The sequence below is a fragment of the Elaeis guineensis genome, chromosome 6 (genome assembly GCF_000442705.2).
Source record: "Elaeis guineensis isolate ETL-2024a chromosome 6, EG11, whole genome shotgun sequence".
Classification (NCBI taxonomy): domain Eukaryota; kingdom Viridiplantae; phylum Streptophyta; class Magnoliopsida; order Arecales; family Arecaceae; genus Elaeis; species Elaeis guineensis.
This window is the reverse complement of record NC_025998.2, coordinates 110,653,092-110,796,366: the sequence shown is the minus strand read 5'-3', so window position 1 is coordinate 110,796,366 and position 143,275 is coordinate 110,653,092. Positions and strand designations below refer to the sequence as shown.

General features: G+C 38.1%; 1 protein-coding gene, 1 long non-coding RNA gene and 3 other non-coding genes across 5 annotated transcripts; 4 read left to right on the top strand and 1 right to left on the bottom strand.

Annotated features, from left to right (window-relative positions):
* Positions 1-47,921: 47,921 nt before the first annotated feature.
* LOC109505968 (uncharacterized) lies at positions 47,922-60,129 on the top strand. Its single transcript, XR_002164906.3, has 3 exons — positions 47,922-48,055; positions 57,985-58,169; positions 59,524-60,129. It is a non-coding gene; the product is annotated as an uncharacterized lncRNA (long non-coding RNA).
* Positions 48,785-48,925, top strand: LOC114914355 (small nucleolar RNA snoR138). Its single transcript, XR_003801247.1, has one exon. It is a non-coding gene; the product is annotated as a small nucleolar RNA snoR138 (small nucleolar RNA).
* Positions 53,716-53,831, top strand: LOC114914352 (small nucleolar RNA U19). The gene has a single exon (XR_003801244.1). It is a non-coding gene; the product is annotated as a small nucleolar RNA U19 (small nucleolar RNA).
* Positions 53,990-54,130, top strand: LOC114914356 (small nucleolar RNA snoR138). The gene has a single exon (XR_003801248.1). It is a non-coding gene; the product is annotated as a small nucleolar RNA snoR138 (small nucleolar RNA).
* On the bottom strand, positions 59,275-128,983 carry LOC105046801 (probable cyclic nucleotide-gated ion channel 5). The gene is given in 11 exon segments (XM_029265061.2): positions 59,275-60,172; positions 60,295-60,531; positions 60,638-60,749; positions 79,513-79,625; positions 79,627-79,818; positions 83,851-84,063; positions 87,358-87,931; positions 103,599-103,821; positions 103,941-104,069; positions 128,589-128,618; positions 128,811-128,983. Coding segments are annotated over 8 exon segments (2,181 nt in total). The 5' UTR covers positions 103,661-103,821; positions 103,941-104,069; positions 128,589-128,618; positions 128,811-128,983; the 3' UTR covers positions 59,275-59,494.
* Between the last annotated feature and the right edge of the window lie 14,292 nt (positions 128,984-143,275).

Below are 143,275 nucleotides of genomic sequence, written 5' to 3'. Positions count from 1 at the left end.
TTCTTGTAAAAATAATTCTCAAAGAATTTTTTGAGAAAATATTTTCCATCAAAACTTTTTTCCTAAGAACTCATTTATGAGGAACAAATTCTTCGAAAAAACCCTCGCAAAAATAATTTTTGAAAGATTTTTTTGAGAGAATATTTTTTATCAAATTTTTTTAAATAAGAACTCATTTATGAAAAAAAAATTCTTCAAAAATTTTTTTACAAAAATAATTTTTGAAAATTTTTTGAGAAAATATTTTTCACCAAAATTTTTTTCCTAAGAACTCATTTATGAGGGAATAATCTCTCAAAAAAATAATTTCTAAGGGATTTTTTGAGGAAATATTTTTGCCCAAAATTTTTTGACTAAGACTTAGTTATGAGGAAAAAATTCCTCAAAAAATTCCTTATAAAAATAATTTTTAAGAAATTTTTTAGAAAAATATTTTTCATCAAAATTATTTCCTTAAGAACTCATTTATGATGGACAAATCCCTCAAAAAATCCCTTGCAAAAATAATTTTTGAGAGATTTTTTGAGGAAATATTTTTTATCAAAATTTTTAAATAAGAACTCAATTTATGAGAAAAAAAATCTCTAAAAAATTTTTTCATGAAAATAAGTTTTGAGGGATTTTTTTAAGAAATATTTTTCATCAAATTTTTTTTAAGAACTCATTTATGAGGGAATAATGCCTCAAAAAATTCTTCACAAAAATAATTTTTAAGAGATTTTTTGAAAAATATTTTTGATCAAAAATTTTGACTAAGACATATTTATGAGGAAAAAAATCTCTCAGAAAATCCCTTACAAAAATAATTTCTAAGGAATTTTTTGAGAGAATATTTTTCATCAAATTTTTTTTTTGAAAAACTTATTTATGAGGGATAAATCCCTTGAAGGATCCTTCATAAAAATAATTTTTGAAGAATTTTTTGAGAGAATATTTTTCATCAAAATTTTTTAAATAAGAACTCATTTATGAGGAAATTTTTTTTTGAAAATTTTCTCATAAAAATAATTTTTAAAATTTTTTTTGAGAAAATATTTTTCATCAAAATTTTTTTCTTAAGAACTCATTTATGAGGGAATAATCTTTAAAAAAATCCCTCAAAAAAATAAATTTTGAGAGATTTTTTGAAAAAATATTTTCGATCAAAATTTTTTGATTAAGACTTATTTATGAGGGACAAATCCCTTGAAAAATTCCTCACAAAAATAATTTCTAAGAAATTTTCTGAGGGAATATTTTTCATCAAAATTTTTCTTCTAAGAACTCATTTGTGAGAGACAAATCCCTCAAAAAATTCCTCGCAAAATACTTTTGCAAGGGATTTTTTGAGAAAAAAATTTTCCTTCAAAAATTTGGGTAGTTCATATTTTTTGTTGGAAAATCTGTAGGAATTATGAGGGATTTTTTTTCCTCGATAAACCACCTTTTTCTAGTAGTGTCCCTTATTGCCCCTATTTATGGAAGGAGACCAATAGTTTTTTCTATAGCTGGTGGTGGTTGGTGGTGGTTATACCTGTAGAAATGTGATACCCCAATCGAGCATCACAAATCTTAAAGCAAGGCTAAAAAAATAAAGAGAAGACTTCCATTGGGAGTCTTCTTCTCTTATTGGACTTTCGATCAAAGTCAAGGATCGTCGTCGAAGAGGAGACCAACTCCTATCCCCTTTACCTCTATTTAAAGGGATGAAATTCCCTCGAAAATCTATGTCCCTCGGCCTTTGATCGTCACCAAGAAGAACTGTCTTCCTCTTCTTAAGTTCATCAAAAATTATAGTCAAGCGCTGCTAGGAAGCCAGGTATGATGCTGAGAACTTTTGGTAGACCTTTTTCCTATCTATCTCAGCCCTTAAGAGTCTTGATTATGGCTGGCAATCACTAAATTTAACTTAAGAAGTCCCTATCTTGGTTTTCCTTATTCCACCCCTCTTTTTTTTTAAAATTTTTTTGGTGTTGGCAATCATCACCAACCATCCATTCGAGATTCATTGGCTACACTGTCACAGCCCTAGTCGCCATCGGTCAGAGCCATGCTAGCAGTGCTCTCCTATTCCAAGAAAAAAAGGAAGAAGCAATCCCCTATTCATCATGGAACCAAAAGAAAGAGAGAAAGAAAAGAAAAAAAGAAAAAGAAAAGAAGAAAAAGAGAAGAGAAGGAAAAAAAGAACAAAAAGAGGGATTCTCTCTCTTTTCCTTCTCTCTCTTCACGTGCTTCAACTATTTTCTCTCTTTAATTTATCTCTCTATAATATTTTCTCTTTAAAATTATTTCTCTCTTTATGAAATTTTTTTCTCTAAGATTAGTCCATCGAAAAGCTTTCTTTCGATGATTTTGATTGAATTTACTGAAGGATCCTGAACAGCAATCGCTGGACAGCATGCCAATATCTATGTTGGCCAGATCTAGATATCATTAAATTTGATTACCTATGATTGTTATTAAACCATTTGTATACTAGTTTAATCATAATTTAATTAAATCATCTTGATCAGATCGATCAAAATGTCGGATAGTATTGCCTGATTAGTCATGTTCCATTTTGTTAATTTATCTCTCCTCTAATATTCTCTCTCTATATGATTTGTGAGCCCAGTGAACCCACCCCATCGCTTTAAATCTAAGTTCTCATGGACAGACTTCAAACCACTCTATTAATCAGGTAGCATGTCTTTACACCACCTAAGTCTTTGTTAAACATTGCAAAATCTTGCCTTTATTCATGTTTATCAAATCCTTATATATTAAGTGATCCTTATTGGATAAAGTTGTTTGATTGAATTGACCTATGATTGCTTAGTGATGTAATGATCTATATATTGACTCTTGTCGGGCACTACTGATTTGAATACCTTTGATCTCTTTTGAACAACCTGTATCATAGTCTAGTCATGATCAAATAAAATTATCTTGGTTGGATCAATTAGGACGTTGAATGCTATCTCTTCTGTCAGCCTTGTAAAGTTGTCAGAACTTAGGTTTTTATTAGTTATGGCTTAAAATTGATAGAAGTATATATTTGGAATAATAGATTCTGAAGGATCTTTTTTGGATTATTTGAATCTATCTGTTGGTATTCTATAGAGGTAAGTAATATACTATCTTTTTAAGAATTTTATAATTTATTTTAAAAGTAAAAATTAGTCTTTGATTTATGCATGATTTATGAAACTATATTATGAATAAAAAATAATTTATAAATTTAAACTTTCTAAAATATTATAGTTTATTAATTTATTATGGAATATGCATATTAATGACTGAAATTATGATGTACAAGTTACCTTGCAAAAGTATTTTTCATATACTTCAGATTTGAACTCTCAACCAATTATGTTTTTTGGACCCTGCTAATGGGGGTTGTGCATTATTTCTCCAGACCTTATCAATGGAGGTTATATATTGATTCTCTAAACTCGACCAATGGGGGCTGTGAATTGATTTTCTAAATCCTATCAATGGAAGTTGTGTATTGATTCTTTGAACCTTGCCAATGGAGATTGTGTATTGATTTTTTGGACTCTACCAATTCGAGCTATATGTTGGCATTTTGATTAAGCTCGCTATTTTCATTCTAGCCCTGCCACAGGATATAATTATGGTCATAGTTAAGATTGCTAAGTTATATGTTGTTTGACTCAAATTAAATTTATAATTATGTATGCATATGTGTTGCCTAGAGAGACAACCAAAGAGGAGGATGAATTAGATTTTTTTTCAAAAAAATAAACTTACTATACATAAATTTCAAACTATATGAAGTATGGTGAAATAATACTAAATGATGAATGCGGAAACAAATAAGCAATTAAGGATGAACATAAAAAAATAAAATACCATACACAAATACTAAGAATTTATATAGTTCGGTGCCAAACCCAGCACCTATATCTACTTCCTAAGCTATCCTTGGAAATTCTATGATAATCTCTACATAGATTACAACAAGATTGCTTTTTGGACTCACAATCTAAATTCAATTGATTTTTTAATGAAAATCAGTCAAAACTATACTCTGAAGCAATCCTAGGCTTTCACAATAAATCCAATCTAATTCTAAGCTTGGATAGGCTTTTCTTCAAGTTTCAATCTCAATTGAAACTTGCTTACAATAATGAATAATGAATATAATTATAAACTCAATAAAAGCTCCTAAAAGAGCAAATAAAAGTCAATGAAGCTTTTTGAAGAATGAGTTGGAGAAGCTTTGCAGTCATTGCTCTGAAAGACTTGAATGCTTCAAGATTTTTGAGTAGTTGGATGCTTTGCAATCAATGCACAATAAGTGTTCTTGGACTTTAATTTTGTTTGAAAGCCTTTAAATGCTCTAAAAGAGCCAAACTAGCAATTTCTAGCCATTGGTGACCAAAAGCTAGCTATTGGAATTCATTTGAAAAAATCTGAAATTTCTGTAAAACTAACCACTATAGCTGTCACCGCAGTCAAGTCGACTTGAAACCAAATAGAAGTCAACTTGAGTAAACTAAAAGTCAACTCAAAAAAGATAGGAGTTGGCTTGAAGACTTATTCATAAAAATACTTCTCTATCTTTTTTGAGGAAGTCAACTCGAGGTCTAGCACTAAACTTCAACTTTCTATCTGATTGAGAGAGCGACTCATAGTCAAGTAGAGATCGACTCTTAGTCTATGCCATTTCAAAAATGCATGCCAGAGTCAACTTTTTTGAATCTAGAGGCTGACTCTTAGTCTCTTCTTTTTGATTTTTTGTGAGGTAGCTTTGTCCAATCATCTTCTTTTATTTTCAAAACTTATCAATTAATACATGCTTCCCAAGAATAATTTTAGCTTCCTAAAATTATCTACACAAGAACTTCAACAACTAATTAGTATCAAAATAAGTACTTAAATATTTTATATTTATATCAATAATCTACTCCTTTTTTATGATGACAAAATTTTGAGTACAAATAAATAATACAATCAATGTATTTGTATCAAAATAATTTTATTTATTTGATTTAAGAGATTCAAGGCCTCATGCAAGGCAATGTATCAAGGCAAGTATGAATTGAGCATAACTAAATGCAATAGGATCAATAATGTATCAAACCAAAAGAAAATCAAGAAAGATGTATCAAGGCTCAATGATATGCCAAGTTTTAGTGATATATTTATTTTAGTGATAAAGTATCAGAACTAAAGATTTTGAAAAATTATAATAAGGCATAATGTATCAGGGCTAAAGTGAGTTGAAAGATAAAAGTTGTATCAGAATCAATGTATCAGAGCTAGAATTAAGTATCAGAACAAATATATCGGAATGTATCAGAGTAAACAAATGCATCACAGTGAATCAGAGCAAAAAATTTGAGCAAGAATTAATAATGCATCATTATGCCTGGTTTATTGATTCTTCAATAATTCAATAATTGTAGTCTTCAATAATTATGCTTTAAGTTATTTATTGATTCAATAATTTTGCTTTAAGTTATTCATTGTCTTCTTGGTTATTCATTATTTGCTTGACTGCTATTGATTCTTCAACAATTCAATAATTATAGTCTTCAATAATCATGTCTTAGTTATTCATTAATTCAATAATTTTGCTTTAAATTATCAATTATCTTCTTGGTTATTCAAGATTTCATGATATCATATCTCTTTGCCTTTTTGTCATCAGTCAAAAGGATAAAATATGAAAAAAATTATAAGCGATATATGAAAGAAAGACTCCATTTTATTGCATAAATATGTATTTTTGCAAACAAAATGAGTGTACTATGTGCAAAAAGAGTTCCAATATAGTACACCAACAATACATCATCAATATATGGAGTGAAATATAACAGCGATGTATAACACATAACATAAAAGATATAAAGTGAATCACCTAGTGTATACCTAGAAAAACCTAAACCTAGTTCTCATTAGAGGGAATGTCTATAGGTGAGGGAGAATGGGCCGTAAAGGATAAGGCACCACTCTTTTTGCTCCTAGTCCTACTGGAGGGACCAGTAGGATGTATTGGAAAGCCTATGTCTAACCTAGTGTATATCCTAAATGGTGGCCTAGGAGTAGGTTGGGATGGTTGGGAGGTCTTAGATAGCTGAGCATGTTAGGTTGACTGGCACTAAGAAGAAGATATATCTGGTGAAGCCTATTGACCTCATCCTCTAGCCACAGCTACTATGATTGCTCCTGATGTGATACTTTCCATTTGTGCCGCACCAATCTGCCCATCGTGGTCCGAAGAGAAAGGATCCTGATGCGCTAAGAGACTTCAAGCTCCCTGATCTCTGATTGTATCTTACCTACACCTGTCTTAATCCTCCCTCTGAGGTGAGCAGCCTCCTAAGCTAATGAAGAAATGTTACCGTGATCCTTCGATCTGGCTTGCTGCTCAAGAGCTCCAATCTGATCAGACAAATTGGTCATCTCGCTCCTCAAACTCTAAAGCTCTGACTATATAAGTAAAACGATCTGGTATGCTTGATGTATCATGGTCTGCTGTCTCTATCCACAGTCCATCCAAAACCAACTCTACAATCCTCTTCACCTGATCATCATCTAGCCAAATGGAGGAAGGCTGAATAGGCTTCAAGGCTCCAATAGGTGTCACAGGTGGAGTAGATACAGGAGGTGCTACTAATGTAGAAGTTTGAGGCTCTACTGCTGTTGGAGGAGGTGACTCTGGCTCGAACTCAGGCTGTGCTCTGCTCAGCCTAGTCTCCTCTCTCTTTCTCTCTTGCCTTAAGTTCCTCTTGACCCATCTCCTCTACAACTTGTGATAGTCTATAAGATGTAGCAATCGATCGTTGTAGATGTTAGAGTGCATTAAAACTTGTCCAATCTCCCTCTCGAGAGGTACCCCCGAACTATCTAAAAACTAGAGTTAGTGCCATATTATAGGGTAGGCAGGCCTTCGCCCTACTCACTGCCTCTCTTATATCGGTGAACATCAATGCCAGCAGGTTAAGTAGAATGCTCTGAAGGACATGCACTATGACAATTAGATCCCTCTCTAATACAAATCAAATCGACCCATCTTCAGAAACAAAATCCTCAATATGGTGTAATTGCATCTTCATGGATAATTGGTTCATGAAGAGCTCCTCCATAACATCTACCTCTTGGGTCTGCAAAACCAACTTTAGTGTCTTAGCTCTATCAGATAACCTCACAGGTGTCATCCCTTGATGTGGCAATCACAAAATTCTTGCAAATTATTGCTGGGTGAGGATGATCCAAATCCCTTTCACAATAGCTTCTACACCTCTTGAACCACATGTGAGGCTCCTGTAGAATTCTCGAACTAGGCTCCGGTAAGGGGGTAGGTCCAATGAACATAAGAATTTCCAACCTTGCTCCTTGATCTTTTGTCTAATTGAAAAACCCTCCCTTTCAAAATACCTAAAATCTATCTTCCTTCCCATGATCACCACTCTATCAGCTAGGGATGCTCCAGATGAGAGTGAAGGTGGGAGAGGGAGGACTCATCGGAGTGTGAGGGTAAGCTTGGTTATTTCTTGCCTTTGACCTTTGTTCAACCTATTTTTCACCTCTTGATCGCTTCAACCGATAAGCTGACTACTTTCTCGAACCCCACACTCAATCCAAGGAAAATCAAGTGAAAATCAGAAAAAGAGACAAGATATGAGGCCCAAAAATGATTTGGAGAACTATTTGGAGGCTTCTAGTGAAGGAAAGGAAATGAAACAGAAAGGACGGCTCATCTTTTAAATGAATTGTCCCAATCTGGAGTCAACTCGAGCCTATTCAACTCAAGCTGAATCAACTCGAACCTAACTATGAGTTGACTCAAGCTAAGTCTCAGATAGAAAAATATTAATTTTTTTAAAAAAAATCAACACACTAAAGTAAGAGATGATTCAAGAGAATTCAAATAGAAGAAAAATAAATAAAAAAATCAATCAATCAAGATTTAAGAGATGATCAAATTTGTGAGTTTTAAGGAGAGAGAAAGGGGATAGATTTAGTCAAAAGGGTTATACACTCTTAACTCTCTTCTAATCAAATTAAATATTTGCTAACTTAAGAGTTTGGAAAAGATATCTACTAGTTGTCTATCGGTGCTCCCAAAATCAAGCATTGCATCACTATTTTGAACATAATCCCTTAATATGTTTAGTCCTTAAGTACTGAATTGGATTTTTAATTTAGTTTATAATACTAGTATTGTCACATCTTATCGAAATCTTATTTAATTTAATGCCACAATCCTCTAGTAGTTATTTAATTTATAAGATTTGAGCACAACAATTTTTAGCTACAATATATTTAACTTTCATTATAAATAATGCTATCATATTTTATTTCTTGCTAAACCAGAAGATTAAGTTAACTCCTAAAAATTGATAGGTTGCATTAGTACTTTTTCTATCAAGTTTATAACCTACAAAATTAGTATTAGAATATCCAATTAAATCAATAGAAAAATATGTAGAATGTCATAAACCAATGTCAAGTGTTTCAATTAAATATCTACACATTCTTTTAATAACAAATAGATGAGATTCTTTAGGATTGGATTGGTATCTTATATACATACATACACTAAATGTTATATATCAGGTCTATTTGTCATAAGATAGAGTAAAAATTCAATTATATCTCGATAAAATTTAGTATCAATACTCTTACTATTTTTATCTTTATCAAGCTTACATAAGGGACTCATAGGTGTTCTAATAGACTTACAGTTCTCTATCCCAAATTTTTTGAATATTTTCTTTATATAGTTGGTTTGGTTGACGAAGATTCTTTCTTTAGTTTACTTAATTTGGAGTTTAAGGCAGAAGCTTAGTTCTCTAATCATATTCATTTCAATTTTTTTCTACATTAACTTAGCAAACTCTTGACAAAGAGATTAATTAGCAGCATCGAATATAATATTATCTACATGGATTTGTACTGTTAATAAGTCATCATTTCTTTTCTTCAAAATAATATAGCATCTATATTTTCTCTTATAAAATATTTTTCAGTAGAAATTTACTCAATCTTTCATATCATGCATTAGGTACTTGTTTCAATCTACACATTGCTTTGTTTAGTTGAAAAATGTAATTTGAAAAAGCACGACTTTCAAAATAAGATGGTTGTTCAACATACACCTCCTCAGCAATATATTTATTTAAAAATATACTTTTAACATTTATTTGATAAACTTTGAGATCTATGCAGCAAGCAAATGTAAGTAGCAACCTAATAGCTTCTAATCTAACAATAGAAGCAAAAATTTCATCAAAATTAATTTTTTCTTTTCGATTATAATCTTTGATCACTAATCTAGCTTTATTTCTTATAACTACTCCATTTTCATCTAGTTTATTTCTGTATATCTATTTGGTTCTAATTATAAGATGATTTAAAGTTCTACTAAATAAGGTCTAAGTTTTATTTCTTTCGAATTGATTTAATTTCTCTTGCATTGCATTAATTCAATTTAGATTATTTTTAGCTTCTTCAATAGGTTTAGATTCTATTAGATAAATCAAGTTAAATGATTATTAATATTTCTTAAGGATGATTGAGTTCTTATCCCTTATGATGGATCACCAATGATAAGGTCTTTTGGATGTCTATAGGCATATCTCTATTCTTTGGATAGATTTTCATGATGTCCTTAAGCTTCCTCAAGTTTTTTTCATCAGCCTCTTTATCACCTTCTTCATTATTTTGTGCTGAAACTTCTTTTAAAGTAAGATCTTCCATTCTTTTGCTTAGAGTTTTTGTATCATTATCAGCAATCTCTTTCTTTCTCGAAGGAAGGTCATTAGTTTCATCAAATACAATATGAATAGATTCTTCAACAACCAAAGTTCTCTTATTAAAAACTCTATATACCTTGCTAAATAAAAAATATCCTAAAAAAATTCCTTCATTTGTCTTAGCATCAAATTTGCTAATTTTATTTTTTTAATTTTATTCTTTCTTTCTATCAGGCCATTTTATGGAGATGTCCTAGATGTAGAAAAATTATGAACAATTCATATTTCTTTACAAAAGCTTTCAAATTGCAGGTTTTTACATTTGATTCCATGATTACTTTTTATGCAAACTGTTGGGTATAAAATACCCTCAGCCGAAGTTCTCAACGGGATTAACCCTCGTGAGTCTTCTCCGACTCCGGCTGCAGACAGACCTTGTCCGGACTCCTAAGGGAGCCGGACTCCACCCACAACTCCGACCGCAAGCAGACTCCGCCCGGACTCCTACGGGAGCCAAGCTCCGTCCACAACTCCAACTGCTGGTAAGCGCCGCCCGGACTCCTACGGGAGCCAGGCTCCGTCTCCAACTTCAACTGCAAGGAAGACTCCGCCCGGACTCCTACGGGAGCCGGGCTCCGTCCCCAACTTCAACTGCAAGGAAGACTCCGCCCGGACTCCTACGGGAGCCGGGCTCCGTCCCCAACTTCAACTGCAAGGAAGACTCCGCCCGGACTCCTACGGGAGCCGGGCTCCGTCACCAACTTCAACTGCTGGTAAGCTCCACCCGGACTCCTACGGGAGCCAGGCTCCGTCTCCAACTTCAACTGCAAGGAAGACTCCGCCCGGACTCCTACGAGAGCCGGGCTCCGTCCCCAACTTCAACTGCAAGGAAGACTCCGCCCGGACTCCTACGGGAGCCGGGCTCCGTCACCAACTTCAACTGCAAGGAAGACTCCGTCCGGACTCCTACGGAAGCTGGGCTCCGTCCCCAACTTCAACTGCAAGGAAGACTCCGCCCGGACTCCTACGGGAGTCGGGCTCCGTCACCAACTTCAACTGCTGGTAAGCGCCGCCCGGACTCCTATGGGAGCCGGGCTCCGTCCCCAACTTCAACTGCAAGGAAGACTCCGTCCGGACTCCTACGGGAGCCGGGCTCCGTCACCAACTTCAACTGCTGGTAAGCACCGCCCGGTCTCCTACGGGAGCCGGGCTCTGTCCCCAACTTCAACTGCAAGGAAGACTCCGTCCGGACTCCTACGGGAGCCGGGCTCCGTCACCAACTTCAGCTACTGGTAAGCTCCGTCCGGACTCCTACGAGAGCCAGACTTCGTCTCTGACTTTAATTGCAGGTAGACTTTGACCGGACTCCTACGAGAGCCAGACTTCGCCTCTGACTTTAATTGCAGGTAGACTTTGATCGGACTCCTACGGGAGCCTGATCTCGCCAGCTATAGGGAGACTTCGTCCGAACTCCTATGGGAGCCGAACTTCGTTCCCAACCTCAGCTGCTGAAAGGCTCCACCCGGACTCCTACGGGAGCCAAGCTCCGCCCACGACTTCAGGTAAATTTCGTCCGGACTCCGCCTCCGACTTCGCTTGCAGGTAAATTCCATCCAGACTCCTACGGGAGCCGAACTCCGCCCCCGACTTCGCTTGCAAGTGAACTTCGTCCGAGATCCTACGAGAGCCGAATCTCGCCTCTGACTTTAATTGCAGGTAGACCTCGTCCGAACTCCCACGAGAGCCGGACTCCGCCTTCTACCCCGACTGTGGGAAGGCCTCGTCCGAGCTCCTACAGGTGCCGGACCTCGCTTCCGACTCCGATCGAACTTCGACCGACAAGTCTGGACCCCCTGACAGGCCACAGTAACAGACAACACTGCTCCACTCCCTGCGGCGGACCCTACGCAGCTCCATTACTCCCTGACAGGCCGTACTAACGGCCACGATTCTGCTTCACCCCCTGCAGCGGATCCAGTGAGATTCCCCCACTCCCTGACGAGTCACGACAACGGACGCTGCTCCACTCCCCGCAACTGATTCCACGTGGCGAGCTATGGTGATAGCCACGATTCCACTCCACTACCCTTCGCAATAAATTTCTCCTGACTATGGGCGGCCCACTACCAGACGGTTACGAACGTCGCTATCAGTCTGTTGCGCCCTCTGCCTATAAAAAGGGGGACCCCAGATACGTTATTCTCTAAGCTCTCATTTTTACCTAGAAACTCCGCTAAAATTTTCGTTCGAGCACTCCATTCTTGTTGAGGCAGAGAACTGACTTGAGCGTCGGAGGATCTTGCCGGAGCAACCCCACCTCCGGTTTAGACTTCTTTTGTAGGTCCCGGCGGCGACCGCGACTCCAGCTTCTCCGACGTAAGTGGATTTTTGCACCAACACAAACTTTAATTAAGTTCTATTCATTTGCAATCTTTCGATAAAATTTTGAAAATATAAAAAAAATCTCATCTTTTTTAGCTAAAAATAAAATTCATGTAAATCGAGATAAATCGTCAACAATCACAAGTCCATATCTTTTTCTTTCTAGGCTTATGGTCCTAGTGGATCCAAATAAATCTATGTAAATCAATTCTAAAGATTTAGAAGTTGAAATAATATTTTTCGATTTGAAAGAGTTCCTAGTTTACTTTTCAAGTTGACATGCATCACAAATCTTGTTCTTTTCAAAATTTATTTTGGATAATCCTTTGACAATATCTTTTTTGATAAATTTTGAAATCAAATCCATGCTTGCATGACTTAATCTAGGATAGTATAACCAACTAGTCTCATTAACTTTATCATCTATGGTAACTAGACATTGACCATTCTTTATGGAAAGATCATCTAGATTAACTATGTAGACATTGCCATGTATATATCTAATAAACACAATACCTTTATCATTGGAACTAGAAATATCAAGGATTTAAATATAATTTTAAAATCTCTATCACATAATTAACTAATATTTAGTAAATTATATTTCAATCCATCTACAAATAAAATATTCTTAATATAAGTAGGAGTGATACAAATATTATCAATTCCAATGATATATCCTTTGTCATTATCACCAAAAGTCATGACTCTTCCTTTTTTTGCTTCAAAGATGACAAATTATGCCTTATCCCCTATCATGTACCCTAAATATCCACTATCAAGGTACTGTTTTCTTTTTTTTCCATTGGTGGTAAGACACATCTATAAGAAAAGACCAAGTTGTAATTTTGAATATCCAAACTTTTATGGATCATTTGGAGTTAGTTATAATGGTTCCTTTTAGAACTCAAATCTTTTTAACTTTGTTGTTATTTAACTTCCTAAAGTTAGAAGAATATATATATATTTTATGTCCTAGTTTGCCATAACAATAACAAGTAATAATGGAAGATGCATTTGATGAAGATTTCATAAAAAAAAATTTCAAAAAAACTTTTGCTTCTTATGGGGTTTAAAATCAAGTTCAGCTTTATTAAAAATAACTCTTTGACTACTCAAAATCATTTATAATTTTTCAAAACTACAAGTAAATCTATCAACAATAAGTTTTATTTTTTAAATCTTGATTTTCTTTGAGTGAAAAATTCTTTTCTTTTTAGAAAGTCCTATTTTTCTTTGGTCAAAGCATGATTTTATTTTTTAAAGTTCCTTATTTTTCAATCTAAGTTTCTTGAATTTCATCTAAAAGATCACAAAATACATCATGTAACTCATCAAAAATAAATTCAAACTTTATTTTAGCGGTTACCTCCTTTTCTTATACCATGAGACATAGGTTAGCCATATCTTGGGTTGTCTCATTAGAGCTTGAATTATCACTATCACTCTCAGTGGCCATCATAGCTTTCTTTTTAGCCTTCTTTACAGGTTTCTTGAAGAAAGAGCAATCAATTTTGATGTGTCTCAATTTTTTGCATTCGCAACATATGGGCTGCTTCTTTTCCTTTTCTTTCTTCTTGCTTGGCTCATCCTTTGAGAAAGATTTTCTTTTAAAATTTTATCTCTTTGTTCTCATTGGCCTTTTGATTTTCTAGATGATGTGAGCCATATCTGCATCCATTTCTCCCTCTTTGGATTCTTCGCTATCTTCCTCATTTTGAGCACTAGATTTGAGGAATATGATTTTTCTTTTCCATGCTGCCTTTTCATTGTTGGGTTTTATGGTCAACTCATGAGTTACGAGAGAATCAAGAAGTTCTTCCAAGGATAGAGCATTGAGGTCCTTGATTTCTTGAATGGCTGTCATTTTTACCTCCTGCTCTAGGAAGTCATCTGAAAATTTTTTGAACAAGTTCACTGTTATAATAAAATTTTTTTAAACTTTTAAGATCATTAATAATATTAATAAATCTAGTAAATATATTGATAATTGATTTATTTTATTCTATCTTAAATAATTCATATTTATGTACAAATATATTGATTTTAAATTTATTTACTTGATTAGCATCTCATGAGTAACCTCTAATCTATTTAATATTTTTTTAACTGAAATATAAGTAAAAATTCTATTAAATTTAATAGTATCTAGAGCATAATAAAAAATATTTATAGCTTTAGCATTTAATTGAACCATTCTTTTATCTAAGTCATCACAAACTTTCTTCGATTTGGATGTGATAATGCCATCTATCATGATTGTGGGTGTGTGTAGGATATTGATTATAATACTTCAAAGATCATAATCTAGTGCTTGAATGAAGATATGCATGCGTGCTTTCTAATATGTATAATTTTGTACCATTAAACAAGGATGATCTATTAGTTGATTACCTTTCGATAAGAGATGCATCAATTTGGGCTACTATTTGATCCTTAACTCTCGATCTTTAGATTAAATTAGCTAAGCACCAGGCTCTGATATTACTTATTACCTAAAGAGACAATCCAGGGGGGTGAATTGGGCTTTTCAAAAAAAATAAACTTTTTATGCATAAATTTCAGACTATATGAAGTATGGTGAAAGAATACCAAATGATGAATGATGATACAAATAAGCAATTTAAGAGTAATGTAAAGAAATAAAATACCACATATAAATATCAAGAATTTATAGTAGTTCAGTACCAAATCCAATATCTACATCCATTTCCCAAGCCACCTTTGAAATTTTTATTATAATCTCTATATAGATTACAACAAGATTATTTTTTGGGCTCATAATCTAAATCTAGTTGATTTTTTCAGTGAAAATCAACTAAAACTATACCCTCAAGCCAATCCTAGACTTATATAATAAATCTCATCCATTTCTAGGCTTGGACATGCCTTTTTCTAAATTTCAATTCCAATTGAAACTTGTTTACAATAATGAATAAAAAATATAATTGTAAACTCAATAAAAGCTTCTAAAAGAGCAAATAAAAATCAATGAAGCTTTTTGAAGAATGAGTTGGGAAAGCTTTGCAATTAATACTCTAAAGGACTCTTTGAATGCTTTAAGATTTTTGAGTAGTCGAATGCTTTCAGCTCTTTTGAATGCTCAATAAGTGTTCTTGGACTTTCACTTTATTTTTCTCTTTTTTTTTTTTTTCTTAATTTTTAATTTTATTTGAAATCCTTTAAATCTCCTAAAAATAGCCAAACTAGCCATTTCTAGCTATTAGAGATCAAAAACTAGCCATTGAAAATTATTTGAAAAAATCTAAAATTTTTATAGAACTAGCTCTTAAAGCCATCAATCGTAGTTGAGTCAACTCAAGATCAAGTAGTATTTCCTAGAGGAGGCAACCCAAGAGGGGAGTATTGGAATTTCATATACGGACATGCATGTGTGTTTTAAATTTTTTTTTTCTAAACAATACAACGGAATAGAAAATTAAAATATCTTTTAATATAAATCATATATGCATAAAATATAACACACAAAGTTCTACTTCATATACTGAAATTGAACACATACTGAATTTTATGCTGAAATTAAATATGTGATCGAATTATAGACCTGTTTCATAATTTTTTTCTTTGAATCTGGATCTGAAAGAGTAGATTCTTTCTTAGTTGTGCAGTGTCCGACCTCTATGGGTATCCACTAAGGATTAGTCTGGAATAGTCCTCTATGGTGTTGATCTTTTTTCTTCAAGAACGATCACCCTGTGAATCTGAACGAAGCATAGATCATGATCAACTCTTTGATCTTTTTCTGAATCTTTTTCTTCTCTTCTTTTCTTGCTCTCCTTTCTTTGATTATGAAGCAACCAAAGTCTGAAAATCATCCATCAAAGAGGATGTCCAAACTCCTTTTGGGCATGAAGATGGAGGACGCCCAAGCTCCTTGGGTGTTAGAACTAGAAGGGAGAAGAGAGGGAGGTGTGGGGAGACCTTAGGAGGCATGGGAGCTGCTGAAAATCTGATCATGAGAGCTTTAGAGAAGGTCCCTTTAAATAGGCAAAAGATTTGAATCCTACTCAAAATCAAATAGCCTTTTAATATTAGTCCTACTTACATTAAGAATCTTTGTAGCCTTAGATATTTAACCTCCTTTAGGAGATATATAAGATGTCAACTATTGGAGGCTTTTCACCTACTTTTTCACATACCACATGGGGCTTAGAAGATGCCCCACGCTGGTCCTTCACACCCTCTTTTATGTGGGCATGCTCAACTTGATCAAATCAAGTGGCGCCATAATACAAAAAATTAAAAAAATTGATTAAGGGTATGAACCTTTAATGCATATGATCCAAAACTCTAGGGATCCAATAATTGGAGCCCAATGAATCTAATTCATTTAGGTTATTAGCAGATAATTAACTTGATGAATCTTATCAAATAAAAAATTTAAATATAAAAAAAAAATTGGGTTCAACCATGTGCTAACAAAGTTATCCTGAATCTAATAAGATTTCTTTAAATCTAATTGAGACTTCATAAACCCAATTACTTATTCCAGATCTAATCTCTTTGATATGTGGCTCCATAGATTTAATTATATCTGATAGTGAGATATACCATGATCTCTATCATAGTATCATTGAAATTTTTTCAATGGGTCGGAATGATTCTACTCTAACTCATCAAGAATTATTGATTCTGAGCAATCTTCTTGAGCTCTTACAATCCACAAGTGACACCTACCAGTATATAATGGCAACCCAGTTGAACCGAAAAAAAATCTCAAGATGTAGTTCATATGTGATTCAGTCCCTCTATCATGAGTCCCGACTAGATGGTAGGTCATGGATAAATCGTCAAACTTCATCATCAGTCATATGATAGATTCGATTAGCTCAAGTCCAATTGTGATCCTCATGAAAATTCTTTTCCATCAATCACACTGCTGTGGCCACATACTCTCCGACTAAGCCTCTCAACTCCCATAGGATTACTCTTCTTTATTAAGATCGATAGATTTCATCTAGATGTGCATCTTACTCCTACAGTGGACCAACTGTTGCCAACATCCACTACAAAGTTTCAATAAAATCATGTTTATGTGTCAGTCAAATTCCAGCAGCCTCACTGCAAGTAATCATGTCATTGCAGGTCAAAGAACCAATCACATAACTACAGCATCGAGACGATCACTGACGATCGAGTAGAAATCCAAGTGATCTCTCATATGATCATGCTTAGTACTAGTTATTCTCTAACAACTATCCATACACATCGCTCAGTATTTTTACACTGTAGATCAGAGACTCATCTATCTCAAAGAAAGCAATCTTTGCATCATCTATTCGGATCGATCACCATCTTCATGATGATACTATGATCGGGAGTATTTAAAAATTATATACATACCTCTAATTCTCAACACTTTGAGAATATGTATCAAAATATTAATTTTATGGATGATTGAAGGACACATCACACTTAAATAAAAATTAAACTTATCTTTTTATTGATCAAATTAATATTTTAAGTATAAAATTATATTTTAAATTTATTATAATGTATCAGCTATATTGACTTCTAGGACATACATCTAACAATCTCTCACTTGGACTAAAACCAAGTGGCCACTAACCTAAGTCTCATCTACTCAAGGTGGATTTTCATCTTTAGCTGGCTTAATTACTTTATCAGCGAGTTTGCTATATTATCTGTAGAGTCTATTTTTCATATCTCGACATATTTTTTTTTGAGGTAGTCACATATAATATGGAACCATCACTTGATGTGCTTTGATTTTTGATGAGACCTCGACTCCTTAGTAAGTGCTATGACTCCATTGTTGTCGTAATAAAGTGATATGATATCCAATGTCATTACTCCAAGCTCCACGATGAACTTTTTGAATCAGAAGCCTTCTTTTGCAGTATTCGAAGTAGGACATATTTAGCTTCTATGGTCGAATCCGTTATGATGGATTGCTTGAAACTTTTTCAGCTAACTGTAATACCATTGCGTGCGAATATATATCCTGACGTAGACTTTCTATCGTCAGGATTAGACATGAAGTTTGAATCAGTATGATAATTTCATAAACTACCCATATGTGTCGAGAAGGATTACAGGATCAAATCTACTAATAATTTTTTGTGCATGGTTATATCGAGCTTCTTAAGCTCCTCAATATTCTTGATTATTATCAAACAGTGATCATGGATAAATTGCCCATCGTGCATCTCATACGCTGTGTGACTCTGATTACCTCATAATTATTACAGATGGGTCAACATATCGTTGGTAGTTTACATTTCTTATATACACATTGGAGTTCATCAAGCATAGACTCCAGTTTATAGCACTTAACCTAATTATCATTGTCCAGCTATTTGTCAAGTACAGCTCGTTGACTATAGATTGGACAAGCTGATGATATTAGGATAATCTGATCAAGAATATGGCTTAATTTTTTAAAAACTAAGAATGATTCTTAAGTTTCTAAGCTAGAATATGTAATTGATTTCGGCTAAGTGGTTGATATCTAAGATTGAAGCTAGAAGATTGGAAGCTGAGATAATAAACTGCAAAGAGTAAAGATTTAATTAGATGATTATACTTGTAAAAATTTATTTTAGGAACTTTAAAAATAAATAAAAGCTCTTACTAATTTTTTGAGTCTCTCACATTTTTCAGATGGAGAAACGAAAATCTATACGCGACAATTAGACTTTTAGTGGATGTTGCGGTCCCACCGATGTCTGATACCTCATCTAACAATTATTGATGACACATACACCAATAGATGGATAACTCCTTGTCCAGATGCTTCTCTAAGCATATGACAGCGATTTGATCTCTAAGTCATATTGGCTCACCTAATAGTTATTGACCATACTCTTTAGTTAAGTCCGACCCACCGTTCACTAGTGGGTGCAAAGCCATCATTGAGTCATCACCTAACAGTTATTGAGTCCAACCCCATCTTTATCTCTGGGCATCTAATACCAATAGAGTAGTTGTGCCTTCCCGATGCATCCAAACCACTGTGATCAGTTGAGAATGATCAATGTCAGAAAAAGTACTCGCATCTCTACAATGGTGGAAGACAGCTAGACTAAATATTTAGTGAGAAGATTTAGACTTAGGTCTCTTCTAATAGTCACATACATCTGATAGAGATGACTGCTCTGGTTTAGATCAGCACATCTCATGTCTGACCAACCTAATCGACATGGGTGAATATGAATGACCAAACAACCTTATTCAATATCTAATCGACTAAATTGGCTAGATAAGTAAGATCGATGGGAGGATATGCCAATGCTTGCCTTGGATACTATCAAAATGGTTAGATAAGTATGCTCCCAATTAAAAACCATCGGTTGAGCTATCAAACTTATCTTAGATCCTAATTAGTCTATTAGAATCAAACAGATTAGCCTAGTTACTCAGGCTAGGACCACTGAGTCAAATTCAGTCTTGATTTAATCAATTCACATCATATGTGAATCAATTTGACCAACTACAACAAAACTCAATTTTGAACCCATTTAACCTAATCTCAACTAACTTTTGATTAGGTTCGATTAACCGCTCAAAATCAGAAAGAGTTCTAACCTGATCTAATCAATAACCCTAGTTGTAGTTTAGTCTCTAGACTTAATTTGTTCGACCCATACCCGAAATCTATATTTTATGTATTGAAATTTAGATCTTAAATTCATAATTTTAGATCTTTTAGTTTTGAATCTTAATTCTCAATTAAGTATATTATGTATATAGATTTTAGTTTAGATGTTGAAATAATTTCTGATCTAAACTATTTTATATTGTATCTCATATAATTTTTTATCTGCAAAATCAAGTTGACTCATTCTAGTACTCGAGTTGACTCGTCACAGTGAGTTAGCTCAATTCTGAGACTAAGTCGACTCACCTATGACGAACATAAACCTGTAAGCCTAGCATACACAATTTAGTCAGTTTATCTGCAAATGAGCTATCTCGTCAGGGTCTCGAGTCGACTCCAACAAAAATGAGTTGACTCGTCAATGACTCAAGTCAACTCGAACAAGAACTGAGTCGACTCCACAGGCGTGCCAACCACATTTTCAGTGTTTCATGCAAATGGATCCTAGGATTTTAGATCTAGGATTTTGTAGAAATTAAGTTTCAGATCATGTGTCAAAAATTATATATCAGATATATCATTTTTTGATCTAAAACACAAAAAATATGTGCATAATCGATCCAAAACATGTATCACATATAATTTTTTGTTCACGATTCTTTTTTATGAGAAACAATACAATCGACATCCTTAAAGTCATAAGAGAACCCATCGAATGGGTAAGAGAGGGACTTTAATTCCTGCTTCCTCTTATGATCGAATGATCATGGTGATTATTCCAATCTGATTACTAGGCTACTAAGATATTAATCTAACATATCACATATGTAATCAATTAAAATTTAGATCTAATTATCTTTCACATGTCATACATATGAACAATAATTCAAATCATGCATGCAATCATATATCACATATATAAAATAATTTCAGCAACCACACTAGATCTAAATTAAATCTTAATTAACGTATTCAGATTTAAAATTAATTTCAGATATGAATCATCTATGATTTATTTTAGATCAAAAATAATTTCAGATCTGAAATAATCCTGTAATCACATTGTAATGTACAGAGATTTTCAGATCTACCATTAATTAATATTCTACATCATTCTCAATCAAAGATTTGTTAGAACGATGTTAATCATTAACTAATCTTTAGATCTGATTTCTGCAAATCAGATTTCAAATCTGAATGGTTTCATGTTCGTATCAGAACTCGTGGCTCTAATACCACTATTAGAATGTACGATGATTTCGTACGTATAGTTTTAAAATTTTTCAAAACATAGCAGTTCAGATTTATGCAGCAAAAATAAAATAAATTAAAATTTTTTAATTTAAATTATGCATCAAATCGGATCTGAAAACCATGAGTTGGATCTCCATATGAACATAACATGAAAATCTGAATTCTAAAAATAAGAAGCAAAAATGAGTAAACAGGTGAACAAGAGATCTGATCTCCATATCTGATTGCTTCAGATCCTGTGGATGTCTAGAGTTCGCATCTAAACCGTGCAAGTGTCTGACCTCTGCTGGTATCCATACAGAGATGTTCGATCAAAGCACTAAAGCCATCGATGTACTAGCACTTTGCAGGCCTCGCTCATTACTTGGATCTGAATCCTCTTCTTCTAGATCTCGAAGAAGACGAAGGCTGCGCAAATCCTTTCGTGCAGATTTGACGGGTTTTGAATCGGACCATCAAGAAGAGAAGAAGAATCTTTTTTTTTCTCTTTCTTTCTCTACAAACTCTCTCTTTTAGTTCTGATCTAATCAGACCATGAGGCATGGAGATGAAGAAAGGAGGCATTGAGTTGGGAGGTGGCAACAAAGAAGAAAACCCCAAGGAATAATTCACGCACGCACACAATGCACACCTTTTATTTTATCGCAAAAAAACACCAAAAATCCCATGCCATAACTAGATAAGAATCTAATTCAAATCAAATTTAAATCAGATCTTATCCATATGTGAAACAAGTAGCGTCAAGAGGAGAAAGGAAATGAGGCGTGCGGCAAGGAAGAAAAACCTCATGGAAGAAACCTCTCGCACGCCCTCCTTTTCTTATTATTTTTGTCACACAAAAATAACATCCTACACCTTATATCTGATAAGATTTGATCTTAATTTGAATCAAATTTAAATAGAAAATAAATCAAGAAGAGAGAGAATCCTAAATAAGGTAGTTGGCGCCCCCTTTCCTTCATGTGCGCAAAGAGCAAGGGGCGCACGTATCCATGCATGACATCCCTCTTTCTTGCATGAGATTAGGAGAGAGAAGCCCAATAAAATTGGGCTTAGGTGGTCAGATTCAATTGAATTCAATTTGGATTCAAATTGAATCCAATTTGAGCCCAATTCGAATCCAATTCAAAAAGCTGTCAACCCTGATCCAATCAGGATTGAAATCTAAGTCTGACTTGGATAATTAAATCTAATTAGCCTTAAATTAAATTAAATTAAATTAAATCTGATTTAAATTAGTTAAGACTTGCTTTCTAATATAATCATGCCCAATTAAATTACAACACTTGCAATTAAGTCCTTCTGCTAATAATTAGCAATTGTTACATCTGTAATACTTATAAATTAGTAGTTTTCAAATTCAAACCATTAATCATATTGATAATTTAAATATGATCTAAGCCATTGATCAGGATATGCTTCTTTTATGTGTGACCCCTCAGATTCTATTCTATTTGATAGTAAGACATTCCGTGATCTCCATCATAGAATCATCAAAACTATTTTCGACGGACTGGAACGATTTCAACTCACCTCAACAAGGATTGTTGATCCAAAAATGATCCTAGTAAGTTTTCATGATCCACTAGTAATGCCTAGCAGTATATAGTGGCAATCCAACAGAATAGAAAAATAAATTTCTAAGAGCAGTTATCTTGTGATACAGTCTTTTTATCGTGAGTTTCGACTAGATGGAGGTTATAAAAAATTTGTCAAACTCCATCATTAGTCATATGCTAGATTGACTCGATTCGAGTTCATTTATAAATTTCATGAAAACTCTTTTTTAGTATTCACACTTGCTCTAGTCAAAGACTTCTTGAACTTAGTCTCGTGAATCGCATAGGACTACTCCTTTTCTATCAAGGTCGATAGATTTCATCTAGGTGCATCTTACTCAAATAGCGAACCTGAATCTACGATAGCCAACATACATAATAAGGATCCGAATGGTTAGGGATCAAAAAAATATACGATCAAATTAAGTAGCCTTGCTGCAAATAGCCAACATACCGTAGGTCAAAGGATTAGTCACACTACTGCAGCATCAAGAAAAATACTGATGAGTGAGTTGACATCTAAGTGATTTCTTATGTTGGTCACACTCAGTGCAAGTTATTCTCTAACAACCATCGGCACTCTCACCCCAGTGTCTTCACACTGCAGACTCGAGACTCATCTATCTGGAAGGGAGGTGATCCATGCACTGATCTAACCAGATCGATTACTATCCTCCGTGATAATCCTCTGATCAAGAATATTTAAAAATTAACCATTAATGATATATGTCTTAAATTCTTAACACCTTAAAAATATACAAAATAATCTTTATTAATTTCTAAGATAAATCATAGATACATACAACATGATTGGTAATAAAAATTATCCAACAAGTACAAAACATGTCCTAAAATTATGGTATGCATCAGCTAAAATTAGCTTCTATGGTATACATCTAATAGAACTAATACTCTATAATGCATGTCCTAGCATCCTAACAGAAGATGGTCTAGAAGCTCTATGAAGATGTAATTTTTTTGAATAATATAGCCTTAAAAATACTTCTTCCTTTTCTGATAATAAAGTAGATTATTCAAAAATATATTACAAGAATTTATCTCAAACGATGTAATAGCAAGAATATAGCCATAAAAATTCAAATTTGAGACATAGTATACCTTTCTTTTGCTAAAAGATAAAGCAATGAAATTTAAAATAAGAATAAACTATTTGATACCAATCAAAGATTTAAAAAGAATATTTGTTAAATTTATTTCTCTACAATAATCAAATTCACTTGTTAGAGTTAAAATCTTTCAAGTTCAGCTTGATACCAATTATTTTAGTTTTAAATTGATAAAGATGAATTGATTCAAATCAAACAGTTTTGAGGATTTAGAAAGATAAATCAATCAAATACAGGGCAAATACTAAGCTATTTGATACCAATTGATTAAAACTGAAGTCCTTTTTAAATGTTTAACATTAAAAATAAATGATAGCTTTTTTGAAATATTTTGCTTGATATCAACTTCAAAAGATTTAAGAAGAGCACTTTTCAAATTCAATTTTCAAAGTCAATCAATCGGAATAAAGTATGAATGTTCATTAATGAATTCTCTTTTAAGAAAAAAAAAATCAAATCAATGATCAAGATGGATATTCATATTGATTTGGGGGATCAAGAATTAATCAATTGAGGGTATGATAATCAAACAAATCAAGTATGATCAAATCAAGGAAAAACTAGGTAAAAGTTTTATAGGATTTGGCTCAACTAGAAAATTTCAAATTCTTAGGGGTAAACCTAAGATGCAATGCATATCAATGAAGCACTTAATTTTTATGATTGAATGTCTTATCTTTAAGTACTTAGGTCATACAATTTTTAAAAAAAAATTAATAATTAAGCATCTTATAAGAGAATATCAAAACTAGTTTTACTTATCATTTTTTGTAATCAAATAGATTCATAGACAATGAGCATTATAAGTAGAAATGAGTCATCAAAATCAATCAAATATGCTTAATAATTATTGTAATTAATAATGGTATAATGAGAGAAATATATATTTTTTTATCAAACATCATCATCTATTTCCTCAAGTCTAAGCCATCCATCCATAAGAATTATCTCGTTTTGCTTCATTAGATGCTTGGCCTATCTGTAAAAATTATTTTTTTACTTTTGGCACCCAAGCAATCTTGGATCCATTAAGGTTAGAGTACATGATTTCTTTTGTGACCCAAATTTGTTGGCCAATTTTTTTATTATTATATTCTAAAATTTTTTGACCAACTTTATTACATTTAAAACAAACTATAGAATGATTTTCAGAATAAGCTTTTATAAATATATTCTTAACAAGTTTCTATTTTCTTAAGGAGTTGTATGCAATTCTAGCTCTATCGAAAACAACCTTTTGATTATTCAAAATTGATTGAAGCTTTTGTGATCCAAGTGTAAACTTTTTAATCATAGACTTCAATATTTCATGAGGCATAAGTTAGGATGAGCTTCTTTATCTTCTTAAGAGCTTGATGTTTCTCTTTGATTTGCTCCCTCGAAAGTAGCTTTCAATTACTCCCATATTTGTTTTGCTGAAATACATAAAGAAATTGTATTAAACTCATTAATGTCTAAAGAGCAATAAAGCATATTCATGGTTTTAGCATTTAGTTGGACCATCTTTTTATCATGCTCAATCAATGCATTTGAGGTGTGTGAACAATCAATTATAATTTTTCATAAGTTATAACCGTGTACTTGTATGAAGATGAGCATGCGTACTTTCCAATAATTATAATTTGATCTATTAAGCATTAGAAATTGATCGATAGAATAATCTTTATTAAGCAAAGATTCTATTTGGATTATCATGATTTTTTACTCTTAGACTGCTAGGTCAACAATCAAATATTACTTACTCTGATATCAATTGTTGTCCAGAAAAGTAGCAACCCAAAAAGGGGGGTGAATTGGGTACTTTAAAAAATTTTAGTCAAATTAAACTATAAACAATTATCTACTTCAATTTGAGCTGTCTTAAGTGATCGTGGGATGTATACAATAGTGTTGCAGTGGAATTGAGATAACAAACATAAAGTAAGAATGTAAAGCAAGAATTAAAAATAAGTACACAAAGCATAATACAAAAATAAGAATTTTATAGTGATTCGAAAGGCTATCAAATTTGATAGAATCAAATTTGAAAGGCTATCAAATTTGAGTCCGAATAGAATCAAATTCGAAAGGCTATCAAATTTGATTCAATTAGGCTTAAAATCTAAATCTGATTTGGATAATTGAACCCAATCAGTATTAAATTAAATCAAGCCTAATTAAACTAAATCTGATTTAAATAAATTAGAACTTAATCCATAATTTAATCAATCCTAATTAAATCATAATATTTGTAATTAAGTCCTAGTGCTAATAATTAGCAGTTACTGAATCTGTAACACTTATAAATTAGCAGTTTCTAAATTCAAACCATCAATCAAATTGATAATTTAAATTTGATTCAAGCCATTAATCGGGTCAAACTCCTTTTGTGTGTGATCCATCAGTTTTTATTCTGTCTGATAGTGAGACATACTATAATCTCCATCATAGTACCATCAAAACTCTTTTCAATGGACCAAAATAATTCTAGCTCACCCCAATAAGGATCGTTGATCCAAAAATAATCTTAGTGAGTTCTTACAATCCATCAGTGATGCCTAGTAGCATATAATGACAATCCAATAGAATAAAAAAATATGAACCTCTAGGTATAGTTACTGTGTGATTCAGTCCCTCTATCCTGAGTCCCAACTTGACGGAGGTATGGAGAGCTCGTCAAACCCCATCATCAGTCATATACTAGATTGGCTCGATTCGACTTCACTTGTGAATCTCATAAAAATTCTTTTCTAGTATTCATACTTGTTTCAGCCGAAGACTTTCTAAACTCAATTTTACTAATCGTATAGGACTTCTTCTTTTCTACTAAAGTCGATAGATTCTATCTAGATGCATCCTACTCTAACAGCGAATCTGAACCTACTGTAGCCAACATACACAGAAAGAATCCGAATGGTTAGGGACCAAGAGAATGTACAGTCAAACTCAGTAGCTTCGCTGTGAATAGCCAACACACCGTAGGTCAAAAGATCACTCACATTACTGCAGCATCGAAAAGACCACTAACAAGTGAGTAGATATCCAAGTGGTTTCTCGTATTGATCACACTCACACTCAGTGCAAGTTATTCTCTAACAACCACCTGCACTCTCATCTCAGTGTCACTACATCTTAGACTCGAGACTCATCTGCCCATAAGAGAGATGATCCATGCATCGATTTTAAATGGATTGATCATCATCCTCCGTGATGATTCTATGATCGAGAGCATCTAGAAACTAACCATTAATAATGTATGTCTCAAATTTTTAATACTTTGAGATACAATATCATCTTTGTTAATTTTTAGGATAAATCATAGACATATAAATATGATTAAAAAATAAAAAATATTTTTTTATTAATGATAAAGTTTTACAAGTATAAGAAAAGATCTTGAAAATATAAATATGTCAGTCAATAATTGACTTCTAGGATACACATCTAACAAACTTCCACTTAACCTAAAGCCAATTGGCCATATACCTAAGACCCATCTTTTTAAGGTGAGCTTCGATCTTCTGCTAGCTAAGAGGCTTCGTCAGTTGGTTTGCCATATTCTATGTAGAGTCGACTCTCTGCACCTTAACGAACTTCTTCTCGAGGTAGTCGTGTATGATATAGAATCATCACTCTATATGCTTGGATTTCTGGTGAGATCTGGACTCCTTAGCAAGTATTATGGCACCGTTGTTGTCGCAGTACAGTGTAATGGCATTCGATGGCATCACACCTAGCTCTACAATGAATTTTTTGAACCAATACACTTCCTTAACAGGTTCAAAGGTGATGATGTATTCGACTTCCATGATCAAATTAATAATGACTGGCTGTTTAGAACTCTTCTAACTAACCGATCTACTATTACAAAAAAAATACATCCTTATATAGACTTTCTATCATCGACATCAAATATAAAATCTAAATCAGTGTATCTTTCTACTTTCAGTTTTGAACCTCTATCAAAGATCAAGAACAAATCTTTAGTCCTTCTCAAGTATTTAAGGATGTTCTTAACTGCAATCCAGTACTCCTCATCTGTATTCGATCGATATCTGCTCGTGACACTCATGGCAAATACTATATTAGGTTGAATACATAGCATGGCATACATGAGGCTCCCAATAGCTAAAGCATAAAGGATCTTGCTCATGTATTGGATCTCCTCAGGTATGTCAGGATACATCTTCTTAGAGAGGTAGATGCCATGTCTAAGGAGCAAAAGATCCCTCTTGAAATTTCTCCTACCGAACCTCTTTAGCACCTCCTCTATGTATATTTTTTTAAAAAGTTCTATCATTCTCTTAGATCTATTCCTATAGATCTTTATACCAAAAATATAGGAAGCTTCTCCTAAGTCTTTCATAGAGAATTTTTTTGACAACCATACCTTGATTGAAGTCAGCATGGGAATATCATTCTTAATTAAGAAGATGTCGTCCATGTACAATACAAAGAACGTGACAGCGCTCCCACTGATCTTTTTATACACATAAGGCTCCTCGTCATTTCTGATGAAATCAAATGATTTGATCATATTATTAAAGTAGGTGTTCCAACTCCAAGATGCTTGTTTAAGTCCATAAATAGACTTTTGCAGCTTGTAGATTTTGTGATCACTATAACTGGATGTGAAACCCATAAGCTACTCCATATAGATATCTTCCTCAATATATCTATTTAGGAAGGCAATTTTTTTGTCCATCTATTAGATTTCATAAATTTAGTAAGCTGTAACAGTAAACAGAGTCTGGATGAATTTCAGTATGGCTACTAACGAAAAAAATTCTTGATAGTCAATGCCTTTACATTGATTATAATCTTTCGCTACCAGTCTTGTCTTATAGGTCTCTACCTGACCATTCGACCCGGTTTTCTTTTTATAGATCCATTTATAACCAATGGGTACAATATCCTTAGGTAGATCTACTAAAGTCCAAATCTGATTGGAATACATTGAGTCAATTTGTGACTTCATCACTTCCATTCATTTCTCGGAGTCTATATCTAACATCACTTCATCATAAATCTTGGAATTATTCCTAATGTCCCTATCTTCCACAAAAAATATTTCTTTAAGATCCTTTGTAAGAATATCTAAGTACCTTTCAAGAAGATGGAAGACTCTACTAGATCTACGAGGTGGAGGAGGTACCACATCAACTGGCTTACTGATAGGTTCAGGCTCTTGGACTCGATACTTTTTAAAATTTTTTTCTTCGAGCTCAATCTTCCTCCCACTGCCTCTGTCTTGGATAAACTCTTTTTTCAAAAAGACAGTATGACGGCTCACAATCACATTGTAATCCTCTGAAAAATAGAAGTGGTACTCCATAGATTTCTTAGGATACCCTATAAAAAGAGTCCTAAGTGATCTAGTCTCTAATTTATCCATCTGCTATTGCTTGACATGAGCCGGACATCCCCAAATCTTGAGGTAATCAAGACTTGACTTCTTACCATGCCATAACACATATGGTGTGGTAGGAATGGATTTAGAGGGAACCTCATTTAATAGATGAATTACAGATAGTAACGCATATCTCTAGAGAAAAATTGAAAGATCTGTGAAGCTCATCATAGACCGGACCATATCCAATAAGGTTCGATTTCTTCTTTTAGATACCCCATTGAGTTGAGGCATCCTTGGAGGTGTCTACTGTGAGACAATACCGTTATCCTTAAGATAGGCTCAGAATTTTCTACTAAGATATTCGCTTCCTTGATCTGATCGAAGAACTTGTATAGATTTTTTGGTTTATTTTTCTACTTCGTGTCTGAACTCTTTGAACTTTTCAAAAGCCTCAGACTTATGGTGCACCAAATACGCAAACCTATATCTTGAGTAATCATCAGTAAAGGTTATGAAGTAAATATAGCCACTCCTGATTTGTACATCAAATGGACTACATACGTCAGTGTACACCAGAGCTAATATTATTGGAAATAGTATCCCAAAGCCAATCGTCAGCCTGTTGACGGTTGTGCTCTTTTTTGTATTAGTATATGAATTATAAATTAATAAAAATTATTTTGATATTTTTCATCATACATTGTTTCATCTTCTAATGAACTCCTGTATTATGGTGAAGTCCTTAGGACTATTTAGATTCGACAAAGGAGGATTTATCGTTTAGTCCTTAAACCTGTTCGCGACCAAATGATACGTTGTTACCAAGGACAACAATATTTATCAAGTATAGATTATTGTGTGCCATATGGGTTGGTTGTCCTCTTAACCAAAGAGTGTCGAGACACTGGTATGGCATACAGGTGAGATGTAAGGGTACATCTGCACTGAACGTGACCGACTCCGAAGCTTTTTCTACTGTCAAGATTTGCTCCGATGGGATATGGGTATAACTGTCCCTCCGATCTGAGACTGTCACAGTGACTTGCAAGCAACTCACTGCACTTAGGCACTGAACTACCTGAATTTCTAATTCAATGACGGAAGGCTGTTGGGTATAGTTAAGTACTTGACTTGTCGGTGCGTGTGTCAAGATGGGATTGACCACTCCAATTTAGAAGCTGTGTACAGTCATGTTTCAATTTAGCAAAATCTTGATCAGGATAGTCCAAGTGAGGAGTCACAGGACTGTTTGAGTTGAGCATGATTCAGATGATCTGATCAGAGTTGACAGTTTAACCCTGAGTCGTCCTATACACAGGGATCAAAAGGGATGAATTATACAGTAACCATATTCACATAGGTTCTGAATGTTGCGATTGCGACTATTCGACCTATCCGGATGTCAGGTACCATTGCTAGATGGTCACTTCGATTAGTACAAAAATTGGTTCCTGTGCTACCGGCTTAGGTTCGAACCTATGGGGTCACACACATTAGAAGTTCCTATCTGATCTGATGGCTGGTGAAGAGTCCCACTGGATTGAGACTCTTCGACCAAGAGTCCTAATGCTCGAAGAATCTGAGTCCTACATGTCTGAAACTCTGTGATCGAGAATCAGGATTCTCTGATCATGAGTTCCACACATTTTGGATATCGGGATCAAAAGTCCCACTGGTTTGAGACTCTTCGATCAAGGTTTCATATCGATGGACTTTGATGCCCGATTGTCCATCGGATTTGGACTCAATATTTATGAGAGATTTAATTAGTGATTTGATCACTAATTAACTCAATTTGATTGACTAATTATTTTTGGATCAAGTCCAATTGAATTGGATTCAGTTGGGTTTGACTCGATTAGGTTAAGAGTTGACCTAATCACCAAGGTAGTTTGATGGTTGGACTTAGTCAATTCCTGATTTGATTAGAATTTTATTGAGCCTAATTAAGTCTAATTGTGTTGGATTTAACTTAGTCTAATTGTGCCTAACCTATTTTGATAAAGTTGGTTCAATTAGATTGGTTTAAAATTTCAAACCACTTTGACTTATCTCCCTGCGCCACCTCACCCACCAACGCCTATTTGAATTCATGAGAAACAAGTTCTCATGAATTTTCTCCCATGCAGAAGCCTTCCCACACCCCTCCCTTGTGTGCCATTTGAGTGGATAAAGATTGATTAGTTGGCCATTCAAATTCAAATGATGTTTGAATTTGAATGAGCAACTAATCCCATGCGCCACCTTATCCACTTGTGTGCCACTTGCTCTACACGAGAAAAAATTTCTCGTGTAAACTCTCCATGCACAAAAAACCCACTCCCCTTCTCTTCTCATGCCAAGAGTGGATAAAGATTGGTTGGTTGGCATTTGAATTCAAATTCGATTTGAATTCAAGTGAGCAACCACCTAGCTTTATCCTCTCACGCAGTGAAAATGCTGTAAAAATGCGGTCTTGCACCGTTTTAAAAGGAAAGAGAAGGTAGGGCGTGCAAATATCTGATTTGAGAGAGAAAGGGTGGCATGAGAAAGGCCTTCTGCATGACAAAAGAAAAGAAAAGAAAAGAAAAGAAAAGAAAAGAAAAGAAGAGAGAAAGGGCGCAGGATCTTTTGTGAGTACCTTAAGGTTTCTACCTAGGATTCGGGAAGTGAGAAGGTGAGCTACGAGTGTTGTGAGCCCATCAAACTTCAGAAAGAGCTTCATCAATCTCTTAAGTTCTTTTGCTGATGATCCAGAGCATCCGAGGAGTCGGCAGACACCGATCGAAGGAGTTCGATAAGTATCGGCCATTGAAAGGGTTTTGCAACGAACTAGCATTCGTGAGGAGCCGATCAGACTGAGAGCTTCGTGTGGACGATCCACAGAGGCCAGACATACTGTGTGACTATATTACGATGATCAGATCTTTTCGACGATGATCAAACTGTAGCGATCGATTATCTGCACGAAGGTAATGTGTTCTGAACACATAACAATAAAATATTTACTATAGAATTCAAAATTTCAAATTTAAATGCATACCATATATATCATATTTAGATCCTTGTGTAGGACTAATACATGTTAATTAATTAGATTAATTAATAATTTCTGCTGTAAAATTATAATTTTGAAAAAGTTTTAAAATTACCATTTTACCCCTGTACTGAAATTCCCACAAATGGTATCAGAGTGGGTTCTAAAATATGATATACATTTGCATGCGTAGATTAAGTAGTAATCTAAAAGTTTAAATTTGAAATTTGAAATTTATTTAAAATTTCAAATTTAAAATTCAAAATTTAAAATTTAAAATTTAAAATTCAAAATTTTGAAATTTAAAATTTGTTTGAAATTTGAAATTCAAAATTTAAAATTTAAAATTTGAAATTTAAAATTTAAATTTTAAAATTGGTATATTTAGATATACTTGATCCAAGTAGCAAGTAGTCTAATTGGGTTGGTTGCCATGGTCGTCCGGTCATAGGAGAAAAGTAGGATTTAAAGGCTCTCTCCTTCCATTCGATGGGGTTCTCCTATGGCGGTAGGGGTGCCGAGCGATTATATCCCATGCAGACGAAGCAGTGAAAGGACTTAATTGTAAAGGTTCAATTATAAAATTTATCATGAATGTATTAGATTAGATCTAAAGGAATATTCATGATTTATTTTGATTGAGTTATTTTCTGTTATGTAATTAGCAATAGGATTGCTGTCTATGAAATGTGCTGATCCGTTTGCGAAATGAGTCAACACATTTGGTGAACAAAAAATAAAACCTTTCAAATTTGAAAATTATTTTCAAAATACCAAATCCTGATCCATCAGCCCAAATACTTAATTAAAAGAATTAAGTGTTGTCTAGTTGGTCTAGAATTGTGAATTAAGACCTAAGACAATTGCATAAACTTGTGAGTCAATGAGCTAGATGGATTAGGTCCATAATTGAGTTAGACCTAACGTTAGCTTAAAGAAATAGACTAAATTAGAGTAATTGGTCAAATCTAATCAAAAGTTGAATTAGATTAGATCAAGGGCACTCTAGACTCAACTCCAATAGTTGTAGTTGAATGGGTCCATGTCTTTAACTAGACCAAGATGGACTTAATTCATGGCTACGTGGTGGAACTCTATTTACTAAGTTGATCAAATTAAAACTAATGAACCGGTTGGTGTCTAAGATAAGTTCGACAGTCTGACCAGTGATTTTTAACTGGGAGCTACTCGCATTGATTCGATCTCTGACGAGTTAATGGCATATTCCTTTTACTGATCTCACTTACCTGGCCAACCTGATGAGTTAGGTTTCGATTAGATCACTTGGTGATTAGGGCTCACCTATGTCATTAGGTAAATCAGTGTGACTGATTTAGGTACTCCTAATGCTGACTTTAATTAAATCCTTTTTAATCTGACTTGGTGAAGTCAGTGGGAGGATTGAAATTGGCTGGTTAATTTCTTCTCTTCTATCCTTTAATAAAATCCTCAAAAATTATTAGGTCCCTAAAAATAATTAAGTTATAGTGATAACTAAGTCATAGCCTCTCATTAAGTGAATGATAATGAGTCAATTAGTTTAATAATCACTGGAGGTCCAAAGGCCTGGTGCTTATTGACTAATGGAATTATCATTCATAATATGATAATTTGGTTGAGTCTTTCTGATGGTGGTCAGGTTGGTCGGCCAAAGTCAGGCCTGATCATTTATTGGTCATATTCATCAAATCAAATCATGTTAATGGTTGGACCTAACCAGATCTTTTTAGTAGAGGCCAAAGCCTACTGATTAGATTCTGGAGCAAAATCAATTACTAGAAGTTGTTTAGAGAAACAACTGGTTATGAACCTACCCATAAATGCACATGGGTTGACCAGCTAAAGTTGGGCTCGTGTATAGTCTGTGTGGATTCTAGTACCCACTAAGGAATTAAAGTAATTCCTCGAATTGGAGGTTGAGGCTACCAGTTCGTAAAAATACCGGGAGAAACTTTGGACTAAAGTCCAAGTCTTTAGTATTAATAATTTATGTACTAATAAAGGTCTGATTTTTCTTTATGCAGCTATGGCCACTATCTTGTCGCTCCGGTCATTATTAGATAATGACAAGCTCATGGGACCTAATTTCGATAGCTGGTATTGAAAATTAAAAAATCGTCCTTGAGCATGAACGGATCATTTATGTAGTAACGGATCCTTTATGTAGTAACGGATCTGGCACCTGAGCCAGCTCCGAACGCTAGAAGGACGGTCTGAGATACTTATCAGAAGTGGCTTAACGACCGCACCACCGTTCAGTACATAATGCTGGCAGCAATGAATGATGAGTTCAGCCGCAGGTTCGAGAACGCCCAGCCGCAGGAGATGCTTCAAATGTTGAGCGACTCCTTTGGCATGCCTGACGACATTGAAAGGCACAAAACGAGTTGTGCCATTTTCAATACTCGGATGAGGGATGGGGCCTCAGTTACCGATCATGTACTGTATATGATCGAAATGATTGAGCGCCTAAGTAAACTGGACTTTTCCTTGCACGAGCAGTTCGGTAAGGATGCGATCCTTAATTCTTTGCCCAAGTCCTTCCTCCCCTTCCTTACTCATTTTCGGATAAAAAAATCTACAGTGAACTACAACAGCTTGTTGGGGTTGCTGCAGAACTTTGAGAAGGACCACCAGCTCCATAAGGAGTCGGTGAATATTGTGGGAGGATCTTCTTCTGGTCGTCGACCCTTTAAGAAAGGGAAGAAAAATAAGAAGAAGAAGAATAAGGTGCAGCCGCATGCTGGGACGTCTGCACAGGGTCAGACCAAGAAGCGCAAGCCCGATCAGAGCCAGGTGGAGTGCTTCTTTTGCAAGAAACAGGGGCACTGAAAGAGGAACTGTCCTCTATACATTGCCTCCCTAGACCCGAACAGGTTGAAGAAGAAGCAAGGTAATTATATGACAACACCTTGCAACTTTTTCATTTATGATACTACTGCCTGGGTATTGGATACCGGAAGCCCTTATCATATCTGTAATTCGATGCAGGGTCTGCAGGTCAGTAGGAGATTTGATGAAGGCGAGAGGTTCCTAAATGTTGGAGATGGAAGCAAAGTTCCAGTTCTAGCTTTAAGAATCATGAACCTTGTAATCAACTCTCATAATGTAATTCTGAGTGAATGTCACTATTGTCCAAGTTTTTTATTAAATATTATTTCTGTTGGCCTTTTGGCTATGTACAGTTATAAATTTTTAATAAAAAGAAACATTTACAATATCATTTTGAATGGTGTTACAATGTTTGTTGGACAACTAAATAATGAAATTTACTTACTATCACAGCCTGTTAATATGGTTCAAACCTTCGATAAATGCCCTATAATGGATAATATGTCATTAGTCTATCTTTGGCACTGTAGGCTAGGTCATATCAATAAGAACAGGATAAACAGGTTGGCTCAAGAAGAAATTTTTGAAGTTGATGATTGTGAATCACTTCCAACCTGTGAGTCCTGTCTTCTTGGGAAGATGACCAAATCACCTTTTACTGAAAAAGGTGAGCGAGCCAGTGAACTCTTGGGTCTGATACATTCTGATGTATCTGGACCCATGAGCTCAAGTGCAAGAGGTGGATATTTTTACTTCATAACCTTCACAGACAACCTATCAAGGTATGTGTATGTCTACTTAATGAAGCATAAGTCGGAGTCATTTGAAATGTTCAAACTATTTCGAAATAAGGTAGAAAAATAAACTGAAAAATATATTAAAACTCTTCGATCTGATCGAAGAGGTGAATACCTTTCCAATGAGTTTCTGACATATCTTGGAGAGAATGGGATTCTCTCTCAGTGGACTCTTCCTGAAACACCATAGCATAATGGTGTATCTGAAAGGAGAAATCGGACCTTGTTGGACATAGTTCGATCCATGATGGGATTTGCTGGTCTGCCGATCTCCCTCTGGGGATATGCGCTCGAATCGGCTTGTTACCTTCTAAATAGGGTTCCGAATAAGTCTGTAACCAAAATGTCATATGAGATATAGATAGGACGTAAGCCAGTACTCTTGCACCTTAAGATTTGGGGGTGTCCGGCTTATGTTAAACGTTTAATTACAGACAAGCTTGGACTTAGGTCTGACAAGTGTTATTTCATAGGATACCCAAAAAAGATCAAAGGGTATTATTTCTACCTAGCTGATGAGCAAAAGGTGTTTGTCAGCCTTAAGACAATCTTTTTGAAAAAGGAGTTCCTTGGTGAAGGGACTGTTGCCTCTAAGATCGAACTTGAGAAAGTTCGACAGGTGAAAAAACTGACATAAGTTGCTGAACCTGAATCGAATTTGGTTAGATCAGATCCGGAGCCCATTGTTCCTTCATCTTTAAGGCGGTCTAGTAGAGTACCACATCAACCGAACAGATACTATGGTTTCTTGGTCAGAGACGGCGATCCTGTCGAACTTAATGAAAACGATGAGGATCCGATCACCTACATGGATGCAATGCAGAGACTTGACTCTGAGAAATGGCTAGAGGCCATGAAATCTGAAATGGAGTACATGAAGGTCAACGATGTGTGGACATTGGTTGACCCACCTGAAAGAGTAAAACCCATAGGGTGTAAGTGGGTCTTCAAGAGGAAGAGGGGCGCAGACGAAAAGGTGGAGACCTATAAAGCCCGTCTGGTTGCTAAGGGATATCGTCAACGTTATGGTATAGGCTATGACGAGATATTTTCTCTTGTGGTAATGCTCAAATCCATTCGGATTATACTTGCGATAGTTGTCCATTTGGACTATGAAATCTGGCAGATGGATGTGAAGACAGCTTTCCTAAATGGAGAACTAGACGAAGAGGTGTATATGATACAACCTGAAGGTTTCACATCCATAGATGAGTCTAAGGTGTGCAGGCTATAGAGGTCCATTTATGGACTTAAGCAGGCATCCCAGAGTTGGAACATACGCTTTGATAGGACGATCAAAATGTATGACTTCGTTAAGAACGGAGAAGAGCCCTGCATTTATAAGTGGGCTAATGGTCCAGCAGTGGTATTTCTTGTATTGTATGTGGATGATATTCTCTTAATCGAAAATAATATCCCTACATTAAGGGAATAAAGATTTAGCTGTCGTCACAGTTCTCCATGAAGGATCTGAGAGAAGCTTCCTACATCCTAGGGATGAGGACCTATAGGGATAGATCTAAAAAGTTGCTTGGCTTATCCCAGTCCACGTACATTGATACTATGCTGAAGAGGTTCAGCATAGAGAATTTTAAAAAAGGCTATCTACCGATAGACCATGGAATTTTTTTCTCGAAGAGGGATTGTCCGACAACACCTCAAGAGAGAGAGCGTATGGGTAGAATTCCATATGCTTTGGCAGTGGGATCTATCATGTATGCCATGATATGTACACGATCAGATGTGGCAAACGCACTAGGAGTAGTGAGTAGATACCAATCTGATCCAAGGGAGAATCACTGAAAGGTTGTTAAAACCATCCTGAAGTATTTAAGAAATACTAAGGATCAGTGGCTTGTTTATAGTGAATCAGACTTGAGATTTATAGGGTTTACAGACTTCAATTTTCAGTCTGATCACGATGACAGCAAGAGTGTGTCGGAATTTATTTTTATCCTTAATGGTGGGATTGTCTGCTGGAACAGTTTCAAGCAGCACACTGTGGCTGATTCAGTTTGCGAGGCAGAGTATGTCGCTGCATCAGATGCTGCCAAAGAAGCGATGTGGCTGAGAAAATTCATCATCGAACTAGGAGTAGCATCCTCCCTTGTTGGTCCAGTTCTGCTCTATTGTGACAGCTCTGGAGCCATTACTCAGGCGAAGGAACCGAAGGCACACCAGCGGATGAAACATATTCTGCACCGTTACCATCTTATCCGAGAAATCATGGATAGAGGTGAGTCGACCTTCAAAAGATCGATGGAAAGGAGAACAGGGCCGACCCATTCACTAAAGCCATTGCGGTGAAGGAGTTCGACGACTTCAAGTCGAAGATGGGTATTAGATACTGCACTGATTGGCTTTAGGCCAAGTGGAAGATTGTTGGGAATAGTGTCCCAAAGTCAATCGTCAGTCTGTTGACAGTTGTGCTCTTTCTTGTATTAGTATATGAATTATAAATTAATAAAAATTATTTTGATATGTTTCATCACAAATTATTTTATCTTCTAATGAACTCCTGTGTTGTGGTGAAGTCCTTAGGACTATTTAGACTCGACAAAGGAGGATTTATCGTTTAGTCCTTAAACCTGTTCACGATCAAATGATACGTTGTTACCAAGGACAACAATGTTTATCAAGCATAGGTCATTGTATGCCATATGGATTGGTTGTCCTCTTAATCAAGGAGTGTGAAGACACTGGTATGGCATACAGGTGAGATGTAAGGGTACATCTGCACTGAATGTGACCGACTCCAGAATTTTTTCTGCTGTCAAGATTTGCTCCAATGGGATATGGGTATAACTGCCCCTCCAACCTGAGACTGCCACAGTGACTTGCAAGCAACTCACTGCACTTAGGCACTGGACTACCTGAATTTCTAATTCAGTGACGGAAGGCTACTGGGTGTAGTCAAGTACTTGACTTGTTGGTGCATGTGTCAAGATGGGATTGACCACTCCAGTTCAGGAGCTGTGTACAGTCGTGTTTCAATTTAGCAAAATCTTGGCCAGGGTAGTCCTAGTGAGGAATCACAGGACTGTTTGAGTTGAGCACGATTCGGATGATCTGATCAGGGTTGACAGTTTAACCCTGAGTCGTTCTATACACAGGGGTCAAAAGGGATGAATTATACAGTAACCATATTCGCGTAGGTTCTGAATGTTGTGATTGCGACTATTCGACCTATCCGGATGTCAGGTATCATTGCTAGATAGTCACTTTGATTAGTACAGAAATTAGTTTCTGTGCTACCGACTTAGGTTCGAACCTGCGGGGTCATACACATTAGAGGTTCCTATCTGATCTGATGGCTGGTGAAGAGTCCCATTGGATTGGGACTCTTCGACCAAGAGTCCTAATGCTCGGAGACTCTGAGTCCTATGTGTCTGAAACTCTGTGATCGAGAATTAGGATTCTCTGATCATGAGTTCCACACATTTTGGGTATCGGGGTCAAGAGTCCCACTGGTTTGGGACTCTTCGATCAAGGTTTCATATCGATGGACTTTGATGCCCGATTGTCCATCGAATTTGGACTCAATATTTATGAGAGGTTTAATTAGTGATTTGATCACTAATTAACTCAATTTGATTGAGTAATTATTTTTGGATTAAGTCCAATTGAATTGGATTCATTTAGGTTTGATCCGATTAGGTTAACAGTTGACCTAATTGTCGAGATGGTTTGGTCTCTGATCTGATCAGGGCTTGGACTTAGTCAATTCTTAATTTGATTAAGATTTTATTGAGCCTAATTAAGCCTAATTGTGTTGGGTTTAACTTAGTCTAATTATGCCTAACCTATTTTGATAAAGTTGGTTCAATTAAATTGGTTTAAAATTTCAAACCACTTTGACTTATCTTCCTGTGCCACCTCACCCACCTGCACCTATTTGAATTCATGAGAAATAAGTTCTCGTAAATTTTCTCCCATGCAGAAGCCTTCCCACACCCCTCCCTTATGCGCCATTTGAGTGGATAAAGATTGATTAGTTGGCCATTCAAATTCAAATGATGTTTGAATTTGAATGAGCAACTAATCTCATGCGCCACCTTATCCACTTGTGCGCCACTTGCTCTACACGAGAAAAAGTTTCTCGTGTAAACTCTCCACGCACAAAGAACCCACGCCCCTTCTCTTCTCACGCCAAGAGTGGATAAAGATTGGTTGGTTGGCATTTGAATTCAAATTCGATTTGAATTCAAGTGAGCAACCACCTAGCTTTATCCTCTCACGCGGTGAAAACACTGTAAAGATGCGGTCTTGCACCATTTTAAAAGGAAAGAAAAGGTGGGGCGTGCGAATATCTGATCCAAGAGAGAAAGGGTGGCGTGAGAAAGGCCTTCTACATGAGAAAAGAAAAGAAAAGAAAAGAAAAAAAAAGAAGAGAGAAAGGGCGTAGGGTCTTTTGTGAGTACCCTAGGGTTTCTGCCTAGGGTTCAAGAAGTGAGAAGGTGAGCTATGAGTGTCGTGACCCCACCAAACTTCAGAAAGAGCTTCATCAATCTCTCAAGTTCCTTTGCTGACGATCCAGAGCATTCGAGGAGTCGGCAGATACCGATCGAAGGAGTTCGATCAGTATCGACCATCGAAAGGATTCTGCAATGAACTAGCATTCATGAGGAGCCGATCAGATCGGAAGCTTCGTGTGGACGATCCACAGAGACCAGACATACTGTGTGGCTGCATTGCGATAATCAGACCTTTCCGACGGTGATCAGACTGCAGTGATCGACTACCTGCACGAAGGTAATATGTTCTGAACACATAACAGTAAAATATTTACTATAGAATTCAAAATTTTAAATTTAAATGTATGCTATATATATCATATTTAGATCCTTATATAGGGTTAATATATGTTAATTAATTAGATTAATTAATAATTTTTATTATAAAATTATAATTTTGAAAAAGTTTTAAAATTATTGTTTTACCCCTGCATTGAAATTCCCACAAATATATCACTGGCCCTTTGCCCTTGTCCTATAAAGGATAGCTTAGCCTTCTTTTTTTAAAGATAGAACTCACAAACTAGATAAGACTTGAAAGTCAATGGCCCCAGAAGGCCATCTTTCTCCAATATGTTAAGTTTGTCCCCTCCAATATGATCTAGCCTAAGGTGCCATAGATACTTTTGGCTAATCCTATCTCTAAGTCTTTTAGACCCTACAGCACTTATAATTTGCTCGTTAAGGTTAACACTTGCATCAACATACAAATGATAAAAATCATCTATGAAATAGGCATGTGCGACATATTTATTTTCAAAATAAATCATGCACAAATCTTTATTGAAATAAAAATTAAAATTATCCTGTGCTAGCACAGAAATAAAAATTAAATTTCTATTGACTACAGGTATAAAATAATAATTTTTTAAAAGCAAACTAAATCCTAATGGTAGCTTCAAAGAGTAGGTCCCAATGGCTATAGTAGCAACTTTTATCCCATTGTCGACTCGCAGAGTGACTCACCTTCTCTCAATCCTCTAGACCCTACATAGAAGTGTACAAATGAGCACTCAAACTAGAATTTAAAATCCAACTAGAAGAAGAAGATATTATTGGATTAGTTTCAATAACGAGCAATTCAGATATACCTTTAGATGGTGTGTCCTTCTTCTTATTCTTCACTGTGGCCAAGTATGCAGGATAATTCCTTCTCCAATGGCCTTTGATATTGCAGTGGAAATATTTTTCTTTGTCGCTGGCTTTCTTTGGAGCTTTCTTCTTCTTTCCGCTCTCGATCTTTTGCTTGTTCACAGATTTTTTATTCTTTTTCTTTCTAGTAGACTTTCTCTTGAAAGAAGCCTGCTCCACAGTAAGAATCGTTCCCCTTAAACTTTTTAAGATGCCCTTAGCTGTCACCGATATATTCAACAACTCGGACAAAATGCTATCAATCTTATTTATATGATAGTTCATGATAAACTATCCATATGAATTAGGAAGAGACTGCATGTTCAAATCTACCTGCAGTTCTCTGTCCATATTCATTTTGAGCTTCTGAAACTCTTCAATGTCTTTGATCATTGTCAGACAATGATCATGCACGGATTGCCCATCACGTATTTTCACTCTGAAAAATTCCTAAGAGACTTCAAAGTGAGCCTTGCGACTCTGCTCACCATAAAAATATAATAATAATCTTCATACTGAAGCTGAAGATTATTGAACATGGACATAAGAATATAGCACCTAGCCCTGTTGTCTTCGCCCATCCACTTGTCAAGTGTAGCTCGTTGATCAGAGAATGGGCGAGCTGACAATATAGGCATCTCCTGATCTAGGACATGGGTCCATTTTTCAGAACTGAGAATGATTCTCAAATTTCAGAGTCAGTCTTTGTAGTTCAATCCGGTCAACCTATTACTGTCAAAGATTCAGGCTAGAGGGTTTGAACTCAATATGGTTAATTAATTACAAAGAGAAATAATTTTCAATTAGATATTTGTACTTGTAACTATTTGTTATAGAAACTTTAATAAACAAACAAGGCTCTCACTATTTTTATGAATTTTTCACACTCTTCGGGTGGAGAAATGAAAACCTATACGCGATTAGTTTCTAGTGGGTACTGTGCTCCCACTGATCTATATGCACCTTACCTAACAGTTATTGGTGATGCATGAACCAATGAGTGGACAATACTTTATCCATTACTTCACTAAGCAAGATGTAACAGGTTCGGTCTCTAAATCCTGTCGCATCACCTAACAGTTATTGACATATTTTTTAGTTAAATCAGATCCACCGTACACCAATAGATGCAAAGTCGTTATTGAGTCCCTCACCTAATAGTTATTGGGCTCAACCTCATCTCTATCCTGGGGCATCCAATATCGTAGAGTAGTTGTGCCCTCTCGATGCAACTGAATCACTGTGACTAGTCGAGAATGATCAACGTCAGAAAGACATCCATATCTCTACAATGATGGAAGACCGCTAGACTTAATATTTGATTGAAGAGATTTAGGTTTAGGTCTCTTCCTTAATTAGTCATAATGGTTATGACTAACCTAGTGGTATGAACTAACTCAAATCAATAAGTAACCTAATACAAAACATAATCTTCCAAAATGATCAGGTAAGTTAAGATGTGTGGGGGTCCCCTGTTGCTTTCCTTAGACATCAATAAATTGGTCAGGTCAGACAAGAAACCAATTAAATAACCACTATCTATGTACTTACCTTAAACATCAAATTGGTTGATTAGAATTGATCAGGTTAGCCTATTGACCCGGACTCGATCCATTGAGCCTAATTAGATCTTAAGTTGATCGATAACATATGGTTGTTAATCGATCCGACCAAACTACAACTAATTGAATTGGTCATGAGAATATTTGATCTAATCCTAATCAATATTTGATTCGATTTGATCAATCACTTAAACTAGACCTAATTGAGCTATCCATACCCTTATTCCTATATTTTATATAATTAAAATTTAGATCTTAAATTCATAATTTTAGATCTTTTAATTTCAAATCTTAATTCTTAATTAAGTGCATTATGAACATGCTTTAGTTTAGATGTCAAATCAATTTTTAATCTAAACTAATTTGGATTGCATCACATACAATTTTGCTATCAACAGACTCGAGACGACTCGCCCTGAAACTCGGATTGACTCGTCTGTGACGAACAGAAACTATAAGCCCACTCCTGCAAGATTGAGTTGACTTATATGCAAATAAGCCGACTAACCAAGGTCTCGAATCAACTCCAACAAGGATGAGTCAACTCGTCAAGAACTCGAGTCGAGTCGAACTGAATCTGAATCAACTCAACAGGCAAGACAGCCACAATTTCAGAGTTTCATGCAAAATAAATCTTAAGGTTTCAGATCTAAGATTTTACAATAATTAAATTTCAGATCATGTGAGAATAAATTATATATCACATATATAATTTTACAATCTAAAATTAATTAAAAATATATATCTAATATACATGCAAACAAAAACTAGATCTAAAACTTATATCACATACATCTAAGATCTTCAGGCTATTAGAAATTTCATCTAACATATCAAAACATGTAATCTATTAAATTTTAGATTAGATTATTTTTTATATATCAGATATATGAATAATAAATCAGATCATATATTTATGAAAATTAGGTTCTGAACACAGAAATTTTTAGATCTACTAAACTACAACATTCTACATCATTCTAGGATAACCTTTGAGCATAACAAAGTTATGCCAGAGCAATCTTATTTCAGAATGATGTCAAACTCATAAAAATAATATAAATCTGATTTTCATAAATCAAATTTTAGATCTAAAATTTATTTAAACTATGCTAGAATGACGTGGCTCTGATATCACTATTAGAAAATAGGTTGATTCGCATGTATAGATCGATATGATTATGCTAACCAGAGCGGAAGCACATTTTAAAAATTTTAATCTAATCTAAGTATGTTGATTCTAAATCATAATCAAGCTTAGGATCATCTAACATATATAAATAAATTTATGAATACAGATCTGAAATTATAAATAGCAAGAAGAAGGTATACCTGATCGCTTTTTCCTCCTCCTTTGTCGGATCGGATCTTGCGGATGTCTGGGGTTGCTGTCATAGCCGTGCAAGCATCCGACGTCTATTGGTATCCACAGAAAGATGTTCCGATCAGAAATTTAAAATCTTTGGGGTGCTAGCTCTCTTGCAGGCTCCGTTCTTCTAGTTGGATTAGGGCCCTTTACTTGAATCTACTTGATACAGCCCTGTATAGGATCTTGAGGATTGATCCTAACTATCAAGAAAAATTAAAAAAAAAATTTTTGATTTTCTTTTTCTCTCTCAAAAGATCTCTCTTAGATCTCTATCTGATGTGGAATAAGGATGTGAAAGAGAAGGGATAAGAGGTGATTGGCATGGAGAAGAAGGGGACAAGGTGGTTAGCGCACAAAATATAAAGAATTAATTTCTCACATTAAAACATCCCTTCTTATAGTTTTTGTCGCACAAAAAGCCTTCTTTACTATGTCTAAACCTGATAGGAATCAGTTTAAATTAGTTAGGCTTTATCTCTTATCCAAATAAGAGTCCTAACTAATTAAAAAAGCACATAACAAACTCTCCACACCTCTTCACATGCGCACGAAGAAAAGCAATGCAAATAATATCGCTCCATCCTTCTTTCTAGTTAGTCAAGTGGAAAGAGAAGCCCAGAGAACCTAGGCTCTAAGGGTTAGGATTAATTTGGTTCAAGTTGGATTCCAATCGGATTCAAATTGAATCCGAATCGAATAAAATGTGAAAGGCTGTCAAACCTGATCCAATCATACTTGAAATCTCAATCTAATTTGGATAATTGAACCCAATTAGTATTAAATTAAATCAAGTCCAATTAAATTAAATATGATTTAAATTAATTAGAACTTGATCCATAATTTAATCAGTCTTAATTAAATTATAATATTTATAATTAAATCTCTATGCTAATAATTAACAGTTATTGAATCTGTAACACTTACAAATTAGTAGTTTCTAAATTTAAACCATCAATCAAATTGATAATTCAAATTTGATCTAAACCATTGATCAGGTCAAACTCTTTTTGTGTGTGACTCCTCAGATTTTAGTTCATCTGATAGTGAGATATACTGTGATCTCCATCACAGTATCATCGAAACTCTTTTCGATGGATGAGAACAATTCTAGCTCATTCCTATAAAAATCATTGATCCGAAAATAATCCTAGTGAGTTCTCACAATCCACCAATAATGCCTAGCAGCATGTAGTGACAACCCAGCAGAACAAAAAAATATGAATCCCTAGATACAATTACCATACGATTCAGTCCCTCTATCGTGAGTTCCAACTTGATGAAGGTCATGAAAAACTCATCAAACTCCTCCGTCAGTCATATGCCAGATTGGCTTGACTCAAGTTTACTTATGAATCTCGTGAAAACTCTTTTTCAATATTCACACTTGCTTCAGCCGAAAACTTCTTGAACTTAGTCTTGCTAATCATACAGGACTTCTCCTTTTCTACCAAGATCGATAGATTTCATCTAAGTACATCCTACTCTAACAGCGAACTTGAACCTACTGTAGCGAACATACACAGCAAAGATCTGAATGGCTAGAGATCAAGAAAATATACAGTCAAACTCAGTAGTCTTACTGCAAATAGCCAACACACCGCAGGTCAAAGAACCACTCAAACCACTGCAGTATCGAGAAGACTATTGATGGACGAGTAAACATCTAAGTGGTTTCTTGTGTTGGTCACGCTGAGTGTAAATTATTCTCTAACAACCATCTGCATTCTCATCCCAATGTCACCACATCATAGACTTGAGACTCGTCTGTCTATAAGAGCGGTGATCCATGTATCAATCTTGGATTGTTCATCGTCTTTTGTGATGGTCCTATGATCAGAAGCATTTAGAAACTAACCACTAATAATGTATGTCTCAAATTCTTAACACCTTGAGAATATACAATATCCTCTTTGTTAATTTCTAAGATAAATTATAAACACATAAATATGATTGAAAATAAAAAATATTTTTTTATTAATAATAAAATTTTATAAGTATAAAAAAAAGTTAAAAAAATATAAATATGTCAGTCAATAATTGACTTTTAGGGCATACATCTAGCAAGACGTCTATTCCTTGCATGCAACTCGTGCTAAACTAGTAGTATATATGGCGTTGGACCCTTGTAACCACCTAGGGATAACAGTCGGGTTGGTTATTCTAGATATCTGATTCATCTTAGCAATACCATATAGGATTTGGGAGGGACTGAAGATTTACTTTATATTTGGTTGGAGTCATGAGAGGATGGATGAATGAGATTGGAAGGATGGATGATCTCTATCCACCATTTGATTTAAAAAGTTACAGAGAGGATGGAGGAAAAAAAAAAGAGTATTCATCCACTCTGATCCATCAATTTATATTTTTTCAAATTGAAAAAATGTAAGGAACGATGAACGAGCATTGATAGTTGAATTTTTGCATTGACAAAATTATCCTTCGTTCATTTTTTTGACAAAACTATAATATTTCTTTACTTTTTCTCATTCATATTATTTATATACTTTTTATATACTATTAATCATCTGTTATTAAATTTTATTATTAATTATTTTAATTTAAAGATATAATTTTGATAATTATAATTAAATAATTAAAATTATCTTCTATTTTTTATTTTTATTTACTATTTTTAATTCAATATTTGTATAATATTAATTAACTATTTAGATTAAATCATTAATTAATTAATTATATAATTAATATATAATTAATTAATATTTAATTTATAAAATTATTTATTAAATTAAATTAAAAATAAATTTTTATATAAATTTTTATATAATTATAAATTATAATGATTATAAATTTATGTATTATTTACTTTTTGACATAAATAAGTATTATAAATTGATAATAATAATATTTTTATCAAATGATAGTCTAGTAAAAATATTACATAAATATCGTCCATCCTCTCTCATTCTTTCTACGGAGAACTGGGGATAAATCTCTAATTCTATTTTCGAATTAAAAGCAGATTTCTACTTGAGTTTTATGTAAAAACAGCTCTCCATTTTCAATATAAATTAAAAATAATTCTTTATTTTTGGCTGAAATGACTCTTATATCTTTATACCCTTATACAATTGACAGTATTTTTTTACAATAAAGCAGTACTATTTTATAATAACATAGTATTATTTTATAATATTATTATATTATAATAAGACAATACTATTTTATAATATTTTTATATTATAATAAAATAATATTATTTTATAATAAAATAATATTATTTTATAATATTTTTATATTACAATAAGATAGTATTTCTTTGCAATAAGGCAGTATTACATTATAATAAAGTAGTACTATTTTATAATATTACAATATTGTTTTAGTATTACTGTATAACTGCAGGAGTAATTTGATCATTGCATATTATTTGAGAAATTATTTTTAAATTATATTTTAAATAAAAAATATTTTTTATTTCAAATTTAAATAAAAAATTATTTTTAAATTTAAATTCAAATAAAAAAAATTTATTAATTTATCCTATCTTCTTTATCGAATAAAAGAGAAAATCATATTCATCCGTCTTAGAAAAGGATGGATAAATATCCCATCTATCTTCTTCCTCGTCAACCTTTTCCGCCACCTATCTTTTATACTAAATAGAGGATAGAATTAAAATCCGAACAGATTTAGGATGGATTAGCAATTTACCCTACGGATACCCACTCCCAGAACCCGTTATATATTAATACCAACACAAAACCCTAGCCATCAACACAAAACCCTAGCCATCATTTAACCTTGCCTGTTTGGCCGTTGCTCAAGCCTCCCACCCGATTGGGACTCCTGAGGAGAGGAAAGTCGGGGAAGACAACCTCCCACACGATTGAGACTCCTGGGGACGGAAAAACAGAATAAATACCGGGGAAAACATAGGAAAAGTAGGTAAGACATTTTCCAACATCGATTTTTTTTTCTTTTTTTTGTCTTTTCGCTTCTTTTCCTTTTCATTTTATTCTCTTTTCTGGAGATCTGTGGGAAGGAGAGTACCTGAGGGAGATTGGAGGGATTTCTTAGGTTCAAGCTGGGTTTTTTTTCTCAACATTTGGGTTTTTGTGCGAGTTGTGGCGGTCTAGTTAGTTCCTTGAGGTTTTAAAGCTTAATCTTGGCAGAGGAATGATATTTTGTGGGATTTGGGGATTTTTGATCGAGACGATTCTTCTTTGGCCGCAAAATTTTGGAGTTTGTTCTCGTGATATTATGTTGGGCGGGTTTGGGCGAATAACTCGGCTGGGACAAAGAATAATGGGCTGGTTCGGGTACCCGGCGGATATCTCTGTTTTAAATGGGATGAGATGATAAGTTTGTAATCGGGTTTGAGACGGGAAGCTTTGAACGGATTCGGATACGGGTAAAACAAATTTTGCAGGTACTGCCTCTTTGAATGGCCGTATGGTGATCTTTGGGAATTGTTTGACATCTCAAGAAATCATACCATCTGACTTAGTTAAGAGGCGCAGTGATAGGATTACTATCAACCATCTCAGACCCTTTCGAAGGGACTCCATCTCTATTTCCATATGGCATTCTCGAAGCAGCCTTAGACATCATCTTTTAGTTTTTTTTTTTTTTTTTTTTTTCAGGATCTGTCTGTTTTAGTTCTCATTTCTACCAAGAGCCTCGAGAATAACTGGATGTTGGAAAATAATGGACCGCATCCGGCTCAGACAGGGGCTCATAGCGACATGAGTCCTTTTGAGAGAAAGGAATCCATCTTGTCCTTGCTGTTCCTTTCTTAGATGGCTTCGGATATCTTTGACATGTCTTTTTAAGCTTTTTGTTTGGTTTTCATATGCTAGCTTGATTGCGGATTGCAATGTTTTATCCTCATATGCTTTCCCGGCTATGCTTGTTTTTGTCACCTTAATTTTCTTTTTTTCCCTTCTAATGTAAATACTAGGTCCATACGGGAGCACTATGCTGATGGCTTGATATTGCATAGAGTGATGCCTCATTATAAATTGATATTTCGGAAGGAAAAAAAAAAAAAAAAAAGGAAAACTTTGATACAATGGCAGGCCATATGTAGATGATGAGACTTGTGTCTTAAAAGCTTAAGTTATAATTTAGATGCTAAAACAACGTCTATAACCTAAGTTAATTCATGAGGTTTATTAAATCTATCTAGGGAGATACCCATGAAATATATCTGAGATCATTATTGAAACCATTATACTTAACATCATTATTGTTAACTAACCAATTAATCCCAAAAGCCTCAGCTGATAGAGAATAGGTCAACAATGTATGTTATGTTTAACATCAAGTTAGTTTAAGGATGAAAATGATATGGATCTTATTCGTTAGGATCTATTTTTGTATCCGAATCAATCCGGATATGGATGAAAATTGGAGAATCCGACTAATATTCGTATCCATATCCATATTCATAAAAAAAAAATGGATATGGATAGACTGCTATTCGATCCGTATTCACATATTCGAATCTATATATAATCCTATATAATTTAATATAGTACTTATTAATTTTTAAGAAAAATATACAACTATATAAATTTGTTATTAACTTGATTTATCATCTATTTAGTAATATCTTTGATTTTGTAGTCATAAAATTTAATTATCTAAGTAATATCTATAATTATACCCATACTTTTAGTATCTGAATTGTATTTGTATCCATTTAAAATAAATATGAATATGAATTTTTACATCCGAATAATATCCATATTCATATTTGTATTCAGCAAATAAAATAAATAAAGATATGAATATGATGGTATCCGATCCGATTTCAACCCTAAGTTAATTCCTTGCACCTCTAGCTTTGTTGAGATGGCCATAGTTATGACCCCATGAGGTCACTGGATGATAAAATGGGGTCAAAATTGTTAGTTGGCTGATAACAATGCTACAATGGTTTAATCCAATTGTATGGTCCAAAACCAACATTAGATCAAATATCACATGATAGACAGGAGTGAGCACTAGAATCTCAAAAATCAGAAGGAAGATAATTACAAATAGACCCATATGCCTGTGTACATAAGATCCTTCAACTATCCTTGACAAATAAACTGCTTCACTATCTTGTATGCTGATTTGAGTCTAAATCTGAGACAATATCAAAATTGGGAGTGATTTCAAGTTCCAATCTAATGATGCTTTCTTGAGCCAAGCGAACTAGTTGCCAAAATGATAACTGCTCGGGGAAGTGATTGCAGGGGAGTTGAATTCATTTAGTATATGATATCTAAATTATATTAAGAGCAAAAAGGGAAGTGATAATGAGGCCCATTAGCATGGGTTCCTTATCATATATAAGTAGACCTTTTATGTTGAAAATGCTTCCTTACGCAATGACTGGCATGAAGATGGTTGAAGAGCCTTAAAAAATTTGATAGTATAACATACGGAGTCCAAAGAGAGTATCACTTCTTGATATTTAACATTTCTCAAGATGCAATGGGGCCGACTCAAGGTCCTTTGGAGTTAACTCAAATTTTTATTTTTTAAAATATAGCTCTCTGTCTGGCATTCCAAGTTCTCAATCAGGTCGACTCTTGAAATATTTGGATTGATTTAAGTTTATGATTGACTCGAGGGGATATTAAGATCAGCTGGATATGAAGTAGCATCAATTCGTCAATATTTTGGGATCGGCTTTAGTTTAGGGTCGACTTTAAAAAATATTGGAGTCAGCTCGAGTACTGCAAATCTCTGCTATATTGTCCATGTCAAAGTGTATCAGAAATGATTCTCTTCTTTATCAAAGTTGACTTTTGAGTGACCTTACTTGATGAATAATATTTTTAGGTTAGACTTGCTTTATCAAATTGAACAACCTGTTAGCTTAGAAAGTCTTCATCTACATATGATTTCAAGCATTCATTAGTATTAAAAATACTTAAATATTTTGGCATTATCAAAATCAATTGGGTCAACACCTGATATCTACCTAGGCTTTTAATTAAGACAAATCATTTCCTTATTATCCTTTTAGATTGAATTAATGGCATAGAATTGATATAGATTTAGAGGAACCTTAAGGCTTGAGTTGACCTTGAAAGCCAATATTTAAGGTTAAGAATCTACAATGATGTGTAGAAATGGTTAATTAGATTAGTTTTGATAAAGCAGTGGCTATCTTGCATCAATTTTTGATTGATTGGTTTTATGCCTTATTTTTATCAAAATATTTATTTTTTTATGATTTTACTAAATGTTATGGGTAGGAAATTCTTTCCTCGAATAGAACCGATGCGCAAGAATGTTAGGCCCGGTCCAACCTTGATATAGCCGACATCTGCTGATATTTCAAAAAAATATTGTACCCGATTTATGCCAGCTTGAAAAAATTTCAGAATCCATGCGACAACCTATCGTGAGCAGATAAAGAATAGTAAGAATATCTCATTCAATGAAGCAGGGCTAACCATCAATTCTCCTTCATTCCTAATGAGGTAGGAGATAATAAATATATTTCCAGATAAAGTAGAAGACAATGGACATATCTTGTCCGATAAGTCAAGACTAACTGCTTGATTCTCTATCCTTCTTACAGCTCTTCAGCCTCTGCCTATAAAAACTCATAGGAGATCTCCAAGGTATGAAATCACTTCTTTCCCAACATGCTCACTCCTTTTCATTTATTTCAGAATTCTGACTAGAGCGTCGAATGATTCCCATCGGAGCCAACTTCGGTTGGAAACTTATCTTGTAGATCCTGTCATTACCATCCTACGATCATCGATCTGTATTCGTCGATCAGCTCTAACCAATCTAATCCAAGATAGATTTCTGCAGCAACAGATTAGCGTTAGAGAAAGGGTCCAGGCCCATTTATGGAAAAGAGTGAGCATTTTATCAAAGGAACTTTGTCAAGTTTCTAAAGATCAGATCGGTCAGACATCGATCAAGTCCAAGCTGAGCATCTCTAGATTGGCCAGACATCGATCAAGTCAAGCCGACCATCTCTAGATCGGCTAGACGTCAATCAGATCTAGACCAACCATCTCCAAATTGACTATATGGCGATCAAATCTAAGCTAGCTATTTTTAGATCGGTTAATGCCCTCCAAGCTATTCTAATCGGGCTTGAAACTGTGGGGCATATGATAGGGATCCAAACAAGAAAAGAGATCATGACAGATTAAAATCCAAATAAGGAAGGAGATCGTGATAGATTAAAGTGCAAATAAGGATGAAAATTATAGAAATCCCTCGAATTTTATATCTTAAATTGTGATAGATCCATATTTCCTTATCTATCTGAATAGAATCAAGAATATTCCAAGAGAACATACTCTACGAGGAAGAAACTCTCACAAAACTCTCATGGTAAAAGGCTTTTAAGCCCTTATTGATCGTTCTATTTTTTTTTCTTCTTGTAGGACCATAGGTTTTTGAGCCCCCGAGCTTAGGCAAAGATCAAATTCGAACCGAGGCAAGAACAAGACTAAGTCGAGGCAAGATCAGGACTGAGCTGAGGCAAAGAATATATTCAAATTAAGGCAAAGAATAAGATCAAGCTAAGATAAAGATCAAGGTCGAGCCGAGGCAAAAATCAAGTTCGAGCTGAGGCAAAGAATAAGACCAAGCCGAGGCAAGATCCAAGCCGCATTGAGGCAAAGATCAGGACTGAGCCGAGGCAAAGATCAAGTCTGAATCGAGGCAAAGAACAAGATTGAGTTGAGACAAGATCAAGACTGAGTCAAGGTAAAGATCTAGGCCAAATTCAGACAAAAATTAAGACTGAATTGAGGCAAAGATCAAATCAAAGCCGAGCTATCATGCCCAAGATAGAACCAAGGCAAAGATTAAAGCCAAATCGAGATAAAGATCAAGTCCGAATTGAGACAAAGAACAAGACCAAGCTAAGGCAAGATCAAGATCGAGTCGAGGCAAAGATCAAAGTCGAACTGAAGCAAAGATCAAGATCGAATCGAAGATCAAATCCGAACTAAGGTAAAGAACAAGATCGAGCCAGGGCAAGATTAAGATCGAGCCGAGGCAAAGATCAAGATCAAACCAGGGCAAAGATCAAAATTGAGTCGAGGCAAAGATCAAAATTGAATCGAGGCAAAGATCAAATCGAAGTTAAGCTATCAAGCCCAAGACCAAGTTGTGACAAAAATTAAGGCCGAGCTGAGACAAAGATCAAGGCCAAACTGAGACAAAGATCAAAGCTATGTCAAGATAAAGATCAAGTCCAAATTGAGGCAAAAAACAAGATTGAACCAAGGCAAAAGCAAGGCTGAGCCTAGGCAAAGATCAAGACCGAATTGAGGCAAAGGTCAAGACCAAGCCAAGACAAAGATTAAACCAAAGTTGAGCTATCAAGCCCAAGATCGGATCGAGGCAAAGATTAGGATGAGTCAAGGCAAAGATCGAGGCCCAAGATCGGAGGATATCTCTGTTTTAAATGGGACAGATTTGGGATTTTTGGATAAGTTTGTAATTGGGTTTAGGATGGGTTAAGGTAGGAAGATTTTGAACAGATTCGGATACGGGTAGGGCAAATTTTGCCTGCACTACCTCTTTGAGTGGCCGTATGGTGGGTGATCTTCTCAAGAGATCATTCCACCTGGCTTAGTTAAGGGACACACAATGATAAGATTTCCATCAACCATCTCAGGCCCTTTTGATAGGAATCCATCTCTATTTCTATATGGCATCCTCCAAGTAGCCTTAGACATCGTCTTTTAGTTTTTATTTTTTATTTTTTATTTTTGCCTCAAACGATTTCTTTCTCTTTTTCAATTTCATTTTTATGTGGATGTAAATCTTCTTCTTCTTCTTCTTCTTCCTCCTTTTTTTTTTGTCGGGGTCTGTTTGTTTGAGTTTTGATTTCTACCAAGAGCCTCGCCAATAACTGGATGTTGGAAAACAATGGACTGCATCCAGCTCAGGCAAGGGCTCATAGCAACACGAGTCCTCTTGAGGGAAAGGAATCCATCTTGTCCTCGCTGTTCCTTTCTTAGATGGCTTCGGATATCCTTGACATGTCTTTTTAAGCTTTTTGTTTGGTTTTCATATGCTAGTTTAATTGTAGATTGCAATGTTTTATCTGCATATACTTTTCAGGCTATGCTTGTTTTTGTCACCTTAATTTCCATTTTTTTCCCTCTAGTGTAAATATTAGGTCCATACATCATGGGGAATAAATGACGCAGAGGAGCACTATGCTGATATGCAGTCAGTATTGCTGAAATAACATCTATAACCTAAGTTAATTCATGAGGTTTATTAAATCTATCTAGGAGATACCCATGAAATATGTCTAGGATCATTATTGAAACCATGATACTTGGTGACCATCAATAAAATGATCGAATTGACCAACCGAAATTGCCGCTAGTCATTATGTATTGAATAGAAGAAAAAGCTTTTGAAGTAATCTTGTAGTGGTGATAGTAAAAAGTCGAAAATGGTTAAGTGTTATCCCCTTTACATAATAAAATATGTTGATATGAGAAGGAACATATTTGCTAGTTTTATTATCTGTAATTGCTTCGATTCTTGAGATGTTCCTTAAACCAATCAGATAACTTATTAAGATATGTAAGCTAAGGGAACTTCCCTTTAAGAGCCATATATTAGAATTTCATCTTATAAGACTCAAGTAGAAATACACAAATATTGATTTCAACAATTATGTAATAGGAAGTTTAATACTTGTTAGTACCTGATATAGTTTGACCTAATGATATGAAGTAACAAAAATCTAAAATCTCTTAATGCCAAAACTATCAAGTTGGCTCATCCATCTTTCTTTACGTTGATCGTTAAAAACCTCTTAAATTTCTCTTCACTATTTTTTTATTTGTTATTAGATTTTTTTTCTTTTATGCAATGCTGCTTAACAATTGTTTTGCTATTTATAAGAATTCTCATGTAGCAAACCTATGAATCAATTGAAACATCAGATTCATACTAGAATCATAAGCCTCAAGTTAAAGTCAAAGGTTCTCTCAATAAGAACTGTTTGATGATCACTTGTTCAATGATGGGATTTGATGACTAAACAAATCTAGAGAAACTTTTGTCCTTAGCTCAAACCAAAAGAAGCATTACAAGATTTTAGCTTTTTAGTGGAAAGACTTAATCAGAATTTTTGGGTGCAAATGACTCTCATTGGAGTTTACGGAGATAATGGGATCTACTATTATTAAAAGACTTATGGGTAGTTTGATAACTGGGAAAGACTTGAACTCCATCGCTTCTATTTTCATATAGAGGACTCAAATCAAAAGAAGTACAAATTTAGGGATGCAAATAAATCGAGTAGCCTGCAAGTTGCTCGTACTCGGTTGGATTCCAAACTTGACTTGACTCGAAAACTCGCAAACCTAGTTGAGTATGTATATATATATATATATATATGTGTGTGTGTGTGTGTAATCATATTTTTATTTTATTTATAATATATATTATTAATTTAATATTTTAATATATAATATTATGTTTATTATGTTTTAATCATATTTTTTAATTAAGACCAAGGCTTGAACTCAAGCACGAATATAGCTCAATTGATCTTCGAATCGAGTTGAGTTAATCTTGAGTATTGATTTCTTTTATTTTATTTTAGTTAAGTTCAAGTTTAGATATTAAGACTCGATCAAATTTGTATCGTGTTTCAAGCTTGAATATTTTGAATCTACTTGAACGTTGGTGTCTAACTACTCGACTTGACTTAATTTAACCCTTAGTGGAAATAATGAATCTGAATCTTAATTAAGGACTTCTTACTTATAGCCTACACTAAACTTGGACTACTTAAGAGTTCTACTCAAAACACTGTCATGGAGAATGAGAATCCATTTATTTTCAAGTTACTATTATAGAGATAGAGAGTTAATATAAGAGGGTGCCACCTAGTGCAACTAGTAAAATTACTAGAGATTGGGTACTAATGATCTCAATTCGAGTTCCAATTTCAATCCACTTTCAACTAGAAAGTTTCCCATCTAAGCTTGGATAATGCATGGATGCATGCAAATAGTGTTAGAAAATATGTCTCAAAGCTAATTGTCAGTCTGTTGATGATTGTGCTCATTTCATAATTATATATAAATTTTCATTAATAAAAATTATTTGATTTTTTCATCATATTTTGTCCATCTTATTTGAACTCCTGTGTTGTGATGAAGTCCTTGGGGCTATATTGAATCGACAAAAGAAGATTTATCGCTTAATCCTTAAAATGTGTTTGTGATCAAATGATATGCTGTTAATAGGACGATAGCAATATTGAGTATAGATCATTGTGTGCCATATGAGTTAGTTATCCTCTTAATCAAGGAGTGTGGAGACACTGGTATGGCATGTAGATGGAATGTAGGTATACATTCGCACTAAACGTGATCATTTATCGAGCACTCTATTATCAAGAGTAACTCGTGAAAGGTATGGATATAAGTGTCCCTCAGATCTGAGATCATCATGGTGATTTGTAAGCAACTCACTGTATTTTAGTACTGGACTATCTGAATTTCTAATTCAGTGATGAAAGGTTACTGGATATAGTCAAGTACTTGTCAAGTCGGTGTGCGAGTCAAGATGAAATTGATCCCTTTGAATTAGTAGGAGATATGCATCAGTGTATTTCAATTTAGTAAAATCTTGGTCAGGATAATTTATGTGATGGATTTGAAAGATTGAAATATAATGTGGTCAATTATATTAGGGTTGACAGTCAAACCCTAGGTCATATTGAGTATTAGGGTCAAAAGGATGAATTATACAATAACCATACGTCAGTAGGTTCTAGAATGTTGCTTTGCAATGTTTCGATCTATCTAGACGTCGGGTCCCATTGCTAGATGGTTACATCGATTAGTATAGAAAATTATTTCTATGCTATCAGCTTAGGTTCGAACTTATGGGATCACACACATTAGAAAATTCAGTCAGATCTGATGGTTGAAGAATCTAATTGGATTGTGATTCTGGTGATGAGTCCCACTGGGATCGGGACTCTGGAAGAGAGTCCCATTGGACTGGGACTATATTATTAGTGGAGAATTAATTAGTAATTAAATTACTAATTGACTCAATTTGATTGAGTAAAGAACTTTGGATCAAGTCTAATTGAATTGGATTCAGTTTGATTTAGATTGGATTTGATTTGATCAAAGTCTGATTACAAGAAAAATTTGATCCTGATTTGATCATGACTTGGACTCAGCTAATTCCTAATTGGATTAAAAATTTATTGAGATAATTAGGCTCCTAATTAGATTAGGTTCATTTCTATTATTGGATTCGAATCAGATTTGATTTGGTTTAGAAATAATTTGGAAATGAAGAATCCCAGTCGGTAGGGATTCTATCTCTTTCTCCTTGCGCCACCCTGGACCCATCCACTTATTCTCAATGCCAAAATAGTTTTGGCATGAGATTTTTGGCGTGAAGAATGTGGGCCCAGTAAGGGTGGGCGGCAAAGCATGGTGAGTCATGATCTTATCTTCTGCCTAATTTGAATGCGATCCGAATTAGAGATAAGGTGATAAGAAAAAAAGAAATTTTTCAAACATGAAAAGAAGGGTGGCGCCTATTGTATTTTTTTTTAATTTTTATGAAGAGTTTTTGGGCGTGTGAGATACCAGATCTCCTCCTCAAGCCAAACATTATTTTTTGGAAATTTTTGGACGCCAAGAATTGTGATTGGCGTGGAGATATGGGCGCCCCTCCTTTTTGACCAAAACCTTAGCTCCATGTTATAAAAAGGGGTCTCCAATAGTGGACGCCCCATCTTGAGTTCCTTTGCTAGTTTTTTATTTTTCTCTAGATCTCTCCCTCTTCCTCTCTTCTTCCTCTAAGTCTTCTTCTCTTTTGGAGCGTCCAAGATTTTTGAAGAAGGAAGAAATCAACCTTAAAGATTCTTACAAGCTAGCACTTCCAAAGAGCCGAATCTGTGCCGGTCTTCATGTGGATGATTTGTAGAGGTCGGACGACTTCGTGCGGCTACGAGCAACCAGAAGAGATTCTCTCCTATACGAGTTATTTGTGGAGATTAGCTTTCTACAATCGGGTAACAAGTTTTGAACTTGTTAGAGTAGTTTTTGTAGATCTAAGAGTTATATCTAGATTGCAACATCGATTAGATCGATGCAGCTTTTATTTTCGGATCTTAAAGTATATGTTAAATCATGTTATAGATTTTGACATGGTAGTCTAGATTAGATCTTATGCATGTAAATTAGATTAAATTATTTAATCTAATAGTTCCGCTGCATAAAATTTTAAAATTACATGCATAGCACTGCCGTATGTTTCTTTCAAATAAAAACCAGAAGCAATGCTTTTAAGGTCGGGCTAGATCGGTTTGTTTGATCGATTTAACCAAAAATCAGTTACATGTTTGATTTGGTTCAAAAGATATTTTAAAATTGGTCAAACCTTGTTCCACCCTAGGAGGACTGAATGAATCGGTACGATCGATTGGTCCAATCTAGTTGACTATTTCTTTTAACTAAAAGTTCTTTAAGAATAGGCTAGGACTTTTGACCCAAATCAAGTTAAAATGTGATAGAAAAAGTCCAACTCAACAACAGGAAGTCCAACAACATTTTAAACAAGAAAAAAAAAAAGAATAAGAAAATTATATGCTAAGTTATTATGATTTACTTGCGTGAATTTGGTGTACATTAATTAAAAAATAGGCTAAAAAATTATATTTTTATATTTTCTAATTTTTTCTATTTTGAAAGTTTTTTTTCTATTTTTTTATTTGAGAATTTAGTTAGAAAATTAAAAATATAATTAAGACATAATAATGATGTCTTGTTGACATTATTGGTCCTGCTCAATCCAAGAACCACCCAGCTTGCCGATTCATTGTCCTAAACAGTTCTGCAGGTATTGACTAGAAGTAATCACATCATATAACCTTGGGAAATGTAGAAGATCAAGTGGGTTTACCATGCTCCACCAATTTCCACAATTTTCCATTTGCTTTCCATGCTTTCGCACCATTCAAATATGAATTGTATGTGATATATTTATATCTTTCCAAGAAAGAGAAAAAGGAAACATAGCAACTTCATAAGTGCTACAAAATGCTTGGTGATAACTGTAACCAAATCAAGAACCACATACATTAAGTAGCCCCCCAGTTGTTATACAGTAATGTACATTTGTCCAAAAAAAAAGAAGGGCCTTACAATTATTAACAATCAAACACAATATCACTGTACCGTATTGAACCGGTATTATAATCTTATATCATACCAATATTCAGTATGCCTTACCATCTCGTATCATATCATATATTGATATACACCGTATATTGATATTGTAATAGAATTGTACCGATATAGAATCTTGTATCGATACAGTGAATTTTGATTGATTGAGTTACTCTGCATCATCCAATGCAAAGTCAGGTTCAGGAGGCTTTTGTAATTTCACCAATTCAGTCACGCTCTTGCTTCGGAGTTTATGAACTCCACGAAGAGCATTGGCTGCAAACCGAGATGCATAGATGGTCGCTCTAAGGCTCGAACCACCATTCATGTGATCACCTGCTCCTGCCATCTCTTCCCTGCGGCGGAGTTCTGCCATCTTTCTCTTGGCATAGCGTCGCCATGCTGCTTGGATAAAGCAAGCTGCCCATGTCCTCCACTGCTGTGAATAGAAGCGGAAGGTTTGTTGAATCTGTTTGCTGTGAAGCCGTCTGAACTGGCCAGCCACAAACTTCAATTCATCAGCAACTAGAGCAAAAGCTTCCACTTCTGTCAAAGCTTTTACAGTCCTAGTGGATGATGGCAGATTGGAGCCAGATTTGGGATCCAAAGCCCAGGTTAACAATTCCTCGCCGCAGAAATCCGCCTCTTTCAGCAAACCTCGATTGAAGAAACCACTTCTCCCTCCATCAGTAGTTACACTCTCCAAGCGACCACGAATGATGAAGAGCATCTCATCCACAGGATCACCTTCCCTTACGATGTAAATGTTTTCTGTATACAGGCTTGGTTTCAGCCGTTCGCAAATTGCATCTAGCAATCTCTCATCCATGTTCTCGAACAGCGGGACCTACCAACCAGGGAGAAGGACCCAAGCTTATAGGTTAGCAGTGACGAGAAAATATAGAGATAAAAATAAAATCCGTTATCAGTCAACCAAATGTTAGTACAAGAAGAAAAATTATCACCTACTCTTTTCACCAAGGCTAAACAAAGATGACGTTTAATGTCCCTCCTAAGGTCCTTGGGCAGGCTCTGAACCAAGCTTTCTTCGTCCACTCCTCGTGTTTCCAACCACTTATATTGATCATATCGTCTGACTCGTTCCCTAAGATCCTGTGGCAGTAAGCGGTGATGCATCCATTGCTCTGAGTCACGCCTTTTGACTCTCATCTCTTCAAGCCGTAATGTCAGAGACTGGAGGTAAGTCTGAAAAGAAGTACAGAGATGATCAGAAAGAGAAGAACAATAAAGAATGTTCATTGTAATAGATCCTTGAATTTTTCAGAATTTAATCAACACTAGCATGGCGTACCTGCATGTTGCCAATTAGGAGCCCAAAGAGAATGAGTCCAAAGATAGCTAATGCTATAGAAAAGATAACCTCTCCAGGAAAAGTACTTGTTTCGAGTCCTTGGCCAAGGGTACTGTGGCACGCATTACAGCAGAGGTTAAAAATAATTTAAAGAATATGGTGTCACTTTTGGACAAATTTTGCATGCTAAATATACATAAACTCCACGCTGCAGTTATACATCTTATGCTGCAATTGTAAAAACTTCATATCATTTGCTAAAAGAGAATGCATATTCTATTCCTATGTAGGTCCCAAACTCGACCACCGTGGTCGCAAAACCAAATAAAAGTGGAAGGTCGACTGGAGGTTAGCAGGGTAGCTGATGATGTTACGAATGATATCATAAACGGTAACACAGGACACACAAATCCCATCCCGAATTCATAAGATGCCACATGTTAGCATGGGAAACATATAAGTTCTAAAGGAAATGACATAGAAGTCACTAGTTCTAGTATATTGTCAAGCTTTCGTCTCCTAATCTTTCAATGGCTGTCATCCCTTGCCTATGCATCGAAAGGCTGGTCCTAGTATCTCCTCTAATCTGACAATTTTTTATGGTTAACCATTGAGCATGACCTACTAAAAAAAAATAATTATGCTAAATAGACCACCCCAACCATCACATGGATCTGTAATTTCTGATAATATTTGTTAACAGAATGTTGATAATGTGACCAGCCTGGTTCTAATATCCGGTCCACCTTGCATGTGCAGAAGTGAAGGCCATCAACACTAGAAAATCTACCATATCTCACAACCAAGAAGAGAGGAAAGCAAGGGTGATAATTGAACTTGTCACGTCCCAAATCTAGAACATAATATGGCTATCTTTTGAAGGGTTTTGCTCTCAATAACATAAAGCCTAATAATCACAATCAGCTAAAATTCATCACCAGTAAAATATAATAAAAATTTCAATTTCATCATTCATCAAGTAATTAAATCAAAATTTATTCAGAGCATCTAAATCTCAAATCATATGCCAAATCTATATATCAAAATTCATAAATAACGAACTACAAATCCATGATCATCCAATATACCAAATTTCAGCTACAAAATTATCAAATTTGCTATGCAAGTCCTCAAGTCTGGATCCATTATTGTTTCTAACCTTATTCATCTGAATAGAAAAAAGAAAAAAAAATATGAACTACATCAGCTCAGTAAATAAAATACATGCTTCCTTACCGAATCAAGCATAAGTTTTTTCATGATAATACAACATTTATAAAATAACAAGTATTATGAAATAAAGCATTTCATAGAGCATATAATAAAATAAATTATAAGTCAGTTATGCATGTATAAATCATAAAATTTCATAAACATGATTCATAAATCATTGTTGTTAAATATTTGTGTCATTTTTCAAAACATTGCTCATAGATATTCATACTATGGTCATTTTATACCAATGACAGGATCGTTATTGTAATCAACAAGTTTCATAATTTACATTTGTTACCAACTTTATACCTATTGGTAGAGAGCTGTTTGTCGATTGTCCTCACTTTCATAAGATTATTATAGCTGTTGGGTATAAAATACCCACAGCCGGAACCCACGGCGGAACCGCCATCAGCAAGTGCAGCTCTGCCCGGACTCCTACGGGAGCCGGGCTCCACCGCCATCAGCAAGTGCAGCTCCGCCCGGACTCCTACGGGAGCCGGGCTCCATCGCCATCAGCAAGTGCAGCTCCGCCCGGACTCCTACGGGAGCCGGACTTCGCCGACGACATCAACGCAGCTCCGTCCGGACTCCTACGGGAGCCGGACTCCGCCGCCGACATCAGAACAGCTCCGCCCGGACTCCCACGGGAGCCGGGCTCCGCTCTCAATATCAACTGCTGGTAAGCTCAATCCGGACTCCTATCAGAGCCGGACTTCACCCTTAACTTTGTTTGCAGCGCAGCTCCGCCCGGACTCTTACGAGAGCCGGGCTCCACCACCGACAGCAGTTGCAGCTCCGCCCGGACTCCTACGGGAGCCGGACTCCGCCGTCGACATCAGAGCAGCTCCGCCCGGACTCCTACGGGAGCCGGGCTCTGCCCACGACCCCTACCGCCAGGAGGACCTCACCCGCACCTCAACAGAAATCAGGCTCCGGCCGTTACCGAGCTTCAATCGACAGATCCACGCCCCCTGACAGGCCCTCAAAATGACCATGACCCTGCTCCACTTCCTGTGGCAGACTCCGCGCAGCACCATCATTCCCTGACAAGCCGCTGTAACCATAGCCGCCCTGCTCCACTTCCTGCGGCGGACTCCGCACAGCTCCGCTATCCCCAGGCAGGCCACAGCGACAGCCACGAACCTGCTCCACCTCCTGCGATGGATATCATGCGATTCTCCTGTCCGCTGACAACGGACGCTGCTCCACCCCTCATAACAGATTCCACGTGGCGAGTCGAGGTGATGCCCACGTGTCTGCTCCATTATCTTTCGCAATCAATTCCCCTGACCGTGGGCGGCCCACTACCAGGCGGTTACAAACGTCGCCATCAGTCCGTTGCCTCCCCCGCCTATAAAAGGGGGACTCAGATACGTTATTCTTTAAGCCCTTTTGCCTTATCCCAAAACTCTGCTAAACTCTCCGTTCGAGCACTCCATTCTTGTTGAGGCAGAGAACTGACTTGAGCGTCGGAGGGTCTTGCCGGAGCAACCCCACCTCCGGTTTAGACTTCCCTTGCAGGTCCCGGCGGCGACCGCGGCTCCCTCAACTCCAGCTTCTCTGGCGCAGGCGGATTTTTTGCACCAACAGGATTGGCGCTAGAGGAAGGGGCTGTGTGTCTTCGCAGCACCCTTGTTCTTGAAGGAGCGCTCGACGGAGCCGTCTCCGGCCATCTCTCCGTCATCTACTCCTAATCCTCCCCCGCGAGATCGACACCCGATGCCTCCGCGCAGGGCGTCCACCCGGCGGTCCACGGCCTCTGCGGCTAGGTCTCAGGCTCCGGCCTCCCCTCCCGTCTCTCAGCCAGCTCCTCCTCCCCCTCCGGCGACGGCGGTCGGCGCGGAGCAGTTTGACTTGCTGGCGCAGCAGGTCAAGGGCCTCGTCGAGGCCGTACAGGCAATGCAGCAGCAGCCGCCGCAGGCGTCAGCGCATCCGGAAGGGGCATCTCCGGAATGCCAGAACCCGACGGTGGGGCGGGCCACCTGGGCCAGTCGCCCCGTCCTTCCCGGGAAGGCGAATCCAAGGGTGGAGAGCCCTCAATCGGACCACGACTCCACCCCTGGGAGATCCCTGCCCCCATTCTGCCAAAGGACCCTCGAGACTCGGAGTCGAGAGGACTTCCTGGATCGGAGGCTCCAGGAGATGAACCGGCGGATCGAAGAACTCCGCCATGCGCCTCCCGCTTACGGTGAGGATATCTGCACTGACCCTCCCTTCTCCCAAATGATTATGCAGGAACCGATCCCGCCGAATTTCAAGCTCCCCCAGTTTGAAAGCTACGACGGGACGTCGGACCCGGTGGACCATCTGGAGGCCTTCCGAACAATGATGCTGCTTTATGGTGCTCCCGACGCCATCTTGTGCCGGGCTTTCCCGTCTACTTTGAAGGGAGCGGCAAGGAACTGGTACTCGGCCCTGAAGTCGGGCACCATATTCTCCTTCGACCAAATGAGCCACCAATTCGTGGCCCATTTTGTCAGCAGCCGACGTCCCCGGAAAGGTTCGGAGTCCCTCATCAACATCAAGCAGAGGGAAGGGGAGTCCATACGGGCCTACATCAACCGCTTCAACATCGCGGCGTTGGAGGTCCGGAACTTGGACCAGTCGGTTGCCATGGCCGCCCTGAAAGGTGGCCTTCAGAAGAATGATCTCTTGTACTCCCTGGAGAAGAAGTACCCCAGGGATTTTGCTGATCTACTGGCTCGGGCTGAAGGATACGCCCGAGCGGAAGAGGCCTTCAAGATGAAGGATGAAGAAACGGCGAGGGAGCGTCAGGCGGGAGATTCTGGTAAGCTCGCAGTTGAGAAGAGGCCAAAGGAAGTCCGGCCTCGCTCCCGATCTCCTCCTGGGCATAAGCGCGCCCATACTCCCCCCCGGGCACGCAGGCAGAGAAGCCCGGACAACAGGTTTCGGCGGGGCTCCCCGCCAGGGAAGTTCCGCAACTATGCCTCCCTCAACGCCTCGAAGGCCCAGGTACTGATGGAGGTCAGGGAGCTGCTCCCTAGGCCGGAGAGGATGCGCACGCACCCCGGGAAGCGCAACCCCAACAAGTTCTGCCTCTACCACCGCGACCACGGCCACGACACCGAAGAGTGCATCCAGCTCCAGGACGAGATCGAGGAGCTCATCCGGCGAGGTCGGCTCGACAGATTCATCCGCCGCCGGCCTGAGGGTAGAGGAGACCGGCCAAGAGCCCTCCCACCGCCCGAACCACAGAAAAGGGAGGAGCAACCCGGGGACCGGCCTCCTATCGGGACCATCGATTCCATCGTCGGAGGGCCTCAAGGAAGAGCGGGAGAACTGTAAATGTATCACTTACTATTTCATTTTGAATCTACCTTTCTTTCTAGCTAACGCACCCCTCCTACTTAACGCGGATGTATCATGACTGGATACGACCCCTCCAAAAACAACGGCCATGTCAGGAACAGGAGGAAAACCTCGTCCTGGCATGAGCAAAGTCGAAGGCCCGGTTCTTTTAGACCGGATGGGGGGAGAGGCCTTACAATGCCCTAATGTGCCCCCACAGCCCTGTTAGGGACAGGAGGAGAACCTCGCCCTAACTTGAGCAAAGTCGAAGGTCCGGTTCTTTTAGACCGGATGGGGGGAGAGGCCTTACAACGCCCTAATGTGCCCCCACAGCCCTGTTAGGGATAGGAGGAGAACCTCGCCCTAACTTGAGCAAAGTCGAAGGCCCGGTTCTTTTAGACCGGATAGGGGGAGAGGCCTTACAACGCCCTAATGTGCCCCCACAGCCCTGTCAGGGAACAGGAGAAGAACCTCGTCCCGACATGAGCAGAGTGGAAGGTCCGGACTCCCACGGGAGCCGGGTCCCCACGACAAAGGTAAGCATCGCCCGGACTCCTACGGGAGCCGGATTCCGCCGCCAAGGTAAGCATCGCCCGGACTCCTACGGGAGCCGGGTTCCGCCGCCAAGATAAACTCCACCCGGACTCCTACGGGAGCCGGGTTCCACCGCCCAAGAAAGACTTCACCTGGACTCCTACGGGAGCCGGGTTCCGCCGCCAAGGTAAGCTTCACCCGGACTCCTACGGGAGCCGGGTTCCACCGCCCAGGGAAGCTTCACCCGGACTCCTACGGGAGCCGGGTTCCGCCGCCAAGGTAAACTTCACCCGGACTCCTACGGGAGCCGGGTTCCACCGCCCAGGGAAGCTTCACCCGGACTCCTACGGGAGCCGGGTTCCGCCGCCAAGGTAAACTTCACCCGGACTCCTAAGGGAGCCGGGTTCCGCCGCCAGAGAAGCTTCGCCCGCACTCCTACGGGAGCCGGGTTCCGCCGCCAGGAAAGCTTCGCCCGGGCTCCTACGGGAGCCGGGCTCCGCCGCCAAGAAAGTCGGGCTCCATCCGCTACTTCGCCAGCAAGGGTTAAGAATGGTGGCAAGGCTTGGCCACATGACGAGATCGGATGGAAGGGAAGAGCCCCTTCCCACGATGACCTCTAAGCCAAACAGGAGAAAGGGTCAACGAACGACAATATTGGTGCTACGCGCGGACAAGGTAACACAAAATGCTTTTTTTCTCATTTCCGATATATGTACTACAGGGCCAGGACGGCCAGTGAAAGAGGGACAAAACGACAAGAAAAAAAAAAAGGGGGTGTCTACAAAAGAACTCTAAGGAGGTCCTGCTCCCTCTAACCTAGGGTGATCACCTCCATCCCTCGACCAGGACTGCCTCAGGCTCTCCACCGTTTCCTCTAGTTCTTCCTTCTTTTGCAGCATATCCTGGAGCGCCTGACGAAGTCGCCGGCTCTCAGCCTCCGCTTCCCGATGCCACTTCCGCAAAACTTCGGACTCCGCCTCTGCGTCCGCGACGGCCTTCCGCTCAAGCCCCAGTTGGATTTTTACTTGTTGAAGCTCAGCTGTCTTCTCCCCAAGGGAGACAGAAATCCCTTCGACAGTGCCTCTCAGGGCTTGGAGCTCTTCGTTATCTTGGGCGTTAGCAAGCTGCGCCCTAGTAACCAACTGCCCCTGGAGACGAATCACCTCATCCGCCGATCGACGGAATCTCCCCTTGTACTCTTCTACCTGTCGGCGCCAGCTGGCCCGCTGCACGTCATGGCTCACCTCAGCATCTTGAAGCTGCCTCTGGAGGTCGGAAACTTTTTGTGACCATATCTGCTCATCCCGCGCTGTGAGCCGGGATGAGTTCCCCTCCAGTTGGCCGATCCTCCTCTTTGCAGCTGACAGCTCCACCTTAAGGGCGCTGATCCTGGCTTCTTGAGCCCAAGTTCGGTCGCTGGCGCTCTTCGTGCATTCTTCGAGCTCCTTCGCGAAGTTCGCCTTCCTCCGGCTGTAGTCCATGATTGCCTTCACTTGGAGACTCCTGAAGTGGGCGGCCTCAGCGGCGGCCTCGGAATAGCATTTTTTCGATTTGCGGAGCTCGTCCTCCGACTTTTTCAACCTCTTCGTCAGGCGGAGGACCTCCCTTTTTAGCCGTTGGATAGTTGACTTCAGCGGGACCCCTAGGGGCAAGGGGAGTGCTTCGGCGGGACACTGCCATCGGAAGAAGCAAACGTTAAAGACCAGCTTATTACAAGAAGAAAGGCAGAAAAGAAGGAGCAGGGGAAGGAAAGGCCATCCACAATAAGAAATTCAACTTTATTGATTAATTTTGAAGACAAGCGGAAAGGAAATATGGCGACAAAAGAAAGATACAAGGTCGGAGGTCTCAGACCTCGGGGGCTGGAGGTGGAGAGCTCGGCGCGGGGGGCGCAACTGCGGCAGCAGCGGACGAAGGGGCGGCCTCGTCGTCAGACTCCTCCAAAAAGCCGAGATCAAGGTCGGGATATCTGCTGGCCACCCTCTCTCGGCAGAGCTCGAACCCCTTGGTGAACGCCTCCAGGCCGAACTGGACGTTCAGCTCCCTCATCTCCGCGGAGGTCTTGAACTCCTCCACCGCAAGGGTCCTGGCCTCCGAGACCAGAACCGGAGTTTGCTCGGCCAGATGGGCGACCTCGGCCTCCGTCTTCCTTGCCGACTCCTCCAGGCTTCGCCTCTCCTCCTCCCGGACACGTCTTTCCTCTTCCCGGTCTTGTCTCTCTCTCTCCAGGGTCTCCCGGAGGGCGGCCACCTCGGCCGTCTTCGCTTGAAGACGAGCAACCTCGTCTTGGCAGCGCTCCTCCGCCCGAAGGAGGTCCCTTCTCATGCGGCCCGACGCCTCGACATAGGCGAAGAGCTGGTGCCCGATCTGCAAAGACAGATGGAGAATTACAACAAAGACCGAGCAACTGTGCAAATAAAAATCCGCTTACCTCAAGAAAGGACCCCAAGGTGTCCCAGGTCCGCTGCTCGGGATCGGCACGGTCGATCCTCTCCACGACATCGGACAGAATGCAACCATCGAGCAGCCGACGGATCAGAGCCTTGTCGTTGAAGGGTTCTCCGATCCCCCCTCGGAGCAGACGGACTCGTCTGCAGCGGCTCGGTGGCTGCTCGGCCTGCGGGCCACCGATTTTCTCCTCCTCCCCGCGGCGGGCGCCTCCGTGGGGCGGACCTCCGGAATGGGGGCCCCGGTCGGCGGGCTCCTTGAGGGAGCCCGGGGGGCCGCTGGCTCGGCATCCGAAGGAATGTCGATTGCCGGGGTCGCCTGGACGGGCGCGGCCAAGCTCGTCTCCTCCACCCTGGCCCTCTTCGCCGAGCCAGAGGTCGTCGCGCCCTTCCTTTTCTGGGCTCTCATGGCCTTGGCGAGCATCCGTGTGGCTTCGGCGTCCATTGCTAAAAAAAAAAAAAAAAAAAAAAAAAAAAAACAGGAAAAGAAAAGAAGAAGGAAAAAGCGGCACCAATCAGTCCAAAAAAAAAAAAAAAAAAAAAGAGAGAAGAAGAAGAAGAAAAAAGAGAAAGAGAAAAGAGGAAAAAGGAGAGAGAAAGAAAGAGAGGGAAGAAGAAGACAAGAAAAAGAAAGATGTATACTTGCTGGATCCTGAGGGCTCAGGCCGATGTTGAAGAGAAGCGGCTCCCTCAGTAGGTTTGGAAGGGAAGGAGCGGGGTAACTCAGGAGCTTCTGGGCGGCCTGAAGGTCGTCCTCTCCCAGGCTGGGAGCTCGGCGGACGGAATCCCTCAGAGACCCCCAAGGGGGCAGGCCCAATTCTAGGGTCGGACAGTAAATGAAGAGAAATTTTCCCTTCCAGTTGTGAATCGAAGAAGGGCGCCCTTCAGCAACCCCTTCTTACCGAACTGGGGGGAGAAGTACCACCAGTCCTTCGCTAAAGGATGACGTTTAAAGGTGTAGAAATGTCTGAACAGGGAGAGGGAAGGTTGGACCTCGGCTATATGACAGAGGGAGAGAAACCCTATCAAAAACCTAAAGGAATTCGGGGCGACAGAGGCGAGAGAAATATCTAAGAAACGAAAGAAGGCGGCAACAAAAGTAGGAAGCGGAAGCCGGAGTCCGGCACGGAATGCCTCCTGGTACAAACAAAAGCGACCAGGAGGGGGAGCGCTGGCCCGGTCAGAGGGGCCAGGAAGCTCCAGGTCGTACTCTGAAGGGACTCCGTACCGAGCCCTTATCAGAAGAAGTTCGTCCGGAGTCGACGAACATGGAATGGCGCCCGGTGCGAAAACCGGGCGAGACCCTGCCCCGAACGCGGGTTCGTCCGCAGAGACAGGGGCCTGGAGGTTGGAAGCAGAAGAACTCCCAGAACTTACGGGGCAGAAGAATCGGAAGACATTTTTCTTTGGGGGAGAACCTAAAGGACCCTAGAAAAGCAAGCCGAGAAGGGAGGGAGACGCCGGAGGTCAACTCAGGAGAAGGCACAAAAGAAGTGGAAGGAGGAGAGGACCCTAAGCGGTAAGAAGGAGAAGGCGGGCACTAACCTATCTTGCTCTGGGGGCCTGGGGAGCGAGAAACGGAAGGCGCCTACGGCTCGAGAGGGCGTTCGCTAGAGCAGACTCTCGGGGAGATGACAGACGCCAGCAAGAAATCAGAAGCGGAGTGGGGGGCCTGAAGGGGGGAGGACGGGTTTAAATAGACCCTGGGATCCGGCGCCATAATGATCTCGAATCCCCCCGGGCCAGTCTGCATCCGACACGTGTCCCACTCCCCGTGGTAGATGGCTGAAGGCGGCTGGCGGTTGGCAGGGTCATAATTGCGCCGTACCTAGGCCAGCGTACCTACGGGGTCTTCGAAGCATCCCCTCGTACCGCCCCAATTCGAAAAGACTCCGGCACGCGCTCATTTAATGCCAAAATATCTGGGAGCGGCGGGGCGCGGGATTCGAAGGGACGGTTCCGGCTGTACTTCTGTGTACTTCCTTCGTTTGAAATTCAAAACTCGGATGTAGGGGGACTGGTGTTGGGTATAAAATACCCACAGCCGGAACCCATGGCGGAACCGCCATCAGCAAGTGCAGCTCCGCCCGGACTCCTACGGGAGCCGGGCTCCACCGCCATCAGCAAGTGCAGCTCCGCCCGGACTCCTACGGGAGCCGGGCTCCACCGCCATCAGCAAGTGCAGCTCCGCCCGGACTCCTACGGGAGCCGGACTTCGCCGACGACATCAACGCAGCTCCGTCCGGACTCCTACGGGAGCCGGACTCCGCCACCGACATCAGAACAGCTCCGCCCGGACTCCCACGGGAGCCGGGCTCCGCTCTCAATATCAACTGCTGGTAAGCTCAATCCGGACTCCTATCAGAGCCAGACTTCACCCTTAACTTTGTTTGCAGCGCAGCTCCGCCCGGACTCTTACGAGAGCCGGGCTCCACCGCCGACAGCAGTTGCAGCTCCGCCCGGACTCCTACGGGAGCCGGACTCCGCCGTCGACATCAGAGCAGCTCCGCCCGGACTCCTACGGGAGCCGGGCTCTGCCCACGACCCCTACCGCCAGGAGGACCTCACCCGCACCTCAACAGAAACCGAGCTCCGACCGTTATCGAGCTTCAATCGACAGATCCACGCCCCCTGACAGGCCCTCAAAACGACCATGACCCTGCTCCACTTCCTGTGGCGGACTCCGCGCAGCACCATCATTCCCTGACAAGCCGCTGTAACCATAGCCGCCCTGCTCCACTTCCTGCGGCGGACTCCGCACAGCTCCGCTATCCCCAGGCAGGCCACAGCGACAGCCACGAACCTGCTCCACCTCCTGCGACGGATATCATGCGATTCTCCTGTCCGCTGACAACGGACGCTGCTCCACCCCTCATAACAGATTCCACGTGGCGAGTCGAGGTGATGCCCACATGTCTGCTCCATTATCTTTCGCAATCAATTCCCCTGACCGTGGGCGGCCCACTACCAGGCGGTTACAAACGTCGCCATCAGTCCGTTGCCTCCCCCGCCTATAAAAGGGGGACTCAGATACGTTATTCTTTAAGCCCTTTTGCCTTATCCCAAAACTCTGCTAAACTCTCCGTTCGAGCACTCCATTCTTGTTGAGGCAGAGAACTGACTTGAGCGTCGGAGGGTCTTGCCGGAGCAACCCCACCTCCGGTTTAGACTTCCCTTGCAGGTCCCGACGGCGACCGCGGCTCCCTCAACTCCAGCTTCTCCGGCGCAGGCGGATTTTTTGCTCCAACAATAGCTATCTAAAAGCCTTTAAAATTTTATATTTTTTCTTAAAACATACATATTTCATAAATAAAAAAATAATAAAATTCATGCTTGATAAATATACTATTTTCATAAAATATATTTATGAAATTGCTTGTCATAATAAAATATATTTTTTTTATATCTCGTATGTTGATCTTATTTTATAGAAAATATGATTTTATCAGCAATAAATTATTTATATGAAAATATGATAATTTGAAAATAAATAAGGAACATAAGATCCACTCAACTCAATCATCCTAGATCTTCAAACTTTATTAGAAGAATTAAGTAATCCTATTTAAAATATTAAATCATAATCAATTTTTTTTAGTTCATTAGATAATAATAAAAAGAGGCTATTGATAAGGTCATCAATCCGATAGACCATTCGAGCACCAAAGCAATTCGGGGTCATCTTGTCAAAGTTAACTTCGGTCCCTAGAGTAGGAAGAAGGGACTCTATCCTAAGATGTAGGTCTTTTTAGAGAGAGAAAATAGAGGGAGAAAGTGGAGAGAATCTAAATATCTCTCAAACAAGAAATTTATGATCAAAATCATCAAAGATCATATCAAATAACTTAATAGAAGTTAACAGAGATCATATATTATGAATTTATGATAAGCATCGGACTGAAATCCGACCTATTGCATGGATATCAAAGTAATTTCGAATCTCTTGAAAAGATCATCCTAGATTCATACTGGGGTCTAGGGATTAGATAGAGAGAAAGATAGAGTAGAGAGAAAAATCCTAAAGAGAGAAAGAGAGAAAGATCCCTTCTCTCACTTTTTTCTTTCTTTTTTTCTTCTCTTTTCTTTCCTTTTCTTCTCTTCTTCTTTTCTTTTCTTCCTTTCCTTGGCCGAACATGGGAGGGATATGAGTGGGGGCTGGTGCTCAAGTGGAGTGCAGCGGCACAGTCGGAGGTCCAACAGCGATGGCCGATGGCAGTGGGTGGTAACGGTGGATGGTCGACAGTAGTAGGCCGACTAACAAAATGAATAAAAAAGAAGCTGAACAAGGGCCTTTCTTGGCTTGGTTTTTTCGGTTGTTGGGCCTTTGGCTCCAATCGAGGGCCAACACAAAGGAGAGGTTGAGGTCCTTGGTAAGGGACTACGACAATGGAGATGGCTAAAAAAAATTTAAGAAAGCTTAATCAAAATAGGGATGAAAATAGGTATTTCTTTCTCCTATTGATTTTCGGCAAAATCAAAGCTGGTGGTGGCACGTAGGGCCATGGAAAGAAGTGGAGTGGAGAAAGGACATGAGTTCAAGGCTTTATCTCGACTCCGGTGGAATATTCGGCTCCAATTTTCAGTGGCACAAGAATCGAAAGTCGCGAGCTTTGATGGAGGGAGGAAGAAACAGGGAGAAAGGAAGGAAGATGCTTGTGGTGGAGGGTCTTAAAGGAAGGGGGAATCCTATTTGTAGAGAGCCATAGGGTCTCGGTGGCCCTAGGACTCCGATTCCTTCTTGGATTCAATTGGAGAAGAGGAAGAAGACTCCTAAAAAAGTCTTCTCGATATTTTTTATTCATTGGGAACCTGTGACAATTAAATGATGGGCCAGACCGAACCATCACATTCTACCCTACATAAAAAAGTTTCGTCCTCGAAACTTAAGGCATTTTTATTCTCCAAATAAATAGGATTACTTAATCTTCATCTATACCATCATGTTTCTACCACGTAATTCTAATCTAAATCAATTCTTCTGTACTCTTCATCTATCTAACCTTATGAATCATAATCTTAAAGTTAAGTCTTATCCATGATCAAATCTATTGCTCTGATACCATTTAATGTCATGCCCCAAATCTGGGACATAACATGGCCGTGCTATTGAGAGATGCTGTGCTTGATAACACAAAGCTTAACATCATAATCAGCTAAAATTCATTACCAGTAAAATATAATAAAAGATTTAATTCCATCATTCATCAAGTAATTAAATCAAGATTGATTCAAAGCATCTAAATCCAAAATCAAATGCCAAACCCATATCTCAAAATTCATAAATTACCGACTACAAATCCATGATCATTCATTAAACTAAGTTTTAGCTATAAAATTCTCAAGCTTGCTATGCAAGTTCCCAAATCTGAATCCTCCATTATTCCTAACCTTATTTATTTGAACAGAAAAAGAAAAAGATATGAGCTACACCAGCTCATTAAGTAAAATCTATAGTTTCTTATTGGATCAAGCCTAAATTTTTCTATGATAATGCAATATTTAGAAAATAACAAATATTACAAAATAAAATATTTTATGGGACATATAATAATAAAACAAGTCATAAGCCAGTCTTGCATAATAAATTATGAAATTTTATGAACATAATTCATAAATCATTCTTATCAGATATTTGTTATATTTCAAAATATTACTTATAAATATTCATACTATGATCACTTTATACTTATGACAAGGCCATTATCGTAACCGACAAGTTTCATAATTCATATCCATTACCAACTTTATACCCATTAACAGATGGCCATTTCTTGATTGATCATACTTTCATTGGGCTGTCATAGTTATCTAAGAGCCTTTAAAACTTTATATCTTTTTCTGAAAACATATATATATATATATATGAAAAAATAACATTCATGCTTCATAAATATGCTATTTTCATAAAATATATTTATCAAATTACTTGTCATAATAAAACATGCTTTTTCATATCTCCTATACTGATTCTTATTGTTGGGTTCCGATGGCACAGCGAAAGAGCCAGATGTTTAAAATTTTCATTTATAACACCTGACATACCGAAATCCTAATGCTCAGGAACCCTTGACTATAACAATTAAAGCATAATTAAATTAAATTTGGATAAAAAAAAATATCTGTAGCACTAATCCTAATTTCTACGAGGCGTCCAAGTATCTGCCCTCTAACGATGATCCACACAAAAATTAGACCAAGGACAGTGCTCCTCCTTCACCTTACTTTAAGAGTTCTAGCCCCTAAAACTCGACTAGCCACCAGTCGATCAGACCCTCCTCCAGATCTGAGCCTGAACCTCTCAGAACCACCCACTATACCTGACCATTTTCTTCTGGACCTCTTAAACCCTTGGAGCTATTAGGAATAGGCTTGTCTTAAAAGAACAAGCCTTTGTCCTAAACCTTAGAGTTGTAAGAGAGAGAGAGGGAGTGGATAAGAGATGTAAGAATTGAATGATCAATTCATCTGTCGCCCCTTATTTATAGAACCAGAGGGGGCACCAACAGAGAAGACACGATTTATCTGAAAAACCATATCTGGTCCTTGTATTACTTATCTGAGAGTCTTCAAATAGAAGGGACTCATCAGGATGTGATACGTCGAATCCTTCCCTCTTACGCGTGCGTGCCCAAAAAGAGTTGTTCCTTGCATCCATTTCCATTTCAGAATAACATAAAAACTTGCCACGTATTCCCTGATTCAAAAAGGAAGCAAATCTGCAAGGGATGCCTCCTTTTGAAATGGAATTCCAACGACAGAAGGACTCTCAACGCGAAGAGTTGCATGTGTCTTTCTTCTGTCGTGCACGCGCACGCCCAGTAAAGGGCGTCAAAAGCAATGCTCCATTACTTGATAAATTTTCATTCTTATCTCACCAAATCAACATTTAAATCTGATCCTTATCTAGAAAAATATCAGATAATAATGTCGCCTAAGACTCCTTACAACAGAAGGAGTCTCGCATCTCTTCGCACGACCAAGGAACACCTCGCACGTGCACCTCACTTCTAAAAGATTTCCCATGCCAATCCAAAAAGATTTTTCATACTTTAAATGGCGTACCAGGTGGTTAAGATTCTGATCTTATTGTCATCTGAGTTAGAGACCCAAAGCAGAAGGACTCTTGATTCTTCTGCACACCAAAAAGGAGAGCGCGTGCGCACCTCTCAAATTTGTGCCAAGAGTCCTCATCCGAGAGAACTCTTATTTTTTGGCGTTAACTTGAAATGAGATGCCCCTTTTTGGGCTACCTCCAGGTGGCACAACCTAACCCAATTGCTCACCCAATTGGGTTAGCAAATTAGCAAGGATTGAGACCAAATTTGATCTCCCAAGGAACTAGGATTTTCATACATGCTAGCATGCTTATCGAAATCCTGATTGGATCAAAAATTTCAATCAACCTTATCGAAAGGGTCCTTGGCCAATTTTCTTATGTGTGTGACCTATTGGGTTCCATATCTATCCAACAGTAGTCCAGATACAAGTTGACCTAATTTGATTAAACTCTAATCTAACGATTTAGATTCAATCGAGCTAATCCGAGTTCAACAATCAAAATCCTTTCTAATTGATGATCGAATTAAACTCTTTAATTCGATCAAATTTACAAGTCAAGATTGATGTCTAACAACTATCATGACTATCTAGAAGATGTGAAATTAGATGAAAAGATCAAATATATCCTTCAGTGACAAGTTACCGTACAATCCAATCCTTCGATCATCCCTACATCTTGAATATATTTATGAGTATAGAATAATGTCAAACTCAAATACATATTTATATTGATTCTCCATCAACCAATGATGCCTCCGATGATGAAGCATTAGAAACTCTTTCTAATCTCTATCCTACTTTTGGCTAAAATTTTTTTTCTGATTTATCTTGCAATGAGAATTCACAAGATGCAATCTCCTCTTACTAGGAGTGATTGATTGCATATTGACCGACTCACAATTTTCATACACACTCCACTATATCCAGAACATCCCATACATGTCTTAATACCATGCCTAGGTATGAACCAAAATATAGGTTCATGTGCACAAGATTCCATGGTGATCTCAGATCTAAAGATCACTTGCATAATTTTCACTTAGAGAATCATCTTTGACATATAAGTAAAGCTTCCATAAGATGTTCCCTATCGACAAGTCAATTCAGTGAACTCGTATTCAAATGAGCATCCACATCCTTGTATTAGTGTCCCTACACAAGTGGCTAGTGAGATCAGCCACCCTCTCCATCGAGTATACACAGGATGTGCTAGTCTTTCCGAAATATTGATCTCCAACTCAATGCTCCCACGATCAGAAATATTTAAGATTAAGATTTTAGGATTTTAGGTCTTACTAGCATGACCCATTCATGTCTCTTAAAATCATTGTCCTAATCTTTGAGGTTCATCATAATCTTAAATAGAATAAGATGCAGCTAAAATGATGAATCAATACCTCATTTTATTATCAAATAATAAATATCATTACATGAGTTGAAAAATTATAAAGAAAAGTCTTATCGCAACATACATGCGATTGACTTGTAGGGCACTCTTCTTTCACTTATTTTATGAAAAACTTGATTTCATCAGTAAGAAATCATTCACACAAAAATATGATAATTTAAAAATAAATAAAGAACATAAGATCCACTTATCTCGATCATCCTAAATCTTCAAACTTTGTTAGAAGAATTAGATAATTCTATTTAAAGTATTAAATTATAATCAATTTTTTTAATTAATTAAATAATAATAAAAGGAGGCTATTGATTAGATGATTAGTCTAATATACCATCTAAGCACCAAAGCAGTTTGGGGTCATCTTGTCGGAGTCAACTTCAGTCCCTAAAGCAAAAAAGTGTGACTCTATCATAAGATATAGATCTTTCTAGAGAGAGAAAGTGGAGAGAGTCCAAATATCTCTAAAAAAAATTCATGATCAAGATCATCAGAAGTCATGTCATGATGATTCAATAGGAATTAACAGTGATCAGATGCTATAAATTTTTGATAAGGGCCGAACTAGAATCTGACCTACTGCACGGATATCAAAGCAATTCTGAATCTCTTGAAAATATCATCTTAGGTTTATACTAGGGCTTAGGGATTAGATAGAGAGAAAGATAGAGTAGAGAGAAAAACCCCAGAAAGAGAAAGAGAGAGACACGAGAGAGAGAGAAATCCCTTCTCTCTCTTTTTCTTTCTTTTTATTCCTTTTCTTATCTTTCCTTTTCTTCTTTTCTTCTTCTTCTTCTTCTTTTCTTTTCTTCTTCCTTTCCTTGGCCGAATAGGGGAGGGATATGGGTGGGGGCTGATGCTCCAGTGGGGTGCAGTGGCACAACTAGAGGTCTAGCAGCAACGACGATGGGTGGTAGCAGTGGATGGCCGGTGATAGTAGGCCGACTAGCAAAATGAAAAAAGAGGCCGAACTGGGGCCTTTTTTGGCTCAATCTTTTCGGGTCCCAGCCTGCTCGCCAATAGCTGGGGTTTTGGCTCCAATTGAGAAAACTGAAGCCAACATAAAGGAGAGGCCGAGGTCCTCAGCAAGAGACGCCAGCGACAGAGATGGCTAGAAAAATTTGAGAAAGCTCGATCAAAACAGAGATAAAAATAGAGATTTCTTTCTCCTATTAATTTTCGATGAAATCAAAACCAACGATGGTGCACAGGACCATGGAGAGAAGTGCAGGGGAGAGAGGACATGAGTTTGGGGCCTTACCTCAGCTCCAGCGGCATCTCCGGCTCTAATTTTTAGTGGGTACAAGAACAGGAAGCCACAAGCTTTGACAAAAGGAGGAAGAAACAGAGAGAAAGGAGGAAAGATGCTTGTGGTGGAGGGTCTTGGAGGAAGGGGGAATCCTATTTGTAGAGCCATAGGGTCTCGATGGCCCTAGGACTCCGATTCCTTCTTGGATTCAATTAGAGAAGAGGAATAAAACTCCGAAAAGGAGTCTTCTTGGTGTTTGTTTTCTGTTCGTTGGGGACCTAGGCCGACTAAATGATGGGCCGGACCGGGCCATCACAGAACTAAGGTCTAACACCATGCAACGACTCAAGATGTTGTACTATGCATTATGAACCATCATGAAATAACCTCAGAAGTTATAATGGTGCAAAAAATATCCACAAAACTTCAGAAACATCTGCTGCTTAAAGGGGTTACAAAGTGGAAGAGGAAGGGTAAAGATAATTACTAACTAATGATGTTTGTAAAAGGGAATATAGGCTGAATAGATGGAGATGGCGAAAGCAAAGATGGATAGATAAAATGAAGCACCTAGAAGCACCAAGTTTTAACTAACTAATAGACCCCAAAAGATAAGTTGGTAAGGGTCAACAATGTATAACCCCCCATCATGTGCACCCTAAACAATACATGTGGAAGGATAACTAAGTCAAGACAGATCAGAATCAGAATAATAGATAACTGGGGATAATTAAATAAATAACTTCCCGCAAAGCTGAGATCTGGTAATATGTTAAATAACTTCCCCCAAAAGCCTCAGCTGATAGGGTAGTCAACAATATATATTATGCTTAACATCCAGTCAGTTCCTTGCACCCCTATCTTTGTTGAGATGGCCATAGTGATGAACCCACAAGGTCACTGAATGATAAAATGGGGTCAAAATTGTTATTTGGCCGATAACAATGCTACAATGGTTTAATCCAGTCATATGGTTCCAAAACCAACATTAGATCAAATATCACTTGATAGACAGGAATCAGCACTAGAATCTCAAAAATTGGAAGATAATTGCAAATAGACCCATATGCCTGTGTACATAAGATCCTTCAACCATCCTTGCCAAATAAACAGCTTCACTATCTTGTAGGCTGATTTGAGTCCAAATCTGAGACATTATCAAAATTGGGAGTGCTTTCGAGTTCCAATCTAATGATGCTTCGTTGAGCCAAGCTAACAAGTTGCCAAAATGATAACTGCCTGGGGAAGTGATTGCAGGGGAGCTGAACTCGTTTAGTATATGATATCTAAAATATATTAAGAGCGAAAAGGGAAGTGATAATGAGGCTTACTGGCATGGGCTCATTATCATATATAAGTAGACCTATGTTGAACATGCTTCCTTTTATGCAGTCACTGGCATGAAGGTGGCTAAAGAGCCTTAAAAAATTTGACAGTATAACATACAGAGTCCAAAGAGAGTATCACTTCTGGATATTTATCATCATATAACAGTTAATTGATTTTACGTCTCAAAAAGTGAAGAAAACTTGCATGCTTGACTCCATATGCTAATAATCCATCCCATAGAGTAAACAAAACTACAGGCTCAACTAAAACTGCAGCTATGAAATGCAACTCATATTCTTAGACAGTAATACCAAAAAAGGGATCTTACCTCAGGTTTCGCAGACCCCACCATAAGCAATAACAAAGCTTTGGAAAGAATTTATGTGATGAAACAACTCCAGATGTCAACGACTGCTTATAAATTCCAAAATTAAAACAGCAAATTATCATCATCCAGTGAACACTGCTTGCCAGTCACTTCCCGACTAATATTGTTCCATCTGGCAAACAATTCCAAATCCTCACTTCCACAATACAAGTAAGATGGATCACACCATTTAACACTCCTACAAGCTAAATGCCAGCAATTGCTTTCACGTTCCACAGCTAAGTAGTACCAGAAAGCACCAACTATCTGTAAATACAACACAACTTACACAATAATGATGATGATAGTAATTATAATAGTTGAAGTATCAATAATATATCTTGGCATATTAGTGGATAACAATACTGAACAGCATTTATATTATGAGTCAATCAGCAGTTAGAGAAGAAAACCCTTGATTGTAGTCTGCTGTCTCCAAGGGCAGTTGCATGTGTGTATGGGCATATGGAAGCACATGCACATACTCAGAGATGATGAATTCTTCATTTTTTTTCCCTTTTTTTTTTTGTTTTTTTATGAGCCAATATGATGAATTCTCTTTTGACAAGTAATTAAAACATAAACAAAAGGAAAAATAATTAAAAAAAACTTAAAGCCAATCTTTACGACTCATTTTTGTGTTCCTAATAAAGAGTGGCATATATTCCTCATGTGTGCAAGTAATAGAAATAATTTAATTATTATTTCTCCACCAGTTAATACCTATTTTTTAGCACTTTTTTTTTCTTGCTATTTTTCCTGATATCTATGTCAAATCTTCTTTTGTATCCTTAGTAGTTAAAACCTAAACCTTCCATCATGGTTAACCTGAAACCCTAAACTTTGAAGAGTTAATCTCATCCACTCAATGCCTAAATCCTCACCTCTTCACCTCTATTATCCCCCAATATTTGATCAAAATCAGCAACATACCTACAGTTTAAACAGAAATTCCAAATGCCTGGTATAAACTCTAGTTCATTTTTCTTTCCTTCCATTCAGAAAATTACTTGCTAGTTCACTTGGAACCAAAACTAAGACCTTTGCACTAAATGATGGCAATACAGGAATCTGGTTCCAGGCACATATTGAAACATAGTTCCATATTTGTCAGGCTCATCTCCATCTCCACATAATTTTTGTAGCAAGAATGCAATTCCACATTCTAATTCTAACCAAAAATTAGAGATGAACTAAAATTGTATTTAATTAGATTTTGAAAACTTAATTTGCAGAAAGTTAGATCTTAACTTCAGATTTTTGGCTTTTTATCTCATTTCTAGCAATTTTTGACACTAATTTTCAAGGTTATTTTTCTAATGAGTTTTTAAGCCCTACATTAAATAGGACTATAATCTACATATCCGACTTTAGATCTAGGTTGAGGTGGCAAAGCTTTTGTAGTCATTTTTTTAGCATTCTAAAGTGATTTCCATGACTTTCAATGCAGGGTCACATAGAAATACAAATGCTACTATTTTTGGATTTTTTTTAAATTTTTGAGATAATGGAGTCTTTGATTGATTCAGCATCCTATATTATGTATTAATTGTGTATGTTAGAGGTCTAGGGTCCATCATAGATGAGTTGAGAATCCTCTCATTTTAAGTAAACATTGTTTTAAGGTTGTTTAAGTGTCCATAATATAGGTCCATAGAGAATGACGAATTTTCTAGGACTTATGAAATTTCTTGAATTGAATTAGCTTGTTTTTGGAGAATTTTCCTTAACTCTTGTCTCTCTTGTCTCTACATTCCATCTCATCCTCTATCCAACTCCATTTGCTTCTCTTTTCCCTTCCTTCTGCTATCTTTCTCACTGTTTTGACCGGCATAAAAAAATTAGAATATTCAGATCTAATCAAGTTCAAATAAGGTATGCTGTGTCAGTAGCGGGCCTCGTACCTGGTTCCACCCAGTTACCATGTCAGTATGCCTAGTACAAGGCTGGTTCAACATGCTGAATGTCGATACATCCCCCATGCCATGTACTGGTACCGAACTGGTATGGCATGATATGCTCCATATGCCCAGTTCAATAAGATATGGCATACCTTGAGTTCAAGTTTTATTTCTGCATGCATATATTTTATTTGCAGCCCTAATGTCATGGGATCTGCATCAGGTTTCCCACAACCTATAGGTGAGCTCTATCTTAAACCCCACTAGATCAGCCTAAAGCTTATCCTACATTAACATGCATTCATCATCAATTGCATTAGAAAAGAAAATTCTCATGGAGTTCAAATATATGTAAGGATATGTAGAACCATGGTTGTTATGGGTCACTGCTTGGGTGGTCGGTGGGCCTTTAGATGCCTAGGTGACATCTGTCTGGAAGGTCACCTACGTTAGCATGTACACATGTATGAGTGCATGTATATCATTATGTAATTATATATGGACATACATGCATATGTGTGTCTATGGGTGTAAAAGAGAGGACTTTGCACCCACTATCAAATTAGATGATGCTGGTTGTAAAATGAAAATCTATATTGTTGGATGTGATTTACATCATTTAAAATACATGCAAACAAAAAAATCATAATTTGGAGATCCCCCTGCCTATGCAACAAGTGGGTCCCAATAAATAGTTCCAATGGGCAAATTATGGTGTTTAATTTTTGTGGTAACTTGATAGATACACAAAGGTTATCCATATCATACGAAGTTTTGTTTGTGGGCATTTCATCCTTGTAGATCACATCCAAATGTTTAGATTTTAATTATGGGGGTTATAACTGCACCCTACATATATACATACACAAAAATACATGTGCATATACATGTGTGCATGTTTATGATAACACGAAATTACCAATATGAGATAAACATCAGATTGGAGATCATGAAATATTGAATTGTATCATGAACAGGGAGGGGGGGAAGCTTTGAGTGCTAAGAAAGTGACAAATCTTTTGCCCAAAACGAGACTCATGCTTACACTACCTTTTAAGCTAGGATAACAATGATATGTTTTATTACTTCTATGATACCTTTGAATATGTCTTGTAAGTTTTTTGGTTGTTCATGTTGATCATTTGTGACCTTAGGCATGTTAAAATGATAATTTATTGAAACATATTGAAAAACTACACACAATTGCCCTAGTACTTCACTGATCACCTAGGGAATAGGTTAGATCCATTGCTTGAGCTTGCCTATTCTATGTGACAATAATATGTTCGACCATGCCCCCCACTGAGTTTTTGCCATTCAATCAACCTAATGGCCAATATTAAGAATGATCATATTCTATTTCTATGAGTAAAGCAAAGGCAACTGTTGTAGCATCGAATTCCTTTGACTTGATCTGAATTTTCTTACTATTTTGAGACCACTTAGGAATTCTTAGGTATGCGATTATGCTTACCATTAATGCTGTTATGTAGAAGCTTATTCCAAGGATGATGCCTAATTTATGGTCTTTTGTGATCGATGGCAACCTGAACTTTGAAGAGCCATAACTTGTGATGTTTTAGTTCCTTCTAGCAATACCTTGTTCTCAGGGTCCATAATAAGATATGGCTATTGGAAGTGTTGATTGATCATGAAAATTCACTATAATTAATTTGTGGCTACTTTCAATAGCCCTATCTTATTATGGACCCTAAGAACAATAATTTTTCTACTTCACATATGTAATTAAATTGTGGCTGCTTTGATTCATTTGGTGGATCTTGATATAGTTTTTCTTAATGACATTGATTATGTAAAATTCAAATGATCCTGTTATTGTTCATCTTGCAATATAATTGGAAAGGGAATGCTTCAGTTTACGCAAGCAAGACCTGCCATTCATTCAGCATTGGCTTGCAGATAAGAACCATCATATATTGAGAAGTTTTCTATGCTATGTCCAAATCTAATGTCAACCCTGTATATTGATGCCAACTTCATGGTAAAGGCATCTCCTGGCGAAAGAATAGCTTGCTATAGATGGTGGAAGGTTATTGGTATGTAGAATATGCAACTTGTTGATTACACAATTTAAGTGCATGCAATTAAGGGCCACTTCCATGGCTTCTACATACTCAAAAAGGGCGAACTGCACTAAATTCCGAGGCACATATATGTCCATCAAAAAGAAAATAAAAAATAAGACCTATAATATCAAGAAGAAAAATTCATGGCCGTGTTTTATCTATTGTTCCATAATATGATCAGAAGAGGTTCTGTTTGGTTATTTTACATTGAACTTCATTGCCTCCAAAAAATATTTTAAATTGAACCTCCACACACAACAAAAAGGAGTTTTTCATGAATCATAAAGTCACCCAATCTAATACGTACTTACATGACTGGCAAGCATATACCACAGCAGATAGTATGCAGCGCCAGCCCAAGCAGTTTCAGCAAAGACGCCAGCTGTCCTTTTTAACTCTGATGTTAATGGGAAAATCCGGAAGAATCTCGGAATAAGTTGAAGCATGACAATAAAAAGCAATGCATCTTTTGTAGTCCTTACATCTATACCAGTTAAAGTATTGAGGAATTTCCAGACTATAATCTGCACAAGATCATAGAAATAATGTCAGCCTAGAAAAAATATAAAAACAAAAACAACATACATCCATGTTAAAAGTTCAATTAATCAAAGTGTGTGAGGCTGTGAGCATTTTAAAAGCTTCAGCATCAGTCAAAACCTATACAGTATAGGGCTAGTTACTCTAATATGAGCATAGGATTTCTGCTGTGACCCAAAAATGAATGAGACCACCTAATCAATAAAAACACAAAACATACACTGATCTTCATAAAAGCACTTAAATCCAATTCTTGTGCATGATGCACACTGGTTTTCATGCATTTAATGCATGTGTATTACCCTCATGCTTTTGAAATGGCAGGCAACTGCACATGGGGCATTTTGTTGTTTTTCAGTAGGCTAATAATGGGAGTTGATTACATCATGGGAGTTGCATCAGCAACCTTACATTTTAAAGTACAACCTAATGGTTTGAATATTAATGACTGGTTGATTTGTTATGTGCATATGTTATCCATAAAATAGTCACGGGAATTTTCACAAGGTTGTTCAATTTCCTGAAACTTAGTGGATAGTCACAACAAGTAGTTTCTCAATCTATTAAATAAGGATAAACAAAGGAAACCAACAATATACAGATAGCAACCAACATAGATCATTCCAACCACACAATAGTACAACATTAGAAGTTATTCCTATTCATTCATTTTTTAGGTACCTCACCGGCACTCAGTCTACATCAGTATACATATAGAAATAAAATAGTAATTATTTGGTAGTCAATTGGATAGATTGCAATGAATGGTTAAGCATTTCCTTCGCATAATAGGTAAAAAAAGGGAAAAATGAACAGAGCAGAAAACTTTGTCAAAATAGAATTTGTACAATGGTGATACAACATCATAGCATCTTTCTCATTCAAAGTCGATTGATTCAAGTTTTATGTACTCATAACCGAAAGGCTGATGCCTAAGTTGGAGATGGATGCAATTGATAGCTTTTAGTCCCAAACAACTAGCTGTCTAGGCTTCATCAAGTGGAAAATATCCAAACCACATTGAAGTAGAAACCTTATGGCTCAGCAAATTATAGACTGTAGAGTAGGTCTGGTAGGTTATTTGGCCTGACTACAGGTCCACATGCAAGATTTCAAATGCAGAAAACTGTATGACAAATGACCTAAAACTATAAAGAAGTTGCAGTCAGAAAGAAAAGTACTGGAATTCAAAAAATGAAAACAAAAGAATGACACAGATGGGACAACTAAGCAAAGATCAATTTTGGTTGGTGATTATGATAAACATATAAAAGAACATATACAGCCAAACTTATGAAGTAAACTGCATCTCCAACAACCACCTCATCAATAACAATAACGTTAATATGCAGTTGGAGATTTTAACCAGAAGGATAAAAGAATTTATATCTATATTTTGACACATGAAAATAATCCTAAAATACATATATGTACCACATCAAGAATGTAATCTATGTCAGAAACATACTAACACCCACATGAGCATCAAACCTTGTAGAATTAATTTAGATTCTTTGAAATGAAGAATCATGGTTTAATATGAAACAATCCCAAATCGTATCAATCAATTCTAAGAGAATTAATGCCTTGTTATGCTTTTTTGCTACCTCTAATCCACTATTGCATTATAACGTATTGGAGAACGTGATGTTTATTTTAAGGAAGCCTGGATGTTTATGACACATATGCACATCCTTAACTTAGCATGATATAGATTTTTTTTCCTTTTGACAAACAAATTCATCCATAAGGATGTTTCTATGTTTACCATGTCAAGCATTGTCACAAACAATCACAGATGCTTTAAACATCAAATATGACCGGTCACTTCATCATCCAAGCCCTTCCAAAGTAGGTTGGTTATGGAGCATAATTCTATGTCAAGAAGGCTTCCCCTAATCAAAAGAACAAGTAGATCTTTAAAGCGGCTTCAAACAGGTAAGATTTGATGAAAAATTCCTTGTTGAGGCAACTTTTGGCAATAGATTGGTGTTTGAAACATAGAAACCTAGTTTACAGGCTGAGATGGGTCCTATGTCAGGTATAGTGTAAGCTCATGCGAACTCTAAACTTCCTGTATTGGAAAATATCTAGTACAAATGTTAAGACAGGATAACAGGTTCTCTAATTTCCTAAAAATATTAGGGATTTTTTCATTAGGCTGCAATGGAATCAAGGAACCTTATACCAAAAATCATGCCAACTACAAGTATTATTATTAGTAAAAGGAAAGTCAGGACCTTTTCTTCTCATATAAATATATCTTCTTAGCCGAAACTGTTAGGAGTCATGAGATATTATTTATAATCCCTGTATATTGATACCGTAAATTGTGATTAATTCTTTATCAGCTGCAAAGTTTTTGTTCATGATACTTTTGTAATAGATTCTTAACAATGCATTCATCCCAAGGGAACCAGAAATTTTGTTAGATCTAAATATTGCTTACCAAAAGTCCCTATGTACAGAAAATGGCAATTCTTAGGTGGCCAAAGTAATGCCATGTGATGAAAGAATCAAGAAAGTCCCCATTCTAATTATTCAGTGTAATGCTAATATTCTTAGTCAGCAAAGATAAAGGGAACTTAGAAACATTGTCAAAGAAAAAATAAATAAAAGAAATTCTATACAAAAAAGCTAAAAAGCACTGAATTTTTCCAATCTGCAAAGCCAGTGTGAGATGATTAATTTCTTTTCTGAAATGGCAAAAATGCCACCTTTCAGGTTTGAACCGAGAACCTCTCCACAGCACATGCACTGAGAGGGGCGCCAACCAGCATGCTGAAGTCCTGTTGGCAATTCACAAATTATTAATTACTGGATTATTTTCCAAGTAATGAGTCAAGGGACTAGGCTTGTCTTTTAAGGCAGAGCTCACAATTTGTCCCCAAAAAAAAGGCCCACGAAAAAATACAGAATTTTATTAGGATAAGAAGTTAGTAAGTTTGTTTACTGATAACGTACGGTTGGTCATATATGAAATCTGATAGGACATCTGATCATGGATGGCCCACAATGGTGGTCAATACTGGAACTTTCAAATTTTTCCAAAGAATAGTTATTAAGGTTGTAAGATATCTTCTGGATAAGTAACGGTGATCATAAACAATGCATATAAGATATCAAATGCCATATTTCATCAGAATCTAGGATGAACAACTCTAAAAGCCAAACAACCGCAGACAAAGTTTGGGCACCAGAAAAAATGAACAAGGACTTGTATAAATTATATGAATGATTGAAATACCCAAAACTACAGATATGCCAGTTCTTCAAACCTGCGGAATTGGTAGCACAGACAGAAAGTCAATGGTGAAGTAGCGTCTCAAGTATCGCTGAGCTATCTGTCCAGGGTCAATCACAAGCTCACCTCTACCAAAAACCCGAGATGATGGAGCAATATAAGCAGTACGAAATTGAAGAAACATACGAAGAAGGTAGAAAGCATCAACAAGTGTCCGCACTGTGGTTGTTGTGATTGCTAACTTTCTATCTATTCCAATGCAATTCTTTTCTTGATCAACTATAGGAAGATAAAAGAACAATGGATCCACTGCTACAGCAAGAATACATGATATGACAAAAAGCCTGTTCATTCTTAGAAGAAATTTATCTTGAGGATCATATATCTTTTTCTCATAAACTCTAAGATCTTCTGGAAAAACTGCCTTAGAAACACCAAATCCAAGAGATTGACCAATTGATTTAAGTCGTTCAGATCCCCTTCTCATTCCTCTCTTGAAGGATTTTGATGGGTTGTTTGGTCCAGGACAATATCCTTCAACAGCGAAACCACACTTGTTCATTCTTCCTGTATCAGAAGCAAAAGATACCCTAGGACTTGACTCCAGCCTACAACACAAACACACAACACACACCAGATTTAAATGTCAGTTCACTAAGGTAGAAGAAAAGGAGCGACTTGCATCTTCAATAACAGATTATTTTGATTACATTGACTGAAAGAAAAGTTCAATCAACAGTCAGTAAACATTGAAAGTTTTCTGCAAGATTACCAACATTTATAGCATAAACACAAAGATATTGCAATTTTGCCCATTGGAATAATAAAATGCGAATAACTAACATAATCTCTCTCTCTCTCTCTCTTTCCCTCTCTCTCTCTCTTTCCCTCTCTCTCTATGTGTGTGTGTGTATGTGTTCCATGTTTATTTTCCTCCACCACTTAATATGACTCATCTGTCTTCAACTCTCTCCTCTAGGGGAAACCTTAGAGTATAAGTGTAATACCCTAGCCCATCAACCCAGCCCAGGTGGCTCAAGAATTTAGTTTGCATGAATCTTAAAGCATGCAAAAAAATTTAAAAAAAAATTAGCTAGCACGTGCATAGCACGTGCTGGTTGTGAGGAATTGGACTCCCAACGGAGTCCTCTTCCTCACGATCTCCTAACGAAAATCGGAAGCCAGGGAGGACTCGGACTCCTCCCCCAGTCCTCTACTCCCTTTTAAAAAGGGGCCAAGCCTCCCTTCAAACCCCACAATTCCGATCATTGTTCATTGCTGGAAAGAAGCCCAACTTCCTCCCTTTCTTTCTTGGGATTTTTATTGAGTTCGCTCGAATCGCAGGCTAATTCTCGCTAGAAAAATGAGGTAAGGCCCTCTTGATTCTTTTGAATGATCTTCTTCCTATCCTCCATGACCGTAGATCACAGATTTTGGCTGGCTATCGTCGGATTTAGGCCGAGAAAACTATTAACCTGTTATTCCCTCAGTGTTGCCTAGATTTCCAACACCATCCATCACCATTGATCGCTGGATCGATGACCCTCGGTTGTGCCACCATAGGCTGCACCTCCAGCCATTTTCTTGGCAAGACTCCCTTAGAGTTAGGGGGAGAAAGGGATTCAAGAATCCCCTACTTCGCCAAATGTGAGGAAGAAGGAAAGAAAAAAAAGAAAAGAAGAAAACAAAAATAAAAAGAAAGGAAAAAAAAATAAAAAGAAAGAAAAAGAAAAAAAATTCTCCCTCCTCTCTCTCTTCCCTCTTCTCTCTCTTTCTCTCCCTGAAATTATCTCTCTCTCCACTTTCTCTCTTTACTTTCTCTCTCTAAACTCTAGACTGTTTGGCTTTTTCCATGGATTTCTCTCTAGAATTGTGTCTCTCTCTAAAAGTTTATCTCTCTAAGATTGATCTAGTAAAGAACTTTATTTCAATGAGTTTGATTGATTTTGGTGAAGGGATTCTGACCCGTAGTTGCTGACTAGCATGCTGACACCCACTTAGCCATACTAGATTCCACTAGCTTTGTTTTTTCATAATTTTCATTGAACCATATGTACACTAGTTCAATTATGATTTGATGAAATTATCTTACTCCGACCGATCGAGATACCAGACAGTGATGTCTGATCAATCCTATTGTATCTTGTTAATTTTTTTTTTTTGACTCTCTCTTCACTTGATTCATGAACTCAATTAAGGATTCCCAACCCTATCATTTTGAATCTAAGTTGATCCGGGAGCCAGACTCTGAACCACTTTGTTGATTGAACAACATATCTGTACCATCCGAGTTTTCATTGAATATCATAAGATCCGAATTTTATTGATCTCTATTGAATCCTTGCATATTTGATGATTTTGATTAGATGAAAATATTTGATCAAACTGATCTTTAATTATCGGATTGTGTACTGACCTTCATCTTGACTCTTGTGATCTTATCAAATAATATTGATTTGATCATCCTTGATCTCTGTTAAACCATCTATATCCTAATTAGATCTCGATCGGATGAAATTAGATGATTGAACCAATCCAAACCATCGAATGTAACTATTCATCAATCTTGTCTCTCTATAATTACTCATACTCTTTCTAATATTGGAATTGATCCTGTATAGGGTTGTAGATGTCTGATAATGGGATACTATGAAATGATTTATGAACCGAAGATTTTGAAAAGAAATTTCTAGAATTATATGAAATTGTTGGAATGTATATGAGGTAAATAATGCTTCATTTTTTCTAGATTTATCGGCAAATTCTAAAATATTTTTTAGACATAATTTATGAAATGATGCACAAATTTGATGAATGATATTTTATTATTAAAAATATCTTATTTTGAAATATTATAATGAAGTATGATTGAAAGTATTGATTTTGTTATGCATTATACTTAATTGATTTCGATACCACATGATTATGTGTATTCTTGTCGAATTAGATTATGAAACATGATTTATGAAAAGAATCTTGATTCAAGATGACTTGAACTCTCAACCTAACTATATGAAGGACCCCACCAATAGGGGCTAATACATTGGCAATGGACTAGTCCTAAGGATTTATGTTACTAGTAGATCTGTGACAAACTGCCAGTAGATCCGTGATTTCCTAAAGACTTGCTATATGATGATACATAGCATGCTGTAAGACGACATGCAGCTTACCTCAAGATAATATGCGGTTGTTATGATTTTACTGTAAGATGATAAGCAACAAGCTACAAGATGATACGTAGCCCACCACAAGATGATACGCGGCCCACCATAAGATGATATACGGCATTATAATCCTACCACAGGGATAATAATGTCCTATCTCATGGTTGATGAGAACTTGATATTTTGAAAGAATTAAATTCTTAAAAGAAACTTGAATCTTGAAAAGGAGTCGAATCTGACATAAATTATGCTTTGATAATACTGCATAATAGAAATTTAACTCCGAATTGATAAATTTTATATGCTTACTTTGTATAAATAATTTATTTATTTTATTGTCTGATTTAATCTAGTTGAAATGATCATTGCTTACTGGGCTATCTAGCTCATTATTTTTTATTTTATTATTTTTAGATTTTAAGTATTAAGATGATACAAAAATATATATGGGAGAGTGATTAGAAGCAGAACTTTGATGCTTTTATTTTGGATTGAAAATCTTATTGAATTTGATATAAAAATTTTTCAATATTACTGAATTTATTGGGATATTAAAGTTAAAATTTAGATTGTTAAATTTAAACTTAATTTATTGACTAATTATTCTGCTGTTGCTTTATAATAGTATGATGAGATGCCTTGCATGCTCATAGGGAGAGTTCTCTATAAATATGCAGGGGTTATTGCGACCCTTGGCTCGCAATCTCAGATCAGAGGCATGACAACTTATATGGTATCAGAGCATAAGTGGATAAATTATGATATATAAAATCAAATATAAAATGAGTGTAAGTGAATAGATACTAGAAACATTAAGATATATATCTATAATGATTGCAGTATAAGTTATCTTCATGATTTTTGGTTAAACCTTGAGATTATGAATAAAAAGATCGCTTAAGAATAATGATTCATAGGGTTTAATATGTGATATAGCAATCTATGGATCATGATATGATTAGTTGAATTTTGATCTAACGTAATTGCAAGAGGATTGATCATGAAAATTTATTATATATTATGATTATTAATTTAATCATTAGTTATTCTAGTGAATTGTAAGCTAAAATTTGATGTGGGAGAATACTGTGGTATTGCTTTTGATTCAGTGGCAAGATAAAAAGTCATTCATAAAATGTTGTTTAAAGTTTGGACTAAGAAAAAAATCTTTTATGATATCTGATAAGAATATTTTTTGAAGTTGAACTTGGTATAAGGATCATATATATAAATGGTATAATAGAAGGAATGCATATTTGGGAATATAGCAAATAAGTTTGTTTCTGATGGAAAAAAAATAATTTTATTTAGAGATCATAAAGTATTCATCTCGATAGAATCATTAATGATTTTGATTATCATCTTTAAATCCAAATTATAGATCTTATTGATATCTCTCGAAGACTATATGGTATATATGAAACTGCAAGTCAAAGATGATGTATATAAGTTGAAGAGAGATTCTCTACCATCGTGGTAATAAAATTTTTGATTTGCCATCTTGGGATTAAGATAAAAGATTTTAGTTATATCTACTGGAGAATTATAAGATAAATGTGAAATTTTAATTTAAAAATTTTGAGATTATGAATTGATCCAAAGTTCTTTTGTCATTGTTATTGAGATCTCTAGTAAAATCTAATATTGAATGGAGAATTGGATTTTAAACAATTTGCATGATTATTATGGGAGGTTTTTGATAGATGTTAAAGATCTTAGTAAAAGAAATTTTAGAAGAGGTGAGTCAATTTTACTTATGTGTTTGATTTAAGGCCTTAGAACTTGATTGGATCGATTGAGAAAATTCATTTAATTATTTTTAGTTACAAGAGTTTGATTTGAAATCTTCTAGATGAATTTATAAGAGAATTAAGAACTAATTTATGTTTGAATGATAATAACTAACTTGTATGATGGTTTTGAATATGTCCATTGACTCAAGGGTTAATTTGGATGGGTCTGTTCGATGTATATTATTAACAAGAATTTAAAAGTTTTCCTTGAGTTTATCTAAAATTTAAATTCTGGATATTTTCATAATAGTGTTTTGATGGAAAGTCATTCGATGCATACAAAGAAATTTTGATATTTAAATCAAAGTGTGCAGTGGAAGTATGGTGATCTGGATTATTTTGAGCTAGTTAGCAATATCGATTCTTTGAGTTAGAAATTTATAAATGATATGATTTGATATTCCTTGGTAAAGAAAATCCATTGATAGTGGAAAGGATAATACTTTTGATTCTGGATTATTTTGGATGTTGTTATGTAATTTCACAAGCATGTCTCCCATCTATTATGCTAAGGAAATTTTTAGCATCCCGAGTCTTGGATGAGTGGACCATCGATTCTTGATCTTGAATTTAGAATATTTAGTGATAGATTTTTTTTCTCTTAGGTTTAAAGCATATGCTTCTCTATTTGTTAGAAAAAATTTGAGATTATTTATCGATCTTAGATTTTGATCTTAGATTTTTATCCTTGAATGTTTATCTATTGAAAGTAAAGTTTGTTCATGATCTTGTGATAGATCGCTTAAATCATAAGTATTTGAAATTTTTGACAAAAAAATTGATATTCCTATTTGAAATTAAGATATTGATTTCGAGAAATAATGATTTTGATTCTTATCAACATTTGTGGTATTGACCTTTCCCTTATGAGACGATTTAATGATCAAATTACATTGAAAATTAAAATATCAAAAAGTTCAAGGATGAGATTAGAACTCTGAATTTCCAACCTTTGAAAGATAAGATGATTGTCTCTTAATTTAGAAAGTTTAATAATAGAAGACTTAATTTGTTTTATTTCCTTATGAGAGGATTTCATTGTCAAAGAAAAAAAAATATTTTCAATTCTCGACTGATTTGGATATCACCGGATGATTCATAGTACTATGTCCTCCACTCTTGTGTTGAGCTAAGTTTCAGCATCTTACATATAAAGTTAGTGGGTCAGTGGTTCTCAATCTTGAATATGAAATGTTTTGGTGTAGATCTCTTTCCTCCTAAACCTAAAGCTGGTACTCCAATCAATATCATTCTTCTACTTGATTGAAAAAGTTTGAGGTTATCTTTTGATATTAAAGAAGGTTTTACTAGAGATGAATTGGAGTCATTTGCAATCTAATCTTATGATAGATCGATTAATTAAGAGCAGTTGATGTTTTGATAGAGAAACTTAAAATTTTTATTTAGAATTAAGATATTGATTTTTTTCATTTACAAGAGATGGATTCGATTTCGATCATCTACAAGAAGAGTCAAGTATTATGGTATTGAATCTTATTCTTATGCTGAGATCTATTAAAGAAAATAAAATAAGTAGAACATATAAGAATTTGGAAATGAGACCATGATTGTGAAATCTTAAGGTTCGAAAATCTTCCATAGGAAATTTTGGAGACGAAACTTTTTTAAGGGGGAAGAATGTAATACCCTAGCCCATCAACCCAGCCCAGATGGCTCAGGAATTTAGTTTGCATGAAATTTTAAAGCATGTAAAAAAATTAAAATAAATTGCCAACACATGCTGGGTGGGAGGAATTGGACTCCCAACCGAGTCTTCTTCCTTGTGATCTGCCGATGGAAATTGGAAGCTAGGGAGGATTTGGAATCCTCCCTGGCCCTTTTTAAAAAGGGGCCAAGCCTCCCTTCGAACCCCATAATTCCGATCACCATTCATTGTCGAAAAGAAGTCCAACTTCCTCCTTTTCTTTTTTGGGATTTTCATTGAGTTTGCCGATATCATAGGCAAATCCTCACCGGAAAAATGAGGTAAGGCCCTCTTAATTCTTTTAAATGATCTTCTCCCTATTCTCCAAGACTATAGATCATGGATTCTGGCTGGCTATCGTCGGATTTAGGCTGAGAAAACTATGCCCTCTATGTTGTCTTGATTTTCAATGCCATCCATTGCCGTTGATCCTCGGATCGAGGACCCTCGATGCACCACCGTAGGCCGCACCTCCGGCCATCTTTCTTGGGAAGACTCTCTTGGAGTCAGGGGGAGAAGAGGATTCAAGTATCCCTTATTTCACCAAACATGAGGAAGAAGGAAAAGGAAAAAAAAGGAAAAGAAGAAAAGAAAATGAAAAGAAAGGAAAAGAAAAAAAAAGAAAGAGAGAAACATAAAAAATTTCTCTTTCCTCTCTCTTCCCTCTTCCCCCTCTCTTTCTCTCCCTGGAATTATCTCTCTCTCCACCTTCTCTCTCTACTTTCTCTCTCTAAAATTTTCTCTCTAGATGGTTTAGCTCTTTTCATGGATTTCTCTTTAGAATTGTCTCTCTCTAAAAGTTTATCTCTCCAAGATTGATCTAGTGAAGAACTTTATTTTGATGAGTTTGACTAATTTTAGTGAAGGAGTTCTGATTCGTGGTCGCTGACCAACATATTGACACCCACCTTAGCCAGACTAGATTCTACTAGATTTATTTTTTCATAATTTTATGTACACTAGTTCAATCATAATTTGATAAAATTATCTTGCTCAGATCGATCAAAATATCGGACAGTGTTGCCTGATCAATCCTGTTATATCTCATTAATTTCTCTTTTTGCTAACTTTCTCTCTCCACTTGATTTATAAACTTAAGAATTTCCAGCCCTATCATTTTGAATCTAAGTTGATCCGGTAGACAGACTCTGAATCACTTTGTCGATTGAACAACACACTTGTACCATCCGAATTTTCATTGAATATCATAAGATCCAATTTTTATTGATCTCTATTGAATCCTTGCATCTTTAATGATTTTAATTAGATGAAAATATGTGATTGAACTGACCTCTGATTATCGGATGGTGTATCGAACTTCATCTTAACTCTTGTCAGACAATACTGATTTGATCAACCTCGATCTCTATTGAACTACCTATATCCTAATTAGATCTTGATTGGATGAAATTAGATGACCGGACCAATCAAAACCGTTGAATGCGACTATCCGTCAACCTTATCTTTCTATAATTACTCATACTCTTTCTAATATTGGAATTAATCCTGTGTAAGGTTGTAAATGTCCGAGAATGGGATCTTATGATATGATTTATGAACCGAAGGTTTTGAAAAGAAGTTTCTAAAATTATGTGGAATTGTTGGAATGCATATGAAGTAATGCTTTACTTTTGCTAAATTTATCGGCAAATTCTAAAATAGTTTCTTGACATGATTTATGAAATGATGCATCAATTTGATGAATGATATTTTGTTATTAAAAATATCTTATTTTGAAATGTTATGATGAAACATGATTGAAAGTATTAATTTTGTTACGCATTATACTTGATTGATTTTGATACCATATAATTATGGGTGTTCTTGTCGAACTGGATTATGAAACATGATTTATAAAAGAATCATGATTCAAGATGACTTGAACTTTCAACCTGACTATGTAGAAGATCCCGCCAATAGGGACTAATATATTGGCAATGAACTAGTCCTGAGGATTTATGTCGCCAATAGATTCGCTACAAACCACCAACAGATCCACAGTTTTCTAAAGATTTGCTGCAAGATGATACGCAGCATGTTGTAAGATGACATGTAGCTTACTATAAGATGATATGCGGTTATTATAATTTTGCTGCAAGATGACATGCAGCAAGCTATAAGATGATGCACAGCCCCCTACAAGATGACACGTAGCCTCTCGCAAGATAATACACAGCCCACCATAAGATGATGCATGGTCTTATGACCCTATCATAAAAATAATGTGGTCATAGCTCATGGCTGACGAGAACTTGATATTTTGAAAGAATTAAATTTTTGAAATAAAATTGAATCTTGAAAAGGAATCGAATCTAACATGAATTATGTCCTGATAATATTGCATAATAGAAATTGATTCCATACTGATGAATTCTATATGCTTACTTTCTATAAATGATTTATTTATCTTATTGTTTAATTTAATCTAGCTAAAGTGATCACTGCTTATTGGGTGGTCTAGGTTATTACCTCTTATTTTACTGTTTTTACAGATCTTGTGAATTAAGATGATACGAGAGTATGTATGGGAGAGTGATTAGCAGCAGAACCTTGATGCTTTTATTTTATATTTAAAATCTTATTGAATTTGATGTAAGAACTTTTGAACATTGTTGAATTTATTGGGATATTAAAGTTCAAATTTAGATTGTTAAATTTGGACTTAATTTATTGGCTAATTATTCTATTGTTGCTTTATGATAGTATGATGTGATGCCTTGCATGCCTATGGAGAGAGTTCTCCATGAGTATGCGGCGGTTGCCGTGACCCCTCGCTTGCGTTCTCAAGTCGAGGGCATGACAGTAAGTCTCCTGTAATGTTGATGCATCAACACATAAATCTCTTATGCACCAAAATACAAAATCTAGGACCAAAAAAAAAGGGGAAATAAAGGAAAAAAGATAACATGTAGGATATTTTTTTGATTTCAAAAGCTATATCCTCAAATGAACTTTCCAGAAAGGTTAGCAACCAAGAATACAGGCATATATGGAAAATGTCACAAAGTTCTTAGATAGTCATGCAGCACCTACAGATGTGAGTATATGAACAACAACATGTAGCTTGACTGTGCTGCCATCCGTCATGTGCAGGTCTCACCAAGAAAACTATTCAGTCTCGAAAGCTAACTTGTTAAAATTATGCATCGGCAAACAAACCCTCCTATTTCTACGATCATCATATATTGACTTTCCTGACTTTCTCATACTTATGCTTCCCATTTTTTTACCAGTGCCAGAGCACAACAGCCATAGAACTAAAAGAAATTAAGTCAATAAGCTTAACCATGCTTCTGTAAGGTCTTACCCACCAGCATCAACTCAAAAGTTTTCACAATATTATATATATTATCAGATTACTTAAAACATTTTGTTATCTACAACTAGTACGTTTCAATTATTTAAATAATTTTGTTAAGCCTCATTTTGAAATACTTCTCAACAACAAAGAACTATAAATTGTGTCTCTTCCAAACAAGCTCCACAAAAGGCAGAAAATTATGTACTGAAGAGAAAAAAATTAAAGGGTGTGAGAAACTGGGAGCGCAGAAACTACACCTTCAACAAATAGATGATAAGATGATAAAAAAGGATATTCTATATGAAAATACAGAAGCCAAACAAGTGCACGAGTAAAAATAAAAGGATGGTTCAGCCTCTTTACATTTAGGTGTAACGATCAGAAAGGTTCTATGATCACACAATTTATCAAATACATAGATTTCATTTACTATTTTCTAAATGTCTTAAATCTTAATGATGTATAGCCAATAACACAAACATTTTTTAATTGTTTGAGAGTAAGCTATTCTCAAAAGGAGCTTAACTATCTAGAAAAACATAGCTCTAGAAGGACATTCACCAGTTCAACCCTATTCCTGATGACAATGTTTCTATTGGTATGATGAAAATATGGTTATGAGAAGAATGTATATACAAAGAAAGTCGTACATGCAAAATAAGCAACAAAAATGGTGTTGTGAGAGACACATTAACAGTATATGATGCATATACAAATTTAACTAGGTCATGTCACCTAATGTAACACAAGTTCAACCAAATGTAATCCCACAAGGAGCCTGTACCCATACAATTCAAGATTGGAGACAGGGCATAGTTTGAGAGTTCATGTTTCAAATGCTAGCTACATGCTAGCATCAGTCTTCATGCAGAAATATACTAGCTCTCATTAAACTAGCTACAAGAAAAGACATGCCCATAGAGGTGGTAGATGCAATCGCAGCCTCAGTGTGTCTAATCTGTGAGCTAGAAACTGGATAATGGCCCAAATAGATTGGCGTTACTGAATGCAACAGCCAATCTGATGGAAAAGTAATGAAGCCAAAAACACATCAGAATTGTAGATCAATGGATAATTTCCAATTAGATTGCAGAAAATATATCTTTGCACTCCAATTGATGAGTGAGAAATCACTGGTTGAACCAAGGTTCACCAGCTTGATATCAGATCCCACACTAGTACCATCCTATTACAGTGTGGGCACACCTGGTATGGTACTTGGTTCAGCATACTGAATGTTGGTACAACCCCACACCATGTACCTGTTCAGTACCAGTACAGTACGATGCAGTCGGTATGCACAGGTACTGATTGGGTATGACAAACCTTGGGTAGAACACCATTCAAGACATCACCATTTCAATCAGTGAAAACCTGAGCTACAAACAAGAACCTAAAGAGAGTATGGAGAAGCAGATGATGATCATCAAAAGATATCAAAGAATGTTCATCAGTGCCAATAGCTAAGAAAGAAAGACATCCTAATTACTAGCTTTCCATCATCAGTGATGCTGTGCTGGGAAATGGACCAGTAAATATGACGCATGATAAGAATATGAAGTCATATCCTAAAGAACTCAAAATCAATAAGCTTAGTAAAAGTCATCCAAATTAGACTATATCAGCATATCCTCATGTCTCTATAAATAAACACAATTGATCAAGCCAACAGTTTAGTATTGTTGCATGAGGGATGGCAACCTTCAAAACCTAAGATCCTTCACCTCAAACTCACATAATTGTTCCGAAAATCATCATTAAACTTGATAGTATTATTGACATACATCAGAAGAACCACCATAACATGTCAAGAGTGTCAAGGTGATAAAAGTATTATCACAATAATCTCAACACAGCTAGCCAAGATGATTTCAACAGAGCTACAGCCAAAGAATCACCATTAACAGAAAAAAGAAAAGAAAAAAATAATATCATTAACATACATAAGAAGTACCACCATGCTGCATGAGAACTATCAAGTGAAGAGAGCACAATAACAATGGTCTCACCAAAGGTAACATCAAGATGGGCAGCCTCAGGTAATCAGACTCAGCACGAAAAGCATATTTAAGAACATTAATAGCATGATGAAGGTGAATGAAATGACAAGGAGGACATGCAATGATAAAGAGGCTGCATGTGGGCATTCCATGAGAGTGCTCGTTATATATACCTACTAAGCATAGCTGCATGGAAAGATGACTACAATCAGTCCATGACAATTTATTAACGCTACTAGGGTAAGAGTATTGCTAGTCAGTGCAACTATTCATGGTTCCTTGCAATCAACTAACCCATTCATTCGTAGATTCTGTTGCAATTTTGGAAAACAAATAGCCATGTATGGGTCTCTTGAAGGGCTTGAAGCTGCTTGGGCATATGCAATTTGCCACAGAATACTATATTGCCTAATGATAAGATCAAAACTCCTAATTGACATGAAAAGTCAAAATAAAGAAAAAGAACTATATGGCATGGAACTTTTCAGAACAGGAGGCAAGAAAATTGAATACCAAAACTTACATATTTTATACAGCATTATAATCCTCCTATGCAAGCAAGGACCAAAAATTGATAGAGTACATAAAAAGTAAGGATGGGAGCGGACAAGGCCTAGAGCCCAAAAAGCTCAAATTGCTAAAAAGCAGGCCTGGACTAGGGTGGTGGTCCAGAGGGTGGGACTAATATGGAAAATAGAGCACATAAAACATGGGATCAATTATTGACTCAAAGGACTGCAAGAGCATTATTGTAATTAAATATTATAAATACATATGTACACATACAGATAGACTTGCACATGCACATGCACAGGAACATGCACAGCACATGCACACAAGTGTATATGGCACATATATGCACATAAATGTATATGTGCAGATATCTGTGTATGTATCTATACATGTGTATATGTACATAAAATGTATTATCATTGTTACATCCTGGTGGAAATAAAGTTGTCATTTTTACAAAAATGGAAGTAACCCGGTGTGCATAAATTATAAACAAAGAAGCAATTACATAAATCATCTTTATTTTGGTACTAATAAAATAATCCAGGCTTGGACCTTGGCAGAGTGTAGGCTTGGTTGGTGATGCCCATTATGGGCTTCGGCCAAGCCTAGACCCTATGATTCATATCCAGGCAGCCAAGCCCAACCTAACCATGACATCATATGCATTCAACATAACAATAGTAAGGGGCTCTTTAGAGTCTTGTAAGTGGTGTGACATGCAACTTAAGTTGTAGGTGCAAGCCAGCCCACTTGTTAGAATGCCCGCAACCAAAATTACATAATAAGTTGCCGTCAACTCGAGGCTATCTTGTGGTAGTTGACTCACAGTCAAAGTGGCCACAAGATGAGTTGCAGCTGCTTGAGTAGATATCTTAATTGAAAAAAAGGATCTTCTCTCTTTCCTTTCCCTCTCTTCCATTTCTCCTCACCCTCCACCACCTCTGCCACCCCCTCCATCTTTAAGCCACCATGCATTACCTCTAGCCCCCTACGCTACCCCTCCATCTTCTCCACCCTCCACAAGACATGCACCACTGCCCACTCCCTCCCCATGAGTGCCTAGGTCCACACCTAAGCTCTCATCACCAAGGGCTTTGATACCAACATTTTTGTTCGTCGAGTGCTCTAATTTCGCATCTGCTCATAAGATGTTTGATGAAATGTCTATCAAAGATGCCCACAAGAAATGAGCTTCTTTGTAAGTCAACTACTACAACTTAAGTTGCAATGGAACCAATAATATAGTGCAACTTCAACAATGAGGCTCCAAATAACCCCTAAAGGTAGAATAAGGTCAAAAAAAGTTTCTTGAAACATGGCAACAAAAGTAGATGAATGCACATGGGATGTTAAAGAATGATGAATGTTAAATAACCAGGTAGCTTAGAAGAAATGTCAAAGTAAGGCAGCCTTGGATCCCTTGTTCAAAGATAGACTTAGAAGAAAGTGTAGGAGTATCTAGGTGAGAGAAAAATGAAAAGAAAAAAATGAAGAAAAGAAAAGCTTTGAGAGAACAAGTTGAAACAGACGGACTAGAAGGTTCCACTAAATACAAGACTTATTCCAAGTAAATATAGAAGTAGTAAGGAATTTCTTTTCTTTAAAAAAAAATGATCTTAAAGTGGAAAGATGCTTGCAAAAGGAAATCAACAACAGTAACCCTTATGTTCCTAGTGTTCCCTAAAATAACAAGCACAATATTCTGAAGGCAAAACACTGTATTAACTTGGAGAAAACAAGATAACTAAACTAAATCACACATCAAAAGAAGGAGAAAGTGTAATCCATCAAAAGGATAGAATGAACAATAAAAAAAAAGGAAAAATAATTAATCTTTTTTTTAAAAAAAGTTGAATAACTTTAAGCTCAAGCTAAGGATTGAAATTACTATATTCTAAAAAGGACCATGATGTTTCAGGACAGTGGTAAAGCAAGATTCGCCACACTAGTACCAAAGCCTGAACTGATTGACTTGTGGTACGATTTAGTATTTGCCCTTGTGCCCTTCCATACCAGGTCTGGATCGACACAAAGAGAGGCGAAGATAGGAGAGGAAGAGAGAGGGAGAGGGGGAGGGAAGGAGAGGGAAAAAGGGTCTCTAAAGGTTGCTACAGGGCAGCCGAGCTAGCTACACCACTGTCGAGCTCGATAGAACCTAGAGGAGGGGGGCAGGAGGGAAGGAGAGAGAGAGGGAAAGGAGGCCACTGAAGGCCTCCGGATTGCCGATTTCAACTAAAAAGCTCCAAAAAATTAAAGAAAATGATGAAGTCGACAACTATGTTGCCAACTTCACATGATAAAACCCCCCAAAAAAATACGAAATGGGATCAAAGCCCTTATTTCAATCCAGAGGAGGATGGAGCCCCTCCTCTGGCCTTAACCAGCATGGCGGAGATGCGGCAGCATTATCGGAGGCCTCCGACAGCCTCCTCCCCCCTCCCTCTCCTTTCCTCCCTCCAACTTCTTCTGGCTTCTACTAACAACAGCCTCCAGAGGCCCTCTCTCCCTCTCCCTCCCTCCCTCCCCCTCTCTCCCTTCCTCTTCATCTCTTTCCTTCTCCCTCTCCCTCTCCTCGTTAGTTTCTTGTTTCTCATGCCGAAGTTGTCTCAATCAACCACCAGTATGGTTCGGCACAATTCAACAAACCATGGGCAAAGCTTTGCAAAGTTATATGAAAGCTCGACTCATCACTAAGGATGCCTATGAGCATATGGTATCAAGTACATCTAGTTCAAGATTCACTATCATGACATATGTGGATTTATTTAGCAAAGTTATCTAGGACAAAATCCAAGTCAAATCAATGTACCATGCATCAAGTCAGGACACTTCGAAGTAATGTAAATTATACAAACCTAAACTATAGAAGACCTCTCAAAAAGAAGAATAAACATTATTAAACAAAGCAAAACACTGTTTTATTAGGTGATCCAAAGTAAAGCGCATGTTACCAACTTGCAACCCATTTGACAAGGAAAAGATTCATTGTCCACATTGACCAACAAGACCAAATGGAAAAAGCCTGATGTGTCAAGAAATAATACAACAAATCCAAAGAATAAAAATATATATTTTTTAAAAAAAAGCAAGATGAAGAAGGTATATCAAAGAGCGAGACATGCATATTCTCTATATCACACATACCCCAATATGCATACGTTGTCCCAATCATCATCTTGTGCAAGGATTCCATGCAGAATATCAGGATGGAAATAAATGAAAATTGTTTTAGTAATAGGCAATAGAGTGGCCACATCCAATGGTGAGGACTGGTAGTGCACAAGAAATTGGTGTTACTTGTTTACTGTAACTATCTGAATCCATCACAATAACTCTAGAAGGTATAATCCTTGATATTATGTAATTTGTGCAGCAAGTGTAGCAATGTGGGGATAATGAAATGAATCCATTATGAGGAGCAAAAAAGAAAATGCATACAATCACAATAGTGCACAGGTTTACAGATATAAAATACATATCCATAATCTGATATATGTAAATTAATGACATGATGACATGCAAGTCTGAAAACAGGCCATTTTTAATCGCAAACAATAGAATGAAGTATTTCTGTTACATCATAAAGCAACATTTGATGGAAAAGAAACCACCAGCACAAGAAAGAGTAACATAGACTACTAATAAAAAGCAAAAGAAATCTCAAATATTCATCTGTTCAACATAGGCCTCGTGCACATAATATAAACAACAAATAGAAATAATTGCAATATAATCATTGTATAAAGGAGTGGGAAAAACAGTAACAAGGTGTTTGGCCAGTGAGTAATCACACCTAACAAATTTCTCTCTCTGGCCATCCATAAATTGAGACTTGTAACCAGTACGATCAAACATCTTTTATGACTTATGTATCACAAAGACAGCAAACTGCAAATAACCACAAGGTGATGGAAAAGTAGCAAATAACCATGGTCCGCCCATTAATAAGAGATTTTAATACACAGACTGAGCTATGTCAGCGCAAAGACACATCCAATATCCTCTATGCAAGGCTCCTGCACAGCAAAGAAGTGAGAAGTTTCTACCAAATCAAGGCATCTCTAACAAAAATATAACTGACGATCTTAAGCGCATGCCTATCTTGGCTTCCAATTTCAAACACAGCCTCACTTACAGTGTTACCTATATGCATGGATGGAATAAGATAGAAGCCACTTTCTTGATATGCAGCAGGAGGAACTGTAGACCATCATCTGACTTAAAGCTTGCACGGAATGTGAGAGACTGGATTCAGCGATCAAACCTGAATTTTGTCAGAAAAATAAAAGGATCTTGAATGACCAGAGCCCATGTAATCTCAGAATCAGACTTAAAATGAACGGCTGAAACTTAAAATTACACAAAACAGACCACCATTAGGCTGAAATGGCCATGATGAGAAATGTAAATATTTGACGGCAAAACATGTAGGTAAAAAATGAACTCTCTTGATGCCAAAATACACTGATAAAGTGAAAACCTTCAACTCTAACAACAGGTCAATTTTCTGCGGTTCAGTCTAGCAGTTATCCTAATGTAGGCATGCACATTGATAGTCATCTAGAAGAAATCAGAAAGTAATGTTTCAACAGTGACAAGGGCAAGGAGTAAAGACCTGGTACTAGTAACCATTCCGGTTTGGTCCCAGACCAGTCTGGTACGAGGATGTTCCTATCCCAACACTCCAGATGGACTGCCGTCCCAGTATGGTACCAGGACACATCCAAATCCCATTTTTTCAAATTTTTTTGGTTTCTTTAATTTTTATTATTTAATATTTGTTGGTTTTGATGATTTTAAGATCTTATCAGCCTTTTAAATAGGCTTTTGAGCCTCTTAAATAGGTACTCCTCCAAGATCCCTTCTTGTTTACTCTTGAATAACCAAATTTCATGCCAAACGAAAAAATGTAGCATGATTTCCCTCCTCTCTCTCTTCTCTCCGTCTTCCTCTCCATCCTCTCCTCTCTCTTTTCCTTTCTCTTGCACGGTTGCACCTGCTATCCCTGTTTCCATCAGGGCTCTCTTTTCCATGAGTGGGACCCAGCTGTCCCTACTGGTACAGGGTGACCTGACCAGCCAACAAGTCTGCCTCAACCAGTGTGAACTGGGATGGTTAAGATGTCCCAGATCATGAGGACCAGTGTCCAGGGTGCATCCTAGATCCCATTCACTCATAGAAATATTATAGCACCGGTAGGATACACTGGGATGCACCAAACTGGGTTCCCTGGACAAGAGAAATGCAACATGAGTAACTGCAATATTTCATAGCAGTGATCATAACAAGAAAATTGAGAACTACCTTTCATAGAATACTACTATAGTATGCTCATTAGCACAGGGAAGTCATTGGATTTTGAAAGAAGAGGCAACAAGAGCAGACAAAAACTCAAGGGATTAGAGCAAGCAAGAACTCAAGGGCCACAGTGGACCACTTAAGAAACTTATCAAAACCAATGAATGGGTGAGGAGGATTGATCCTTAGAGCAAATGTTAGGTCCAAATAAGGAAACGGTGTCACAATGTAAATAAAGGTAAGGGAGAAGACTTTGAGAGAAAATTAGATGCCAAAACTCAAGGACAAGACATCTTAAGCATTATATGCATATGGTCATTTATTCTTACGTGCTCATTTCATCTGGGCTTTCAATTTAATGTCTAATCAAAGGACATGGTTCATTGGCAAGAATTCATTAGGTTTATTTCAGTTCATAACAAATTAAAAGCTGTGCCTTCTACTCAGCTTAAAAGGTCTTCAACATCATAGAAGGAAATGATATATGAGCAACCCATGACCTTCTGCATGGAATTACTACAACAGAGCCAAGCATTCTTCCAAGCAAAAATTACTGTGACAAGATGGTAAATCTTGATAGATGAAAGAACAATCCTAAGCAGAGGCACAAACAGTTAGGCCCTTCGTTGGAGATTGTGATGCACTTAGAAAAACAAAGTGTGCACAAAGTACATATATGCGTACATACATACATACATTCAGAGTGCAGGCATGCACAGGATGTGTATCTCCATGTATGTATACAAATATAGATGTATACATGTGCGTGTAACTTGATAACTGTCATGCCCCCGACTCGAAATTGCGAGTTCAAGGTCGTGGCAACCACTGCATACTTATGAAAAACTCTCTCCACAAGCATGCAAGGCATCTCATCACGATATCAATACATCACAGTAGAATAAAATCAAATAATTATTATTCAACTTTAATTCAAATAATTAAATCAAATGTCTTACATCCAATAAAATTTCACAAAAAATAAAATAATGGATTTAACTTCAATAAAGTTAACAATGCTAAATCTCGCCTCTAAAAGCTCTATCCCAATATTGTTACCCACGCTCGCAATCAATTATCTGAAAAATAAAAAGAAAGGTAATGAGCTAGACAGCTCAGTAAGTAATAAATATCTCAATTAGACATTTCAGATATTATATGATATTCAAGAACAAATGCTGAGAATAAATATAAAAATATATTTCATGCTAATTCAATACAAATTCAATCTTTTCAAATATTCACATATAATATAATCATAAATCCGATTCGAATCAAAACACTCATAACTCAACCACCTCGACTATGACCAACGTTTAATCTGCATTGGCGGGGTCCATTGAATACTAGCGCATAACCCCCACTGACAGGGTCCACTGAACACCAGCGCACAATCTTCACTGGTAGGGTCCATTAAATACCAGCGCACAACCCCCACTGGTAGGGTCCACTGAATACCAATGTATAATCTCCATTGGTGGGGCCCACTAAAACATAGTTAGGTTGAGAGCATAAATCCGATCTGTATCAAAATACTTTTGTATCATAACATATCATAATTTTCATTGAACATATGCATAATCAATAAACCATAGTATTTCAGAATTACTTTTCGTTTAAAACATAATTTTATAAATCATGCATAATTCTAAGAAATTACCAGGCTGAACCGCCCGGTACGGGGCGTACCGAGCCGGACCGGTCCCTTACCGGTCTGGTTCGGGCCTTTTTTTCAAAACACAACCCTGAACCGCATGGAACCATCCGGTTCGGTGCGGTTCGGGCCCATACCGCCCGGAACCGGGCGGTACGGCTCGGTTCTGGACTGGTTCGGGGTGAACCGAACCGTACCACCCAGGGAAAGGGGGAGGGGGGAGGTGGGGGTCTTTTCACGTGGTTGGGGGGAGAGAGGAGGGAGAGAAATGGGCATGGCCCACTTCACATGGGGGGAGGGCCTGGTGCTTTAATAAGCACCAGACCTTCGGTGTTCTTTGAGAGTTCTCAAAGAACTCCCATGGCCGTGGGCAACTTAATCGTTGAGACCTCCAAAAAATTAGAAAAGAAGGCAAAATTTCGTGAAATTGGAGGAGTGATTTGAGAAGAGGCTGATCTTTGGCCAAAGGTAAGATAATCTATTATTTTGTTAGTAAATATTTTTTTTTTGTTTTTGTTGTTAGAAATAGGATAAAAATAAGATAAAATAAAAATAGAAGAAAATCATGCCAAAATCTTATGATTTCGGTATGATTTAATTATATGTGATAGATCTTTGGAAGATTTACACGATGACATTAAAATTGATAATTTTTGTTAATTATATATTTTTTAAATATTTTTAAATAATTATTTATTTAAAAATTTAAAAAAAATTAAATTTTAGGAAAAAAAATTAAAGTTTGGGAATCATCTTTAGAATGATTCAAGCTACTTAAATCTAATTTCAATTTTTTTTTCAAATATTTAAAATTAAAAAATTATTTTTTAATTATTTAAATTAAAAAATTTAATTATAAAATAAAAATATATAAAAATAGTATTATATTTTAATTAATTTAAAAATATTATTTGAAGCATATAACATATTTATTTTGAATTTATAAATTTTAAAATAATTATTAAAATTATTTTAAAATTATATATAATTATTTTAGTTATCATTAAACTATCGTGTTTCGTTATACTTGCATATATTTTAATTATATATATACTGCGGATGATCTTGCACGTGGAGTAGGGTCCATGGATGTATCTGGATCATCCCGCATTATGGATCCTATTATCCACAGCCACCTTATGATCCATATGCATATGGTGTATCCGCGGCATCATCTTCTAGTGGTTACTACCCTATGCAGTCTGGAGCATCTTACAGATCAGATTTTGCTACTGGCATATTTGGATGGGCTCCTCCACAACCGTACTATCATCTCGAGGATACTTCTCAGAGTCAGAATTTTAGCGAAAGGTCTGAGATGTCTTACAATTCAAAGAGGATGCCTTATGGGATGATGAATATTCGAGAGTACGGTGCAGCTTGACTAGAGAGTTGGACTGATATCCCTTTAGACTATGTTGATGATCCAGACATCTACGAGCGTCACAGACACTCGACAAGAAATTAAATGCAGAGTATATCCTAAGGTTCGTATATCAGTTATTGCACTTTGTACTTAAATATTTAGATATATTTTAATGTATATTTTATATATTTTTTCTTTAGTTTTAAGATGACATAGTTGAAATATAATGTAAATAAATATATATTTGAAATTTTAGATCAAGAATCTTTGTACCGCAACCTAACTCCAAATTGAACCCAAATATGTTAATAATATGCAATATAATGCCATATTGAAGTTGTATTTATCAATTATTAACTTCAAAAATCTAAAAAAAAAATTTAAAAATCAAAAAAATATTGTGTACTGGTACCGGACCGGTACGCCTAGGCATACCGTGTGTCGGTATGGTACGGTATCGATATCGTACCATATCGATCCGGCATCAGCACACCGTTTGGTACCGGTACAGCGAACCTTGCTAAGAATAATTATATTTGCTTTCAAAATAAATATGAAATATCTCGAGAAGATGATTCATTACTTATCTTTCACAGATCACTGAATGAATAGATCGATTAACCTCTAAGAGATTCTTCGGTGCCTATTATCCAAAATTATATTCTTGTATTAATTTTAATTCAAAATTAAATCGAACAAATCTCAGATCAAAACCCTACTTAGGATCGGACTCTTCACTAAACTCGATCAAAATTATCAAAAAGAAGCCTTTCACTATGCTAATTTTAGAAAGATAACTTAAGAGAAAAAAAATCCATGAAGAGAGGGAAACAATCTAGAGAGAGAAAATTTTAAAGAGAGAAAGTCCAATTCTAGAGAGAGAAAGCAAGGATTCAGACTGAAGGGAGAGAAAGAAAAAGAGGAAGAATGAAAGGAGAGAGAAAATTTTCTCTTTTTTTTCTTTTTCTTTTCTTTTTTTTCCCATGGTTTCTTTTAGGCGAAACAGGGGACCGTGTGGTCCCCTCCTTTGCTCGGCCGATCAGCGGTGCGACCGGCACGGTGGTGGCCGACGGTGGAAGGGCGACGACAGGATGGCTCGGAAGAAGTGAATCCGACGGTCGACGGTGACCACCGATGCCAAAAAATCGAGAAGAACAACAAAAAAATAGGGATTTCTTCCGCAACAAAATCTGATGACTCCGATCGCCGGCGATCGTGCACACGGACATGGAAAGAAAGGGAGAGAAGAGAGGAAGAGAAATTGTGGCTTACCTCGAGCTCTGGTGACCTCTCCGGCAAGAAATCGAGGTGAGCACGGTGACGGCTTCCACGAGAAATTAAATTTCGACGATCCTTGCCGTTTCGCTCCGAGTTTCTTGATGGGAAGAAGGGAGAAGGGGTCTCCCCCTTAAATAGAGCTGGAGGAAGGAGTTTGACTCCTCCCCAGCAAGGTTTTCCAACTCCGATTAGGAGCCGATTGGAGGTAGAAGAAGACTCTCAGGAGTCTTCTTCGATTTTTCCTTTTTTTCTTTTTTGTGGGCTGGGTTTAAGGCCTATGTGGGCCGGGTACTACATTCTTCCCCCCTAAAAATAAATTTCGTCCTTGAAATTTTTGTTGCTTAAGTCCTCAAAAATTCAGATTACTTTTACGTTAAATCATGTCATCTTCTAATTTCAAAATCGAATCTTTCATCATAATATCTATCAAATCAAATTACTATTCTGATCAGTTTGAGAACAATTTAGACCACTATACTTTCATTGCGCACTCTGATTCAATCCACTAGTACACGTATGTCAATTTAAAATTCTAAATTACATCATGATCAGTATAAGTTATTGTCCCAATATCCCTAGTGTCTACCCACCTACACTCATGTCTGATTCTATATATCATATAGTTTATCCACTTATGCTCTGATACCACTTTAATTGTCATGCCTCCAACTCGAGATTACGAGTTCAAGGTCGTGGCAACCGCCGCATACTTATGAAAAACTCTCTCCACAAGCATACAAGGCATCTCATCATGATATTAATGCATCACAACGGAATAAAATTAAATAATTATTATTCAACTTTAATTCAAATAATTAAATCAAATGTCTTACATCCAATAAAGTTTCATTAAAAATAAAATAATAAATTTAACTTCAATAAAGTTAACAATGCTAAATCTTGCCTCTAAAAGCTCTGTCCTAATATTGTTACCCACGCTCGCAATTAATTATCTGAATCTGAAAAATAAAAAAAAAAAATGAGCTAGACAGCCCAGTAAGTAATAAATATCTTAACTAGACATTTCAGATATTATATGATATTCAAGAACAAATGCTGAAAATAAATATAAAAATATATTTCACGCTAATTCAATGCAAATTCAATCTTTTTAAATATTCACATATAATATAATCATAAATCTGATTCGAATCAAAACACTCGTAACTCAACCACCTCAACTATGACCAATGTTAACCCCCATTGACGGGGTCCACTGAATACCAGCGCACAACCCCCACTGACAGGGTCCACTGAACACCAACGTATAATCTCCATTGGCGGGGCCCATTGAAACATAGTTAGGCTGAGAGCATAAATCCGATCTGTATCAAAATACTTTTGTATCATAACATATCATAATTTTTATTGAACATATGCATAATCAATAAACCATAGTATTTCAGAATCACTTTTCATTCAAAACACAATTTCATAAATCATGCATAATTTTAAGAATAATTATATTTGCTTTCAAAATAAATATGAAATATCTCGAGAAGATGATTCTTTACTTACCTTTCATAGACTACTGAACGAATAGATCGATTAACCTCTAGGAGATTCTTTAGTGCCTATTATCCAAAATTATATTCTTGTATTTATTTTAATTCAAAATTAAATCTAACAAATCCCAGATCAAAACCCTACTTAGGATCGGACTCTTCACTAAATTTGATCAAAATTATCAAAAAGAAGCTTTTCACTATGCTAATCTTAGAAAGATAACTTGAGAGAGAAAAATTCATGAAGAGAGGGAAACAATCTAGAGAGAGAAAAAGTCTAATTTTAGAGAGAGAAAGCAAGGGTTCAGACTGAAGGGAGAGAGAAGAGAGAGAAAAGAGGGAGAATGAGAGGAGAGAGAAAATCCTCTCTCTTTTTTTTCTTTTCTTTCTCTTTTTCTTTTCTTTTTCTTCTCGTGGTTTCTTTTGGGCGAAACAAGGGACCGTGTGGTCCCCTCCTTTGGTCAGCCGATCAGCGGTGCAATCGGCATGGCGGTGGCCGACGGTGGAAGGACGACGACAGGGTGGCTCGGAAGAAGTGAATCCGACGGTCGACGGTGACCACCGGTGCCGGAAAATCGAGAAGAACAACAAAAAAATAAGGATTTCTTCCGTAATAAAATTCGATGACTTTGGTTGCCAGCAATTGTGCACACGGGCACGGAAAGGAAGGGAGAGAAGAGAGGAAGAGAAATTGCGGCTTACCTCGAGCTCCGGTGACCTCTCCGATGAGAAATCGAGGTGAGCACGGTGATGGCTTCCACGAGAAATTAAATTTCAGCGATCCTTGCCATTTCGCTTCGGATTTCTTGGTGGAAAGAAGGGAGAAGGGGTCTCCTCCTTAAATAAAGCCGGAGGGAGGAGTTTGACTCCTCCCTGGCAAGGTTTTCCGACTCCGATTAGGAGCCAGTCGGAGGTAGAAGAAGACTCTCAGAAGTCTTCTTCGATTTTTCCTTTTTTTTTTTTTATGGGCTGGGTTTAAGGCCTATGTGGGCCAGGTACTACAATAACCTTATGCGCAAGTTGTGGTAAAGATGTCAGACTTGCCACCTTAAGAGAATAAAAGAGTAGTCCATTCCTTTCCTTAGAAAGGGAAGGAATCAAACATGCCTAAAAAGTGTGGCACTGCTCACGAAAGGAAGTGGCTAGTAGGTTACCTAAACAGAATGAACAAGAAAATGTAATTGATCAAAAAGGCAACAAGAAAATGGCTTCAACCTAAAACTGCCAAGGTATAATGTCGAGTCAAAAATCAAAACTTATAGTATCAACAATGGCACAAGCTTCTTGTCACTTGTCAGCATAAGGGATTGTAGGACACAATAAATGAGGATAGGTTTTGTTGGGGGAAATTCCACCTAGACGATAATGTGAAGAAGCCCAAGGCCCAAGAAGCCTAGGCCCAGTGAACTAAACTCCCTCACTGCCGCCAACCCCTCATCGGCTACGCTCGCGATCGATTAGCTCTTGGCTCTTGAAAGACCTGTCGGTGCCCCACCGTCCAAGCAGCCGAGACTTCACTGGCTGGCCTTTAGCGAGCTCCTCTCTCGGCAATTGGTTGCCTCGGGCCGACTAGGTGGCAACACTCAACAGATTCACTCAGTTGACTTACGGGTCCTCTTTCTCCGACCCACACCAGGTCCAGTCTCAATTCTAGGTTCTCATTCTTCCACTAACCACGACTTCCACTCGTGGGCCCAGATCCCATGGCACAGACATCGGCTAAGCAACCGAAGGTCGAGCATGGTCATCATGCAGTCCCATCGAGTCACATCAAGTCACGTCATCCAGAAGCCATATCCTGAGCGGTCAGTTGCATGCCGCGATAACAAGCTATGTTAGATTAAGCCATCCTGAAGTCATTAATTACACCGCACGCATGGTAAGGCCCGCCGCCGTGGCCCCTGACAAGATGTGACAGATTGAAGTGGCTAGGAGGACCAGGAATGGCCCCCTTTTACCTCCTATTTATGACTCTCTCCTCGGAGGTCAACCGAAAGATGGCCAATCTATGGTCGGCTGATCCTCCTTCGAACATCCTCTCAGTCCCATCAAAGCCCCCATGGGCCTACTGATGGCTGTCAAGTGATAGTCGGCCATGACCCTAAGACAATGATGGTAAGACCGTCCTTCGGAAGCTCCTATCTCGGCCTATAAAAGGAGGCCTAAAAGGGGACCCCAAAATAAGTATGCAAAAAACTCTGTCTCTCATGCTCCTCCTGTTGGACTAGATGTCTGACTTGAGCGTCAGAAGGTTCCCACTGGAGCAACCTCCGGCCAGGACTTTTCTTGAAGGTCTTACCCCCGACGGCCCACCTCACGACCAACTCCATCCGCTTCAACCTCCGACGAAAATCAGTACCAACAGATTAGCGCTAAAAGAAGGGCTTTTTATCCATTTGGAGGAGCGCAGATCAGGAGCAGAAATTATCATGTCACCAAAGAGAGTCTCATCCCATCGTACCAATGCCTCTGCTTCATGAAAAGCCAAGCCAACAACTAGGTGTAGCCATCGGTGACGGAGACTCCTCCACCAGCCCAACCAGTGTTGGTCACGACGGACTAATTCAACCTGTTCTTCCAGTAGGTTCAAACTTTGACGACTACCATCCAGACAGTCCAAACTGTCCTTGCACCTCCATCGGTGGTGCCGCAGCCTGATTAGGCTGTCCCCATGTCTCCTTCAGCGGTGCCACCACCAAAACAGCCGCGAGCACCTCTATAGAGCTTGGAGAGGAGGCAGACCTGCCAAAGCTGCTTCAAAATTGAGAAATCAAGAAGGTGGCGATCTCCACGTCCCCGATTAGGGCACGATTCAACCTCTGATCGCCGATCCTCCCAACATTCTGAGGCATGCACTGCTCGGGACCTCGCTCTCGAGAGATGATTTCGGGAGATCGATGAGCGAATCGACATGATCCGCAATACCTCTTCGGCACCCTATAACGGGTTCAACAGTGACCCGCCTTTTGCTCCAAGGATTATGCAGGAGCCGCTCCCTCGGTATTTCAAGGCTTTGTAGTTTGAGATCTACGATGGGACCGTCGACCCCGTTGATCACCTCAAAACTTTTAGGGTGGCGATGCTCCTCCATGGAGCGATCGACACCATTCTTTATCAAGCCTTCCCCGTTACTTTAAAGGGAGCAGCCCTACATTGGTATGCTAGTTTGAAATCGACTTCGATCCATTCTTTTAAAGAATTGAGCCGGTCCTTCATCGATCATTTTGTCAGCAACTGACAACAACAAAAGTGATTCGACTACCTCCATACTATCAAGTAAAAAGAGGGGGAGTCGATCTGGGCTTTTGTTAGCCGCTTCAATGCAGTGATCTTGGAGGTTCGCGACTTAGATCAGTCAGTCGCAATGTTCGCAATGATGGGCGAACTTCTAAAAAACTACCTCAAGAAGTCATTGGTAAAGACCTACCCTCAAGATTATCCTGATATGTTGGCCCGAGCAAACAAGTATGCTCACACGGAGGAGGTCTTCACTGAAGATAATACCCTTGCCGGTTCTGTTGTGGCAGAGGGGCAAAATAAGGAGCGCTCCCCGAGACGGGGGGTGAGAACCCATCAATGTTCCGGATCCTCATTTTGGAAGCAGAAAAATGGGGCCTCTCCTCGAAACCGTCGCCTTTGGAGTCCTCAGAAAAGAGATCGGCACGCCTCACTGCCGAGGAGATACACAAACTACATTCCACTGAACGCACCACAAACTCAGGTGCTAATGAAGGTAAGGGGACAGCTCCCAGAGCCAAGGAAGCTTCGGACACTCCCATATAGGAGGGACCCGATCAAGTACTGTTTGTTTCACCGCAACCACGGCCACGACACAGAAGAGTGCGTCCAACTCTGGGATGAGATCGAGAACTTCATTAGGCACGGTCGTCTTGATAGGTTTATCCTCCGAAGGTGGGAGTGGTGAGAAAGGCGGCGGAGATCTCCTTGACCGATGGAGCAACTACGACTGACGGGTCCGCAAGAAGGCCAACCCCAAGCCAGCATGATCAACACCATTATTGGAGGGCATGGAGCTAGAGAGCACGACGGGGATGAGGAGGCAATGAAAAGGCAAAGGACAGAGAAGCTGATAACCTTCACCAAGGAGGATGCTTGAGAGATCCGGTTCCCGCATAATGATGCGGTTATTGTAACATTAAATATTGCAAATTATGATATACGCCGCATCCTGATCGATAATGGAAGCTTTGCCGACATCTTGTTTTATGATGCTTTCTAAAAAATGAGAATACTGGATGATCGGCTGGGGAGGATGAGTGCCCCACTTGTCAAATTTATCGGAGACACTATCTCCATCGAAAGAGTCATCACTTTGCCCCTAAAGGTCGGCCGATTCCCCATCCAATCTACTGCTCGTTAATTTTCTAGTTGTCCGAGCACCTTCAGCCTACAACGCCATCCTCGGCTGACCAGATCTAAATGCACTTCGAGCTGTCGTCTTCACATATTACCTGAAGATGAAGTTTCCAACAGTAAATGGAGTCGAAGAAATCCGTAGAGACCAAGACTTAGCACGCCATTGTTACAACATCACTCTCCAAGGAGGGCGGCCTACCGAATCCTATCGGTTGGAGGGACTGGACACCTGTGACGAACTGGCCGAGGACCGTGGGAAACCAGTCGAAGATGTCATAACTATTCTCTTGGTGGATGGGAATCAAGAGCACATTATTCAGATAGGGTCGAACCTAGATCAGGTAACAAAAGATGAGCTAACCTTCTTTTTGCAGGAGAATGCCGATGTCTTCGTCTGGACACCGATGGATATATCGAGCATTGACCCCTCGGTGATGGTGCATCGACTGAATGTGAATCTATGGCATCGACTCATCAAGCAGAAGAAGCAGAGTTTTGAGCCTGAGTAGCATAAGGAGATAGATGAGGAGGTAGACAAGCTGCTCAAGGTAGGCTTCATCAAGGAGACAACCTACCCGAAATGGATCGCGAATGTAGTTATGGTGAAGAAGGCGAATGAAAAATGGAGTATCTGTATCGACTTCACCGACTTGAACAAAGTTTGCCTAAAGGATAGCTATCTCTTGCCGAGAATTGATTAGCTAGTCGACACCACATCGGACCACGAACTCCTATCCTTCATGGATGCCTTCTCCAGCTACAATCAAATCTGGATGACATCTGAGGATGAGGACAAAACAGCTTTTGTTACTAACAGAGGTCTTTTTTATTACAGGATCATGCCCTTTGGTCTAAAAAATACAGGTGCAACTTATCAGCACCTTGTAAAAAACGTCTTCAAAGGCCAAATCGGATGGAACATGGAGGTATACGTAGATGATATGCTTGTCAAAGCCAAATCTGCAAGAACCCACATCGACGACCTCCAAGAAGCCTTTGCCACCCTTCAGAGATACCAGATGAAGCTGAATCTGGCAAAGTATGCCTTCGGAGTGTCCTCAGAGAAATTTCTTGGCTTTATGATCTCCAACCGGAGAATTGAAGCCAATTCGAAGAACATCAGGGCTGTGCAAGAGATGACCCCTCCAAGGATGATCAAGAAAGTATAGTGCCTTATGGGAAGGGTCGCCGTCTTGAATCGATTTGTTTCGAGATCGATCGAGCAGTGTCTGCCCTTCTTCCAAACCTTGAGGTAGTCGAAGAATTTTTAGTAAACCAAGGAGTGTCAGAAGGCCTTCATTGATCTAAAAAACTACCTCAGCTCTACTCCGTTACTTGGCAAGCCTGACCCGGATGAAGAGCTATTCCTATATTTGGCGGTCTCACCCACCGCGATGAGTGCGGTGTTGGTCCAAGATTGGAACAAGGTTCAAAAGCCAATTTACTATGTAAATCGAATCTTGAGGGATGTGGAGATCCGGTACTCCAAGGTGGAAAAGCTAGCCTACACCCTTTTGATCGTCACTCAAAAGTTGCACCCATACTTCCAAGCCCATTCTATTATCCTCTTGACGGATCAACCCATAAAAAGCATCCTTCATCGATTGGATACGTCAGGATGAATTGCAAAATGAGCAATAGAACTCTTCGAGTTTGATATCCAGTATCAGCTGCAGCCATCGGTCAAGGCACAGATTCTGGCTGACTTCGTGGCCAAGTGCACTATCCCAGATGAGTCAGATGAGTAGGAAGAGATCAAGCCCCAAGAGCAAACTTGTGAAAATCCTCCCAAGACTAGCCCCAATGCCTGGGTGTTGCATGTGGATGGATCCTCCCGCCTGACGGGATCGAAGGCAGGATTGATTCTTTCAGATCCAGAAGGCACTGGTGTCGAGTACGCCTTACGCTTTGAATTTCCAGCAATAAACAATAAAACCAAATATGAAGCCTTGGCGGCAGGCCTCAGAATTGTCAAGGAGTTGGGGATTCAAGATCCGAAGGCCTGCAGTGACTCCCAACTAGTTGTTGGACATATCCGAGGCAATTACGAGGCTCGTGAGGAGAACATGGTGAAATACCTCCAGAGGATCAAAGATCTGGTGTCCAAGTTTAGAAATTTCAAAATTCAACAAATCTTCAAATCGGAAAACACTCGTGCTGACTTATTATCCAAGTTGGCGATGTCGGCGCCATCCAAGTTATCGAGAAGAGCCTTCTTCAAGGTATTGGACAAACCATGCATAGAGGAGCCAACAACGGTCATGCAGGTGAATGAAGAACCTTGCTGGATGGACCCACTGATCAATTACCTTAGAAACGAGACTCTACCAGCAAATCGAAAGGAAGCTCGGAGAATAAGATACCAGTCACCTCGATATCTTCTTCACGAGGGGAGGTTGTACAAAAAGTCTTTTTCCCTGCCTCTCCTCAAATGCTTGCAGCCATCGGAGGCCGAATATATACTAAGAGAGGTACACGAAGGTATCTGCGGAAGCCATATTGGCAAGAGAGCGCTGGCTTACAAACTTCTCTGACAGGGCTACTACTGGCCGACCGTGTAGAAGGATTCTGAAAACTACGTCCTGTGATGCAACAAATGCCAAAGGAAATCCAACATATAATGACTGCCTGTGGTGCCGATCACTCTCATCTGCGCCCCTTGGCCTTTTGTGCAATGGGGGATGGACATCCTCGGTTCCTTTCCACAAGCACCGGATCAACACAAGTTCCTGCTCAACACTGTGGATTACTTTACCAAGTAGGTAGAAGTCGAACTGTTGGCCTGCATCACAGAAACAAGAATGATAGACTTCGTCTGAAAATCGATCATATGCCAGTTTGACCTACCTCGAGTGCTGATCACTGACAACGGATGTCAGTTCACAGGGGCTAAATTTGAAAAGTTTTGCGAGGAGCATGGGATATCACACCAACTTACCTCCGTCACCCATCCTTAAGCTAATGATGAGGCCGAGGTAACAAATCACACTATCCTATGAGGATGAAGACAAGGCTGGACAAAGCCAAAGGATCCTGGACTGATGTAGTCCACCATGTACTTTGGGTATACAGGATGATGCCAAGGCTTCCAATGAGAGAAACTCCATTCAACTTGGCTTTTGGGACGGAAGCAGTAATCCCCATCGAAATTGGGATCCCATCGATGCGAGTTATGAACTTTGATGAGCCGACTAACCTGGGGAGGCTGGCGCCAATCTAGATCTACTTGAAAAAATCAAAGAAAAAGCATGCATTCAAATGATGGCTTACCAGCATAAGGTCGCTCGGTATTATAATACCAAAGTTCGGAACAAGATCTTCCAAGTCGGCAACCTAGTCCTGCACAAGGTAGAAGCATCACAACCTGGAGAACGAGGCAAGCTATCCCCAAATTGGGAGGGTCCATACCGAATAGATGAAGTCATCAAACTGGAAACCTATCGACTAAAGCAGTTGGATGGAACGGTGCTCCCCCAACCATGGAATTCGGAGAACCTCTGAATCTACTACCAGTAATATATTGCATGACTCTCCCCAATGAAATTCCTTTCTCTTAAAATAGTAGTTTCTTGCTTGCTCGTCGATTCGCAGAAAATTGAAGACAACCTTCAATCGGCTAGTCGCTGAAGATCTTAGTCACATAAGGAGCTACATGGACAGAAGACCTCTATGGTTAAGAAGCAGAGGATGACCTATGAGGACCCTTGAAGGCCGAACTCTGCTTTTCAGTGAGTCAACACCCATGAAGATCTTAACCGTACGAGAAGTGGGGGTAACCTATAAGGACCCCCAATCCGTCCACTCCAGCAATAAAGGAGATCTGAAGATGGCCTTTGATCGGCCAGTCATTGAAGATAATAAGACAGCCTTTGATCGGCCAGTCATTGAAGACAATAAAATGGCCTGTGTTCAGCCCCATTGGAAGAGCCTTTGATCGGCTTCGTACGAGGCAACTCTTAATCAACCAAAGATACAAATTCGTGTAAAATATGCAGTAAGGTGAATTTGAGCTTGCCCTTCAATTGATAATAAAAGTCATTACAAAGACGATGCATCGGATACCCAAAAAAACAAACAAACAAACAAAACAAACAACACAACAGAAGTTAGCACCGACTCTACGCCTCGCCCAAAGAAAAGCCCCTTTTTCCTTCATCAAGAAGAAAAAAACCAAGGCTTAGGCACGCCATCGCCTCCCCCATGTGGGCCTTATGGTCTCCGAAGCAGCGAAGTGTCTATGCTGACGACCTCCCCTCCGTGCGTGGCAGAAACCTCGAACTCCCCAATGCTATGCTCTCGGACCTCGGAGGGAACGCGCGAGAAGGAGAAAGATGCACTCTCACACCCAGCAATCGGCGGCTACCATTGCCTTTATCCTACCCCAAAATGGGAGCCCGATCCAGCCGGAGAGCGTCGATGGTAGCAAGTGAAGGTCGCATTCGGATCACTTCAGTAGGCCATTGAGGGCCCTATGGAAGAGGCCCCCCAGCAATGAAGACCGCGGGCCCCATTGGGAGCGACTGTGCAGTCCGATGGCCATCTCTCTTGGAAGCATGTGCTCCACAGAAACACCATAAGAGACTGTCATTGAAGCATGCCCGCTCTGAACATGGCACCGAAGTAATCCCTCAAGGTCGTGGATCCATACTTCCTCCAAGCAAGATGGCCATTTCCAATACCTCCCAAGCCAAGTTGGAGTTAACAAGGTGGCTCCCCTTCCTTAAACAACAGCCCTGACTGGAAGGGTGGGCTCCCCCGTTTGCGAAGAAAGCACCCATCGCACACCCATGAAGGGGATCGCCCCATCGCACCATAACACACAAGAAGTGAATCTCCACTTTGAGACGAGGGAGATCTCCCCTATAAAAAGAGGAGCCGAATTCAAGCACCCCATAACTGCCCTTATTAAATCGCGGGACATGTCGGTCGGAGATTGGCCACGGGCATCGCCTTAACCAGCATGCATTTAATTCCGACACTAATGGAACGGTCGTGCCACTTCGTCTCCCCTCTCCCGGATTTCTAGGCGACTTGCGTTCAATGCAGGCACAGAAGCACGGGTGCACCCCGAAGATCGCACGCACGCCCACCGATGGAATGGCTCTTCACCTTCTCAATCGGTGTGCAGGATTACTCCCTTCACTCGATCAAAGCTCGGGCTTAAGAGTAGGGGGCATGTGTTGGGAGAAATTCCGTCCCGACAATAATGTGAAGAAGCCCAAGGCCCAAAAAGCTTAGGCCCAATGAACCAAGCTCCCTCGTTACCGCCAACCCCTCATCAACTACACTCACGACCGATTAGCTCTCGGCTCCTAAAAGACCTATAGGCACCCCACCATACAAGCGACTGAGACTTCACCGGCTGGCCTCTGGCGAGCTCCTCTCTCGGCAACTGTTTGCCCTGAGCCGACTAGGCAGCAATACTCAACGGATTCACTCAATCGACTTATGGATCCTCTTCCTCTGACCCACACTAGGTCCAGTCTCAATTTCAGGTTCTCATTCTTCCACCAACCATGGTTCCCGCTCGTGGGTCTAGATCCGAAGGAATAGACATCGGCCAAGCAATCGAAGGTCGAGTATAGCCGTCATGCAGTCCCATCGAGTCACATCAAATCACGTCATCTAGGAGCCATATCCTGAGCGATCAGCTGCACGCCGCAATAACAAGCTATGCGAGATTAAGCCATCCTGAAGTCATTAATTACATTGCACGTGCAATAAGGCCCATCGCCGCGGCCCCTGACAAGATGTGACAGATCGAAGCAGCTGGGAGGATCGAGAATGGGCCCCCTCTACCTCCCATTTATGACTCTCTCCTCAGAGGTCAATCGAAAGGTGGCCAATCTATGGTCAGTTGATCCTCCTTTGAACATCCTCTCAGTCCCATCGAAGCCCCTGTGGGTCCACTGACGACTGTCAAGCGATAGTCGGCCATGACCCTGAGATAATGACGACAGGACCGTCCTTCGGAAGCTCCTACCTCTGTCTATAAAAGGAGGCCTAAAAGGGAACCCAAAAAAAGGTACGCAAAAAACTCTGCCTCTCACACTCTTTTTGTTGGACTAGATTTTTGACTCGAGCATCGGAGGATCCCCACCGAAGCAAACTTCCGGCCAGGACTTTTCTTGCAGGCAAAATTCGCTGTACCGGTATCGGTCGTCGTGCCGGTGCCGGACCGATATGGTACGATACCGGTACCGTACTGTACCGACACATGGTATGCCCGAGCGTACCGGTTCGGTACTGATACATAATTTTTTTCGATTTTTATTTTTATTTTTTGATTTTTAAAGTTAATAATTGATAAATACAACCTCAATATGGTATTATATTGCATATTATTGATATATTTGGATTCAATTTGGAGTTAGGTTGCGGTACAAAGACTCTTGATCCAAAATTTCAAACATATATTTATTTACATTATATTACAACTATGTCATCTTAAAACTAAAAAAAAAATATATAAAATACGCATTAAAATGTATCTAAATATTTAAGTACAAAGCTAAATAACTGATATACGAACCTTAAGATGTACTCTGCATTTAATTTCTTGTCGAGTGTCTGTGACGCTCGTAGATATCTGGATCATCAACATAGTCTGAAGGGACATCAGTCCAACCCTCTAGCCAAGCTGCACCGTACTCTCGAATATTCATCATCCCATAAGGCATCATCTCTGGATTGTAAGACATCTCAGACCTCTCGCTAAAATTCTAACTCTGAGAAGTATCCTCGAGATGATGGTACGGTTATGGAGGAGTCCATCCAAATATGCCAGTAACAAAATCTAATCCTGAAGCTGCTCCAGGCTGCATAGGGTAGTAACCACTAGAAGATGATACCTCGGATGCACCATATGCATATGGATCATAAGGTGGCTGTGGATAATAGGATCTATAATGCGAGGATGATCCAGATACATCCATGGACCCTACTCCACGTGCAAGATCGTCCGCAGCTGCATCATGTGCTGGACAACCTCTAAGAGCCCGTCGTCTATATGAAATCGGCTCCCCACGATCTCTACCGACTCGTCCACCATGATCCCTATCCTGTGTGACATGCGTAAACTGAGACTCACCGGTGAATTGAATATCACCCTATGGCTGTGTCTCATAAATGGTGGTCTTTTGTCCTCTAGTTTCTCCCTGATCATCAGATCCATAGCTACTACTACCAGTATCATTATCACTCTCTCTGGTGTCCGTATCTGAACCAGATCGCTCCTGTACTCTCGAGAGTGGTGCATGTGCAACTGCCTTTTCCTTCTCCCTCTTGTGCCCCTCTGTGACTGAGTTTCCTGTAATTGGGAGGATGGATGCCTTCTTGCTGGCTGTCGGGAAGAACGTCTATACATCTCTCGCTCGAATCTCTGAGAAGATGTATCGGATAGCGAGTCATGTGATGAATGGATCCCTTGTGTCCCCTCAGACTGTGACTGATCAGCTGGAACCCTATGTGGAATATTTTTTTCTGCCATTGCCCTGGATCCACCCTGATCTCCCTTGCCACCACACTGGCTGATCATGGAGGGGATCCTGGCTCATCAAGCTCTGGCTCCTACTGCTGACCTGCAAGCCATCCGATGATCGGATCGTCATCCTCGTCGGCATAATCATCCAGCATCGGATCAGTGTACTTCAACTGAACTTCCTCCTGAATACATTTTAGCCTCAACCTCAGATTGTAGTGAATATATACAAAATCGTAAAGGCATTTTTGTGTCAGACGATTTCTCTATTTGCTGTGGATAAAGGCGAAAGTGGACTAATTACGCTCACAGCCACTAGCAGAGACCGTCTGAGAAAGAATACGGACAGCCATATGTCTCAAATTTTCTGCTGACATTCCAAAATAAATCCATCATTCAGCTACAAAAGTAAAATTATATATCAAATTTGATGATATTATTAAGCAAAATTACATATCAATCTACATTGCTCATTATTGATATGTAATTTACCTGGATTCATCTGCTTTTTGCTTACGACAGCTGATGGGACTCCAAAACTGTCTGATCCCTCTCTAAACTATTTCGTCTGAAATAAAATATATTTATTATTTATAAATATATCAGATCGAATTCAGTTGAATAATTATATCTGTTTTAAACTAGCATACCTCTTGCAGACACAACGACGCTATTTATGGATCAGGCACCATCTTATATATGATATTGCGAAGAGCAGCAAGAAGTTCGCTATCCATATCTATCCCCGGAATAGTATACTGAAATCTCGGATTCAAATAATAAGCTGCAGATAAATTTCAAGACTGATTAAGCACAATTTTATTTTCATGCTTCGAAAAAATATTTTAAAACATTCTTGAATCCAAACTTACCAGCTAGATGCAAATCTCTGCCCATCTGATAGTCCCAACGACGCTCAATAATGTTAATGAATTCTTGAGCATGCTTGGGATCATTCTCACTGATCTGTTTCTTTATCCTCTCCATCATGTAATATAGGAAGCCCATCTGGGAATATCTCTCGCTGTCCACGGTGCGAAGCACCTCATATAAAGGCTTGATAGCCTTCACTCTCTTCTCAGCCCGCTGCCAAAATGACTGACTCGTCACCAAGTTCTCCACATGACTTCCATTAGTGCCGGCCCTCGCATATCTGCTCTCCTGCCACTCGGCATTGACACACATCTGACGTAGGGTTGTTTTCTTCTGAAGAAGACTATCAAGTGCTATGTAGTTGGTAGCAAACCGTGTGATATCCGATTGTAAGATCTTCCCCCCAGTATACGTTCGCATCAATGAAAGAACCCATGTGTGGTTGTAGATGAATCTAGTAATAGTCTGGGCAATCTCCACTACCTGCTGCACCCTGCGAATCTTTCCGATATCCATCAATATAAGATTAATGCAATGTGCAGCACATGGGGTCCAGTATATCTGCGGTCGCTGCTCCATCAGCAACTCTCTGGCAGCCTTATATTGTGGTCCGTTATCTGTGATGACCTACACGACATGCTGCTCACCCACTGAATCAATCACCTCCTTCATCAGATCAAGGATATATGTGGCATCGTGCATCTTATCTGAAGCATCGATTGATTTGTAAAAAAAATATTTTTCCATCACAGTATGTCAAAAAATTAATGATGCTCTGCCTAGTAGGACCTATCCAACCATCACACATCACTGTCAGACTGTATGTAGGCCATTTATTTTTGTAAGAAGCAATCCATCTCTGCAGATCCTCCTTATTGCTGTCAAGAAGCTGACTATAGATGTCCTTAGGTCCTGGAGGATCCACACCCTGGCCGGCAGCCTCTATGGCTGAAATAGCAGATCGGTAGTAAGGATTGGCTGCTGCATTTGCTGGAATATGGCTGAAATGAAACCATGATCCAATAGCTCGCCACATATCCTTCTTCTTATCTTTTTTCAGCATACTGTCAATTCTCTGCTGCTTTGAATCCTTGCTGGGCAAAGTATGTGGATCCAAATCTTGAATACTGGCTCCTGCTGGAATATCTCTGGAGGACCTCCTCCTACTGCCAAAAGCTCCCAACAAAGAAGACATGCTGCGTCTGCTCCCTCTACCACTAGGCTCTCTGACTGAGGTAGTCCTCCTGAACTCGAATTCTCCCCTACCAATCGCTGATCCAGATCCTGATTCATAGCATGATGGTCCGAATCGGTCTCTGTACCAGGCCATCTCCTCCTGCTGGTACTGATCCGCCAAGCTCGCATGAATGGCAGCCTCAATCTGTGCCTCCTCATCATCTGGAGTAGAAGCCTCCTCTGACTCTCTAGAGTGATAAGAAAGTGGCTCTGCAGCTCGACAGTCTACTTCGATCTTTTTCTGCTTTACCCTTTTCTTCGCTGCTTTCGAATCAGCAAAGTACTTTTTTATCAATTGTCGGACCTCTTGCGGATATTTCCGACACATCGATACATCAGGATAACCACCAACTAGATGCTGCTTCAACCTAGTCACTCCTCCTTCCTTGAACTGTGTTGCACCATTTGCATCTCTAATGATGCCGAGCTGAGAGCATCTCGCCATGATCCCAACCGATGTCACGCTCTTGATCTTTCTTCTTACTTATTTCTGCAGATATAACAAAATACTAATTATTTTGAATTACCTGTAATATAACACTAATTACATATATTTTTTATTTGATAATATTTTTTACTATTTAAATATTTACAAAAAAAATTTCAAAAAAATCTCAAGTTAGACTCAAATATTTCAATTATTTTGAATCATTCTAAACATTATTCTCAATTTCAAAACTAACACTGATTTTTTATTTTTTTATTTTTTTAATAATTTTTATATAAATAAATATATACTATAAAATAGCTGATTAATTAAAATGAACGAACGTCATGCTCTAAATTTTTTTCTTATAAATATATGCAAGTATAACAAAATACGATAGTTTAACGATAATTAAAATAATTATATATAATTTTAAAATAATTTTAATAATTATTTTAAAACTTATAAATTTAAAATAAATATGTTATATTCTTCAAATAATATTTTTAAATTAACTAAAATATAAAACTATTTTTATATATTTTTTATTTTATAATTAAAATTTTAAATTTAAATAATTAAAAAAATATTTTTTTAATTTCAAATATTTGAAAAAAATTAGAAATTAGATTTAAGTAGTTTGAATCATTCTAAACATGATTCCCAAACTTTGATTTTTTTCCTAAAATTTATTTTTTTTTAAATTTTTAAATAAATAAATATTTAAAAATATTTAAAAAATATATAATTAATAAAAATTAATAATTTTGGTGTCATCATGTAGATCTTCCAAAGATCTATCACATATAATTAAATCATCCCAAAATCACAAGATTTTGGCATGATTTTCTCTTATTTTCATTCTTTCTCATTCTTATCTTATTTTTAACAACAAAAATTAAAAAAAAAATATTTACTAAGAAAATAACATATTATCTTACCTTCGGCCAAAGATCAGCCTCTCCTCGAACTACTCCTGTAATTTGACGGAATTTTTTTCTTTTTTTCTAATTTTTCGGAGGTCTCAACGGTTTCGTTGAGACCTTCGGACCCTCGGGAGTTCTCTGAGACATCTCAGAGAACTCCAAAGTAGGTAAGGGTTCTTTTATGTATGTGATCTCCGACCCCCCCTCCCTCCTCCCGCCTCCCCCCTCCCCCCCTCCCTCCTCCCGCCTCCCCCCTCCCCCCTAGTCACTTTTGGCACATGGAGTGTCGGTACAGTTCGGTTCACGCCGAACCGGACCATATCGTCCGATTTTGGACGGTATGGAAGCGAACCGGACCGAACCGCTCGGTTCAGTACCGGTTCGGGGTGTTTCTCGAAAAAAAGGTCCGAACCGGACCGTTTGAGCACCGGTCCAGCTCGATACGCACCGTACCGGGCGGTTTGGCCCGGTACGGCGAACCCTGCTTGCAGGTTTCTCCTCCAGCAGACTGCCTCGCGACCAACTCCAGCTGCTCCGACCCCCGACAGAAATCAGCACCAACAGGTTTCATGAGAGAGAATGTTCCAAAGCTAATTATACCATAAACATGATCTAATCTTAAGATCTAGATGAATTCTTTAATAGTAAAAGTCAGACACAGTCCATTATCAGATTGTGTCACCTCAAATGGACTCATATAAACAGGAATAGGCTTCATGTATGCACATGACACAAAAAAAAAAAAGAAAAAAGCCAACCTTAAAAGGCAAAGAAGAAAAGACCTGATGTTTAAAATATATGAAAAAGAAAGGTCAAGTGCTTTGCGTAAATTTGCCTGCAGATAAAACATTGTATGAACTCAAGGGAGAACCATTAGCAAGCATGATGATATTAAGAACAAGAAGAAGAAATATATATGGCTAAAAGGAAAACTCGTTCTTACTATTCCTCCCTGCCAGCACTGATTATTATCCCAGCACCTTGCCTATACATAGGTTCTGCTTAAAATCTGAAGTGGATGGACAAAAGAGAATAGAAAACCGCTATACGAAAGATGAAAGTGTGTTAGCATCCAGTGGTGAGTCCTCTCATTGGATGAGCACAGCCCATTATGTTTAGCTGGAAGATTAGGCATGTATTCTTATAGAACAAATCCACATAGGAACCTATTTATCATCCATGCATTAGCAAAATGACAGTAATATCAGGCTTTGGCCCATATCTGATAAACGTTTAGCAATAATACTTGATGTACCAGCAAAGACAAATGAAGTTATACACACTGTGAACTATGAACAAAATAAAGGCATAATTTTACAAAATATACAGTCTTAACTCTTAAGGAACATAGACATCCAAAAATGTTCTCATCCGCATAATGCATGCAAGACATACGAGCAGCCACAAATGCAGTCAAGGCGGAGAATTGTTTAAAGATCTACAAGCCAAAAATTTTCCTATCTGTCCATCCATAGATGTTTCCTGGAACCACAATCAAACATCTTGAACCATATCTATATCAATGAAACAGAAACTGCAAATTACCAAAGTGCAGCCATTCATGATTGATCGTATATGAAATGAGAGAGAAGTCGGCTATAATATCCTTCAGGCAAGGATCCTGCAGGGCAAAGAAAACTGGGGGAAAAGAAAATGAACACAAAGCAAGCATACATTTGATGTTCTAGAAGGATGCAGGTCTCTGCAGGCCACAGCTTCAGTTGACCATGTGAATGTAATCAAAAAATTGGGATAGGCCAAGGCACTTTCTTGAAAGCAAAGGTAGGAACCGTGCATGATCACGTGGCCTATAGGTCATATGGAACCTGAGCGAACTATTGTATCTGAAATTCTGAATTCCAAAAAAACTCTTAAAATCGGCACCAAAACGATAATATTATCAGATGGTCATAAGCCAAAAGTGGGACTAAAATGGGAAGCACAGTGACATGAGAATGAACACAAGCTAAATGCACCAAACCCACATGAAACCCTTCAATGGAAGATCTGATCATTTTCCTAAAGTGAGTTCCTGCAGTAATTATACCAGATAGAAACCAGAGGGCGATGCTGCACTTCTTATTACTGGAAATAGTATGAGGATAAATGGAGTATCACTTTAATAAAGTTTGCATCAATATGTTTATCATCAGAATGTTTATCAACAAATAAACCATACAGGTTTTATTTGCGGCAATTCGGTCCCATTGAGAGAAATAAATAAATCATCCTCACGCATTCATTAGATACCGCAATCACATAATTAAACATCACGTTAATAATTTACATAAGCACTTCAAACAGCATTTGAAGAAAACAAGGGAATTGCGCAAAAACATGGGGATCCAAAAGACTGCAATTACCTTCGCATTTTCTCCCAAATATTTGAATGCCTGAAATTTAAGAAAAAAGTAAAGCATCATTTAGGCATCATAAATTGGATGTTTTTTGGGTAACATGCTTTCTTGATTGAGAAATCAAAACCAGTCGAAGTACGAAACCAGAAGAAACGATCATGAACATGAAATATAAGGCAGAAATAAAAAGGAAAACAATGGAAAAAGAACAAGAATATTAATCCTTACCAAGCTGTGCGGAAGAGATATTGGAAGCAAATCTCCTCCTCCTTATTGATTCCTCTCGGATTCTCGATGCTCGGAGACGAGATTGAATCGAGATTTACGGGGGGGGGAATGCAACGTCCACCGCGCGTTTAACGGCCACCTGAAAGCAACCCCTGGAGCCAAGCGAGCGGTTTTTTAACTTCTCTGTCTAACAACCGCAAGGAGGGAGAGAGGTAAATCCGCTCAGAGACACGGCATCGTTAGAAAAAGCGAAATGTCGGGATTCAAAACAAAGAATGATAAAATTAAAAATAAATACGGTAATGATTTCTGTTGTTATTATTATTATTATTATTATTATTTATGGATGTTGTTGCTGTAATATAAAAACAGTGGGTCAGACATCTATAGTAAAATTTTTTATTTATTTATAATTAATTTAAAAAAAATTATTAAAATAATATCGAGTTCAAATTATTTATGAAAATATTATTAAGAAGAAAATTATTTTTTGAAAGGACGATTTTCTTTGCCAACACATCAACCTAACCGCCAGCTGGAGGAACCAGATGGACGAGAGAAATGAGTCGCACTTTGATAAGACGACTTTATAAGTCGTCCTTTGATAGGACGACTCTCCCTCTTTCTATGTCTGGCGACTTTATAAGTCGTCCTATCCGACTCTATCCTTTTCTATGTCTTATAAGTCGTCTTTTGATAGAAATACTCTCCCTATTTCTATCTCTTTCTTTCTGTGTAAATAATATTTTTTTATTTTAAATTAATATTTTTATTTATTTTATTCTCTATTAATTTTAAAACATAAATATAAATAAACAAATATCTCCTATTTGAAATCGATAAAAATATTATAAAAAATTAAAATTCTTAACAATAAGAAGTCAAAACTTGGATTTTAATTTAAATTTTTTCCAAACCCAAAATTTTTAAACCTTTTCTTCTTCGGAACGAATAGGTCAAAGGATCTCAAAATTTATTAAAAATTATTTTGTGACTCACTGACATCCAAAAATTACCATCAATTTTGATTTTAAAAAAATATATATTTTATATAGCCCTCCATATAGGTACTAGTTTTCTGACTTAGAAAATTTTGAGGATCTGTAATAGCAGATAGTTACAAATTATTCCCAACTGGCTTCAACAAATTTTGACAAGATAATTTTAATTCGAAGTAGTTTATAATTCAACCTTTGATTCAAAGTAGTTTGAATTAAACTTACCTTGCCAAAATTTATTGAAGTCAGTTGAGCACAATTTGTGACTATCTGTCATTACGGATCTTGAAAATTTTTTAAGTCAGGAAACTAGCACTATATGGAGGACTATATAAAATATATATTTTTTTAAACTAAAATTAACGATAATTGATCCTTGGATGTTAGTGAGTCATTGAAAGAATAAGTGCCCTACAAGCCAATCACAAGGGTTATGTGATGGGACTTATTCATATATTCTTTCAATTTATGTAAAGATATTTGTTTTTGATATAAATAAAAATTAGGTATTTTTGATTCATCATTTCAGTTGCATCTTTTTATATTAAGGATTATGATGAACCCCATAGATTAGAATAATAATTTTAGAGGATATGAATGAGTCATGCCTGTGAGATCTAAAATTCTAAAATCCTAATCTTAAATATTTTTGGTCGTAAGAATGTTGAGTCGGAGATCAATGTTCGGAAAGACTGGCACATCCTTTGTATGCTCGATAGAGAGGGTGGCTGATCTCACAAGCCACTTGTGTGGGGATACAAATACAAAGTTATAGGTGCTCATTAAGGAATGAGTTCACTAAATTGATCCGTCAATAGAGAATATCTTATAGAGTCTTACTTACATGTCAAAAGATAATTCTCTAAGTGGGAGTTGTGCAAATAGTCCTTAGACCTGAGACCACCATAGAATCTTATACATATGAATTTATATTTTGGTTTACACTCAAACATGATATTAAATCATGTACGGGGTGTTCTGAATATGATGGAGTGTGTATGGAGGTTGTGAGTAGGTCAACAAGGAATTGATCACTTTTAGTAAGAAGACATGACATCTTACGTATTCTTTTCTCCTGATAAACTTAGGAAGACTTTGGCCAAAGCAAATGAAGGTTAGATAGGGATTCTAATGCTTCATTAGAGTTATCATTGATTGATAAAAAATCAATAAGAATATGTATTGAGTTTGACATGATTCCATACTCATAAACATATTCAGGATGCAGGATGATCAAAGGAATGGGTTGCACGGTAACTTATCACTAAAGGATATATTTAATTTTTTTCACCAAATTTCATATCTTCTAGGTAGTCATGATATGTTGCTAGACATCAATCTTAACTTGTGGGTTTGATCAAATTAAATATTTAATTTGATCACAAAATAGACAGGATTCTAATTGCTGAATTCAGATTAGCTTGTTTCAGACCTAAATTGATTAGAAAGGCTCTAATCAAATTTGGTCCACTTGCATCTGAACCTACTGCTAGCTAGATGAGAAATCCAATGGGTCACACACAAAAGAGACTAACCAAGGATCTAATTGGATTAGATTAAGTTTGCAGAGTTAACATGCTAGCACATGTCGCAAACACTAGCTCTTAAAATCGAATCGGTTTTGATTTCGGTTCTAATTTGAATAGAATTGAGTTAATTAAGCTTATGATTTATTTGGATCTAATTTAGGTTAGCCAAATGTTGGCACCTAATTGAATTCCTCTTATTTGGTTTGGCCTAATTGGATTGGGTTAGCTTTGACTTGGTGTTATGGATAGATATGGACTAAAGAGTCCATTTGGTTATGGACTCTTAACCAAACACCCACTCCACCTTCTTTTTAAGTTTTTCCACCCCTAAAAGAGCTAAATGGCACCTCCAATATGAGCCCTTGGATGGCAAGAGGCGTTGATATGTGGAAGAGAAGGAGGGTGCCACAAATTGATGCTACGCAACTCTTGAAAAACACCGATAAAAGACCGCATAGACTCCTTCTGCTTTAAGTCTCTTAGACACCACTTATATCAGATAATCTTTTGATTTTTATACATTTAAGAAAAGAGTTTCTACATGTAAAAATTTGAAAATAATCTGATTAACGAAAAGATGCTTAGCGTATCTTTTATTGGGCGCATGCGAAAGAAGAATAAAACATCGTATCTGATAAGAGAGTTTCACCTGCAGAAGAACTCTTATCAGATATGACTTTTCCTCTATTTAGGACGTGGAAAGTTCTCTAAAATTTGATTTGGGGCATGTGGATTGGATAACACCCGTTGATAGGCGTCTCCACGCTAATTATAAATAGCATGGAGTCTCCGGTGTTTTGGTATTCAGAAGTCTATCTCTTCTTTCTTACATTCATCTCTAGTTTGTCCAATTTCTTTCTTCCTTCCCTTGTTAGGACAAGTCCAAATATAGTAAGGGCAAGTTCGAATTAGGATAAGGATTTAGGAAGATAGTAAAGGAAGACAAAGAGATAAGAAAGGTAGAGAAAGACAAGCCAAGGGAGAAGGGTGTTCAAGAAAACACAAGAGGAGTGTTGTGCTACCTAAATTAGAGAAGAAAAGTCTTGAAGGAGCTTGTGTCTTGATCCAGTCTCTGTGTGGATCACCATTGGAGGACGAACGTTTGGGTGCCTACTGGAAGCTCTGTCGAAATTTTTTGGATTTAGCGATATAGGTATTCTTCTATATCTTCTGTAGTGTCATATATGTTTAGATATATGATTGTTAATCACCAAGGAGATATTAACTTAGGATTTGATAATTATGATTTTATTATGCAAAGTTATGAAATTCATACTTCCACTATGCTATCATAACCCAACAGTCACAAAATAATTTTTTATAAATTTTGAGACCCTTTAACCTATTTGTTCTGAAGAAGAAAAATTTTAAAAGTTTCGGATTTGAAAAAAATTTAAACTAAAACCCAAATTTTGACTTCTTATTCTTAAGGATTTTAATTTTTTTGATATCTTTATTGATTCCAAATAGAGGAGTATTTACTTATTTACATTTATATTTTAAAATTAATAAAGAGTAAAATAAATGAGGATATTAATTTAAAATAAAGAAATATAAATAAGACACAGATGTAGGTGCCTACATGAGGATGTAGGCGCCTACATCCTGCATCAGCACTTGCATCAGGGATGGAGGCACCTACATCTCGGATGTAGGTGCCTACATCCACGTGCCTACATCCCTCATGTAGGCACCTACATCAGGGATGTAGGCGCCTACATCTCAGATGTAGGCACCTACATCCACTACATTGGGTCTGATTTTAGGCACCTTCTTTCTATCGCTTTTATATTCATTAGATCCGACCCAAGTCACTGAACTAGTTCGGAATATCGACTTTCTATTTTTCTCCTTAAAATCTCTAGTTGAGATGTAGGCACCTACATCCACTACATTGGGTCTGATTTTAGGCACCTTCTTTCCACTACTTTTATATTCATTAGATCCGACCCAAGTCACTGAACTAGTTTGGAATATCGACTTTCTATTCTTCTCCTCAAAATTCTTAGCTCTCTGTTTCTACAACCATCATACCATTTTCACTCACATCTTAAATCTCAAACCAAAAACCTCCTTCTCATCTCCTTCTCAAACCAAAAACCTCTTTTCCATCTTCTTCTCGACCAACCTTCAACCTGATGGCTCCGAAGATGCGTCTTCCCCAACGCCAAAGAGCAACCAGAAGTGAAGAAAGTAGGAGAAAAAGAGCGAGCGAAGCACCAGCTTCATCACCTCCTTCAAGATTACCTCATCCAAGAACTCTAGTAAGTAACAAAAATATTTTCTCCGACCGTATTGTTGATATGAATGTTTTAGACTCAAAAGGATTCAAGATTGCAAACTTAATTAGAGGTATGGGATAAAAATTCATCTGTACAGCTGAAGCTCCAATGTTTATGAAGTTAGTTAGAGAGTTTTATGAGAATATTTTATTTGAAGAAGAAACTATATCATCTTTAGTGAAAGAAAAAAAAAATTATTTTGATGATGAAATACTAGAATAAATTTTGAAACTTCTAATTGTAGGTGATCTGTGGTACAATAGAGAAGATAGAAGCATAAGAATAGAAACTATTTTTGGGATAGACGATCACAGTCAATTTCGTAAAATTTATGGACGATACTTAAATATTGAAATGAGACTCCTCCATATCATTATTTGCTGGATTATACAACCTAGAAGTGGATTTGATACTGTAACAGAGAGGGACTTAGCAATTATATATTATGTAGTCCAATACATCCCACTCAACCTTCCAAAAATGATCATCAAGGCTATGTAAGAAGCAGTGGGTAGAGCACAGACATCCCTACTTTATGTCATGATTTTAACCCATATCTTTAAATATTATGGAGTAAGAATCAATAAAATTAGGTAGAGGTAGCAAAATCAATATGTTGCATGCTTCGATCAAACTTTCAGGATTGATTTTGCTTTACAGTTTGATAGAAATAAACTAAAAATATAGTATTATAGAATCGACTATTTAAGTTAGCCTCAATATGTCGAAGACATAATCTATGATATCCATATAGTGCTGTCCATCCAATAGATTGATCTGAAACAGCAGCTAATATTTCTTTATACCAGTCTGAAATTATACCAGTCTCCATACGATCATATGCCACATAATAGTGCAAACGCCATAAAAATCATGACCAACTACTACGATTTTTGCCTTCACAAATGACAAATGCTAGAGGATAGATACTCCCATTTTCATCTCTTCCTATAGCTATCATGAGAGTACCTTTATATCAACCGTACAGATGTGTTGCATCGATACTAATCAATGGGTGACAGAATTGGAAGCCTTGAATATATGGACCAAATGCCCAAAAAACTCAATGGAACACCTCTGTGTTTGCCTCTGTTGTAGAAAATTTTGTAAAATCTACTATGGTCTCCTCATTGGTACGATAAACTGCAGCTAGCCAAGGACCCAATGCATTATAGAAATCTGTCCAATCTCCAAACAGTTCGTCCATAACAAGTTGTTTAGCTATCTACATCTTTCTATAAGATACCTCGCACTGCCATGCATCATGTACGTAAGCCTGGCAGGCTGATATGGATATGGATATCTCTGCTCTAATTGATTCTCTAATGACATCGGCAATCATGCGTACATCAAGCTGTAGATGATCTCGCATTACATCTGTATTGAAGCATGTGTGTGAAAAAAAAAAACTCTTGAGGAATGCCAGCGATAGTATGGAGAGGTACGTCAGAGAGGAGGGAATCGAGGTTCTCACATCGAGAGGAGGGAGGGCTGTCGGAGAGGAGGGGGATGGCCGTAGGGGACTGAGGTGGGGCGTTTGCATCGGGGACCGAGAGGAATAGTGGGGTTCGTGCGGGGAGGAGGGGGGATCGAGAGGGAGAGATCACACAGGGAGAAGGGGGCACCAAGTGGTGGGGATCGTGCGAGGAGGAGGGGGGACCAAGAGGGAGAGATCGTGCAGAGAGGAGGGGACTAAGAGGAAGAGATCGTGCGGAAAGGAGGGGGGACCGAGTGTCGTGGGGAGGAGGGGGATGAGTGTCGTTGGAGGGGGAACCGTGTGTCACCGGGAGGAGGGGGGATCGACTGGTTTGTCGCGAGGAAGAGGGGGGCCAACTATGGTTTTTATTTTTTTTTTGGGTAAGTCCCTTAAGAGTCGGTGGTTGGAATGGCGTAGGGGGGTGACTGATATAGTCGCTCTTTTATAAGGTGACTATAAAAGTCACCCTTCCATCCGACGACCATGAAAGTCATCCTCTCAAACATCGATATTATCGACTGACTCACCACCCCACACCCTCCCACATGATGTGGAGGGGGGTCTAGATGGCACCTAAAGTCGCTCTATGGTAGGGCGACTTTCTTGTCGGTTATAGTTTGGTAAATATTTTTTAAAAAATATTATTTCGGTAAATAGTTTAAAATAGCAATAAATGGGTAAAAAATCTACGGTAGTAAGTTGAACCACACGATGGGATGGTTACTGTAGTTATGCCATAGAAAAGCCTACGTGTCATGCGATAATTGGTATGAGATACCACCATTGCACCGATTATTGCACAAATTATCTAATGCTCACCAAATGTGGTTTCGAATTAGAGTCGTTTCTCGTGAGGTCTCGTGTTAGGATTATTTTTTATGTTAGCTTTTTTTTTTCATTTTTGATGTTGGTGTCAACTTAATTTTGAGAATGGAATCTTTTAAAAAAATATCATTTCAAATGACATTGTTAAAAATAAAAATATCATTCTAAATGGTATTTTTAGTGATAACTCACCCAACCATTCCAACTCAACCAACTACGTTGGAATATGTTTCTTTAAAAAAATATATATAAAAACATCATTTAGAATGACTCTTATAGAAATGCCATGCCAAATGGCATTTTTAAAAGTACCATTCTAAATTTGAATATGCTGTCACTTGTTTTTCAAGTAGATGGAATGTTACATTTAATGTTCATAACATGTCGATGAAGGTGGCACAGATTTATAGATGTCAGCTGGCTACATTGTTTGATACACATAGATTGATAATTTTGATTAATGTACAAATATCCTTTTATAATATTTATAATCTACTAAAAAATATGCTTACTAGTCAGATTTTATTTTTAACTCTATCAATTTTTATGGAAGCCATACATAAATGAGATATTATCCATATTATCATAAATGTGCACAGATGGACATGATATATGGCCTGCTAGGATACCACTTATTTATTTTGATATGATGGAGCGGCACCTTTCAGATCATGTGTTGCACCAATTTGGTCAGATTTAAGGCATACTAAAGTAGTTTGATAATAGACAAAGACTTCATCGTGTCGATTGGCGAGAGAGAAACTATGCTGATTGGCGTATCAAGCATACTGAGTATATCACTATTTAGAATGTACGATGAGATCATATTATTCATGGTGATCACATTTAGAGAGCCATCTATATACTAAGGATTACATGACTTGGTTTCTTAACATTATAGTATGGATCATTGGGCAGCATTGGTATGTAGTTCCAGGGTATGAGGGTGAGAGTTTCACTATGCATATTTTGATAAGACCATAGAAATTATTCCTTATATCAATATCATATTGAATTTCAATTCATCAAATTTGTATATTACTTCTAATTGTTAACTATACTGTATGATTTATGCAGACGGAGTATTTGGATAAGATAGTGATTTTCACGCAACGTGCCATTGTTGCTAATGATGAATCAAAATGACACTATCAGACATACATATCAAGATACTGGACAAGTTGACCACATCTCCATTTATTATACTAGATTACCTATGGCATCATTATATATTCTAGTGGCATCATCATATTTTTCAGAGGTGCGGCATGAGGGCCCCCCATATATCTTTGAGATGTAGCATGATACAAGCAGTTGGGATCGTCCATCATTATCGATGCCATCTTTCACTGAGCAGATGGACACTACTCCATTATCGGGCTAGTTTGATCCATCTTTGGCATCTTTATCGATGGCATTGAATCACATATTGTCGCATACACATGAGCATCATGGTGATCCAGAGCCAAATATTGATTTTGCTGTGATAGAGGGTAGGCCACCTATGTTCAAAGGTCGAGGGTGAGGTTTAACTCGCACCCATATTGATGTGGTAGATTCTGCTATTAATGTAGGAGAGGGTGTATCGCAAGTGATTCAGAGAGACTCCCAATAGCCTTTGATGACCTTTCAAAGAAGGTTAAAGCCACCAAGGGTGGACCATAGTCTTGTTGTACATAGATTGCATTATCATAGTAGTCAGTTATTTGAGTACACTAGTCTATGTAACTAACTAGCTTTATTGTATATATTTGTGTTCTCCTATTCCTGCCATCTAGCTAAGGTAGCTTGATTATCATTTTGTATATCTTGTGAATGTTGAACAAGTCTTATTTACTGAGAAAAAAAATATGGATGTGCCATGATAGGCATTTTGCTATGATTTTGGTTGTCTTATTTATTGGAAAGATACTATCAAAATTTTATCAAAATTTTACCAAAGTCTTCAGCATATGGATATAAGGGGCATAGTGAAATCTCATGCTTAGTTTGAATTACCAATTGAAAGTAGAGTTCAGATTCAATTCTTACTTACAATTTATTTAATCTAATGTTTGCAAAGAAGAAAAGGAAAAACAATTTTGACTTTTCTACCCATGCAATTAAGCACAATTTGAATTTGTTGCTACAAATAGAACTTCATTTCTTTATTTCTTAAGATAGATAATAGAGAGGGATGAAAATAATAATGACAATATACATAACTAACAGACATAACTTATCTAAACTAATCCCACAAAAAAAGAAAAAAAGTATGAATAGTATGTGTGTTGACCTTATGATTGATTTTGATGATTTTTAAACTTTGAAAAATTATAAATCATATATTTCAAGATTGAATATAGGACTTTTCAAGTATTCAAAATGAAGTAAATATTTATAAAAAAAAATCCACTCAAAAGAAACTAGGTCAAAGATTTCAAAGAAAAATTTTCAAGTTTCAGACGTAGTGGAGTCGACCCCAGGAGGCTAGGAGTCGATCTTTGCACTGAAATAGGCTAAAAAGATCAAGTTTTTGAGTTTTAGGTGGATCAGGAGTTGACCCCAAGATCAAGAAGTCAACTCCAGCATGTTGAAGTGGAGATGGCACGCAAAGGGGATGCCTCATAGGACAACCCCTATGCCAGGGGATGACCCATGGGTTGTCCCCTATCGAGCAATAGGCGCAGACATGGGTCATCCCCTGTCGAGCAACAAATGCAGATAGAGAACTATTTTTTAGGTTCCCTGATGGAGTCGACCTCAAGCACAAGATGAGCTCAACGACTAGTTTTCTATAACCTTTTTAACAGCCATTTCTTCACTCCAATGGCTACTCCATCACTTCTAATGGTCTAAAAGATTTTCTCCAGCCTACTCCAAGTTTATTAAAGGCTACAAAAATATTTGGAAAAAAAGTTTTTTAACAAAAAAGAGAAAAACTTCAAAATAGAGGGAGCTACATTGAATATCTTCGAAAAAAAAGAGAGAGGAATTAAGCACAAATCTCAAGGTAGAATCCGTTAATTGAACATAATAGTTGTTAAATTAAGACATTTGGTCTAAACATCTATTGCATGCACTAGTTGAAGGTAATAGATCTAAAAGTGCCATTAGAGATGGCACTTGTTGGTGCCGATTTTCATCCGACATCGGAGCGACTGGAGTTGGTGGTGAGTCGGGCCACCGGAGGCGAGACCTACAAGAAAAATTTTGATTGGAGGTTGCTTCAGTGGGGATCTTCTGATGCTCAAGTCAAAAACTAGTCCAACAAAAGGAGGAGCGTGAGAGGCAGAGTTTTTGCATACCATTTTGGGGGTCCCCTTTAGGTCTCCTCTTATAGGCAGAGCCAGGAGCTTCTGAAGAACAGTCTACCATCATCACCTCAGGTGTCGTGGCCAACTGTCACTTGACAGCTGTCAGTAGACCCATGGGGGCTTCGATGGGACTAAGAGAACGTCCGAAGGAGGGTCAGCCAACCATGAATCAGCCATTTTTTGATTGATCTTCGAGGAAAGAGCTATAAATGAGAGGAAGAGGGGAGCCATTCCTAGCCCTCCCAGCTACCTCAATCTATCGCATCTTGTCAGGGGCCACAGCAGTGGGCTTTACCACATGTGGTGTAATTAATGACTCTGAGATGGCTTGGTTTAGCATAACTTCTTAGCACGGTGCATAGTTGGCCGCTCAGGATATGACCTAGGGGTGACATGACTTGGCATGACCCGATGGGATTGCATGGCCGCCATGCTTGGTATTTATATGCTTGACCGATGCCTATGCCTTGGGATCCTGACCCACGAGCAGGAGCCATGGTTGGCAGAAGGATGAAAACCTGGAGTCGAGATCGGGCCCAGTGCGGGTCGGAGGGAGAGGATCCATAAGTTGGCTGAATGAATCCATTGAGTGCTGTCGCCTAGTCGGCCTAAGGTGATCGATTGCCAAGGGGAGAGCTTGCCAGAAGCCAATCGGTGGAGTCTCGGCCGCTCAAGCAGTGGGGCATTGATCGGTTGCTCAGGAGTCGAGAGTCAATCAGCCGTGAGAGTAGATAATGAGAGGTCGGTGACGATGAGGAATCTTTGTTTGCTGGGCCTAGACTTTTTGGGCCTTAGGCCTCTTCACATTATCATCCGAATGAAAATTTCCACTAATACATACCCTCGTACTCCTGAGTCTGAGCTTTGGTCGGGCAAAGAGAGTAATCCTGTGCATGTTGATCGAGAATGTGAAGAGCGGTTTCGTTGGTGGGGTGTGTGCATGATTTTTAGGGCATGCCTGCACTTCTGTGCCTGCATTGAAGATGCATCACCTTGAAGTCTGGGAGAGGAGAGGTGAAGTGGCATGACCTCTCCATTCATGCTCGAATTAAATACGTGCCAGTTGAGGCGGTTCTCATGGCCAATCCCCAGCTGACGCGCATCGCGATTTAATAGGGGCAGTTAAGGGGCACTTGAATTTAGCTCCTCTTTTTATAGGGGAGATCTTCCTCTTGTCTCAGAGTGGAGATTCACTTCTTGCATGCTATGGTGTGATGGGGCAGTTCCTTTCACCGTGGGCATGCAGTGGGTGTCTTCTTCCCATCTTTTCGGTCGGGGCTGTCGCTTGTCATCTGAAGGAGGGGAGTCATCTTGTAGACTCCAGCTTGGCTTGAGAGGTATTAAAATAGCCATCTCACCTGGGGGGAGTGCGGATCCCCGGCCTTAAGGAATTACTCCGGTGCCATGCTCAGGGTGAGCATGGCTTCGATGATAGTCTCTCACGGTGTGTCTGCGGAGTATGTGCTTTCGAGAAGGATGGCCATCGGACCGCGCAATCGCTCTCAGTGGGACCAGCAATCCTTACCATTGGGGGGCCTCTTCCTCAAGGCCCTTAGTGGCCTACTGATGCGACTCGAATGCGGCCTTCGCCTGCTGCCGCCAGTGCTCTGCCCGCTCCTCGATCGGATCGGGCTCCCATTTTGGGGTTGAATGAGGATGGTGGTGGCCATTGATTGTCAGGCGTGAGAGTGCCTCTTTCTCCTTCTCGTGCGTTCCCTTTGAGATTCGAAAACATGGGGTCGGGGGGTTCAAGGCCTCTACCATATGCGAGGAGGAGGTTGCCAGCATAGACACTTTCACTATTTTGGGGACCATAGGGCCCGTGCAGGGGAGGCGATGGTGCACCAAAGCTTCAGTTGTGTCCTTCTTAGCAAAAGAAAAGGAGGCTTTTCTTTGAGTGAGGTGTAGAGTCGATGCTAGCCTCTATTGTTTGTTTGTTTTTTTTTTTTTTTTTTTGCGATGTCTGATGCATCATCTTTGTAAAGGCTTTTATTATCAATTGAAGAGCAAGTTCAAATTTACTTTGTTGCATATTTCTCTATTCATGCACGAAATTTGTATCCCTGGTTGATCAAGGGTTGTCTCGTATAAAGCCGATCGAAGGTTTCTTCAATTGGGCCGAACACAGACCGTCTTCTATTTAAAACCGATCAAAGGCTTCTTCAGTCGGATCAAATGCAAGCCATCTTTTATTTAAAGTCAATCAAAGGCTCCTTCAGTCGAGCACCTTCAGTCGAGCCGAACACAAGCCGTCTTTTATTTAAAGCCGAATAAAAGCTCTTTCAGTTAAGCCAAACATAGGTCATCTTTTATTTAAAGCCGATCAAAGGCTCCTTTAGTCGGACCAAACACAGGAAGCCGATCAAAGACTCCTTCAATCAGGCCAAACATAGGTAGTCTTTTATTTAAAACCAATTAAAATTCCTTCAGTCAGGCTGAACACAAGCCATCTTTTATTTAAAGCTCAAAGGCTCCTTCAGTTGGGGCTGCAAGTCGATAAGCAGACAAGAAAATGAAACTTTGGAAAATAAAAATTTCTTACTGAATTATTGAAGGATGTTGCATAATGCATTACCGGTGGTATACCCAGAGGTTCTCCAAGTTTCAGGGCTTGGGATGTAGGGCTCCATCTAACTGTTTCAGCCGGTAGGTTCCTGATTTGACAATCTCATCCACTTGGTAGGGACCCTCCCAATTCGGGACTAGCTTGCCTCACTCTCTTGGTGGGAGACTTCTGCCCTACGTAAGACTAGGTCGCCGACTCTGAAATATTTATCCCTGACCTTGGAGTTGTAATATCGGGCCACCCTATGCTAGTAAGCCGCCACTCTGATGCGAGCTCTTTCATGGACTTTCTCCAGTAAATCTAGATTCATGCGTAGCCTTTCCATGTTAGTCTGCTTATCGTAGTTCTCGACTCATGCTGATGGAATCGATCTCAACGGGGACCATTGCCTCAACTCCAAAAGCTAGGCTGAATAGGGTTTTCCCTATCGGAACTCTTGGCATCGTTTGATATGCCCAAAGAACATGATGAAGTTCATCTACCTATGATCCCTTGCTCTATCCAACCTCTTTTTCAAGCCCTATAGGATGGTTCAATTAGTTACTTCTGTTTCCCCATTTGCCAGAGGGTGGGCTAGGGAGGTGAAATGATGCAAGATTACATTTTCCTCGCAGAGCCGCTCCAGCCTGGACCCGATGAATTGACGACCATTGTCGATGATCAACACTCGGGGGAGTCCGAATTGGCACATGATGCATCTTTATATGACTCCATCACCTTCACTTCCGTGATGTAGGCCAGCAGTTCCGCTTCTATCCATTTGGTAAAGTAATCGACAACAACGAGTAGAAACTTTTGCTGATCTGGTGCTGGAGGAAAGGGGCCGAGGATGTCCATCCCTTACTGTGCGAACGGCCAAGGCACACATATGAGAGTGATTGACACAGCCGATAGGTGCCGTACATTTGAGTACTTTTGACATCGATCACAATGTGCAACCAAGTTCTAAGCATCCTGCTGTATCATCGACCAATAATAAACCTGTCGTAGGAGCTTGTAGGCCAACATCTTTTTTCCAACATGGCTTCTACACGCACGTTCATGTACCTCCCTTAGTGCATATTCTGCTATCGATGGCCACAAGCATTTAAGGAGAGGTAGAGAAAAGGACCTTTTATATAACCTCCCTTCATGAAGAAGATATCGAGGTGACGGTACCTTATTCTCTGAGTTTTCTTTGATCTGCGAGTAGAGTCCCATCTCTAAGATAATTAATCAGTGGATCTTGTTGGGAATTGTGTCTTAAAACTAATCATGTGACGATTGAGTTCTTCTTTGTATATGAATTATTCATTGATAAATAAAAGTTATTTTGATATTATTCATCACAAAGTTACATCTTTTTTGTAGAACTCTTGTATTGTGATGAAGTCCTTAGAACTATGTTAGTGAACGATAAAGAGAGGATTTATCGTATAGTTCTTAAATATGTTCACGATCAAATGATACGTCATTACAGGATGATGATGTTTATCGAGTGAAAGTCATTATG